General features: G+C 49.1%; 6 protein-coding genes across 16 annotated transcripts; 3 read left to right on the top strand and 3 right to left on the bottom strand.

The window, feature by feature from the left end:
* The first annotated feature begins 58 nt into the window (after window positions 1-58).
* On the top strand, window positions 59-10,960 carry LOC105718608 (pepsin A). The gene is made up of 9 exons (XM_021676728.2): window positions 59-111; window positions 452-614; window positions 2,866-2,983; window positions 4,244-4,362; window positions 5,026-5,225; window positions 7,453-7,569; window positions 9,261-9,405; window positions 9,508-9,606; window positions 10,735-10,960. The coding sequence occupies exons 1-9, from the start codon at window positions 59-61 to the stop codon at window positions 10,882-10,884; spliced, it is 1,164 nt and encodes a 387-aa protein (XP_021532403.2). The 3' UTR covers window positions 10,885-10,960.
* A 7,786-nt stretch (window positions 10,961-18,746) lies between these two features.
* VWCE (von Willebrand factor C and EGF domains) lies at window positions 18,747-54,490 on the bottom strand. Of its 2 annotated transcripts, XM_012454361.3 has the most exons (20): window positions 54,105-54,490; window positions 50,440-50,534; window positions 50,222-50,311; window positions 49,758-49,886; window positions 45,279-45,395; window positions 41,779-41,895; window positions 40,786-40,914; window positions 39,817-40,259; window positions 39,641-39,734; window positions 37,115-37,197; window positions 34,511-34,598; window positions 32,480-32,565; window positions 31,163-31,280; window positions 29,293-29,378; window positions 26,745-26,841; window positions 25,009-25,091; window positions 22,684-22,774; window positions 22,518-22,600; window positions 22,052-22,142; window positions 18,747-20,017 (listed from the first exon to the last, which is right to left on the bottom strand). In XM_012454361.3, the coding sequence occupies exons 1-20, from the start codon at window positions 54,215-54,217 to the stop codon at window positions 19,380-19,382; spliced, it is 2,871 nt and encodes a 956-aa protein (XP_012309784.2). In that variant the 5' UTR covers window positions 54,218-54,490; the 3' UTR covers window positions 18,747-19,379. The 2 variants fall into 2 exon arrangements, with proteins under 2 accessions (XP_012309784.2, XP_012309787.2); XM_012454364.3 differs by lacking the exons at window positions 41,779-41,895; window positions 45,279-45,395; window positions 49,758-49,886; ... (1 more) ...; window positions 50,440-50,534; window positions 54,105-54,490 and adding an exon at window positions 41,470-41,675.
* Window positions 54,491-58,987: 4,497 nt separating this feature from the next.
* Window positions 58,988-92,255, bottom strand: DDB1 (damage specific DNA binding protein 1). Its single transcript, XM_012454366.3, has 27 exons — window positions 92,043-92,255; window positions 90,708-90,856; window positions 89,152-89,268; window positions 88,556-88,777; window positions 85,969-86,083; window positions 84,827-84,924; window positions 83,478-83,636; window positions 82,552-82,635; window positions 81,856-81,972; window positions 81,153-81,255; window positions 76,527-76,602; window positions 76,320-76,428; window positions 74,374-74,552; window positions 74,114-74,277; window positions 73,929-74,036; window positions 73,567-73,774; window positions 71,964-72,059; window positions 71,759-71,870; window positions 70,448-70,571; window positions 69,943-70,107; window positions 69,132-69,226; window positions 63,034-63,204; window positions 62,542-62,651; window positions 62,078-62,247; window positions 61,752-61,854; window positions 60,319-60,442; window positions 58,988-59,764 (listed from the first exon to the last, which is right to left on the bottom strand). The coding sequence occupies exons 1-27, from the start codon at window positions 92,101-92,103 to the stop codon at window positions 59,681-59,683; spliced, it is 3,423 nt and encodes a 1,140-aa protein (XP_012309789.1). The 5' UTR covers window positions 92,104-92,255; the 3' UTR covers window positions 58,988-59,680.
* A 120-nt stretch (window positions 92,256-92,375) lies between these two features.
* TKFC (triokinase and FMN cyclase) lies at window positions 92,376-107,014 on the top strand. Of its 2 annotated transcripts, XM_012454369.3 has the most exons (18): window positions 92,376-92,464; window positions 93,770-93,881; window positions 97,066-97,255; window positions 98,190-98,300; window positions 98,378-98,559; window positions 99,870-99,948; window positions 100,258-100,347; window positions 100,906-100,940; window positions 101,019-101,103; window positions 101,188-101,277; window positions 101,774-101,890; window positions 102,288-102,407; window positions 102,511-102,648; window positions 103,609-103,715; window positions 103,811-103,914; window positions 104,061-104,094; window positions 104,207-104,296; window positions 104,683-107,014. In XM_012454369.3, the coding sequence occupies exons 2-18, from the start codon at window positions 93,879-93,881 to the stop codon at window positions 104,842-104,844; spliced, it is 1,737 nt and encodes a 578-aa protein (XP_012309792.2). In that variant the 5' UTR covers window positions 92,376-92,464; window positions 93,770-93,878; the 3' UTR covers window positions 104,845-107,014. The 2 variants fall into 2 exon arrangements, with proteins under 2 accessions (XP_012309792.2, XP_012309791.2); XM_012454368.3 differs by lacking the exon at window positions 92,376-92,464 and having other exon boundaries at window positions 93,671-93,881.
* On the bottom strand, window positions 104,910-119,907 carry LOC105718613 (lysosomal membrane ascorbate-dependent ferrireductase CYB561A3). 4 transcript variants are annotated; one of them, XM_064364831.1, is made up of 5 exons: window positions 114,168-117,186; window positions 111,365-111,573; window positions 110,430-110,584; window positions 109,072-109,228; window positions 104,910-107,886 (listed from the first exon to the last, which is right to left on the bottom strand). In XM_064364831.1, the coding sequence occupies exons 1-5, from the start codon at window positions 114,349-114,351 to the stop codon at window positions 107,800-107,802; spliced, it is 792 nt and encodes a 263-aa protein (XP_064220901.1). In that variant the 5' UTR covers window positions 114,352-117,186; the 3' UTR covers window positions 104,910-107,799. The 4 variants fall into 4 exon arrangements, with proteins under 4 accessions (XP_064220901.1, XP_012309795.1, XP_012309796.1 ...); XM_012454372.3 differs by lacking the exon at window positions 104,910-107,886 and adding an exon at window positions 119,774-119,907 and having other exon boundaries at window positions 107,910-109,228; window positions 114,168-114,366; XM_012454373.3 differs by lacking the exon at window positions 104,910-107,886 and adding an exon at window positions 119,628-119,758 and having other exon boundaries at window positions 107,910-109,228; window positions 114,168-114,366.
* A 113-nt stretch (window positions 119,908-120,020) lies between these two features.
* Window positions 120,021-128,618, top strand: TMEM138 (transmembrane protein 138). Of its 6 annotated transcripts, none has more exons than XM_012454378.3 (5): window positions 120,021-120,425; window positions 122,532-122,799; window positions 125,861-126,032; window positions 127,375-127,450; window positions 127,723-128,618. In XM_012454378.3, exons 2-5 carry the CDS (start codon window positions 122,672-122,674, stop codon window positions 127,830-127,832), a joined length of 486 nt encoding a protein of 161 aa, XP_012309801.2. In that variant the 5' UTR covers window positions 120,021-120,425; window positions 122,532-122,671; the 3' UTR covers window positions 127,833-128,618. The 6 variants fall into 6 exon arrangements, with proteins under 6 accessions (XP_012309801.2, XP_012309799.2, XP_012309800.2 ...); XM_012454376.3 differs by having other exon boundaries at window positions 120,022-120,425; window positions 127,720-128,618; XM_012454377.3 differs by having other exon boundaries at window positions 120,413-120,705; window positions 127,720-128,618.
* Window positions 128,619-139,396: the final 10,778 nt, after the last annotated feature.

The following is a 139,396-nucleotide window of genomic DNA, read 5'->3' as shown; positions in this document are numbered from 1 at the left end:
TGCTCTGTACCTTCCTCCCGTCTTGCCTTCTCCGACAAGTTGGGACCCGGCTAGAACCATGAAGTGGCTGCTGCTGCTCAGTCTGGTGGCGCTCTCCGAGTGCATCTACAAGTGAGTCCAGGTGGCGTGGTGTGAAGACAACCACCTCCCACGTTGCCTTTCTTTCCTCCCCTGTCTCCTTCTTCCCTTTTTTTCCTCTCTTCAGCTGTCTCCATCACCATTTTCTGCCTCTCTCTCTGCCCCTTTGGGAGGCCATCCTGCAGACGTGGCTAAGACTAGCGGTTCCCAGCTCCACCCCTAGTCAGCTTAACTTCTCTGCATTATTGGGCAGAAATGGGAGTTTCTCTCTTCCTTCCTTCTTCCTCTCTTAGACCAGCTTCCCTTCTGGGGCTGCCACAGCACCCGCTGAGCAGAATCGTTGCCTAATTCTTCTTCCTCCTCCAAACCACAGGGTCCCCCTCATCAAAAAGAAGTCCTTGAGGAAGAACCTGGTTGAGCATGGCCTACTAAAGGACTTCCTGAAGAAGAACACCTTCAACCCAGCCAGCAAGTACTTCCCCCAGGGGGAGGCCGCCACCTTGATAGATGACCAGCCCCTGGTGAACTACCTGGATGTGAGTGTGTGGGCGAGCGGCAGGGCCAGCTCTGAGGACTTGGCTGGCAGGAAAGGGGGTGTCGCAGGGGTCTCAGAGGACTGGCCAGGGCTCTGAGGCTCTAGGCAGTGACCCAGGGGCTGCTCCTTAGATGTCAGTGACCCAGAGCAGGCAGGAAAACTCATGGTCAGAGCTGTGACTCTTTTGTTCATTCATCTATTCATTCATTCACTCACTCGTTCATGCAATGTTCACTTCTTCTGAGCGCCTTTTACATGTCAGGGCCTGTGCTGGGCTCAGGGGGAAACAGCAGTGAGCAAAGTCACAGCCTAGGAGACAAAGACAGTCATCAAGGAGCCTCGCAAAACCATGAAAAGAACAGGGAGCAGGAGCACTCCAGAGTGAAGGTGTCACACCGTGAGAGTGTGCCACTTGGGCAGCCTCCTTGGAGCCATGCAGGAAGAGGGCAAGAGAGAACTCCACATACCCTTTTCACTTGTGCCAAACCCTGTAGCCGGCGGGAGCACAGTGCGTTTGAAGGAGAGCCGAAAGGGAGGGAGGAAGGGAGCTGCAGCCTGTGACCCGAGGAGCCGAGGGCAGGAACCGAGGGGTGAAGCCGAGGGGTGGACAGAGAGAGGCTGTATGCTAACTGCCACGTAAACAAGGAGTTGACAAGATCAGATCTGAGTTTCAGAAAGATCACTCTGACTTTATCACTTGAGACTCCACAGCAAATGCCCCGCCCTCTCACAGGTATTGCATGTCCTCTCTGCCTGGCACAGGGTGGAGGGAGCAAAGCCGTGGTGCCTGTGGTTCAGAGCTTGGCCTCTGCCATCCAGCAGACCTGATGCAGATGCGGGTTCTAGTGCCTCTAAGCCATGCGACCTTGGGCAAGCCATTTAAATACTCTGAGCCTGTTTCTTGGTCTAGAAAACAGAACCACTAATATCTACCATCAGAGGCTGTTGCCGGGAATTCACACAATCGTGTTTTCTTGAGTGCTTGGCATGGGGTCCGGAAGGCCCTTGGTAAGAGGTTTAATTAGTCCATGTATTTAGTTAACAAATATTTCACAACTACTGGCACCTCTCTATGTGCCAGAGGCTATGCAAGTTGCCAAAATGATTGTGAATAAGCAAAGCTCCTAGAGCTTATATTCTAAAGCGATGAAAAATAAACAAGCATGTAAGATAATTCCAGGTAATGATGAGGACTGTGACTAATTAATTAATTGGCGTATGGGGGAAAAGAAGATAGGGAGGGGACAAATTTAGATAAAGTGGTCACAGAAGGCCTGTTGGCAGAGGGGACATTTGACTAGAGATCTGAATGAATGATCTTTAAAAAAAAAATGGATCAGTCAAGGAAAGATCTAGAATAAACATTTTCCTAGCACAAGGAATAGCCAGTGCAAAGGCCCTGAGGCAGGAGTGACTGGTCATCACCAAAGACCAGCAAGCAGACCAGTGTGGCTGGAACAGAGCTGGCAAGGGGGAAAATGCTCCCGCTAAGAAGAAAAATATTGGTTGGTTGGCCGAGGTAGGTAGATCACTTGAGGTCAGGAGTTCAGGACCAGCCTGGCAACATGGCGAAACCCTGTCTCTACCAAAAAAACAAAAATTTGCCAGGTGTGATGGTGCACACCTGTAATCCCAGTTACTTGGGAGGCTGAGGCAGGAGAATGGCTGGAACCCAGGAGGCGGAGGCTGCAGTAAGCTGAGATCACGCCATTGCACTCCAGCCTAGACAACAGAGCATGACTTGGCTCAAAAAAAAAAAAGAATAAAAATGTTGACAATGCCCTTCCTTGCAAACTGCCGTACACATCTAGATGTAGAAATAAGAAATCTGAATGGGTTTCCATCTTTAGGTGGCTTGCTTAGCTTCCGATAAACAACTTAAGACACAAGCGCTTAAGCTGTCACGCCCGGTGCTACAAGGTTCCACCCCCATCCTCTGAGAACATGCGCTCTAAGGATGGGAAGACTGTGACAGACAAGACAATGGCGGAAGAGGGAACAGCAGATTGTTAAGTGCTTGTGGTGCTTAGGAGAGAGGAGAGGGTAAATTGGGGGAGCAATCGGGGAAGACGTCAAGGAGGAAGGGACACGGGCTGGGCTTTGAAGGATGAAGGCAGTGACTGGGAAGAGAAAGACAAGAACTGTGAAGGGAAAGCTGGAGAGGTGGACTGAGGGGATGACCCAGGGACAGCCCCTAGGGAGGCCCTGACAGAGGCCCTGGTCCGTGAACTGCGCTGTCCTGGCCTCGGCAGTTGGAGTACTTCGGCACCATCGGCATCGGAACCCCCACCCAGGACTTCACCGTCATCTTTGACACCGGCTCCTCCAACCTGTGGGTGCCCTCCGTCTACTGCTCCAGTGCTGCCTGCAGTAAGTGCCCAGCCCGCCCTGCCCCGCCCTTGCTCCCCAGCACCAGCTGAACCTGGGGAACCCTGGACACCCACGGGCTTCAGGCAGCTCCCACCCCAAGCCTGCTGGAGCCACGCACAGGCATTTATTGAGCACCTACTACTTGCCGATCACTGGCCTCTGGTGCTCCAGGGTGTCAAGAGATGAGTGATATGATCCCTGCGGTCAAGGACTTCACAGTCTGAGGGCAGAGGGAAGCTCTCCTGAATACCGCCTGGGAAAGGCCGTGTAGGGGGCCCAAAGCAAGACAGGGCCAAAGGACCGCAGAATAGCCCACCAGGAAAGAGTCCAGTGTGAGAAATGGCTCCAAAGCCTGGCTAGGACAGGCTAGAGGTGAATGCTGAGTTCATAAAAAAAAAAAAAAAAAACTAGAACTGCGGTGGCTCAGGCCAGTTGTCCTGGTGATAAGGAGGCGAGGCTAGGCATTGGAGACCAGCCTGGGGAACAGAGAAACCCTTCATCCATTTAAAAAAAAAAGAATTGTGGCTAGGTACGGTGTAATCCCAACACTTTGGGAGGCTGAGGCGGGCAGGTTGCCTGAGGTTGGGAGTTTGAGATCAGCCTGACCGAAATGGAGAAACCCTGTCTCTACTAAAAATACAAAATTAGCCAGGCGTAGTGGCGAATGCCTGTAATCCCAGCTACCCGGGAGGCTGAGGCAGGAGAATCACTTGAGCCGGGGAGTTGGAGGTTGTGGTGAGCCAAGATCACACCATTGCACTCCAGCCTGGGCAACAAGAGTGAAACTCCATCCCAAAAAAAAAAAAAAAAATCGTTGGTTTGCTAATGAAACAGTTTGTCTTTAGAAGTCAAGAACAATGTGCGTTGAAGTTTCCTTCCTATTCTAGTGTTTTAACATGAGTTTTAATTAAGAGGACGTGCCTATGGCATCGTCCACACCATAACAGGAGCACTGGCCAGGGGATGGGGGGTGAAGGTGCTGGTCACTGGGCAGCCATGGGCCTACTACGCTCAATATTGGCCTGGGGGGTCCCCCGGAGGCCCTTGGGATTGGCTGGGACCTGCCATCAGTGATTAGTCCCAGCAGTTCAACAAGACAGGACAGAAGCTGGGGTCTCTTGGGCTCCAAGGGTGTAGGGGAAAGGTCACTGCTCCCCTCTGCAGCCCCTCCCAGGGCCAGGGCACCCATCTCGGAAAGACATCCCAGCCATGACCCTCACCCAGCTCTCGGAGACTGATAATCACCTCTTGCCCTTGCAGCCAACCACAACCGCTTCAACCCTGAGGATTCCTCCACCTACGAGGCCACCAGCCAGACACTCTCCATCACCTATGGCACCGGCAGCATGACAGGCATCCTCGGATACGACACTGTCCAGGTGGGCACCCGCAGGTTGCCGCTGCATCCCACCGTCAGACACCCCCAAATAAGCTTATTCCAGCAAGATGAGTCTCGGTGATCACAAAAGTAACCTGATGTAGCGGGGGCACGGTGGGGGAGAAGCAGCCGAGATGTAGCAGACATTGCTAGCTGGGGTGGCAGTGAGTAAAAGAGTGGGGTGCCTGGAGCCAGAAGCCACCCAAGCAGAATGTTATGGAGGGGTGGGAGATAGTAAAGGCTCAGTTCTCTAGCACCTCCTCCTCTTTCTCCTTCCCCTGACCTGCAGCCCCGCTAAGTCACGAAATCTCCGCAAGCCCTTTCTGCTACTTTTGGGGCATGGCAGGAGTCAAAGGCCCTGATTTGCCTGGGGTCTGCTTTGCATTTGCTCATCAGAAACACAAACACACAGTGACCGTCTGTTCTCCAGCAAAATCTCACACTGAGTCACAGACTGTGGCCATCTGGAGCTCAGCTGCCATGGTTACCTGCAGCGGAGGAACAAGCATTCCAGGAGACAGTCCCTCTCCCCTCCTTCCAGCCTGATATCCTGGAAGCCAAGTCCTGCACGAGATGAACCAGGGTGGCTCTGGGCCCGAGGGTGGCACTCAGAGCTCAGTGAACATGAGCTGATGGTGACCAGCATCTCGGTTCCCCCACTCAGGTTGGAGGCATCTCTGACACCAATCAGATCTTCGGCCTGAGCGAGACCGAGCCTGGCTCCTTCCTGTATTACGCTCCCTTCGACGGCATCCTGGGGCTGGCCTACCCCAGCATTTCCTCCTCCGGGGCCACACCCGTCTTCGACAACATTTGGAGCCAGGGCCTGGTTTCCCAGGACCTCTTTGCTGTCTACCTGAGCGCGTAAGTTGGATAGAGAGGGGCCTCCTCCCACCTTCCCCTCCAGAGGTCACAGTGTTCCGGCCCAGCCAGGAGCTGTCCAAGGCTGCTGGTATGGAGAGGGTCTTGGGAAGCAGGGGATTTGCAAAGTCAGTGTCTGATGCTGGAGAAATGTGTCTTTGGAAAGTAACAGTGCCAAGTCTCTCTCTGACGGACCATGTGCACTCTATCTTATTTTAGCAGCGTCTCTGTCCCCTTGATGTGCACAACTCAAATGTCATTAGCCATTTGCCCCCCAGTGCCAGTTCCGTCATCCTTGGCCCCCAAAGATGCCATTTAAAGTGAATACACTCAGTGTGGCTCACGCCTGTAATCCCAGCACTTTGAGAGGCTGAGGTGGGAGGATCACCTGAGGTCAAGTCCAGCCCGGCCAACATGGCAAAATCCTGTCTCTACTAAAAAATACAAAAATTAGCGAGGCATGGTGGCAGGCACTTGTAATCCCAGCTACTTGGGAGGCTGAGGCAAGGAGAATCGCTTGAGCCTGGGAGGCAGAGGTTGCAGTGAGCCGAGATTACACCACTGCACTCCAGCCTGGGCAACAGAGTGAGACTCCATCTCAAAATAAATAAATAAAATAAAGTGAATACACTTAAAACAGACCAAAATTCCATAGCACAAAAATGCAAAGATTTGATCAAGACATATCGTGAATTTTTAAATCATGAAAGCAAGTTTCTTTTATGATTTAACAAAATCTTTGTTCCAGTTGTGACTATTGGTTAATTCTAGGAATGAACAAAGAATAAATGAACAAACACACAAATGAACAAAGAACACATCCCATGTCAGTTCTGGCTGAGTAGAGTTTTATGCAAGAATATCTGAGGGCGTCATCAACTTTCATAAGACACTCAGCTTTCCTCTAACAATCACATACGTCCTCCTCTTTTGAAAGGGTTCACAAGGGTTTGCCATCATTCACATGTTTCCTCGGTGGGTAACTGTGCGTCTAGGTCCTCACTGTATTGCATTGCACTGTGAGATGTTTGCAGCAAAGGTGGGGTGGGTTCAGTGAGCGGGGTCATGTTTTATAAATGGCTAGTTCTCGGATGATTAATTTCTTGTTGCCATCTACATTTGCTTCCACATCTAACCTGAAACTGCAGAGATTTCAAAAATGAATACTGCGATAACAAGGACCCCTGCAATTTACAACAGGAAGGCTCTTTGTCATTTATTCCTCTTGGCCAGTTAATGTTCAAGGTGGCTTTTAAACATAATCTGCCTTAAATATTTTGGCAGGGCACAATGGTTCACGCCTGTAATGCCAGCACTTTGGGAGGCCAAGGCAGGCAGATCACAAGGTCAAGAGATCGAGACCATCTTGGCCAACATGGTGAAACCCCATCTCTACTAAAAATACAAAAATGAGCCTGGTGTGGTGCCATGTGCCTGTAATCCCAGCTACTCGGGAGGCCTGAGGCAAGAGAATCGCTTGAACCCAGGAGGCAGAGGTTGCAGTGAGCCAAGATCGCACCACTGCACTCCAGCCTGGTGACAAAGCGAGACTCTGTCTTAAAAAAAAAAAAAAAAAAAAAAATTTTCATGTGGGGCCATTGTATCTCTTCAGCTAGCTTGGAGTTTCTCAGTCTGGGCACTATTCACATTGCAGACCAGCGTAAGTCCTTGCCGCCAGGGGCTGTTCCATGCATTAAGGACATTTGGCAGCATCCCCAGCCTCTACCCATTTGATGCCAGTAGCATCCCCTACCCCCACCCAGTCATGACAATCCGAAATGTCTCCAGACGTTCCCCTGGGGACAAAACTGCTCCCAGCCAAGAACCAGTGATCTTCACCATCAAGTCCTTAAGAGCTGACACTGTCACACATATTCACTTCCCGGGGATCCCCATGGCAACTAGAGTGAGCACCATGGTGGAAACCACACACTTTGGAACCCAAGAGATCCGCGTTCTTCCAAACTTAGTTCCACCACTCCTCAGCTGCGTGATCTTGGGCAGGTGGTCTCACCTCTCTCTGGCTCAGGGTCCTCCTGGTAAGTGGAAATAACAGTGGCAGTGCCCACTGCATGGGCCCTGGCCTAAGAGGAAATGAAACCATGTTTGTCACACCCCAGCACAGCCCTGGCAAGTGTCCAGTCAAGGGTAACTCTGAGGATGCAACAGCACATGTTGAGACGAATGAATGAACAAAAGAATTCATATCTTCTCCCCTCACTTTCCATAGCAATGACGAGAGCGGCAGCGTGGTGATGTTTGGTGGCGTCGACTCCTCTTACTACACCGGCAGTTTGAACTGGGTGCCTGTTTCTGTTGAGGGTTACTGGCAGATCACTGTGGACAGGTGAGACCACCATGGATGGGCAGCATCCAGGCCTGGGCCCCAAATCCCATCTCCTTATGGATTCATAGCTAACCAGATTCCCAGAATCCCCCCAGAAACAGCTGGCACAGGGGAACCCACTCCAGGGGGAAGGTGGAAGTTAGCCAAGCCAGAGAGACCCCTAGAAAGACACTTCCCGGGAGGAGGAGGGCAGGGCTATCTGGGAAACCGAGCCTCTGCAAGGGTGAGACAGCCACTGTCCTCGTAGTCACAGAGGCAGGACAATCCACCAGCGTCCCTGGGGAGAGCAGGGGGACCCTCCTGTCTGCACAGCTCACAATTTAAGGAGCCTGTGAACCAGCACATGCTCCTCCCACTTGAGGAAAAATGCCACCTTCAATCTAGAAGGAGGGCAAAATGGCTAAGAAATTGTGTGGTCATTTCGTCCCATCCTGCCCTTCGGGGCCTCCCCAGTCCCCCTTCCAGCCTCATTTCCACACTGTTCTTGCCCCAGCTCGCTAGCCAATTGTGCGGGTTTTCCCAAGAGTGAACAATTTCCCGGGACAAAGACTTTCCGTACTAAAACTGGGACCATCCCAGGCAAACCAGGACACACTGGTCACCTCATGTTTGCCCAGCCATGCTAGAATTTCACCTGTTATGTATGAAATTTTTCTTTTTAGTACTGCAAAGAAAAATTGGTACTGGGACAAAGGATCTCTCAGCAAAGCAATTCTTTTTACTTCCTGCAGAAAGGGTACTCCTGCCAGCAATCTTGCCATGGGAGTACAAGAAAGGAAAGCAGACATATTTGTTTCTTATGCATTTGGGGTTAACTGCTGTGTCTGATCTCTATTGGCTGGAGCCAGACCTCTCAATCTAAGCTAAACCCCGATTGGCTAATAACTTGAAACTTTTCTAAACAGGTAAAAGCAATGCAGAGCAAAAAACAAGGAAGTCAAAATAAGGAAGAGGCATAGGGTGAGCTGGGACACGCCTGTGAGCACGTCCAGCACAGATATCTTGGTTAAAGTACAAGGACATAGAATGTACTACGTGCCCGTAAGCACATCTAATGGTTACATAGGATAGGGCCTCTAGCAAAAAGGCAAGAAGGCTTTTGAAGAAAGTGTTTAAAACAAACTATTATTTCTAACACTTATGAATTTTTCTTATACAAGAAAGGAAACTTTGAAGAGGAACTTTTCTACTTCCTACAACCGGTTCCTCCAACTCCTGCCCCAGCCCTCTCGTCTCCATCCCTCCCCAAATGCTGTCCCCTCTGCCCATGATGTCCACCTTCTCTCTTCACCTGCCTGGAAACCCTGGGTGTCTGCTCCCCTGGCTGCTCCCCTCCATCGCCTCTCACCCTGGACCCTGTTTCTGTTCCCTGCCGCCTGCCTGGCTCATCATCCTGCCCTTCTGCCAACATAACTCATCTTGCCAGCTAGGCCGGGCGCTCCCTGCAGCCTGGAACTGTGAGGCTGTCTTGTTTAGCTTTGCATTTCCCATGTCTGGCACAGAGGAGGCACTTGGGAAGTATTTGTTGGGTAAATCGATGCAGGATGAATGAGTTCACGAATGAGAGGAACAGAAATTTCCCGCATTGGCCAATGGCTGGGTTGGGAAGGAACGTCTGGGGTCACCTGGTTCCTCCTTGGGGAGACGTACCCCAGAGGGTTCAGGGGCCTTCACGTGCATCTTGCCCTCAGCATCACCATGAATGGAGAGGCCATCGCCTGCGCCGACGGCTGCCAGGCCATTGTCGACACCGGCACCTCTCTGCTGTCTGGCCCAACCAGCCCCATCGCCAACATCCAGAGCTACATCGGAGCCAGTGAGAACTCAGATGGCGAGGTGAGTCCAGCCCCAACTGCTCTGTTCTACACTAAAGTAGTGGGTGTGACAGGCAGAAGGGACGAAAACCCTTCTAACTTTCCACACCCTCCCTCTTTCCAGATGGTGGTCAGCTGCTCAGCCATCAGCAGCCTGCCTGACATCGTCTTCACCATCAATGGCAACCAGTACCCTGTGCCAGCCAGTGCCTACATCCTGCAGGTGAGGGGGCTCTGGAACACCCACTAGAAGGGCCCACACAGAATGTGGCCACAGAGTTCCCCTCTGCAGAGGGAAAATGCACTTCCACGAGCTGAAGTCAAGAGGCAGAGGCAGACTACCATCTGCCCTACACACCTCCAGAGAAAAAGAATGTATTAAAAACAAATGCAGGAATAAGAATTTGGATATAGCCCCCTAAGGGAACAAGTGAAGCAAAGGTTATTGGAGTGAAAAGATTTGGACCCCTGGGTCCAAGTCCTGGGTCTGAATTACTACCCCAGTGATTCTGAGCACGCTACAACTCATCTCAGCCTCGTTTTCTCATCTAAAAAGTAGAGAGGGCAGCTTTCCCCACCCTCAGAGCAAGGTTGGGTTAACCAAGTGAAACTGATCACATCAGAGATAGCAAGGGTTGGGCAAATGGAAAGCCTAATTTCCGTAGGCTGGGGCTTCTGACACTCCTACCGTCTCTACCAAGGAGCAAATCTTTAGCTATACGAACCACAAGAAAACTCCTTGCCGTCTATTATTATATGTCAGGTGGAAAACTAACTTTGCCAGTGAATTGATGTGATTCAACAAGAAGCACTGAGGCCTGGGCCCCCCGGTGATTCTGATCACAGTAGGAGAGGGTGAGGCCTGAGCCATGGAGTGGGAGCTGTGGGGGTGATTCTCCCCTGTGGGAGCTCCCCAGGTGATTCTAATATGCAGCCAAGGTTGCAGCCCAGTGACCTAGTGAGGCAAAAGGGATAAAGGCTCATCCCAATTGCCCCTGGATGGGATCAGAACAATAATGTTTCTCAAACCCTGCTGTGTCAGCAGGGTTTTCAGACTCCTTCCTAGCAGCTGAATTCTCCCCAAGCCCCTTAACTCTGAGGATGTCAGGGTCTGGGTGCCTGCCAGAAACACTAGATAATGTCCAGTAATCCGTGGAAAGCAATCGTGCTGTGAACAGCTTCTACAGGCGGACTCCAGGCCAAGGACAGCTGAGTCCCTGGACACTGAGCCAGGAAGCTCCTCCTTGCACGTACCTTGCAGCTGGACCAGGGTGCCCTGAGTGTTTATCACCCAGCGCCTGGCACTGCTGCATCGGTGTCCCAGCTCCACTTTTATTCTCCTTTTCTCCAGGAGGACCAGAGCTGCACCAGTGGCTTCGAGGGCATGAACATCCCCACCTCCTACGGAGAGCTTTGGATCCTGGGTGATGTCTTCATCCGCCAGTACTTTACCGTCTTCGACAGGGCAAATAATCAGGTCGGCCTGGCTCCCGTGGCTTAAGCCTAAGTCTTTCCAGCCACTTCCCAGGAAGATCTGGCCTCCGTCCTGTGCCCACTTTAGATGTATATAATTAATTCTCCTGACTGTCCTTCCCAGGGGAATGTGGAGGTCTTGGCCCTGTTCCCTGTCCTACCAATAATGTAGAATAAAAACATAACCTCCTGAAACAGGTTTTTGGTGCTGCTTCTCTTTGCTGGTCTTTTTCCTTCACATCACGGAGGTTAGCACACCAGGGCAGGGATCAAAATGACCACATCCACTTGGATGGCACCCAACACAGCGACCCCAGTAGCGGACCCTTCATGATAGAGCCAGGAAGACAGAGGGGGGTCAGGGGGTCATGCTGGAAGCATCATGAAAAGACCTGGGGGCCAAATATGCTGGGCTTATTGTCTTCTCATAGAAGGGACACTGGGAGCTGAGACTGTGCATTGTACTCCAGCCTGGGTGACAGAGAGACTTCATCTAAAAAAAAAAAAAGCCAGGCACGGTGGCTCTTTGTAATCTCAGCACTTTGGGAGGCCGAGACAGGTAGATCAAGAAGTCAGGAGATCGAGACCAGCCTGGCTAACATGGTGAAACCCCGTCTCTAAAAATACAAAAAATTAGCTGGGCGTGGTGGCACATGCCTGTAGTCCCAGCTACTCAGGAGGCTGAGGCAGGAGAATCGCTTGAACTCAGAAGGCAGAGGTTGCAGTGAGCCGAGATAGTGCCATTGCACTCCAGCTTGGACGACAGAGCAAGACTCCATCTCAAAAAAAAAATAGAGATCATGAGGAAAGGAAAGTGATCAGGAGAGTCAGGAGAGGTGGCCACTAATGGTGATGTCCCTAAGTAGACAGGACAAGGCAGTGTTGTCGCAAGACATGGACAGGACAAGGGGAAGAGGCTGACGTCCCACAGTCTTCCAGGATGCCCTTGTGATTCTCTGGCTGACCGAGACTAACAGTTCATCTCCCCAAGATCCCAGGCACAAGACACCGAACCCATCAGTAACTAAAGAGGATGGTGTTCCACTTCCCTGAACAGGGGTTGTGAGACAGAGAATTAAGCATGTTCATTAGCATATATGCCCCAGAAAGGCAAAGCGGAAATGGAGCAGTTTCTCAAGAGTGGGCTTGGTAGCAAAATATTCAATGGAAAACACAATTTCACAATAAGTATAGAACATGGTACGTTCTAGGCCCTTCCTCAGGGTTCACCAGCTACAGTTCCCAATCAAAGGCTCTGAGAAGTCCTGCTGCAAAGTGATCTGTTTCATTTTAACTCAGCAGAGCTTGATCTCAGACTCTCTCTTGTTAGTAAATCTATTACAGCCCTGGGCTCCTCGGCATGCATGCTGGGAAAATTCCCATAGCTCCTGCTTCTGGTGACAGCTGACCCAGGCCGTCTGCTGAAGACACAGGCCCAGAGGGTAAAGCTGGACTCTAGGAAGGGTGGGGGTAAGCTCCAACACCCAGTGCCCCAGGCCTCCCCAGGGTCAGTCTCATGCTCCGAAGCCCATTTTCCATAGCTGAATTATCTTTATGACACACACATTTCATCTCATCCCTCCCTTGTTTAAAGCTCTTAATGCCTTCTTGCCATTGCCCTTGGAATGAAACAGCAAATCTTTGGCATAGCTTCCAGGTCCTGTGTGCTCCTTTCCCTCCGAACCTTCCCTGCTTCACTCTGATCCCGTTACCCTGAGCTCCCCCAACACTGGCCTCCCACGGCCACAGGAGCCCAAGCGCTTTCCCACCTCCAGACTTTGCACGTGCTATTTATTCCCTTTGCCTGGGTTGCTTTTCCCTCTTTCTTGACTTGCTAACACCTGGCATCTGCAGACTTGGCTTAAATGTCACTTCCCAGCTGGGTGCAGTGGCTCACGCCTGTAATCCCAACACTTTGGGAGGCTGAGGTGGGCAGATTACCTGAGGTCAAGAGTTCAAGACCGGCCTGGCCAACATGGTGAAACCCTGAATCTACTAAAAAAAAAAAAAAAATACAAAAAATTAGCTGGGCGTGGTGGTGGGCACCTGTAATCTCAGCTACTTGGGAGGCTGAGGCAGGAGAATCACTTGAACCCGGGAGGCAGAGATTGCAGTGAGCCGAGATCGTGGCATTGCATTCCAGCCTGGGCAATGAGAGCAAAACTCCATCTCAAAATAAATAAATAAATAAAGTAACTTCCCGGTAAAAGTGATCAGCCCGCCCTGACCACTCTCTCATAGAGCCTGGGCCCCTTTTCCCTCATGGCACTTGGCACTACCTGTAACCATGCATTTAAGTGTTTAGGATTCACAAAGGCAGGGACGGTGATCATTTTGTTTACGGTTGAAGCCTGAGCAAGAGCAGGGCTTGGCACGTAGTAGGTGCTCAGTAAATATTTGCTAAATGAGTGATTAGAGATGACTTTTTAAAAGAAAACAACTGACATAGGCTGAGAGGATGAGAGCGCGGATCTGGTTTGATGAGGCCACGTGTGCAGCAACAGGCGCGTCAGCTCCCACCCCCACCAGCATTCTCTCCTCGTCATATTTTGTCTGGGATAAGCAGGTGGATTTCTCAAGTTTCTAGGAAGGAATTTCACCCTGTCCTGGCTCCTCTGCTGGATTTGTTTTTCTGATACTTCCCATGTACCTACTTTGAAGCTGGGCAGTGTGCTAGGCTCTGGGGAGACGGGCAGGTCTTCCTGGATCCTATCTGCTCTCCTCACCTGGCCCCATCCTTCCTTCCTTCCTTCCTCCCCCATCTCAACCCCAGCAGCAGCTGCAGCTCAGCCTCTCTCTCCCGGCACTACTTCCCTTCCCACCCTGGGATTCCTGAACCCAGCCAGAATCTAAAGAGGTTCCTCATCAGACAGATCATTTGACCAACATATTTGTTTGGATCTTCTCCACTTGGCTTCACAACAGAAGATAAATTCACAATCCTTTTCTGCAGTCTCAGGCCTCTGATTCATACACGTTTCTCTAAGGGCCTTGCGGGTGTACACACAGTTCCTTCCATTCTTTTCACCCACACTCGTCCAGGAGTGTTATTTTAATCTCACAGGTTTCCTGCTTCATTCATCTTCACCTGTCCCAAATGATCACTCTCATACTTTGCTGGTGGAAGTGTAAATGGGCACCACCCCTAAGGAGCGTGATGTGCGGCTGCATCTATCAAAATTACAAATGCATACACTGGCCGGGCACAGTGGCTCATGCCTGTAATCCCAGCACTTTGGGAGGCCGAGGCAGGAGGATCACCTGAAGTCAGAAGTTTGAGACCAGCCTGGCCAACAGAGTAAAACCCTGTCTCTACTAAAAATACAAATTAGCCTGGTATGGTGGCGCATGTCTGTAATCCCAGCTACTCGGGAGGCAGAGGCAGCAGAATCACTTGAACCTGGGAGGCGGAGGTTGCAGTGAGCCAAGATCATGCCATGGCACTCCAGCCTGGGCAACAAGAGTGAAATTCTGTCTGAAAAAAAAAAAATGCATATGCCTTTTGGCTCAGTAACTTCCCTTCTGGGAATTTACCTTAAAGATACACTTGTACATGTGCAAAACGACGTAAGGACATGATTCTTTGTAGCATCATGTGAAAAAGCAAGATTTGAAATGACCCAAAAGTCCATCCACAACGGTGCTAAAGTGGAAAGATTTTTCTTTTCTTTTTTTTTTTTAAATGGAGTCTTGTTCTGTCACCAGGCTGGAGTGCAATGGCGCAATCTCAGCTCACTGCAACCTCTACCTCCTAGGTTCAAGCGATTCTCCTGCCTCAGCCTCTTGAGTAGCTGGGATTACAGATGCCTGCCACCACACCGGCTAATTTTTTATTTTTAGTAGAGACAGGGTTTCACCATGTTGGTCAGGCTGGTCTCGAACTCCTCACTTCGTGATCCACCTGCCTCGGCCTCCCAAAGTTCTGGGATTACAGGCGTGAGCCACTGTGCCCGGCCTCAGAAAGATGTTAAAAAGAGGGTAAGTTAAAAAACAAAACTGTTGCAGGACAGGGCCTAGACTATGCCATCTATAGACTGTAAAGAAGGAAAATAAAAAGATTTCTTGCATATGAATAAAGGAATTCAGGAAAGACACTCAAGAACCAGCAACCATGAAGAGGAGAATAGGGGAGTGGGGTAGAATTCCTCACTGAGTACAGTTTTACGTGTGTGGCGGGGAGAGGTAGGGTCTCACTCCGTCACCCAGGAGGGAGTGCAGTGGCACAATCACAGCTCACTGCAGCCTTGAACTCCCGGGTTCAAGGGATCCTCCCATCTCAGCCTCCCAGGTAGCCAGGACTACAGGTGCACATCATCAGCCCAACTAAATGTTTTTTTTGAGATAAAGTCTCACTCTGTTGCACAGGCTGGAGTACAATCATGCAATCTCAGCTCACTGCAACCTCTGCCTCCCAGGTTCAGGCAATTCTCCTGCCTCAGCCTCCCAAAGTGCTAGGATTACAGGTGTGTGCCAGCTCACCCTGCTAATTTTTGTGTTTTTAGTAGAGAGGGGTTTCATCTTGTTGGCTAAGCTGGTCTTAAACTTCTGACCTCAGGTGATCTGCCCGCCTCGGCATTCCAAAGTGCTGGGATTACATGTGTGAGCCACCGTGCCCGGCCCCAACTAATTTTTTAATTTTTATGTTTTGCAGAGACAGGGTCTCACTATGTTACCCAGGCTGGCCTCAAACTGGCCTCAAGCAATCCTCCCCGCTTTGGCCTCCCAAAGTGTTGGGATTACAGGCATGAGCCACCGCGCCCAGCCCATATTTTTATTTTTGGCGACATGAAGATAGTACACATTCAAAGTAAGTAAAATACAGCAATGTTGAACCTCTGAAAGTGTGTCCTACTTAGAAACCTACTGTGACCTGCCTTCTGGCCATGCATCTAATAACCTTCAAAATCAGGTCTCTTGAAACAGGTCTGACCATTCTGCCCTTTGGGAAGCCCCCAGGTGCAAGGGAAACTCAGGCCATAGAATGGGCTTCCAACACACTCACTCCCATTCTGTTCTGTTTCTTAGAAGCCTAAAAGTGGAATCCTAGCTCAGGGAAAATGCAGGGTGTCTCCATCCAGGAACAAACACCCCCTTGCTTGTGGGAGCCCAGGCTCCAGAGAGTTCAGAGCAGCTCATCCCATTAAAGGCACTGCACACCCCGCTGGGGGCTTCAGGTGAACTCCAGCCTCCTGGTGCACAGTGGTTTATCATGAGCAGAACACGTTCTTACATGGGCCAGTGAGAGCCCTGGTCCAGCCCTCCACCGATGGTTCCTGCACCTCTGCCCCAAGAGACTTCTGATGCCTGGGGACAAGTAGAAAGGCAGGCTCAGCCCTTGGACAAGGCCAGCTGGGTGTGCTAGAGAGCCAAGAGCCCAGGACAAGTCTCGACACGTGAAAGTTGGGAGACACTGGGCGCGGTGGCTCATGCCTGTAATCTCAGCGCATTGGGAGGCTGAGGCAGGAGGATCACAAGGTCAAGAGTTCCAGACCAGCCTAACCAACAGAGTGAAACCCTGTCTCTACAAAAAATACAAAAATTAGCTGGGCGTGGTGGCACACGCCTGTAATCCCAGCTACTCAGGAGGCTGAGGCAGGAGAATTGCTTGAACCCGGGAGGCAGAGGTTGCAGTGAGCTGAGATCGTCCCACTACACTCCAGCCTGGTGACAGAGCAAGTCTCCATCTCAAATAAATAAATAAATAAACAAACAGAAAGTTGGGGAACAACTACCAGAGCATCTTCACACCCTGGGGGGACAATCCTGAGGCAAGGCATGGCCTCCACAGTCTCCCAGAGGGTCCCTAGAAGGACAAAGTGCCAGTTGCCCATAGCTGTAACTGGCTCATCAGGCCCTTGATTGCTCTTTCCTTGACTCCCACCCGAATACCATCTATGGGTCTGCTTTAGCGAGAACCCAGACTACAGCAGTATTCACAGGGCCCCGTCCTAAACTGTGGGCCATCAGCTGTCTCTCCAAACTCTGGCAGGAGAACCACATCAAGTGAGATGCGAAGCAAAGGAAAAACACCTGGACTGGGAGTCGGAAGAATGAGGCTCTCCTCACATCCTGCCATCATAGTCTGTGCAGCCTGAGAACACTCTCCTAACTTCTCCGAGCCTCTGCTTCTCAGCTGTAATACTGGGTGGGAAATAGTCCAGTTAAGCATGTTTTTATACTTGAAAAAACTTGGGCAAAATGTTTACAACTGTCCCCCTGCCCCCTCCCACCTTTTTTCTTTTCTTTTTTTTTGAGACAGGGTCTTGTTTGGTCACCCAGGCTGTAGTGCAGTGGTTCGATCTCAGCTCACTGCAACCTCTGCTTCCTGGGTTCAAGCCATTCTCCAGCCTCAGCCTCCCTAGTAGCTGGGACAGTAGGCATCTGCCACCATGCCTGGCTAATTTTTGTATTTTTTGTAGGGATGGGCTTTCGCCATGTTGCCTAGGCTGGTCTCAAACTGCTGAGCTCAAAGCAATCCACCTGCCTCAGATCTCCAAAGTGCTGTGATTACAGGGGTGCGCCACTGTGCCCAGCTCTTTTTTTTTTTTTTTTTTTGAGACAGAGTCTCACTCTATCAGCCAGGCTGGAGTGCAGGGTGCGATCCCGGCTCACTGCAGCCTCCACCTTCTGTGTTCAAGCAATTCTCCTGCCTCAACCTCCCGAGTAGCTGGAACTATAGGCACGTGCCACCATGCCCAGCTAATTTTTGTATTTTTAGTAGAGATGGGGGTTTCACCATATTAGTCAGGCTGGTCTTGAACTCCTGACCTCATGATCCTCCTGCCTTGGCCTCCCAATGTGCTGGGATTACAGGCGTGAACCACCACGCCCAGCCTCCTTTTTTTTAACATTCAAAATGAACTTCATTGACCTGAGGCCTATTTGCAGACACAGGTGGCGGAAATCAAACTTAAATTGCATGCTAACTTATTGAGTAAAGGAATAGTGATGAGGAAATTGCTACTGATTTCTAGCCAGTACCATTTGACATGGACTTGTTTGAAAAGTTGCAGCGTGGGGGGCAATGAGCGCTCTACACTTTCATCCCGAAATCAGATCCCACATAGCATCACGAAGCTGGGTGGGCTGTAGCAAGCTTAGGGGCCACGGGGCCACAAGCACAAACCACTGAGACTTACAGAGGCATTATCACACGTCATTGTCACAACTCCAAAAGGTAGGCCTCTTATTATCCCCATTTTTCAAATAGGGAGCAGAGGCGGGTGCGATGGCTCATGCCTGTAATCCCGGGACATTGGGAGGCCGAGGCAGGTGGATCACCTGATATCAGGAGTTTGAGACCAGCCTGGCCAACATGGTGAACCCCTGTCTCTACTAAAAATACAAAAAATTAGCCTGGCATGGTGGTGGGCACCTGTAATCCCAGCTACTCGGAAGGCTGAGGCAGGAGAACTGTTTGAACCCGTCAAGGCTGCGGTAAGCCGAGACCTCGTCATTGCACTCCAGCGTGGGCAACAAGAGCGAAACTCCATCTCAAAAAAGAAACGGCTGGCCTGCCATTTCATCTCAGAGGTTCCTTCCCAGCAGCAAGTCCTCTCCATCATCTTTTCCCTTTTCACTATAGAAGCCCCCAGTGTCCGCATGGTATTCCATGGTGTACATACTACACAGCCATAAAAAAGAATGAGACCATGTCCTTTGCAGGGATATGAATAGAGCTGGAGGCCATTATCCTTAGCAGAGTAACCGGGGAAGAGAAAACCAAATACCGCATTTATAAGTGGGAGCTAAATGATGAGAACACACGGGCACACAGAGGTGAACAGCACACACTGAGGTATATGGAAGGGTGGAGAGAGAGACTCAGGAAAAATAACTAATGGGTACTAAGCTTAATCCCTGGGTGATGAAATAATCTGTACAACAAACCCCTGTGACATGAGTTTATATAACAAACCTGCACCTGTACCCCCGAACTTAAAAGTAAAAAAAATAAAATAAAATCATGATCTTGAGGAAAAAAACAAAAAGAAGTCTCCCATGTAAAAGGCAACCAAGTGCTTACGGGAGACCCTTCCACAACCCAGTCCCAATTTGGTGCCAGCTTTTCTCCCCAGCAGCGGGGTAAAGGCGCCTGTGGGCTTGGGTCCCGTTTCCCACCTTCCCACAGGTAGGCGGTGAATGGGCAGCGCAGCCTGGGGAACAGACAACCTTTAATTAGGAAACCTCAGGGAGGCAAACACCTGGCGGCACAGCCCCAGTGAGTGGACTCCCAGCCGGATGCAACTCTTCCTCCAGAACTTGGCAGCCCCGACCCTTAAAAGATGAGCCAGCCACGCAGTCCAGGGAGGATGCTGACACTTCCTCCATTCTCACAGTACATTCCAAACACTCCTTGGGAACAAGGTCACATCCAGCCTTGGGGGTCTTCCATCCTCACCAGGGCCCCTGCAGGAGGGAGCCCAGGCATCCCCACCAGGTTCACCCTTGGAGCCACATTGCACCCTCCCTGGGCCATGGGCAGTGTCCGCTCTCCAGAGTCTCCCAGACACAGTGACCTGCCTACATGGTGGACTCTTCCCCCTGAGAGGCCCCCACCGGGGGGTGCAGGGGGCCGGGGCGGGTGGTGGCTGCAAGGGCTGCAGAGAGTCTAGAGGCGGTGGGAGAAAGTGTGCGAGGCCTGAGGAGGGTGATGCGGGTCTTCGAGGGGCCAGGATCCATCATGGAAAGTGCTGAAGCTTCCATTAGGAGGGTGGCAAGTGGAGGAGGCCGCCCAGAGGCTGTCCGGGCCCCAGAGACTGAAAAGGAGCGCTCTGGAGTCACTGCAGGTAGCTGAGTAGCCCCTGGGGAGGCTAGAGGTAGAGTAGGGGCTCCTGGAGGGGTCAAAGGCCCTGGTGAGAATCGAGGGGAGGCCCCAGGGTCCCCTGGGAACATGCCTGACAGCCCCAATGGGGGTGAGTGTGGAGCATAAGCTCCTGCCGGGCTTCTAGGTAAAGTCTGTGTTTTTGACAAGTTGGTTCTTAAAAGGAGCGGGAGGAGATGGAGCGCCGGCCTGGAGGGAGATGCTGTCAGCGGCCCGGGACAGGAGCTACAGCTGGCAGGGGCCTCAGCGTCTCCAGGCACGCTCCGAGCAGCTTTGCCGAATGCCACCTTCCTGTGAGGGGAGAGCCCCTGCTTTTCTTCCAGAGGAGACGGGGAATCTAGAGAGAGGAGAGTGAAACAAGATGTATGGCGGTTCTCTCATGTGGCTGAGGCACTCTGGGACAAAGTACTCTGGGGACACCCAAGCTCTGTCCTCAGAAGGGCCCCAGCACACCTGGTGAGGACCAGCCAGCTCCTGCCTCTAGGAAGAGAAGACTGAAGGAGCAATGAACGGAGGGAGGCAGTTAGCTGTGTGACCTCACGTAAGACATGCAACTCCCCTGGGCCTCTGTTTCCTCATCTGTAAAATGGGCACAGCAGTCAGGACTGAGTGTGAATGAAAGGGTGCACGGAGAGTCTCAGCCTAAACCTCAGTGCGAACTATATAGACTTTGGATGTCAATGACATGTCAATATCAGTGTAGGATCACTGACTGTAACAAACATGTCACGCTGGTGTGGGATGCTAACGGTGGGTGACACTGATGTGTGGAGTCTGAGGTATATAGGAACTCTCTGTACTTTCCACTCAGTTTTGCCATGAGCCCCAAACTGTTCTAAAAAATAGTTTCTTTGAAGAATTTTTTTTTTGATTCTCAGGCTAGGGCTTGGCACATCATAAAGACTCAGTAATAAGGGGAAAGCAAACATAGATGCCCCTCGACTTAGATGGGGTCACGTCCCATTAAACTTGTAAATCAAAAACACATTTTAGGCCGGGCACGGTGGCTCACACCTGTAATCCCAGCACTTTGAGAGGCCGAGGTGGGCAGATCATCTAAGGTCAGGAGTTCAAGACCAGCCTGGCCAACATGGTAAAATCCCGTCTCTACTAAAAACAAAAAAAAAAAACTAGCTGGGCGTGGTGGCACGTGCCTGTAGTCCCAACTACTTGGGAGGCTGAGGCATGAGAATCACTTGAACCCAGAGTGAGAGAGTGAGACTCCTCAAAAAAAAAAAATAGAAAATTCTGTCATTTGCAACATGGATGAAATTGGAGGACATTATGCTAAGCGAAATAAGCCAGACACACAAAGAAAACTACATGATCTCAGTTTGATGTGGAATCTAAAAAGGCTGAACCCAAAGAAGCAGAGAGTGGCATCATGGCTACAGAGGCCGGCGAGGGTGAGGGGAATGGGGAGATGACTGTCAAAGGGTACAAAATCTCAGTTAGACAGGAGGAATATGTGTTGTGTTGTATTTTGTTTTGTTTTGTTTAGAGACAGTGTCTCTCTGTGGCCCAGGCTGGAGTGCAGTGTCGCCAATTCTTGGGAATCAATCCAGCGTCCTATCTAAAAGCATCGACGCTAGGCTGAAGTCCCGGCTCTACCGCCAATCAGCTGTGTGATCTCGGGCACATCATTTGACCTCTCTGTGCCTCAGTTTCCTCGCCTGGCACAGGGGGATGACAGGATACTGCTGGGATGTAGACACACGAGGTGTCCCGACACACAGTAGGTGCTCAGTGCATATTAGCGATTTACTCTTCTGCAAAACGGACATAGTTCCCATGTTGTAATTCAAAATAAAGAAGAAAGCAGAGGAAGAGATGAAGAAAGGAGATAAAGATAAAAGCCTGGCGCGGTGGCTCTTGCCTGAAATCCCAGCACTTTGGGAGGCTGAGGCGGGCAGATCATGAGGTCAGGAGTTTGAGGCCAGCCTGGCCAACATGGTAAAACCCCGTCTCTACTAAAAATACAAAAATTAGCTGGGCATGGTGGCATGCGCCTGTAGTCCCAGCTACTCAGGAGGCTGAGGCAGGAGAATTGCTTGAACCAGGGAGGCAGAGGTTGCACTTAGCCGAGCTCACGCCACTGCACTCCGGCCTAAAACTCCATCTAAAAAAAAGAAAGAAAGGAGATAAAGACGAAAAAGGTAGTGCAAAGAAACAGACATCATGGCATGTGGCATCGTGAGCACGGGACGAGGGTCAGCAGGCCACGGCACAACCATGCAACCTTGAGCAAGCCATGTTCCCTCTCAGAGCCTGGCTTCCTCACATCCAGCCCTTTACAAGTTCCATGTATCTGGGAAGAAGAGCAAAATGGAAGAAGATGGTGGGAAACTCCAGGACCCAGAGGTCCACTTACCTGGGCAGGAAGAACAGCATTCCCCAGGGAGCAGAGCAGGGTCGGCACAGGCCCGCTGGCAGGGAATCTTCTCGCAGCTCACCTCTCCCAACTGGGGAAGCAGAAGGACCCCCATGAGGAAGCCCAGAGCATCTTGCCTGCCCTGGGCAGTGCCCTCAAGGGCCTCTGGCACCAGCAGCAGGACCCACGGAAAGATCCCAGAACAGAGGCTGCGGTGCCTGAACCCTCGCCTGGAGAACAGGTAAAGCCAACCGTGGCCGGACCCCCTTAGGAAAACCGCTTCTCCCTCTGGACTTCCACAGAGAGAAGAGATGGTCAAAACCAAAGGTATTCTGGCAGCCAATTAAAGGTGAAGAAGGGAAGGAGAATGGACTTATGCTGGCAAAGGGGCTCCATGTTCTGCAAAGGGATGAAAGGCAGGCCGCCCTCTGGCCGGTCTGCTCCTGGGTTCCCAGGCGCAGCTCACCTGGCACGTGCACCGGGTACAGGGCTCATCATCCAAGGTGAACACCTGGCCGTTCGCCACCTTCCTCCCCTCGTAGTTGCAGTCTGTGGAGGCAGAGGAGACAGGGGCTCATGAGAGCCCAGGCCTGGCCAGGAGCCTCGCACGTGGGGCAGCAGGTCCCACTCACCTCGGCACATGGGGCAGCACTCCCCGTCAGGGTGGAAAGGGTAGGTACAGGTGATAGGGCAGTCCACGGGGGAACAGGCCACTGAGCCCAGCTGCAGGACACAGAAAACGCACAAGGCCCTTGGTTCAGGGCAGCGGATGAGACACTCAGGAAGGCACTGCTCCTATAGCCACTGAGTGCCCATCGGAACGATCCACATTTGTGGGAGGAGTCCATGGTAGGGCAGTGGGGCCGGGTGGGGGGCATTTTCTCTGTTGGGGTCCATCTTCCCACTAGAATTCAAGCCCCGCAAAGGTAAGACCATGGCCTTGTCCACAGAGGGCATCTGTTAACGGGTGCCTGTCGCATGGACTGCCCGGGAAAGATGAGAGAGAGCCAGAGGCCAAAGTTCCCCAAAGCCCGAGGCTGAGAACCGGGGCCTACGTGCAGTGGGTCACTCAGGGTCAGTAGCACAGGGCTGTTGTTGACATGCACAGGGCTGTTTACCCTGAGTTTCTCAATCTCTCTGCAGACCGTGTCCCTTGTCACGTATGTACTCTGCTGAGGCTCACTGATCACCAAAGGAATGTCGCATCTGCACCCACACCAGCAAAGCAGCACCATCCCACATTCAGAACGTCAGCAGGATAAGCATTAAGTATGTCTTTGCCAGGAGCGGTGGCTTAAACCTGTAATTCCAGCATTTTGGGAGGCCGAGGCAGGTGGATCACCTGAGGTCAGAAATTTGAAACCAACCTGGCCAACATGGCAAAACTCCGACTCTACTAAAAGTACAAAAATTAGCTGGGCATAGTGGCGTGCACCTGTAATCCCAGCTACTCAGGGAGGCTGAGACAGAAGAATCACTGGAACCTGGGAGGGGGAGGTTGCAGTGACCCAAGACTGTGCCACTGCACTCCAGCCTGGAAGACAGAGCGAGACTCTGTCTCAAAAATAAAATAAAATTTTTTTTTTCAGCTGGGCATAGTGGCTCACACCTGTAATCCAGCACTTTGGGAAGCTGAGGCAGGAGGATCACTTGAGACCAGGAATTCAAGACCAGCCTAGGCAACAGCCCAAGATCCTGTCTAAATATTTTTTAATGTAAAAATTTTTAAATATATTTTTTAAAAAGAAAAAAAACACTTTTTGGCTGAGTGCAGTGGCTTATGCTTATAATCCCAACACGTTGGGAGGCTGATGTGGGAGGACTGCTTGAGCCCAGGAGGTCCAGACTAGGCTGAGCTATACAACATGACCCCATCTCTATGAAAAAGAATTTTAATTAGCCAGGTGTGCTGGTAATCCCAGCTAGGTGTGATCCCACCTACTTCGGAGGCTAACATAGGAGGATCGCTTGAGCCCAGGAGGTCAAGGTTGCAGTGAGCCATGATCACGCCACTGCACTTCAACCTGGTGACAGAGCAACACCTGTCTCAAAAAAAAAATTTGTTTTCATTTTCCCAAAACTAAATGATACTATGGGACATACTTTTTCAGACTGAGAGGGAGTACGACCCAGGAGAATAAACGTGCATCTTGGAATCACAAAACGAGGATTCCATTCTCAATACTGTGATTAACTAGTTATGGGATCTTGAGCAGACTGTCTCTCTGTGCCTTGGTTTTCTCATCTAGAAGAATAAGATGATAAATTCTTGAAATGGATTAGCTGAGTGCATGCCTATCAAGAGCCTGGCGTACAGCAAGAGCTTGACCACCCGGGCCTATTGAAAAGGTTCCAGTACTGAGTCCTGGGTTTGTGTGCTTCACCTCCACCCTCATCACGAATCCCTGAGACTCTCTAGCCAGTAACCTGGAAGCAGAGGACTTTTGCCAGCCAGGGTTAAAAATGTTTCTCTGGGCTGGGCATGGTAGCTCAAGCCTATAATCTCAGTACTATGAGAGGCCGAGGTGGGCAGATCACCTGAGGTCAGGAGCTCCAGACCAGCCTGGCCAACATGGTGAAACCTCGAGTCTACCAAAACTACAAAAATTAGCCAGGCATGGTGGTGCATGCCTGTAGTCCCAGCTACTCGGGAGGCTGACACAGGAGAATCGCTTGAACCTGGGAGGCAGAGGTTGCAGTGAGCCGAGGTTGCACCACTGCACTCCAACCTGGGAGCCTGGGTGACAGAGCGAGATACCATCTCAAAACACCACAAAAAATGTATCTGGCCCTGTCTAAAGGGTCACCCTGAGCAGGGCTGGAGGGAGTTGACTTCCACCATGAACCAGAAGCAATCCTTCTCTTGGAGGTCTCTGGATTTTGCCTCTAGGATTCAGGAGCCGATGTCAGTCGCTGGGGAGTTTCCAGAGGCGGGGGTCAGATATGGCGATCCATACCAGGCAGATGCAGCTCAGACATGGGTCCAGCACAGACGGGAAGGTCTCGTTGTTATAGAAGATTCTGCCTGTGTAGGTGCAGCCTGCCAGAGAGAGCACACACTGAGCACCAGCTGGGAGGGGCCGGGACCAGGCTCCTGGCCAGGGTCAAGGTCGGAGGCTTATCTGGATAGCAAAGGGGAGGCCATGTGTCTCCCTAGGCAGTCACCCTGGGAGTTAGGGAAGGGACGAAATGCCTGTGTGGATTGCCTGAATTGGGTATTGACTTTTTTCCCACTGGATTCAGCAGAAGAATCACAGTGTCTTGGCCTCAGTGTTTTCACCCCGGAGAGTGGGGAAATTCCTCCTATACCTCCTCACCGGGGGGATCAGGTGGAAGGACTGGGCATATGAGGTGTGTGTGAGGCCCACAGCATCTCCCCAACCTCCTCTCTGCCCTCCAAACTCAGTCAAACCACAAACCCCGCCTGTCCCCAACATTCCCCAACACCACTCCCCTCTCTCATTCCTGACAGACGCAGAAGCCTGATCTGAGTCATGCCACCTTGGATGATATGATCACATATTGGTGAGTGTGAAAGCAGATGACGAGACAGTAGGAGAAGCTTTTATAAAATATATATATAATGTATATCTAATAAATGTTGTGTGTGAGCACCGCAAAAAGAGGCTAGAAGGACATCAACACAAAGTTAACAGTGGTGATAGGTCCTTCTTCATATTTTTTATTTTTGCTTTCTGTATTTTTTTTCTAAGTTTTCTATAATGGAGGTGAGTGCGGTGGCTCACACCTATAATCCCAGCACTTTGGGAGGCCAAGGCGGGCGGATCACCTGAGGTCAGGAGTTTGAGACCAGCATGGCCAACATGGTGAAACCCCATCTCTACTAAAAATACAAAAATCAGCTAGACATGGTGGCGCACACCTGTGGTCCCAGCTACTCAGGAGGCTGAGGCAGGAGAATCACTTGAACCCAGGAGGCGGAGGTTTCAGTGAGCTGAGATCCCACCACTGCATACCAGCCTGGGCGACAGAGCAAGATGCTGTCTCAACAAAAATAAACAAATAAAATAAAATAAATTTTCTGGCTGGACACGGTGACTCATGCCTGTAATCCCAGAACTTTGGGAGGCCGAGGCGAGCAGATCATGAGGTCAAGAGATCGAGACCATCCTGGACAATAAGGTGAAATCCCGTCTCTACTAAAAAATACAAAAATTAGCTGGGCGTGGTGGCGTGCGCCTGTAATCCTAGCTACTTGGGAGGCTGAGGCAGGAGAATTGCTTGAACCCAGGAGGCGGGGGTTGCAGTGAGCCGAGATCATGCCACTGCACTCCAGCCTGGCGACAGAGCAAGAACCGGTCTCAAAAAAAATTTTTTTTTCTGTAATAAAACATTACTTTTGAAATCATGGAAAAGGCAAAAATGACTCTTCTTTCCTCTTGCTGTTCTGCCGTTGTCTCACAGTTACCGCCCCCATACCGCCCACCTGCACTGTAAGCCTTGCGCATCTTCATAGCTGCCTCGAGCACTCAGAGGGGCCCTGACTTGGACAAACTGTTCCACCTCAGTTTCCTTATCTGTGCAATGGGGTTGTCCCTTGGACTTGTTAGGACGACGTGAGATGAAGCTCGTATGGGGCTTAGTGCAGAGGAGCCCGGTGCAGGGTGAACCTGGAGGTGGTACCCGCTGAGAGTCCCTGTCCTGGGGGCTGGGGGGTGGAGGCAGGGATTACCTGCTGAGCAGTCCGGGCAGCACTGTCCGGGGATCCGGATCGGGTGAGGGCAGGAATCCACACAGTCTGTCCTCTTGCAGCTCACCGAGCCATCTGCCTGGAGGAAGGAGGAACTTCACCAAGACCCCACTGGTGACACCAGCCCCTGCCTCCCAGCCCTGCAAAAGAAATGGCAACGCTGCAATCCGGCCAAGGCTTGCCCTGAAAGCACCGTGATGCCGCTGGGAGGGGGCGTGTCCCTCCTAAGAGGACCGGCTACTTGGGAAAGGCCATGTGGGCCTTCCAAGAAGGCTCTGCATCTTTAAGAAGGAAGGTCAGAGCTGGGATTCTGGTCTCCTCGCTTCCTCTCCCTCTCCTGCAGCAGCCAAAGGCTGCACCGTCACCCTCATCCAAATCCTTTCTCAGCTTTTCCCTGGAACCCTGGCTCACAAGGAACCAACCTGCAGATTACCATAAAACCCTATTTTTAGAAAAACACCATGCCACCAGAAATGTCTGTTTCAGAGAGCCAAAGTGCCATATAAGGTTTCTTTTTTTTTTTTTTTTTGAGACAGAGTCTCACTCTATTGCCCAGGCTGAAGTGCAATGGCACAATCTTACAATCTTGGCTCACTGCCACCTCCATCTCCCAGGTTCAAGTGATTCTCCTGCCTCAGCATCCCAAGTAGCTGGGATTACAGGCATGCGCCATATGCCCGGCTAATCTTTGTATTTTTAGTAGAGACGGGGTTTCACCATGTTGGTCAGGCTGGTCTTGAACTCCTGACCTCAGATGATCCACCCGCTTTAGCATCCCAAAGTACTGGGATTACTGGCGTGAGCCATTGCGCCTGGCCTCTTTTTCTTTAAAAAAAAAAAAAAAAAAACTGACAGTTTGAACCTTTTGTATCACTCTCTTAATATCAGGAGTGCCTGAAATCAATCATAAAAGAGAGGACAGCACAGAACAGACTGTCCTCTAACTCTAATTCCAATGAGGCGTGTTCAGCATACAGCTTTCTTTTTCTTTTTTTTTAAGATGGGGGTTTCACCATGTTGGTCAGGTTGGTCTTGAACTCCCGACCTCAGGTGATCCGCCCACCTTGGCCTCCAAAGTGCTTGGATTACAGGCGTGAGCCACCACTCCCAGCCAGCACACAGCTTTTTAACAAATGGCTCATCAAAAGCACTAGAAGGCTGGGCTCCTCCCCCATGAAAGCGCACACAAATCACCTGGAGGTTAAAATGCAGTTTGTGAGAGCAGAGGTGTGGGCAGGCCCACGCCCAACCAGGGCTCCCAACGCAGGTGCAAGGGACCTCATTTTGAGAAATAAAGCTCTAAAAGACTCGAAGCTCTTAAAATAGAAAGTCAGCATTTATTACATTGGTGCAAAAGTAATTGCGGTTTTTGCCATTATTTATTTATTATTTATAATGGCAAAAAACATAATTACTAATACTTAAATAATGAGCTAAAACCATTGTTTTTCTGGGTGGATAGCTGTGTTTGCATTGTTGTCAATCTGACTCTCAAACTCATGCACCTCCTTACCCATTTCTAAAATAGTGAGGTCATATGATTCACAGTCATGAAGAAAATGTTGCAATTTCACAGAAACAGCGTGAACAACTGGGTCTTAGGCTGCCCCACTCCCTCAGTTATCCATGCCCGGGAAAAACCTTCTATGAAGATTCCTAATTCTTCCTCCTCACGCCAGCAGCTCTCTGCACATGCACAGTTTGTTACACACATTTTTTTTTTTTTTAAACAGGGTCTTTCTCTGTGGCCCAGGCTGGAGTACAGGGATGTGATCACAGCTTACTGCAGCCTCCTGGGCTCAAGCAATCCTCCCACCTCAGCCTCCCAAGTAGCTGGGACCATAGCAGCATGCCACTACACGTAGCCAATTTTTGTATTTTTTTTTTTTTTTTTGTAGAGAGAGGGTCTCACTATGTTGCCCAGGATGGTCTCAAATTCCTGGGCTCAAGAAATCCTCTCACCTCAGCCGCCCAAAGTGTTGTGATTATAGGCATGAGCCATCATCGCACTTGGCCATACACACTTCTTTTTCTTTTTTTTTTTTTTTTGAGACAGAGTCTGGCTCTGTCACCTAGGCTGGAGTGCAGTGGCACGATCTCAGCTCAGTGCAACCTCTGCCTCCTGAATTCAAGCGATTCTCCTGCCTCAGCCTCCTGAGTAGCTGGAATTACAGGCATCCACCACCATGCCTGGCTAATTTTTGTATTTTTAGTAGAGATGGGGTTTCACCACATTAGTCAAGCTGGTCTCGAACTCCTGACCACATGATCTGCCCGCCTCGGCCTCCCAAAGTGTTGGGATTATAGGTGTGAACCAACGCACCCGGCCCTATACACACTTCTTAAGGCCAATTGCCAAGCTCCATCATCCTCACACCTCTAGTGAGGACAGGATAAACTGGGTCCAACCCTTTCTGTGAAAGTGGAACTTGACAGCACCGGAGGGAGCCTGAGGTCAGGACGCTTGTCTCCTCTGGGTGAGGCAGGGCAGCCAGGTAAAGCAGCTGAAGGCGAGCAGGTTGTCATTCACCTGGCAGATGCATAACTCACAGGGGTCACCAGGTGACCAGATCTGTCCAATCGGAAACTCAACCCCGTTGTCATCGAGAGAGCAGCCTGGACGAGGACAGTGGCAGAGAAGAGACAGTGGGCACAAGACCCAGACTACAACAGCAGCAAGAACAGACGCCTCACGTGCATGGTCACGCATAGACATGGATATAACTCACACGAACAGACACGCAAACTTACACACACTCATGCAAATGCACAAATACACACACACAGATACAACTCACACACAGAGACACACAAACATAACTCATACAAATGCACACCTACATACACATGCTCAGATACCATTCATGCACACACAGAAACACACACTCATACAAATGCACATTTACATACACACACAGATACAATTCACACACACATACATGCATACTAATGCACTTACACATACACATGATCACACACCATGCAGACACAAACACACTCATACAAATGCATATTTACATACACACACAGGCACAATTCACACAGAGACACACACTCATACAAATGCACACTTACCCACACAGATACCATTCATGAAAACACAGACACACACACACACTCATACAAATGCTCATTTACATACAAAAACACAGATACAACACAGGACACACATTCACTCATACAAATGCACTTACATATGCATGCTCACACAGACACACACACAGATATTACTCACACAGAGACAGAGACACACATAAACTTATGCACATACAGACACACTCATAGAATCATACACTTACACACACACATATACAGACACAACAGACACAAACATGCATGCTCACACAGGCACACACAAAAACAGACACATACATACAAACATACACACCACAGAGACACACTCAGACATATTACACAAAACAGACACATGCTCATTCACAAACACAAAGACTCATGTACACAGACTCCCACACACAGATACCACTAACACACTGACACACATAGATAACTACTCACAAACATAGAAACACCCAAACACACACTACACAAAACACAGACACACACCCATACACAGGCAGACACATGTATATACACAGACTTACACGCTTTCATACAAATGCACACACACACGCTCTCACACACAGACACACAGACTTACACTCATGCAGACACACTCATACATATACTTACATGCACACACAAACACACACATATGCAGACACAACAGACCTAATCATGCATGTTCACACAGGCACACACAAAAACAGAGACACACAGACACACATAGACACACACCCCCAAAGAGAGACACATTAACATACCACACAAAAACACAGACACACACTTGTACACAGGCAAAGACATAGGTACACACACAAACTTATTCATACAAATGCACACATACACATACACACTCACACAGACACACACATACTCTTCACACACACAGAGACCCACAAACTTACACTCAGACACACTCATACACTCACATGCACACACACATATGCAGACAAAACAGACATAAACATACATGCCTACATAGGCACACACAAAAATGCAGACACATAGACACACACACACTACCCACAGAGACACATAGACATACTACACAAAACACACACACTCATATACACAAACACAAAGACACACATACACAGACTCCCACACGCAGGTACCACTAACACACCGACACACACAGATATACATGCACAAACTCAGAGACACCCACTTACACAGGCACACACTCACACTACACAAAACTGACACACACTCATACACAGGTACAGAAAGACACATGTACACACACACAGACAACACACACACCAGCAGTCTCAGCAGGTGAGGCAAGCTCTCTCTCCAGCATCCACGCCCTGTGTGGGGGCAGCCCGGGGCCAGCTCACCTGTCGCGGGCGTGGGCTCCTGGCAGGTGAAGCAGCACTGGCCAGGGCCAAGCCGCCACTCTTCTCGGGGGCAGGCCAGCTCAGGGCAGGGCATGAAGGAGCACTCCACTTCCCCATTCTGGAAGAGAGCCAAGGCACAGAATGATGAGGGCAGCGCCCTGGCCCGGGCCATGGAGGGCTAGAGAAAGCTGGCAGGCTGCCATCACCCTCCCCTCCACTCAAGTGAAACTGACAGATCTCCAGAGAACACAACAGGGAGGTAGGGGGAACCGGAAGTCCTTCAGTAGGGGCTGGGTGTGAGCCCAGCAGGGCATCCTGGGAATGGGCACGGCCTCCACCATCTCTCACCCTCCCACTTCTATCCAGGTTCCCTACTGCCTTCACTCTGGCTCCTCCAATCAACCCTTGCTCCACAGCCAGAGAACTTTGTCCAGCACAATCTGATTGCATCCCTCCAGGCATAAAACCATTCGACAGCTTCACTGAATGCAAAGCCCTCAAGCACAACTGGCGGAGCCCTCAGGACTGAGTCTGGGCAGAGGCTATCAGTGCCCACCCAGGTTGCATCCCCAAAGTACTGCCCATGGCTGACGGCAGCTGCATCCTCCAGAGATGCCTGGATGGTCACCGCCCCCAATCCCTGGGGAGCAGAGTCTATAACTGACTGTCACTGGGGCTCTTGCACTGTCCACCGTCCAGAGCAACCCAAGGATCAGGGTGAGGCCACGCCTTCACCCTGCTTCCTCTCCGGCCCCATCCTGCTTCCCTCACTGGCTCCTCCTGAGAGCACTCCTTGGGAAGGTCGCCTGCTCGGGCCCTGCTTCTAGGCAACAGAAGCCAAGATGCAACCCCTACCTGGAGCCTGCCTGAGTCTCTCCGTGCTCCAGCCAGAATGGCCATCTCCAGTTCTCCACCCTCTGCTGGGCACAGCAACCTCAGCTCCGCACCTGATGAGTCCCCGCCACCCTCCAGGTCTCTACTTAACATCCCACCTTCCAAAAAGGCATCAGGAGCCCTGGGTACCTGGCCATCACCCACCTAGGCTGTGGGCTGCCGGACCAAGGGAACTGGGACTTCCTTGTGCTTAGCTGTGTCCCCAGCACACAGTAGGTGCTCTGTAAATAGTGGTGCTGAAAGATGAACTTCAAAGAGACTGTGGGAAGACCTGGGGGATCCCTGTAGTGTCTTGGCTGCCTCAGTTTCCCTGTTGCTGTGTGGCAGCTCATCTTCTCCTAGTCAAGTCAACCTGAGTAAAGTGTTGTGTCTCCCTCCACTCCCCATCAATTCCACAGGCTTCAGGACGCTCGGCCACCATACCTGGCAGACACAGGTGGTACACTCGTCACCACCCCCACTGAACACGGCCCCATCCTCGTACCACCGGCCATGGAAATAGCATCTCACTGCAGAGGAGAAAGGGAGAAGCAGCTCAAGGCTGTTGAGCAGGGGCAACTAAAGAAAAGGGGGAACAAATGGCTGGGGAGCCCCGGGGCACCTAATACCCACCCACGACACTCCACATCTTGCTCCGTGCCCAGGAACCCAAAGCACTTCTCCCCCTCCAAACCCCAGACACAAAACAAGTCAGTCAGGCCGACAAAGGGTTGGGTTGGGGTTCACGCCTACAATCCCAACAGTCTGGGAGGACGAGGTGGGACAACCTCTTACACCCAGGAGTTCAAGACCGGTCTAGTCAACATAGCGAGACCCCCATCTCTACAAAAACTTTAAAAAATGAGCTGAGTGCAGCAGTGTGTGCCTGTAGTCCTAGCTAATTAGGAGGCTCAGGCAGGAGGATGGCTTGAAACCAGGGCTTGAGGGTATAGTGATTGCACCACTGTACTCCAGCCTGGGCGACAGAGCAAGGGCGCATCTCAACAACAGCAACAAAATCTGACAGAGAATGAATTACATGTAAGACGAGGTCCTTAACCAAAAAGGCAGGGGAAGCCCTAAATAGCAAAAGAGTAAAAGAATAAAAGAAAATAAAAAGAGACTATCCCGGACACCTAAGACAAAGGTGCCACCTTAGACAAATGATGCCACCAGGCCCACCTGCCATTAGTCAGACTGCCCTGGGCTCAAATCCTAGCTACGAAACTCACCAGGGAAGGACTTTGGGCAAGACACTTAAAGCTCTCTAAGCCTCGGTTTCCTCATCTGTGCAAAGGGGCTGACAAGGGTTCCTACCTCAAAGAGACTACGTTGACTATGCAAAAATAATTCAATTAAAAATAATATAACATCTAAACATTAAGAAAAAAAAATACTTAAAAAGAACACCAGCCTTGAAGTCAGGTAGACTTGAATTCAAGTTCTGCTCCATTACTTAATGGTTGTGTGTCGCTAGGCAGTGACTTGAACTTTCCAAGCCTTAGTTTTCCCATCTATAAAATGGGGCAACGAAAAGTACTGCCTTAGAGTGGGGACATAAGGATTCCATGAGATGGAGTTCTGGCAAGTACCCCACACAGCAAGGGGCACAGGGTCAGCAGGGAACATCCATGACAGTGATGAAGCCATCCCAGGAAAGAAAACCTTGTTTATAACAAAGGACCTTAGTGGTTAAGGCAAGGCCCTTCCCTGCCCTGGGACAGAGCAATGACAAGCATGGATGAAACCCTGTCCTGCCTGAGCTGAAGATGCCTCCTAAGTCAGGGGAAAGCTGGGTTGTGAGAACAGTCTAGCATCAAACTGCTGTGCACATAAGAAGTGCTCAATAAAAACAGGCAATTTGAAATGCTTCACTTGATCTGAGTTTGTAAAGCAGAAACCGATCTCCTCCCTCACTCCTCCGCTCACCCCGCCCAATTGCATACTCAAAAGACATCCTCCTCTGCACTCACAAAGAAGCAAAATGTAAAATCGGGCTTGGGGGCTCATGCCTGTCATCCCAGCACTTTGGGAGGCCACTACAGGTGGATCACCTGAGGTCTGGAGTTCCAGACCAGCCTGGCCAACATCGTGAAACCCCGTCTCTACTAAAAACACAAAAATTAGCTGGGGGTGGCAGCAGGCGCATGTAATCCCAGCTACTCGCTACTCCGGAGGCTGAAGCAGGAGAATCACTCGAACCCGGGAGGTGGAGGTTGCAGTGATCTGAGATCATGTCATTGCACTCCAGCCCCTGGATGAGAGAGTGAGACTCCCTCTCAAAAAAAAAAAAAAGAAGAAGCAAAGGGCAAAACTGGGCTCGGCGGCTCACGCCCGTCATCCCAGCAATTTGAAAGAGTACAGCAGGAGGAGCACCTGAGGCCAGGAGTTCAAGACTCTCCTGGGCAACATATCGAGGTCTACAAAAATTAAAAAAAAAAAAAAAAAGCAAAATGCTCCAAGAGCGTCACTTACCTGGAACACAAGTACAGCAATCTGACTGTGGGGAGGTCTGACAGGGGCCAGGGGGACACTCGGGAGAGATGCAGGACACATTTCCAGCCTGAGGAGGCAAGAGATGGCACTGGGGGCGCAGGGGTGGAACAGGGCTCATTCCCCAACTCACAGCAGGCCCTGCGAACAGGAAAGCTGCCTAACAGAGGCCACTGGAAAGCTTTAAATGCGGCGGTGTCACAGGGACACGTTTCTGGTGTTTACGATGCTGCTATGGTTTGGCTGTGTCCCCACACAAATCTCATCGTGAATTGTAGCTCCCATAATTCTCATGAATTGAATCGAATCATGGGGGCAGTTTTCCCCATACTGTTCTCATGGTAGGGAATAAGTCTCATGAGGCCTGATGGTTTTATAAGCAGTTTCCCCTTTCACTTGGCTCTCATTCTCTTTTGCCTGCTGCCATGTAAGACGTACCTTTCACCTTCCGCCATGATTGTAAGGCCTCCCCAGCCACGTGGAACTGTGAGTTCATTAAACTGCTTTTGCTTTGTAAATTACCCAATCTCAGGTATGTCTTTATTCTCACACAGTGTGAAAATGGACTAATATGTATGGTGTGGCTAGAACACCTCAGGTGCCTAACACACTGCTCCAGGAAAAAGGCCAGGGCAGCCCAGCGGGCAGAGCGTGCTCCCTTCCTTATGCAAACGTGCCTGGGAGCTCTGGAAGGTGCTGGGGAGCAGAGAACAGAGCTGACTCCTGCAGGGAAGGAGACCCCCACGCACTTTCCCATGCATCTGAGTCTTGAATCAAGTGGCTCATGTTGGCTAGCCAAAGAATTCAATTTCAAAATAAACGTTTTAAATTTGACATTGAGACCAAAGAGCCCCCAGTTCTGGAGTCGGCCAGACCTGAGTTCCAGCATCTGCTCCTCCCCTATCAAGACTTTCGGCCAAGTACATCACATCTCTGAGCCCCAGTCTCCCCATCTAAGAAATCGGCTGGAGCTGGCGAATCTCTCAGGGGTTGCCAAGGATTATGTGCAATGAGATTATACATGAAAGTGCATGGGGCTGTGTGTGGTGGTGCACACCTGTAATCCCAGCACCTTGGGAGGCCGAGGCAAGAGAATTGCTTGAGCCCAGGAGTTTGAGACCAGCCTGAGCAACATAGGGAGACCTTGTCTCTACAAAAAATAATTAGCTGGGGTGGTGGCACATGCCTGTCATCCCAACTACTTGGGTGGCTGAGGTGGGAAGACTGCTACTCGGTCAGGGGTGGGGGAGGAAAGGGGACGGGAGGGAGAAAAGAGGGGAAAAAAAGGAAGGAAGGAGGAAGGGCTGGAGGGAGGAAAAGAGGGAGAAAGGGAGGGAGGAAGGGAGGGAGGGAGGGAAGCAGGAAGGAAGGAAGGGAGGGAGGGAGGGAGGGGAGAGAGAAGGAAAGGAAAAGGAAAAAGGAGAGAAAGAAAGGAGGGAGGGAGGGAATCTTGCTGCTGTGCTTTCATATAGCACATAGGAAGAGTTCAATAAAGGGTGCTGGTGGCTGTCTGCATGCCCTGATTTCACACTGCAGCTTCCACCTTTGATGCCAGAGCAAGAGACATTTAAAGATGGTCATGACCAGGTGCAGTGGCTCATCCCTGTAATCCCAGCATTTTTGGAGGCCAGGGTGGAAGGATAGCTTGAGCCCAGGAATTTGAGACAAGCCTTCGCAACACAGTGAGACCCTATCTCTAAAAAAAAAAAAAAAAAATTAGCTGGGTGTAATGGCATGTGCCTGTGGTCTCAGCTACTTGGGAGACTGAGGTGGGAGGATTGCTTGAGCCTGAGAATTCGAGGCTACAGTGAGCTATAATTGCACCACTGTACTCCAGCCTGGGTGACAGAGCAACACCCTGTCTCTAAAATAAAAAATGAAGATGGTCAGAGGATAGCAGTGAGGGCTGGTGGACAGAGCCCTGACTTTGGGCTCAGACAGACCTCAAATCCCAGCTCTGCCACCTCCCAGGCTCTGTCTTTTCATCTGCAAAACAGGGGCAGTAAAGCTGACCCCAAGGAGCTGCTGGGAGCCTCGGCACAAGCACAAGGAAAGAGATGAGAAGCACCAACCCCTGGGCCTGGCGCTCAGCAGGAGTTCCCAATCAAACACATGGGACAGCATCCGGCAGGGTGGGCACACAGTAGGTGCTTCATAACTATTCTTGGAAGAGTGAATTTGCCCAAAGTCAAACACTTTTAACAAGCTGAGTCTGGTAATGAGCCTTCTTCCTCTCAAATGTGGAGACCTTTATTGTGCTGGCAAATATTTTGCCTGGAGAGAAAACAGCCTCCCTGATGGGAAGTTGCTGAGGAGTTTCATCCCATCCCCTTCCTATACAGACGGATTCTGTGTGCCGGCTGACTGCCTTCTGCGGAGCAGAAGCCTCCCTGACTCCACCAACCTTGTGTTGTATAATTCCCACCCCCTTTTAAATTCTACAGCTTCTGACCAAATTCCACAACCTGAGAACGTTCCCTTCCACTCAACAAGCTTACCTTTAACATCTGATCTTTTCTGCCGCCTCTAAAACCCCCAAAAGTTAAGAAAACACCCACGAAGCTTTGAGGATCTTGTGATGCTTACCAGACAGACACAGACGGTGCAGTTCTCATTGGGAGGTGAAAACACGTCCCCTTCAGCTCGGATGACACCTCTATGAAAACAGCCTTTGAAAGACAAATAGGAGGCAGAGGCATCAGACTTCTTCAAATGAGAGGAAGCTTGAGGTCTCACTGCTTCTCCAGGCTTAATGTACCTGGAACGTTCTCTCACTGCCCCAGGTGCGCCAGATTCGGGGTACTCTGACTGTGTGGTCCTGCAAGAATCAGCCGTGGTGACCCCAGGAGGATCCACTCATGTCTCACAAACCCACAACTGCCTGGAGGGCACAGCATTTTACTCCTAGAGGGCAGGAAAGGGCTCAAAACCTGGCCTGCCAGCTCAGTTTACCAGAGTGGCCCTGGACATGTCACTTCACCTCTCTGGTACGCAGCCATCTTCACTGCAAAATGGAAACACCACCATGTACCTGCAGGGAATTTGGAAGGATCCAAAACCTCAGCAATAAAGTGCCCAATTCTTTGCACTCAGGACTCAGCATGTAGCAGGGACATAGCCCACGATAGTCATTAAGAAAATCAGGCCAGGCATGGCAGCTCACGCCTGTAATCCCAGCACTTTGGGAAGCTGAGGAGGGTGGATTACTTGAGGTCAGAAGTTCGAGACCAGACTGGCCAACATGGCAAAACCCCATTGCTAATAAAAAAAAAAAAAATACAAAAAGTAGCTAGGTGTGGTGGCAGGCGCCTATAAGCCCAGCTACAAGGGAAGATTGCTTGAACCCGGAAGGCAGAGGTTGCAGTGAGCTGAAATCACACCACTGCACTCCAGCCTGGGTGACAGAGCAAGACTCCACAAAAAACAGCAAAAACACCAAAAACAAACAAAAAAAGCAGTGCATTTCCATTTTAGCCCTTAGGAAGACTTTTCAACTGCTGGTCAATATCCAACAACCTCAGTGTCATTATCACCAAGAGCACCAGACAAAGAATCCCCTCCCAGACGGACAGAATGAGAATCTGCTTTGTTTTTTTTTTTTTTTTTTTGAGCCAGGGTCTCACTCTGTCACCCAGGCAGGAGTGCAGTGGCACAATTATGGCTCACTGCAGCCTCGACCTCCTGGACTCAGGTGATCCTCCCACCTCAGTCTCTGAGGAAGGTGGGATTACAGGTACATGCCACCATACCTGGCTAATTTTTTTGTAGACACAGGGACTCCCTATATCGGCCAAGCTAGTCTCAAACACCTGGGTTCAAGTGATCCACCCACCTCGTTTTCCCAAAGTGCTGGGATTACAGGCTGAAGCCAGTGTGCCCAGCCAAGAATCTGCATTTTAATAAGAGTCCCCTTGATTCAAGTGCAGAGCAAGTTTCGAGAAGCTCCGGCAGGAACTGTGAAGAATTTGGGTCTCTATTCTTCCAGTAATAGGAAGCAAATGAAAAACTGTCAGCAAATAGGAAGGAGTCAAAAACGGGACAGAATTTAGAAAGAATGGGGCTGGGCACAATGGCTCACACCTGTAATCCCAGCACTTTGGGAAGATGAGGCAGGTAGATCACGAGGTCAAGAGATCGAGACTATCCTGGCCAACATGATGAAATCTTGTCTCTACTAAAAGTACAAAAATTAGCTGGGCATGGTGGCACGTACCTGTAGTCCCAGCTACTCGGGAGGCTGAGGCAGGAGAATTGCTTGAATCCAGGAGATGGAGGTTGCAGTGAGCCGAGATCGCGCTACTGCACTCTAGCCTGATGAGAGTGAGACTCCATCTCAAAAAAAAAAAAAAAAAAAAAAATAGAAACGACGACTCCTCCGCCTGTAAGAGGGGAACTGGGGCAGGAGAAGGGGACTGCACAGTGGATTTAAAGAGGCTCATTGAATGACTGAATAAATGAATGAATGAATGAAGCTGAAAATGGATGCTCAGAAAATGAAAAGTTGCCCTTGATGGATATTACAGCATAGATGAGTGGTTCTCAAAGTGTGGTCCCTAGACCAGCCACATCAGTATCACCTGGGAACCTACTAGAAATGCACATGTTCTGGCCCTATACTAGACCTGCTGACTCAGAAGCTCTGGGGGCAGTGCCAAGGGAACTGTGGCTTAGTAAGGCCTCAAGGAGATTCTTTTTTTTTTTTTTTTTTTTTTTTTGAGACGGAGTTTCACTCTTGTTGCCCAGGTTAGACTGCAATGGTGCAATCTACGGCTCACTGCAACCTCCGCCTCCAGGGTTCAAGGGATTCTCTTGCCTCAGCCTCCTGAGTAGCGGAGATTAGAGGCATGTGCCACCATGCCCAGCTAATTTTGTATTTTTAGTAGAGGTTGGGTTTCTCCACATTGGTCAGGCTGGTCTCGAACTCCGGACCTCAGGTGATCCACCCGCCTTGGCCTTCCAAAGTGCTGGGATTACCGGCTTGAGCTACCACACCCAGCCAGCCCTCCAGGAGATTCTAATGTAAGCTAATGTTAAAGAACAGCCCTTTGGCTGCAGGATGGCACAGAGAAAAGAAGGGGCAGGACTATGTTCTTCGCTGGCACCAGCTCTCACCTGTGCACAATGGGCAGCACCCCTCATCTTTGGAGGGAATTGGGTGGGAACAAGCAGCTTCACACTTCACCTTTTCACAGGTCACCTCCCCATCCTAGAAGCACAAGCAGGAGTTACAGCCATTACAAGGCCCCAGACTCCAGACCAAGGGAGTTCCAGGGACCCCTAGTACCCACCTCGCACCAGCACTGGGAACACCCAGGCTCTGTCCAGTGACTCCCTGATTCATGCATGGCTTCCAGGTGCCAGCAGGGAGATGGCCCTGCTGCCAGCCGGGGGGCCTCAGGGCCCCTGGGTGAGGAAGAGGTCCCCATCACCTCCCCCTGAAAGAGTGAGGGGGGCCTGAGGTTCCCCCGCAAGGCAGCAGTAGGCACTGGGGTGGCCATCAGAGTGGACAGCAGCCACAAAGGGGCAGAAGGGGAGAATGTGGGTAGTGGTGGGGTGCGAGATGGCAGGCGGGTGGTCCTGACTCCGGCTGAGGGCCCTGGAGCCCCCGAAGAAGGGGTATGTCCTGGGGACAGGGCAGGCCGGGCGGCCTCTGGAAGCAACAGGAGCATCTTGCGGGGCTGTTGCTGGGGCTGCAGGATGACAGATGAGGCCAGCACGGCTTTCGGGAAAGCTGAAACAGAAGCACGGAGGTCTCTTGGGGTGGGCAGCAGATCTGGGGTTTAGGAAGACCTGGGCTCAGCTCCACCACAAGTCCCTGTTCACCCTCGTGGTCTGCGCAATATTCTACTATATTTACGGGCACATTGTCGCTGTGCAGCAGGGTGAACCACGGAAATAGCGGTCCCTGCAGTCCAGGTTACTCAGACTCCTGTTGGGTTTTTTCCTTTTATCATTTGGGGGAAAAAAAAGGCTGGGAAAAAAGTGAAAGAGGAAAAAACGATAATGAAGTGGAAAAGGAAAGTGAGGAAGAAAGTGGAGTGTTGGAAGTAACAAACAAGATGAACTGAAAACGAGCAAACAGAAAGAAGGGGGCTGGGTGGCAGATGGGCGGGGCCGGGGCAGGGCGGGGCCGCGTGCCGATAGGGCGTGGCTGGGTGCCGGGAGGGCGTGAAAGGGGCGGGGCCATGCTCTAATGGGGCGGGGCATGCATTGAGAGGGCGTGGCCAGCTGCCGAGAAGGAGGGGCCTGGCGCTCACCTTCACAAGACACGCGGTCAGCCCGGAGCCTGAAGCCAGGTCGGCATGTGCATAGGAAGCTGCCCACGGTGTTGTGGCAGGAATGGTGACAGACTCGCCTCTCCAATGGCCTCCGACATTCGTTTACATCTGCGGGAGAGCCTCGCTGCGACAGCTGCTTTGTTTGGGCTACCGAGCCCTTCTTCCGCCCATCCCTTAGCTCAAAAGACTTGGGGAGTTTCCCTACCATAGTTCTTATGGGGTCCGTTTCTGCCCCAAGGTACAGGATGTGACTCAGACACCGGGGCTGAAATCTAGTGCTAGTCTCGTTGATAGGTTCACACACTCAGCAGGCATTGAACGTGAGTATCAGTGACTCAGCCCCAGCACTATGCAGCAGTAATCAATTGCTGCCTGGTGGGAGTAAGCCTTGCTGAGAATCTGATCGCCAAACCTTCCACCCTCCCGTTTTTCTTTCCAAAAAGCCTCAGAACTCACTGAGATGCTCAAGGTAGGCTTCAGGACAAATACCTAACTCTGCTAGAACAAGATCTTTCTTCAGGCCCATGGGACCCCACCTTCAACCCATGAGCCAAGCTCAAGCCAAACATACCAATCCCTTTCTGGAAATTTCTGCTAATGGGCTGAGAAAACAGAAGTCTCCTTCTAAACCAGAGGAACCAAGACATAACATGCTTTATTTACCAAGGGGAGCAAAGGCAGCCAAGAAAATGGGTGAGCAGAGAGGAATCCTTGGGGTGTATCTGGGAGAGGAACGGAAGAGAAACATAACAGAATAAAAGTGGCACATGGCCAGGAAAAGTCCAAGACAGGGTCTTCATGCAGAGCCATGCCAACCCCAGGGACAGGCAGGCTCTGAGCAAAGGCTCAAGCCCTTTCAAGCTCCAGAGGACCAGAAGGTCTAATTGTTAACCTTCCCGGGTCCGTGGCTCCCTGTCGATCTTCCTGATTGGCAGCCGAAGTGTGCAGACCACAGAGTCCTTCCCGCCTTACCTACACAGGAGTGCTGGTTGCCATGGAGGTGGAAGCCTGTTAGACAGGAACACTTGTAGCTGCCAATGCTGTTTTTACATCTCTGCTGACAGGGAGTCCCTAGGCATTCGTCAGTGTCTGGCAGGAAAAGGGACAAGACTGGGATTCATTTCCCCAACAGAGGTTTGGAAATATGTGGTCCCCTCTTCCTCCCTCATCTCCATCTCCTATCCCGCACAGGGCTGGGGAAACACCTTAGCTGCCTCTCTTCTGCACTGCCCACATGCAGTCCTAAATACTCGCTGGGCCAGCCCACTTCTCTAATCCTCACTGCTACCCCTTAGCCCGGTCACATACATCTCTAGTCTGGAGAATAGCCATAGCCTCCGGCGTGTCTCCCTATCTCTACCTGGGTTCCTTCAAGCCATCTCTGCACAGCCTCCAGGATGTTCTGACCAAAGGGCACTTCTAATCAGGGTGCTCCCTGCTCAAAACCTCTCCACTGCTCCCACAGCCACAGATCTCATCTTAGGGTAAGACACCAAAGCCGCCCCGTAGCTCACGACGCCTTCCAACATAGCCCTGGTTGCTTTGCCCACCCCCTTCCTTGCCCCTGATCTTCACTTGGCTTAAATTCTTTTTTGTTGTTGTTTTTTGAGACAGAATTTCTCTCTTTTTGCCCAGGCTGGAATACAATGGTGCGATCTCAGCTCACTGCAACCTCCATCTCCTGGGTTCAAGCAATTCTCCTGCCTCAGCCTCCTAAGTAGCTGGGATTGCAGACATGCGCTACCACACCTGGCTAATTTTGTATTTTTAGTAGAGATGGGGTTTTGCCATGTTGGTCAGGTTGGTCTCAAACTCCTTACCTCAGGTGATCCACTCACCTTGGCCTCCCAAAGTGCTGGGATTATAGGCGTGAGCCACTGCACCTGGCCACAGGCTTAAATTCTTGCCATCTACCAAATGCACCACACTCTCCTGGTGTTCCCCTTTTCCCATGTTCTCTGTCTGCCTGGAATGCCTTTCCCTCTTGTCTGGCTGGAAAACTCCTACTCATACTTCAAAACTCAGCTTCAGTCGAACCTCCTCTGTAGAAGTTCCCCAGTGCTATTTGAAATTGTGAAAAACTGGAAATAATCTCCATGTTCATCAATAAGAGAAGAGTTAGTAAACTGTGAAATATTTGCACTGCAGAGTCAGCAGTTAAAAGGAACAAGGCAGGTTTGTTTACCCTGATGTGGAAAGATCTTCAAGACCAGCACTGGGCCAGGGTGGGGGAAGCAAGCAAAGGAATGGCTGGGTTCAAATCCCAACTCTGGCTGGGCGCAGTGGCTCATTCCTGGAATCCCAGCCCTTTAGGGGGCAAAAGGGGAAGGATAGCTTAAGGCCAGGAATTTGAGACCAGCCTGGGCAATACAGCAAGAATCCATCTCTACGAAAAAAAAAAAACACCTTAGTTCTAATGTGATCTTAAGCAAGTAACAATTTCCTTAAGCTTCAGCGTTCCTATCAATAAAATCGCGATAAATAATACCAACTTCATCAGGTAATTTTGAAGGCTAAAGGAGAAAATTCATGTAAAGTGCTTAACCCAGGATTCAGGAACGGAGAGTTCAGCAACTATCATATCTCTGTAAGCGCCTGTGTACGTACGTACACATGGGGACGCGCAGTCAGGGCACACAGCAGACCAATACCTGAGTGCCGTGGACTAAACTCTGTCCCCTCAAAAAGGGCATTGAAGCCTTAACCACCAACGTAATGGCGTGTGGCGGTGGGGCCTCTGGAAGATAATTAGGGTTACATGAGGTCATGAGGGCGGGCCCTCTCGATGGGATTAGTACCCTTGTAAGAAGAGACATGAGAGGCCTCGTCAGTGGCTCACGCCTGTAATTCCAGCACTTTGGGAGGCCAAGGCGGGCAGAGCATTTGAGGTCAGGAGTTCGAGACCAGCCTGGTTAACATGGTGAAACCCCATCTCTACTAAAAATACAAAAATTAGCTGGGTGTGGTGGCACACACCTATAACCCTAGCTACTTGGGAGGGTGGGAGAATTGCTTGAACCCAGGAGGCGGAGGTTGCAGCGAACCGAAATCGCATCACTAAACTCCAGCCTGGGCAACACAGGGAGACTCCATGCAAAGAAAAAAATATGTATATCAGAGAGCTCTGTCTCCACCAACTGAGGAAACAGCAAGATGACTGCCTTCTGCAAGCCAGGAAGAGCTCTCGCCAGAAACTGAATTAGCCAGTGCCTTAATCTTGGACTTTGCAGCCTCCGGAGCTATGAGAATCAATGTCCGTGGTACAAGCCTGCAGAATTTTGCAATGGCAGCTCAAGCAGACTAAGATGCCTGGGCTATTCTCCAGGGAGAGCAGAGGGCAGCACTGGGAGAGAGGCTAGGGCGAGCACCTTGACTTTTAACATTTTTCTTATAATTTATGAAAATTTCAAGCACAAAGAAAATTATAATGTAGGATTCAGGGGAAGCTCACAATTATCTGCCTTGTGAGATTGTTTCCTTCCTGTAAATAAAAGGCATTTTAAGAAAAAAAAAATAAAATGTATTTTAATAAAAAATGCCTTTTATTTACAGGTTAAAAGAATGAGTAATAATTGTAAAAGATCTCTCATTCTGCAAACTGAATAGGTAGGATTCCTTCTCTTCCCTGAGCTTCCCCAACACATCCCTTATCCTAGCCTTGTTCTTCTGCTCCCCACCAGACTTGGGGGATACTGCTCCCCAGGGTAGCTCGGAGCCTGGGCCAGCACTGGCAGGTAAAACTGATGAATGAAGTGAGTGAATGAACCCATCCCGGTATGCCCCTGCCATGGCCCCCCTGGACTCACAGTCTGAGTCTCGCCCAGCCCTCCTTCATCTCAGTGACCTGCTTCCCCAGGTTGGTCAGCCTGCTCTGCCCTGGCTCTCCCCATGGCCTCTCCTCCATCGCCATCCCTTTTATCCCACAGCAGCAGCAGTAGGTTGTTTTCTGAGACGGAATCTCACTCTGTCGCCCAGGCTGGAGTGCAGTGACGCGATCTCGGCTCACTGTAACCTCCGCCTCCTGGGTTCAAGCAATTCTCCTGCCTCAGCCTCCTGAGCAGCTGGGACTACAGGCACCCACCATCACACCCGACGAATTTTTGTGTTTTTAGTAGAGATGAGGTTTCACCATGTTGGTCAGGCTGGTCTCGAACGCCTGACCTTAGGTGATCCTCCCACCTTGGCCTCCCAAAGTGCAGGGATTAGAGATGTGAGCCACCCCGCTGGGTCAGCAGCGGTCAGTCCCAAATGTTACATATGACTCCACCTCTTACAAACAACTTGTCCTTGGGCAAACCTCAGCTTCCACATCAGTCAAACAGGAACCATAACAGCATCTCCTTCAGAAGACGTGGTGAAGGTTCATTGCAGTGGCGCACAGAGCACTGTGTGCTGGCCATGGCAGGGCTGAGGGTTCAATGTGGCATCCCCATTACCCCTCCCAGAGCAGCCGTCCCTTCTCTGCAGCTCACCTTGGCAGCTGTGGCGGTCGGCAGATAGCTGCATGCCAGGCCCACACTCACACACATACCCGCCTTCCGTGTTCACACAGTGGCCCTCACAAGAGGAGTTTACACATTCATCAATGTCTGGAAAGAGAGAAAGCACGTGTTCTCACAGTGGACCTCGAAGAGGAGCTTACACATTCATCATTGTCTGGGAAAGAAAACATCCTTGCAGGTTGGGCGAGGTGGCTCACGCCTATAATCCCAGGACTTTGGGAGGCCGAGGCAGGCGGATCACCTGAGGTTGGGAGTTCAAGTCCAGCCTGACCAACATGGTGAAACCCCATCTCTACTAAAAATACAAAATTAGCCGGGCCTGGTGATGCATGCCTGTAATCCCAGCTACTCAGGAGGCTGAGGCAGGAGAATCGCTTGAACCTGGGAGGCAGAGTTTATGGTAAGCCCAGATCATGCCATTGGTCTCCACCCTGGGCAACAAGAATGAAACTCCATCTCAAAAAAAAAAAAGAAAAGAAAGAAAGAAAGAGAGAGAGAAAGAAAGAAAGAAAAAGAAAGGAAGAAAGGAAGGAAGGAAGGAAGGAAGGAAGGAAGAAAGGAAGAAAGGAAGAAAGAAAGAAAACACCCTTGCACCGCCCGCTCTGAGCATGGCTGTGACTCAGGAACAAATCAACCCGACAAGGACCCTGAGCCCCCACCAAGCCTGCCCTCAGCAGTGTGGAATACCCACCTGCATGCACTCCAGGAAGAGCAGACACCAGGAAGGTCACTGACTGTGAGGAAACCCCAAGAAGGAAGAGTCCAAGGGACTGGGGCCCTCTTTAACATATAAAGACCAGATGATGAGAGAAGACAGCTGAGACAGAGCTGTTTCCAATGGCCCTGATGGCAGGGTAACCCCAAAGGGCCCTCAAAAGGGCAGAGGGCAGTGGACAGAGAGATCAGGCACGGTGGCTCACGCCTATAATCCCAATACTTTAGGAGGCCGAAGCAGGCAGATCACCTGAGGTCAGGAGTTTGAGACCAGCCTGGACAACATGGTAAAACCCTGTCTCTACTAAAAATACAAAAATTAGCTGAGTGTGGTGGCACATGCCTGTAATTCCAGCTACTCGGGAGGCTGAGGCAGGAGAATGGCTTGAATCTTGGAGACAGAGGTTGCAATGAGCTGAGATCGCACCCCTGCACTCCAGCCTGGGTGATAGAGCAAGACTCAGTCTCAAAAAAATAAAATAATCAACAGAGTCATTCTTTTAAAGGTTCATTAAGCACCAGCTGCATGCAGCAGACCCAGGGCGGGGCTGTTGAGGACACAAATGTGACTAAGACACAGCGCTAACTCCAGATGTTCATGGACTGATAACACAGGAGCCAAGACCCACACCCAGGGGATACCAGTGCCTGCTGGGGTGATATATGCCCCACCAGGGACAGAATGGCCCCAGCAGGCATGCCCTGGAATAGGCAGTGGCTAAGAGGACCAGGAGTATCAGCGGAGAGCCTTCCCAGGTGGAGAAAGGGTCTGAGGTGCTTCCAGGCAGTGGCTGGGCTCCTTGGGGACTATACTAAGGCCCAGACTGGCTGACGCTTCGGTTCCTTCCGAGGCAGCAGGAGGCAGGGCTGAAGATGTGGATTAAGATGAGACTAAGGCTGGGTGAGGTGGTTCACGAGGTCAGGAGATCGAGACCATTCTGGCCAACATGGTGAAACCCCGTGTCTACTAAAAAGACAAAAATTAGCTGGGTGTGGTGGCACATGCCAATAATCCCAGCTACTCAGGAGGCTGAGGCAGGAAATCGCTTGAACCAGGGAGGCGGAGGTTGCAGTGAGCCAAGATCATGCCACTGCACTCCAGCCGGGCAACAGTGCCAGACTCCATCTCAAAAAAAAAAAAGGATGAAACTAAGTTGCAGTGACTGGATCCAAGCAGGATCCAAGTAGTGCTTTAGGAAAGCGAGCCTAGTGAGATCTGAGGGGTGATGGGAGCTGGGAGACATCTCTCCAAATCCTGCTGCCTGGCCTCCCTTCCCCGCCAAAGATCATGGCAGCTTCTGAGGACCTTTGGGCACAGCTCGGTCTACTCCAGTCTGCACTCACTGTGTAGTGAGTCTCCCCACTGTGGCCTCCAAGCTCATGGGACACCTCTACTCTCCTTATCCCCTACTTAGCCTTCTACCCAGCATCTACCCACTCTTCCCAACAGCTGGACAGTCAAGACTACACTCAATGCCGCTAGGAAGCCCACCCTGACTAACTCCATTCCACTGGGATGTCTCGTGGCTACGGTCAGTGCCACCCTGTCCTGTAGGTGCTTTGACACTGTTCTCTGGCTTCTCCTTGGTTCCGTTTGCCTCTGCAATGAGAAGTATGTGCAGAAAGTATCCCAAGGTGAACGGCATTCAGGAGCAGATCAATGGCTTCCATTGCTTCTCCTTTCTGGAGGAGATGCTACAAGCCACGAGCTCCCAGACACCTTCAGTGAGACCCTCCGACTCAACAGCGTCCTTCTGGGAAATAATCAAAGACGCTGACAGGAAGCCTCTTTTCTTTATGGCAGCATTATTTATAGTGGTGAAACACTGCAGACCTCTTAAATAAGGGACAACAGACAAATAGTTATTTCAATTACAGCAGCCACATATGTAAATGCTAAAAAAAAAATTTTGTTTTTGTTTGAGACAGAGTCTTGCCCTGTCACCCAGGCTGGAGTGCAGTGGCATGATCTCGGCTCACTGCAACCTCCACCTCCTGGGTTCATGCAATTCTACCTCAGCCTCCTGAGTAGCTGGGATTATAGGCATGCACCGTCACACAAGCTAGTTTTTGTATTTTTAGTAGAGACAGAGTTTCACCATGTTGGCCAAGCTGGTCTCAAACTCATGAGCTCAAGTAATCCACCCGCCTCAGCCTCCCAAAGTGCTGGGATTACAGGCATGAGCCACCAAGCCTGGTAGAAATAAAATAAAATAAAATGTTGCAAGGAATTGTTAGTGATGTTTGCAATATAAAATTAGATGGGAAAAATAATAACTACAGATAAGACATAATCCCAATTTTATAAAGCATACATATATGCATGCCTGACATACGCACACACTCACAAACACATACACACCCAGGGAAAAGGGGAGGAAAACAATCTCATTTTGGTAACAAATATCTCTGGGTGGGGACTTCCAGAGAATGTTTATTTTCATCTTTCTCCTCTTACTTTCCAAATGTTCTACAGTGAACTATCTCTTGCTTTTCTATTCAGGGGGATAAATATTATTTTTACAAAATTTAAACTCCAGAAAGGCTTTTGTCACTCTGGAAAGATTGGCAAGAAACTGGTCACAGTGGCTGCTTCTGGGGAAGGTAACAGATTTTGTCTGTAGAAACCTTTTAAAAATCACAAACAGGCCAGGCGTGGTGGCTCACACCTGTAATCCCAAGATTTTGAGAGGCTGAGGCAGGTGGATCACAAGGTCAGGAGTTCAAGACCAGCCTGGCCAAGATGCTGAACACCCTCTCTACTAAAAATACAAAAATTAGCCAGGTGCGGTGGTGGGCACCTGTAGTCCCAGCTACTCGGGAGGCTGAGGTAGGAGAATCGCTTGCACCCAGGCGGCAGAGGTTGCAGTCAGCCAAGATCGTGCCACTGCACTCCAGCCTGGGCGACAAAGCAAGACTCTGCCTCAAAAAAAAAAAAAAAAAAAAAAAATCACAAACAATACGTTAACAAAATAATTACTGAGTTTAGCTTCCCTCATCTTTCAAATGTCATTTTCCCAAGGAGCCTCCCCTGGCCAACCCTCCCGATTCCGGGTGCCCTGCCCCTCTGTGGGCCCTGGCACCTTGCCCGTCCCAGTTAAGGTCCCTATGACAATTGGGCTGTTCTTGTCCTGTTATTTGTCACCCTTCCTCATATTCAGAACTCCCTAACAGGGGCTGGGTGAGGTGGCTCACGCCTATAATCCCAGCACTTTGGGAGGCCGAGGTGGGTGGATTACCTGAGGTCAGGAGTTCGAGACTACCCTGGCCACCACAGCAAAAGCCTATCTCTACTACAAATAAAAAAATTAGTCAGGTATGGTGGCATGCGCCTATAATCCCAGAGGCTGAGGCAGGAAAATCGCTGGAACCCAGGAGTTGGAGGTTGCAGTGAGCCGAGATCCTGCCACTTCACTCCAGCCTGGGCAAAAGAGCGAAACTCCATCTAAAAAAAACAAACAAAAAAACCTCCCTAACAGGGGCCGACTGTGGCTCCCGTAACCCCAGTCCCAACTCGGTTCCTGCCCATAAGAGGTGCTCAATACATATTTGTGAAATAACAGAAGTGACACATTTCTTTTGTTTTCGTGTCTCTCTGCCCACTCTCAAACATCAGAGCCTATCTTGGCTCAGCTCGGTTCTTGCAATACACTGAAGACCATCCTGGCAGGAGCGGGAGGAGACACAATTCCCGCTCTCCCCCTCCCCCTCCCCCACCACTCCCAGGCGTCTCACCTGTACACCTGACGCCAACAGCTGTCTCTGTCATCAAGAAGCCCACGGGGCACACTCGGGCCACCTCCTGACAGCCGCCATGGTTGCAGGTAAGGTCACAGCCATACTCCCCACATGGTCCGTGGCTTTCTAGAACAGGCATCGCAGCAGTGAGCATGTGCCCCGTGCAGTCCCAGCCACCCCAACCTCACCAGCGCACTCCTGAAATCTGTTGGGAGGGTAGCTCTGAAGGCAAACAGGCCTGGGTTTAAATCCAGCTCTGCCATTTACCAGCTATGTGGCCCTGGGCAAGGCAATTACTTCTGTGCCTCAGTTTCCTCATCTATAAAATAGGCACACAATGTCTACCTAAAAGAGTTGTCTGAAGATGAGATGACAGGACACATCTCAGATGCGTATTGCCCAGCACATAACCTCAATGCTAATTCATCTGTTCCCAGAAGCCACCGCCCATTCCCAGTTACCTGGGCAGGTCACCCCTTGCTCTCCATCCTGGCAGGAGCAGACATTGGGAGCGATGCAGATGCCACTCCCACAGCCAAAGGAGCAGAGGGCTGAGAGGAGAAATGCAGGTGAGAGACGAGGGACTGGGGCCCCCAGTCTGCCCCTTGGACCAGGGACAGAGGGCTGGCAACACACACTGCTGGAGGAGAAGGCTTGGGGCACAGGGACAAGCACTTACGCACGGTGCAGTGCCCACTACCCATAGAGGGCGCCCAGCCAGGGCAGCAGCCACTCCCGAACCCAGAGAGGCAGACGTGGGGGCCCAGCCGGTGTCTGCAAGAGAAGAGAGAGCACTTTCCTCATTCTATACTGGGGGAGACATTGCTCAACAGGAAAGTCTCCCAGCCAGACTGTAAGTCAATCAACACCAGTTCTAGAGAACTGTCTGGAGGGACAATGGGAAGTTTCCAAAGAAAAATGACCCAGACAGTCTCTCCTGGAGGCAAGGCAGAGACAAAAGTGTGAGATTACAGATTCTGGCCTCCTACAGACTGTCTGCCACATGAGCACACAGCAGAGTGGCCAGAAGAGGGGCCTCAGAGCTGAAGAAAGGCTGAGCAATGGATGAGGAGCACCAGGGGTAGCTGCCTCAGGACCTTTGCACTTGCAGTTCCTGCTATAATAAAGGTTCTTATGGTCAGGTGTAGTGGCTCATGCCTATAATCCCAGCACTTTGAGAAGCCAGGGCAGGCTAATCACTTTCAGCCCAGGAGTTCGAGACCAGCCTGGGGAACATGGTAAAACCTCATCTCTACTAAAAACACAAAGAGGCCAGGCGTGGTGGCTCACACCTGTAATTCCAACACTTTGGGAGGTCGAGGCGGGCGAATCACAAGGTCAGGAGTTCAAGACCAGCCTGGCCAACATGGTGAAACTCCATCTCTACTGCCAGATGTGGTGGTGTGTGCCCATAATCCCAGCTACTCAGGAGGCTGAGGCAGGAGAATCGCCTGGACCTGGGAGGTGGAGGTTGCAGTGAGCCAAGATCCTGCCACTGCACTCCAGTCTGGGTGACATAGCGAGACGCTGTCTAAAAAAAAAAAAAAAAAAGCGAACAAACAAAAAAGGCCTAGCGCTGTGGCTCACGCCTGTAATCCTTGCACTTTGGGAGGCCGAGGTGGATGGATCACCTGAGGTCAGGAGTTCAAGACCAGCCTGGCCATCATGGTGAAACCCCATCTTTGAAAAAATAAAATAAAATAAAATAAAATAAAAATAAAAAACAAACAAAAAAACACAAAGACTAGCTGGGCATGGCGACTCGCATGCCTGTAGGCTCAGCTACTCAGAAAGCTGAGGTGGGAGGATGGCTTGAGCCCAGGAAACAGAGGTTGCAGTGAGCCATGTTGGTGCCACTGCATTCCAGCCTAGATGACACAGCCAAACCGTCTCAAAGGAAAAAAAAAAAAAAGGAAAAGGAAAAAGAAAGATTCTTCCTCAGACACACACTGGGCTCCCTTTCTCCCTTCACCCAGGTCTCTGCCCACGGCACCTTCTCAGAGAGGCCTTCCTTGTCCACCCTAACCTTGCTTTATTCTTCTCTACAACTTTTACTTCCTGGGACATTAGATGAGTTTTTAATTTATTAATTCATTGTCTCCTCTACAACTCCCTGATGACAAAGGTTTCTCATCTATTCACCCCAGCACATGGAGTGGTGCCTGGCATATAGTAGGTGCTCAATAAATGGCTGCTGAGGGAGAAGTTGAGAAGGGCACTGGCATAGGTGATATATCTGGGGTGGGTGTGGGTTCATCAGTGAGCTGCCCAAAACTGGAGGTAGTGGGGGGTCTGTTCAACCAAGAATGAGGTCCAGAAAGGGCGGGAAGCCAGATGCATCCAACTGGTGCTGGGTGCTGAGTGAGGCGTGACCGTACAGCTATAAACAAGCTGCTGCCCCCACCTTCAAGGAACGTAGGGCAGACCAGGAGCCAGGTGACAACAGCATAGAGTGACAAGTGCCACAAAGAGAAGGGCTATGGAGACCTGAGGAGTGTCAGGGGGTTTCCTGGAGGGGCAGCATCTAGGCTGAGGTGAGACAGAAAACTTTGGGAGGCCAAGGCAGGCGGATCACTTGAAGTCAAGAGTTTAAGATCAGCCTGTCCAACATGGCAAAACCCCGTCTCCACTAAAAAAAAAAAAAAAACGGCCAGGTGTGGTGGCACATGCCTATAGTCCCAGCTTCTCAAGAGGCTGAGGCATGAGAATCGCTTGAACCCAGAAGGCAGAGGCTGCAGTGAACCAAAATCGTGCCACTGCACTCCAGCCTGGGTGACAGAGTAAGATGCTATCTCAAAAAAAAAAAAAAAAAAAAAAAAAAAAAGGTCAGTCAGCAAAAGAAGAGGAAGGAAGAGGGTGCTCCAGCAGGGGGAACAGCACAACCGCAGGCCCGGAGGGGGACAGAGAGGACTGCTGGAACCGGCTCCAGTCACGGACTGGGCAGGGGGTGATGAAATCCAGGCTGGTTTGAGCTTCGAACCCCACTGCAACAGAAAAGGGACAACGAACCCCTTCCCAACGGTGGTCCACCTGTGTTCAGAGCTGAGGGAAGATAACTCTGCCAGGCAGGCACTTTGTAGAGCACCCACTCTGCGCTGGGCACCGCACCAGGCACTGGGGACATGGGACAAGGCAAACTTATCGTGTTTTTGGGGAGAAGAATCTGTGCCAAATATGACAAGTATTCCGGAAAGGGAAGCTCAGGGCGCCATGGCAGCACAGAAACGTCTGAGGAAAGCCGTCCCTGGGGACTTTTTCCCTCTCTGAGGTCATCACAGAAGAGAGGGGACCTCCTGCTGGCGGGAGCTGGCAGCGAAGTCTCACCCACCCCCTTGCTGGAGTGATTATGGCAGCAGTCCAGAAAGGAGGGAACCTGGCGAATGAGCGGAGCCTTGGGACTCTCAGAAAAGGACAGGCAGTGCCACCAAGGCGACAGATAAAAGAGTGCCCAGGGAGGCTGGTGGAGTCAAACTCTCAAGTGGGCAAGGGCCGAGCACCCGCCAGAGCGCCCCAAGGAGCCTCCCAGGTCTGGTCGTGACCGAGAGACAGGTGGCGGGACCCTGTGGAACGCCGCGGAGCCGGGGCCTTATCCGAGCAGGAACTGGCGGTGGCCGTGGAACACACGTGCGAGCTGCAAGCCTGGCCCAGCCGCCCCCACTGCGCGCCCCCGGAGGACGTGGTCGAGGGCCAGGCCGCCTGCTGACACGGTGTTCCCTTGCTCCGAGCATCGTGCACACAAGCGCACGGCCCAGCAGCGGCCGGGGGAGAAAGCACGTGCGGAGGGCGCATCCAGCGCGAAAGACAGCACAGGGGCAGGCACCCCACCCCCACCTGCGCGCACGCACGGACAGAAAAAGAAAGGTGACCCAGAGACCCCAACCGTTCCAAAGTCCACGACGTTCGTAGGGCCAGGGCCCAGGGAAAACCCCCACCCCTAGGGCGACCGGCTAGGCGGTGGAGGCCTGGCGCTGCCCAGGCAGAGTCACGGGCACGCTGGGGGGCAAGCCAGCCAGTCCGGAGACCAGAAGGCACGTCCGGGGCTCCCCTCTCCAGGAGTCCGCGCTCCAGGGCACATTAGGAGTCACTCAGCGCTTGGACCTCCGTTCCCCCGGGTCCCAGCCGGGACAGCCCCAGCCAGGTGCGTACAATGGGCACCCGCCGAGAGGCACAAGTTGCTGTCTCTTTGGCCCTTCCCAGAGCTGCCCCCGCGCGGATAGCACCCCAGAGGAAGCCCGGATCCGCAGCTGCCTGCGGCTCCTGGGCGCCCCTCAGCGCCTCTCGGCTGCACACCGGCAGCGCTCCCGAGGGGCTAGGGCGGCGGGGGAAAAAGCGCGGGGCGCTTACCTCTCGGCCGCGAAGTGCCCGGGCGGCTTCCTCCCAGTGTAGCCTCGGGCCGGGGGCCCCGGCAGCAGGAGCGCGACGCAGGCGGCCCGAAGGAGCAGTCCGGCCCACATCATCGGCGGCGGCGGGTCCCCCGGGCTGGGCTCGGCTCCGGCGCCGCGTGCCGGGGAGGGGGCTGCAGGCCCTCGCCCCTCCTCCTGGCACCGCAGGGAGCTAAACAACGATCCCGAACTGGCACGCGGAGCTAAGCAGGGGGGCTGAGGACGCCGAGAGGAGGGGCCGGGGGCCGCGAGGGGACGCGGCAGACGGCTGCGGGGAGGGTCTCCGGCACCTCGAGGCGAAACACACAAAGGCAATGCCGCTCGCCCGCTGTGCCTCTCCGAGAGGCACGGAGTCCCGGGCGGGGGCAAAGATCAGGGACCCCTAGAGGCGGGGTTTCGCGCTTGGCTCACACCCCCTGCCCGGGTTTGGGAGTCGGCTTCCTGCTAAGCGCTGACTGAGGGCGTCTGACCGAGGCCCCAGGAGGAAACAGATTTCGAGAACAAGGCTAGCGCCAAAGGCTGCGCGCCCCGGGCATGGCCCCTCTCGGTGGGACCCGCCTTGTTGTCACGAGGTGGGAATCGTGGAAATCCGAACCCAGGACGCCGGGTCGCTGCGCCGCTGGGCGGTTCCAGGCCTGCCCCCGGCCTGCCAGCAGGTCTGCACCTAACGTTCGAGTGAGTTGATCTGTGTGTCCAACCGCTCCCTGGCCGGGGGCACTAGCTGCTCTTGAAGCCCCGGGCTCCTTTGGGCACCCACGGGGCAGATGGCCGGCCTCCCGGCTGCTGGTGGCGAAGCGAGGAAGCAGCTGGCGCCATTGGCAGTGGAGAGGCAGAAACAGATCTGGAAGGCTCCTCTTTGCCCCTTCTGCAGCTGCCCCAGGCTGCAGTCAGACTAGGGGGCTGCGGAGGGATTTAGGCAAGGAAGGGACGCGGAAAGGAGCTCGTGGAAAGGAGCGCTTGGAAATCAGAATGATCCCGCTAGAAGAAAACTGAAAGGGTAACTGATTTTACCTTCTGCTCTGTGCAGTAATCTTTCCCTTAGCCACCCACAATTAGTCAAGATTTTGCATAAATACTTCCAGGGGTAAGAAACTACCTGTTAAGAAGTGGTCCGATCCAGTTTTGAACTACATTTGTTTGAAAGTCCCTTCACTTCCCAGCTGAACAATCCCAGTTCCTTTGGTTCTGCCACTACCTTTGACCTCTTGCTTCCTCAGCCTGTTACTGAGCTGCTTAAATTGGTGGCCACAAATGGACGTGGCATACCAGCGGTGGCCTGGACTCACGCCTCCTTCCTGCAAACACTGTACTTTTCACTAATGCACTCTAATATTACTTTTTTGTCAACCTAATGATGTTGTTAATGATGACACACTGAGTACGCAGTAAACAAAAACCGCAGGCATTTTTTGTTGTGCTTTTATGTTATTTAAACACAAGCAGCCAAGCAGGTCTCCCTACCTGAAGCTGTGTGGCTACATTTTGGCAGACATTCACCTTGAGGCCGTATTTCACCTTGTTAGTTTGGCCCATTTTTTAATCTACTCTGTAGGGTCCAGCCCTGCAGGGTCCCGTGAGTCCCTCTCTGCAGGTGTGGAGATGAGAAACTGTGGAAATAAAAGACACAAGACACAGAGATGGAGAAAAGAGAGTTTGGGCCCAGGGGTCCACTGCTACCAAATCACGGAGACCAGCAGTGGCCCCGAGGGCCTGGACGCTCTGACTTTTATTGAGTACAAAGCAGGGGGCAGGGTAGGTAGGATGAGGTAATGGTGGCCAGTGATAGGGTGAAGTAAATCACGTGTCTTGGAGACAGGGGCCCAAGACTTTGAAGAAGCCGAGGCAAGGAGAAAACCTAAGGCGTCAGCACTTTTCTCATACTTGTCAAGAAAGAACAAGGTCACTAAGATTTATGTTACCATTACTAATTCTTATCTTCTAAGAAAAAGAGGAACCAGGTGCAGAAGCAGAACTTGAAAGTAGACATGGAACGTGACCGCTGAAGCACAGCGCCGCATAGAGACAATTAAGTCCCCGGATGTCTGTGGGCCTCCCTGACAGCCGTCAGGCTTATCACAGGAGCCGTCAGGCTTACTCCGCTTGGGAGAGTGGAGTTTTCTCCTCACTCCCCCGAGGAAGGAGACGTCTCAGCCATCTGGGACATTTCCTTCCCTAGCTGGCTAAACAGCAGGCGCTTTCACAGCGCTGACACTGTCACACAGCCAAGGCGTCCTCCAGCAGCCCTTATGCGGGCGTGACAGACGACTTAAGAGCATCTTGCCTTAGGGTCACCTCTTCCCCAATGCCACTTCAGTCCCATACATCTTAATCTGAGACTCATTAGTAAGATTAAAGATCATATGATTAAATAGATGTATATATTTATAATTACATATGAATAGCTATGTGATTATGATTTTATATATATAGGAATAACTATGTAACTATATCTCTAATGCTGAGGCTTCAGACCCTTGCCCCGGCTCTTGTGGAGTTTACCTCCCACACTAGTCAACATATTCTCAACAAGTAGGTTGCCAAAATATTCTGTAATGTAAGATGAACGTGACTTCCGTCATATCCATTCTGAGTCCCAAGGACCCTCAGAATCCTAAGACATATTTCTCTCTTGCCCCAAACATCCGAAGGTTGCACTTTCCCTGTCCACCACCACTAAACCACCTATGTCAAATAAGTGCTCTTTCTTCCTGGCCCTAGGGCAGCTACCCAAAATTTTCAACAGGTGTGTACGGCTGTACACAAGTGTCCACATGGCTGTCACATTTCATGCCATCTTCTCACATACTCCAGCATACCTCAGCTACCTCTGTTCTTAGCTACCTTATGGAGGCCCACCTGCTCCACCTTACCCTATAAACTCACTCTCCAGCCGAGTTTGCTTCATATTGGCCAATGAGCCGCTGGAAGAGCCGAGATCAAATTTGTGCTTGAAGAAATCCCGTATCTACCCAACAGAATTCAGGAAACTTAGTACATAAATTGCAATTCCCATTAGTGAATCTCCAAACAACGTCTACACTGCCCTTGGCCATTTCTTTGATTTCCCCATAAAGTGTCTGTGACCTTAAGGCATTCACCTTTCGCCTATCAACATTTGCTCTTTTAGTTTGGTTTGGTTTTTGCTTTTCTTGTCTTCTTGTTTGACCCAGAGGCTTCTCAGTTTGGACACGGAGTCTCTAACTTCATGTTGTTCAAGGACTACTTCGGGAATATCCCTTGATCGCAGTTTCTGTGTTTCTTCCCCACTTCTGTGGCTTGTGGTTTCTCAGTAACAAAAGGGACCCTTCACCGAGGGTGGAGGATCCAAGTTGTTGTTGGCTGCAGAATGACGGCCTCCAGCTTGTGATCCCCCTAAATGGTCATGTGATGAGTCAGTGTGTCTATTATTCTCCCAAAGATCCCTTCCTGCAGAGACCTGGAGTGATGCTAGCTCATCAGCACCTAAAAGGAATGAAGCTGTTCCAGCTGGCTACAGCCACGCTCCAAAGACAACCTTTCACCCCCAGAGAGGTGATTAATGGTTTTTAAGAGGGGATGTGGGAATATAGCCACAGAATATCAGTTTCCAAAGTTGGAATTCAACCCCAAGTGAATATACACAAGAGTGTACAAAACAAAAAACAGCAAAAGATAGCAAGTACTCCACAAGCTTCCAAATTCAAGACTGAAGTCACTGATAACCTCCGTCTCAACAGCAGGTCTCAGCCACTACAGTCAGACCACTAAAGGGCACCAGAATGAGAATCCTAACATATTCTTTCTGATCATGACATCTTATAGCTGGTGCTCCCATCTAGGATTAAACTTTTTAAATAATCACAATCTGGAGACTGTTGCTTGCCTGCCTCATTAAAGCTGGCCTCTAGCGGGTGGGGCAGGTCTTTTCAAATTCGAACCATGACTTTTAGAATTCAAATCAGTGTTGGGTTTCCAGTTCAAACTGTGGTTTTTGAGATGCTGATTATTTTTTAAGACTCTTATCCTCCACCCCCAGACCTCTCAGAAGAGTAAAGTGGGAAAAAAGGGTAATAAAACATTCTTCAGGGAAGGAAACCTCCAGAAGGCCCTCAAACCAGGGATGCTTCTTTGCTCTTTTTAAGCTAGAATCTCTCAAAACCACAATTTGAACTTGTAACCACAATTTTCCTGACACTCTATGAAAGGCTGGTCTTAAAGGAGCCATCAATATGCCTAGGATCAACCCTACTCCACCCTGGGGACAGAGCAGCCTTTCTTCCCACTGGATCACTAGGAGAAATGTGGGCCCAGACACTGGCCCACCAAGCTGAAAGACAGGCTTTGTTTGCCAGACAGAAGAGTGAACTCCGTGTGTGCCCTTCTCTTGCTGTATTCTCAAACCAAAACCACCAAACGGTCACTTGATTAGATCAGAGGAAATGAGGGCATGTGGCAACAAGCAGCTGGGAGATACATGAGCTACTAGGTGGCCTGGGGGCTAGGTGACTGGATACTGCACACAGAGCTGGCTATAAAACCAGGAAAGGCAGCCCAGGCAACCCCGAGGCCCAGCAGGTTACCGGCAGAAGCAACTAAGAATTAAATGGCATCAAGGACAACCAAAAAGACCAGTGAATTTCTAAACTCTGCCCATCATCCTTGGGATCCCATCAAAAACAATCACATGATCAAGAAGAGGTATAGGTATCTTCACTTTCATTACTTGAGTTGTTCTAACAGCAAGGGCAAGTGAATGCAACACCTACTATAAAGGGAAGAATACTGCCTAAGTTCGCAGTAAATTAGGAATAGTATACCTGGGGTGCTGGATAGCTGGGCAGGGGAAATTAAAAACAAAAACAAATGTACTTTTCTTCTTAGATTCTACTTTATTTGGTAAAACTCAGAAACTAACAATTCACATCCTCCCACCTCCTTCTTTCCGAAGAAGGCAGTCTGCAGAGACAAAAGGGCTGTGGCATGGGGATCATCCACCATCTCCAGGTTTTATACACGGGCTGCCATGACCTGGCAGCCAGGCCTCTAGGGCTGATGCTCTCAGAGGAAACAGAAGAAAAGTAGAAGGAAGGTCTCACACTTTATAAACAATGAAACCCTCCCAATCCTCTTCCCCACTACCCACAACACCCTATAACGCCAATCTAAATAATAGAGATGCGTGTGAGATAAAACACACACACACACGCACACACACACGCACACATACACACACACACACAGCTTCCTTTCAGCCAAAGAACTGCAAAATCCCTCCCTGGAAGGAGGACAACTGGCAACACCAATGAAGGCTTGGTGGTCCAAGGTGATGGCTGGAATTATATGAGACTGGTAAAAATCCAGGGAGAAAACGTTTCACCTTCAGCTCATTCCAGGTCTCTATGAAGCCTGCCCCACTTCCACGTAGGGGAACTGTGGCTTTGGGGGCAGCTGACTTAGGGAAAGGCCTCCCATGGCCAAGAAGACGATGGTGGAGAAGAGGGGCAGGGCAGCAGGGCAAAGCCTTTGGGGAGGGTCAGAAAAGGGGCCCCCTGCCCTTGGCTAATGGATCCGAGTTAGCTCCTCCACAACCTTGATGAGGTCGTCTGCAGTGGCCTCTCGCTTCATACCACTCCCATCGTCATACTGCAATGAAAAGACAGGCGTGGCTGTGAGGACCAAGAGGGTGCTCTCCAGAAGCTGGGGAAGGGGATGCCCCCAGTGAAGGAGGCACAAGGCTCCACCACTGTCACAGGAAAGGAAGGACTCACCAGAAACCCACACCTCCCCCTGGATGGCACAGGTCAGCAAGGACACCACCTGGTCTATTTTTCTCTCTTTAAGGATGCTCCCCAGAGACACCATTTCCAGTGAGCAATATCCCTGACTCCAGAATTGTGGCCTTTTCTCCTCCCTGTAGGATATCCTGACTCTGCTTCCCACCTTTTGGTCTCGCCAGAGATCCCAAATGTGTCTTCATTGCTCAAGAACGGGATTAACATGGGTAGATCTCCTAGCACAGAGTCTGGTACCTAGTGGGTACTCAAGAGCCACAACCACAACATCTCCTTCCCCTCAGACTCCACCTTCCATCTGGTAAGGATTACAGAGGTCCCCTGGCATCTTGGAACTGAGAAAGAGGGGTACCCAGGGACAGTCTCCTGGCACACCCGACCTGCAAGAGACTTGACTGGCCCCACCTGTAGGTTTGCCACCACCTCCTGCATCTTGGGGCGGCTGATATCCAGGAAACTCTCAATCAAGTCACCATCGATGAAGCCTGTGGCTGGTTCTGTCTTCCGCTCAGTGTGAAAGGATCTCCAGGTGGACATATGAGTTAAGGAACACGTGCTCATCAGGAAACAGCCTCCTCAGTCACCCCCACTTCTGAATAAGATCACAATCTAGAGCAATCATCAGGATTAGAAAGGAAACACTACTTTCCTTTGCCTTGTTTTTTGGACATTTTTGGAATTGAAAGAAATGTGAAAATATTACCTAATCTAATTGGTTCTCAATTGGGGTGATTTTCAAAATAGTTTTTCAAAGTACAGATCAGATTCTATGAATGTGAAGCCTGTACATGTATGGAAGATTTTTTAAAGCACTCTAGGCGAAGCTGATGCACAAGAACCACTCATCTAAGTCTAGCCTCAAAGCTCCACAGAGGGGCCAGTGTGGTGGTGGCTCACGTCTGTGATCCCAGCACTTTGGGAGGTTGAGGCAAGAGGATCGTTTGAGTCCTGAAGTTCAAGACCAAACCTGGGCAACATAGTGAAATCCTGTTTCTAAAAAAACATTTAATTAGCCAGGTGAGGTGGCATGTGCCTAAGTCCCAGCTACTCAGAAGGCTAAGGTGGGAGAATCACTTGAGTCCACAATGTCAAGGTTGCAGTGAGCCATGATCCTACTACTGCATTTTAGTCTGGGCAACAGAGCAAGATCCTATCTCAAAAAAAAAAAAAAAGAAGGTGAAGAAAAGCAGCAGCTCTGAAAATAAATAAACTGAGACTCGGTGAGACAGGGCTGTCAAGTCTTGCTAGTTAGCCAAAAAATAGAAATCAGCCCATCAGCCCTCCTTGGCTACCAGAGTCACAGGCAGGAGCTCCTCCCACCTCCAACAGGGGCGGGGAGGGCCCTTTATATCTCCTGTACTAAACAAATTTCCAATAGCACTTGGATTCTAAGGGTCCCAGGATGGCTGATTCTTGAGCTTCGGCATTTTCCACTTCTTCACCTTTCACCTTCTTCTGGTACTCTCTCTAGTCTCAGACACTGCTGCCCTCAACAAGATCCCTGAAAGGATGTGGGCCTGTTTTGTAATCTAAACTTACATTTGGTGTTCTACAGTGAGAAGGCCAGAGGTGGACACATTTCAGGAATACAAATGTACATTTCCAAGATGAACCAGCAAAAGCTGGGTGATAAGTACTTTCTTTGGGAGTCATTAGACTGTTCTATTGTGTATGTTTGAAATTTTCCACATGAAAAAGTCAAAAACAAAACAAAACAAAAAACCTATTCTGTATAGGAACCTAACCAAGACATGTAACAGCTTCTGGGTAATGTGACTGTGTGTGCCACATATGCCAGGATGTGCTTTCCAGCAAGAAGATGGCTCTGAAAAGGATATAAGGAGTGCTCAATCTTGCCCACACTTTTGATGACTTTGTTGAGTCGATTCTGCATGTCCAACAGGAGGTTGTACCAGCTCTCTGACAGTGAGGTCACCAGCCCTGACGAAGTGAAGGAGGCAGTGAGCTGCAGAGAGCTCAACCCCACAGCACACATCCTCTACATAAAGGGCAGCCCAGGTGAGCAGCACGGGGAAGGCTAATGTGCTGCAGCCTCCTCTACTAAACGCCTAGGTCTTGTCCAGTTGCATTCTCCAGTCCCTCAGAATGGTGGTTTCAGGAAGGAGGCCTATGCAGGGGTGTGCCCTGCAGGGGTTGACCTTACCTATCATGCCGTTGACCGTGCCGAAGAGCACCGAGCCTTGTGTGGGGGTGGAAGTCTCACCCAGATTCTGCATTACCAGAGAGCCGTGGCAAAAGACATTGACAAACTCGCCCAGGTGGAAAAGACCAACCTCCTGGAGGTGCTGCCGCTCCTCATCAGTGGTGGCAGCGCTGAAAAGCGGTGAGAAAGTCACTTCCTAAACCTCCTGTTTCCACCACAGGCCCTGAGACAGGACCACATGCAGTGGACACAGTGCTGAACTTCCCTGGGGAGCTGACATACTGCACAGTAGGGGAGCCAGTCTAAAGAGGTGGATTTCTGTGACCTTTTATTCTCTCATGAGCAAAGTTCTGTCTCTGTAAAGAGGACCATCTGAATCTGACATAGAACCCAATGCTTGCATCCACCAGAGACCCAGGAGCTCCCATCTCTCCCCACCACTCCCAGAGCTGGCCACTACTCACCTGTCCTTTTGACACACAAACAAGTTAAAAGCATTTTCAGCCCCCAGAAAATTGTCATCATCCAAGATTTCCACAGCACTCATCCAGTTGGGATTAAAGTCTCGAGCAATCTTAAAACAGACAAGGTGAAACAAGAAAACACAATCAGTAGTTTGTGTGGAATTCAGTTCTGGGACTTGTGTTTCCTTTATTCAGGAGCAAGGCCCCACCCTGCAGAAGATGTAGCCCCATGTTTAACAAGTGTCACCCCAGAGGGATTCTCCCTTGACCTCTCTGCCAAGGCAGCCCTTTTGATTGCCAATTGCCCCAGAGATGGAGCCTATTCAGAGTTCAAGTTGGGAGTCTCTAAAAATACTTCATCAACGTAGAATGTCTGTTCCAGGGAAAACATTTCTGCCCCTAATACTGGGCTGGATTATCTTTCCCCATCAGACACTTGCAGGAGCTGTGGCTCAAGCAAGAAGTCTGCTAGCATTCCCCCACCACCATCACCTCTTCAAAGTTTCCTTCCATGGGCTTATAGGCGAGCAGCAGCACTGAGCGCATGAGGTCGCCCACCAGGATGAAGTCACCCTTGGTCTTCAGGTAGAGCGCCATGATGTTGTTGTAGTGGTTGCACTCAGTGCGCAGCTCCTTCTCTGTTGTCCACTCATAGAGCCGCACCTGGGAAAGGCATATTGTCTCTCTCAGCCAAAGGGGCCAGAGCTCTCTCAAAATGACTGCCCCCCAACTCCTCGATCCTCCATCTGCAGCACCACTTCTCAAAGTGCAATGCGGGAAGAGAAACGGTTTTATGACGTACTGGGTGAACATTTATTATTTTGCTATTATTTATGAAATATGAAAACACAATGAACACACCAAACTAGGAATATAAAACTTCCCAAGTTTTCCTATACATAAAAAAATGAGAGTCCACGTAAAGGAAACAGTATTGTGGGTATAATACTATAGATCTTCTTGTGACTTCCGCAGTTTGGTAACTGACCTGCGGAAATATCTGTGGAAAGAGATCAGTCTCCAATTTCCTGATCAAAAAGAAGTAAGATCACCTCCCAACAAACCACCTTTTCTGAACCCTTCTCAAAACTCATACCGGGCCAGACATGGTGGCTCACACCTGTAATCCCAGCATTTTGGGATGCTGACGGGGGTGGATCATTGAGGTCAGGAGTTCAAGTGGTGAAACCTTGTCTCTACTAAAAATACAAAAATTAGCCAGGCAGTGACGGTGTGCACCTATAATCCCAGGTACTTGGGAGGCTAAGGTTGCAGTAAGCTGAGATCGCACGACTGCACTCCAGCCTAGGCAACAGAGTGAGACCCTGTCTCCAAAAAACAAAAACAAAACAAAACAAAACAAAACCTCATACCTTTTTCTGATATGAACCCAATGAGTAGAGAAAACGAACAGAAGTCCAACAGAGGCTGGGTGTGGTAGCTCACGCCTGTTATCCCAACACTTTGGTAGGTCAAGGCAGGTGGATCACTGGAGGCCAGGAGTTCCAGACCAGCCTGACCGACATGGCAAAACCCAATCTCTACTAAAAATACAAAAATTAGCCAGGCTTCGTGGCCCACACTTGTAATCCCAGCTACTCAGGAGGCTGAGGCACAAGAATTTCAAGAACCCAGGAGGCAAAAGTTACAGTGAGCCAAGATCATGCCACTGCATCCCAGCCTGGGTGACACAGTGAGGCTCTGTCTCAAAAAAAGAAAAAAAAAAAAGCCCAACAGAAACACTGTCATAACTAAAGGAACCTAAAGAACCTGATTCTGTGGCCACCCTCTAACAACCTCCAAGAGGGAAAAAGAAACTCTGCTTTCTTCTGTCTGCACCGTAGTGCTTTCAATTACAACCACATCTCCAAAAGAATGAAGATGCTTCTGGGCGAGGTGGCGTGAGGCTCACGCCTGTAATCCCAACACTTTGGGAGGTCAAGGTGGGTGGATCACCCGAGGTCAGGAGTTCGAAACCAGCCTTGACCAACATGGCGAAACCCCATCTCTATAAAAACACAAAAATTAGCTGGGTGTCATGGCTTCCTCCTGTAATCCCAGCTACTAGAAAGACTGAGGCAGGAGAATCACTTGAACCCGGGAGGTGGAGGTTGAAGTAAGCTGAGATCACTGCATTCCAGCCTGGGCAACAACAGCAAAACTCCAACTCAAAAGAAAAAAAAAAAAATCGAATGAAGATGCTTTATTATCAGTAGACAAATGGAGAGATACCTGGCACGGCCCAGAGCTAAAGAAGACAAACAGCCTGTCTGAGCTGACAAGCCTTCCCTGGCAGGTCCTTCAGGATCCAGATAATCCCCATGGCCTCTGCATATCTAAAAACTCCTGGGCAGAACATATTAATTAAGCCACGATTCCTCAAAATGTGTCCAAAGAACCCTAGCTACACAGGAATATATTCCAAAAGCCATTTGTAGTCGTGATAATGGTTGGCCGGGTACAGTGACTCACGCCTGTAATCTCAGCACTTTGGGAGGCCAAGGCGGGTGGATCATCTGAGGTCAGGAGTTCAAGACCAGCCTGACCAACATGATGAAACCCCATTTCTACTAAAAATACAAAGATTAGCTGGGCATATGGCGCATGCCTGTAATCCCAGCTACTCAGAAGGTTGAGGCAGGAGAATCGCTTGAACCAGGGAGTCAGAGGTTGCAGTGAGCTGAGATTGCGCCACTGCACTCCAGCCTGGCCACAGAGCGAGACTCTGTCTCAAAAAGAAAAAAAACAGGCCAGGCATGGTGGCTCTTGCCTGTAATCCCAGCACTTTGGGAAGCCGAGGTGGGCGAATCATGAGGTCAGGAGTTCGAGACAAGCCTGGTCAACATGGTGAAACCCTATCTCTACTAAAAATATAAAAAATTAGCTGGGCATGATGGCGGATGCCTGTAATCTCAGCTACTCAGGAGGCTGAGGCAGGAAAATCACTTGAACCCGGGAGGCGGAGGATGCAGTGCACTGAGATCACACTACTGCACTCCAGCTCAAAAAGAAAAGAAAAAAATAAATAAATAATTACAATGGTTACCACACCTCTGTCACAGGGTAAAAGGTACCTCCAGTGTGCCCCATCTTCAGGTAAGCCCACCTTGCTGGGCCTCCACATCAGAGGGAGTGAAGGGAGGGCCTCAGAGCTCCACATGTTCCACTCTCTCTCCATGCTCTTAACCTTCCCGTCACCTTGGAGAGAGTCAAGACCAAGGCCAGACACCACCAAAAGCTCAAGACTCCAATTCTCTTCCCAAAAGGTTACAGACTTCCACTGTCCAATACGGTAGTCACTAGCCACACCTGGCTGTGAAACACTTGAAATGTGCCTAGTCAAAGTTGAGATGTGTTCTGAGTGTAAAATACACACCAGATTTTGAATTATCAGTATGAAAAAATGTAAAACATCTTAATAATGGTTTTTATACTGATTACATGTGGAAATGCTAATATTTTAGATATTGGGTTAAATAAAATACCTTATTCATCTCACCTGTTCCTTTTTGCATGTGTGGCTACTAGAAATTTAGAATGACATACATCATTCATATTTCTATTGGCCAGCAACAGAATAGATATGCCCTTACCTGACCTCAAATGCCACCCTCCAGCCTCCAGATCCCTGTGCCTACTCACTGCACCCTCTGGAACACAGTCATTAATCATGGGCAGCCTCTTCCCTGGGCAAACCCTTCACCTCCTCATTCTAACTGATATTCGTGGCTCTTTCATAAGGGTCATGTGGCCCTCTTGTCTGTTTTCTCTTCCACTGTCTCTCCTAGCACTGGAACAGGAGATAGCAGTCTCCCACACTCCTCCTCTGCTCTTTCAGACTTGTCACTCCCGCCCCCAAAACACCACAGTTTTGAAGCTCACACCACCAGGACACTCAACCACCATCATCCATTAAAGCAGTCACCTGAATTCCCATCCCACCCATCACTCTCTCCCACATAACCTCTTCTAAGTCTTGGTGACTATAATACTCACAGAGAAGGTCCTTCTAGTACCCTCACCTCTTAGCTTTTCTGACCCCTTCTTTCCCACTTACTTTGTCCATTCTTATGATCACCTGTTAAAGGCTGGCATTACAAGTAACTGCACTCTTACTGAATCTCATGTCCTCTGCTCTGCCTCTTCTCAGGTGCCCAGAGTCCACCACCATAATCACATAATCACTGTCTTGCAGATTCTCAATGCCCTGACCCTTCTCCCCTTTCTCATGCTCACCCAACAAAACTTGACTTGGATTAAATTTTCATCTTCCACTACCAGTAAGGGAAACCAACCAACAGGATGACTGTTCTTTTAAATTCAAGACTACTAACTGAAAGGGGGTTCTTAAATCACTCAGGAATCATGCGTTTTCCTATTCCACTCACTCTTCTGGTCCTAAAACAATGAATTCATCCTTTTTCCACTCTACTCAAATTGCCAATGTCTCCTTCCCATCTTCTCTCTCAGATATTTCACAGAAAACAGGGATACAGCCAAAATGGCATTTCCATGAACTTCCATGTCTGCTCCTTTCTCTGCCACTGGGAGATCCCACCTCCTTCTACTGGCCAAGAACAATGGTTCTCCAAGCAACTCTCCTTCTAACATCAGTCCCATGAGCATAGAAAACATGCAGCAGTATTTCCCAGCTTGAAAAATTAAAAAGAGAAAATTCTTATCTTGAAATTTCACTGTCCCCATCATTCTCTCCTTTACTACAAAACTCCCTGAGGGGTTTTCTGTACCAGCTTCCTTTCCTCCTACTCTCAGTTGAGTCAACTGCAGTCAGGTTTCTAGCCCTATCATTCAACCAAGAGCTCTGATCAAGTTTACCACCGACTTCCATGTTACTGAAACCAATGACCAAGTGTTTATGTTACCTGACCTACTGGCAACACTTGCAGTTTACCAATTCCCTCCTGCTTCAAATACTTTTTCTCCATGAATTCCAAATCACTATTCTCTCAGTTCTCCTCCTACTTCACAAATCACCCTTTTTGTTTGGCTGGATCTTCACCCTATCTTTGAAATGGTGGACTGCTCCAGGGCTGTCTTCAAATCCCTTCTCTATGGGCTCTCAGCAGATGGGTGGTCCTAGGTGAGGTCACCCAAATATTTAGCTTTAACTGCCATGCTAGTATCTCCAGCCAATCTCTTCCCTGGATTCCATAACTCTCTCATTGTTACCTAGTGAACATCTCCATTTAGATAACCACTGAAACTGAGTATATCCAGAACAAACCTCTGGTTTCCACTCCAAACCTGCTGCACCCATTATCTTTCCCATCAGTAAATGTCAAAGCCAAAACCCCTGACCTTTTATTCCTGTCTCTCACATCTCATCTTCAATCTATCACCAAAGGCCTTCAATCCTACCCTCATAATGTAAGCAAAATATGACTACTCTTCTTCCTCTCCTCTATCACTGCCTGGTCCCAGCAACCACCCACTGTACCTGGATTACTAAGGGCCTCCCCTAACTGACCCAAACCGTTGCTCAAACCTTCCAGAGGTTTCCATCACGCTCTACATAAAACCCTGACATGGCCTACCAGGCTCTGAACGTTCTGGCCCCTGGCTGCCCATTGGACTTGACTCCCACCAGACCATCAGCTCAGTCCCCGCAGACATCAGGCCCACCCACTGTACCTGGATTACTAAGAGCCTCCCCTAACTGACCCAAACCGTTGCTCAACCTTCCAGAGGTTTCCATCACGCTCTACATAAAACCCTGACATGGCCTACCAGGCTCTGAACGTTCTGGCCCCTGGCTGCCCATTGGACTCGACTCCCACCAGACCATCAGCTCAGTCCCCGCAGACATCAGGCCCACCCACTCTCACCTCTGACCTCCCACCCACTGCACTTGTCTTCCCCAAGCACAGGGAGGGTTCTTACCTCCCTTCATTTTGGAATCTGCCCAAATGCCACTGTGTATCCACAAGACCCTCCTGACCATGTGATATGAAATAGCAAACCCTACTGCCATGTTTTTCCTGGCATTCCTCCAGCCCTGTGCCCCTTTTCTTTCTCACCACTTCACATACTATGTACTTTATTTGCTCATAAACTCCAAAAGGGCAGCTCACTGTCCATTTTGTTTACTGCTATCTCCCAACTACTCCCAAAAAATCAAGTTGTACATTTTCGATATACAAAATTTTTGTCAATTATACCTCAATAAAGACGGGGAAAAAAAAACTTTTTAGCAAGGGAGGAGGTAGGGTCATGGCAGAAGCAGTGGAATATTTCAAAGGACTATCTTTCAGGGATGTACTTAGGATACTGATTTGGCTTTCTTTCTCTTGGCATGGAACACCCTACATGCAGGGCCCAGAGCTCTCATTTGTTTCTCAAATCCCACAGCACTCAGGATCTGAAACACATGGGGTTCCATGTAACCTCGTCCAATGCCTGGTTCGACCTCAGTTTCCCAAATTCCCAACTTAGAGCTCTATCCTCCACACCCACTACTTTTTTACCCTTAAAATCTGACGAACACACAGTCCCAGACATGAGAGAGGTTGAAACATTCTGCAAACAATGATGGGCAGCCTAAAGTAAGTACCAAGTGGTCCAGGCCTCACCGTGCTATTGATGCTGGCTAACAGCTTCCCGTTAAATTCCACCATAGAGTACACGGCCCCTTTCACTTCCTTTTCAGCCACAGTCTGTAGTTTTCCTGGGGGCAGAAAGATATGCTTGAGTCTCTTTTCTGTGAGCCCATACTTTACCTCGTCAAAAGAATCCTCTGGTTGCCCCTCTGGTACTAATTCCTGCCCCCAAAACTACTCATCTAAAAAAAAAAAATCAGACTTAGTATCTAAGTGGGGTTAACCACCACCTAAAGTATGAACCCAAAGATAATGTACAGAGAAATCCAGTTGGTATTTAGGATCTACCCCTCATCCTTAAACTCCAGATCTGTCTCTCAAGATGGAAACAAATCCCATTTCAGCCGTCTGATCTGAGATTTCCAGGCTCATAGTCTTTAGAGCCATCTTGGGTGGGAGTAATGAGAAAAGATATTAAAAAGTAAACACAGTGCTGAAGCTGGAAAGAGCACCTAAATGCCTAAGCAACCAAGTGGAAAACAAATCTAGGATTCTTAATTTTCATGCCTGTTGTCACTAGATCCCCCTACCCATCGTTCACTTCTCCCACCCCTCCTTTTTTTTTTGGCCTTTCAAAGAATAGCAAAAAAAGAAACATAAGCTGAATTTTACTTGTGTACTGTTCACATGCTCCAAAATTCAATCAGATAAAGAAGAGAACAGCTCTTTACAGCAATAAACCCAAGTTCTTCTGCTTAACTGAGGCTCTGTAAAACCTCACAATGGCCTGCTGACTTTCTCAGCATTTCACATCCCTCAGAAACTGAAGACCGTGCCCACTTACCATCCGAATACTGAAAGACCACAATGCGACCCTGCTTGGGCTCTGCCTCTTCAGGATACACCATTGCTGTGCCCACAATGAAGTAAGTGTTGGGGTCTTTGCCCAGTTTGCAGGAGACCAGGCTAAGGGCATATTCATTCTGCAGAAACTGGTGAGCGTGAAGCACTAAATAGAGTAGAGAGAGGACTATGTGATGATAAGTTGCCCACATCTGCACGCACACCTAACCCCATATTTCTGTGAGGCCTGAGGCTTAGGCAGTGACAAAGCATGTGCCACCTGCTGTCCCTGTCTCATCAGATTATCCATCCCCCATCAGCCTAAGCTGAGGAGAGGATGTCCAGCCCTCCAAACTCACTGCCATCTCACAGAGTTCCCATCCCTCCTTTCTGCTCCTCCTAGGATGGTCTGCCACAATCTGTCAGACTTTGGACTGTGCAAGAGCCCAGAACAGCCTGGATTAGAGTGGACATAGATAAAAATGATTGAAAGAGCTCATGTGCACCTTCAAAGGTGTGTTGGTCAATGATAAGTAGGTTGTGCACCTCCACCTCTTCTCCAAAGGAGGTCTCATGAGGAGCTGTACTGCTGGAGAACAGCTTGCTGGAGCTGACACTGCTGGACAGAGCCTGCGAACAGAGAGAATGCCCATCATCCTTCTCATAAGCAGAAGCGCTGAGACATCATTGTGAAAGGACCCGTCCAATGGGGAACAAAGAGGTTGCAGCTAGCCAAGAACTCTGATGGCTGGCAGCTCAAGAAGCCTGAGGAAGAGTGCTCCAGAGGAGGCATGCAGTTGAAACATCAATCCAAAACACAGTAAAATTCTAAGGGTAATTAAAGACTAAACAGTGATACTGCAAGTCAGTCAAGCACAGCTAAAAAGGAACTCAGGTGATCTTAATAAAGGGACAGACTCCACTACCCTCAATGGAAAGGGGAGGGGGGCATTTCAAATAAAAACAAAAGCCATGAAGACTTTAACTCTGGACTACAGGGGGAGGTCCTATGGCAGATGTCTGGGAACAAGAAAGGCAGAGAATACATGGAATAAAATGACCAGCTGATATCTCCACTGAGCCTAGAATGCATAGCTCCAGACTGTCCTGTTATCCGCCTCATTCTGCAGATGAGAAGCTGAAGTTTAAGCTTTCCCAAGGTCACACAGCTAGCAACAAACCTAGAAGCCAGGCCAGGCACAGTGGTTCATGCTTGTAATCCCAGCATTTTGGGAGGCCGAGGCGGGCAGATCACGAAGTCAGGAATTCAAGACCAGTCTGGCCAACACAGTGAAACCCTGTCTCTACTCAAAATACAAAAATTAGCTTGGCATGGTTGTGGACACCTGTAATCCCAGCTACTTGGGAGGCTGAGGCAGAAGAATTGCTTGAACCCGGAAGGTGGAGGTTTCAGTGAGCTGAGATCACGACACGCACTCCAGCCTGGGCGACAGAGCAAGACTCAAAAAAAAACCTGGATACCAGTTCTGTCGGACTCTAAACCCCATGCTCCTCCCTATTCTACTACTCTGCCCCCAATCACACATACCCTACAAAGAACCCAAATTGATGGTGACAGAAAAGGAATTATTCATGCTGCAAGGCCACCAAGTAGCAACTATTTTTCATAAATAAACTTTTTAGAAGCTAGCTATGCCCACCTGTTGCCTACAGCTGCTTTTAGGCTACAATGGCAAAGTTGAACAGTTAGTTGTAACTGAGACCACATTGCCTACAAAGCTGAAAGCCTTTACTACCTGGCCTTTACAGAAAGCTTGCCTACTCTAATGTCATATTTCTTTGTCCACTGCTCTTACCTGGGTGCTAGCGCTGGGCCTCAAAGCTGTTGTGCCCCCACTCGTGTCTTGGACTTCAATGCGGCTGGAGAGGACCCCGAAACACTGGGATACTTCCTGGTAGCAGATCTTCCTGCAGAACAAGTATGGAACAACAGTGTCACTTACAAAGTCAGAAGCTGCCTACACCAACTCCCACACCCCACTCTCCCACCCTGGGGCTCACCTCGGAGACTCATAGAGGGGAACTGTGCGAATGTGCAGCTTCTGGATCTCATCGATGGTGCCGATGGTGAGGGTGCTATTGTTGGCCAGTGCCAGGCTGGAAAGAAGGGTCTGGGTTTAGACTGAGGAGACTCAAGGAAAGCAAACATTCTATGAGGCAACTCCACACAGGAAGAAAAACAAGGCAGAATTACACCAGTTTTGACTCCATGCTAAACATCACCTGGAGAGACAATTCTGATTCCTGGTCCCATCCACAAGATACTCTTTTTTTTTTTTTTTTTTTTTTTTAAGAGAGAGAGAGAGAATAGGAAGGAGGAAAAAGGAAGAGAAAGAGAGAGAGAGAATGGGGAGGAGGAAGAAGGAAAAGAAAGACACAAGATACTCTTATTTAATTAGTCTGGGTGAGCCTAGGCTGATATTTTTAACAGCTTTCCATTTAATGATAATGTGCAGCCAGTTAAAAATAAAAATAAAGCATTGCTTTAATAGTGACTTTCAAACTACTGCCTGCCTAAGAGTCAGCTGAAGGTCTTGTTAACACAGTCTGCTGGGCCCCCACCCAGACTTTCTGATTCTATCTGTGAGTCAGGGTGGGACCTGAGAATCTGCATTTCTTTCTTTTTGTTGAGACAGAGTCTCAGCTCTGTTACCCAGGCTGGAGTGCAGTGATGCAATTTCAGCTCACTGCAACCTCCACCTCCCAGTTTCTTTCTTTTTTTTTTGAGACAGTCTTGCTTCTGTCACCTAGACTGGAGTGCAACAGCACAATCTTGGATCACTGCAATCTCTGCCTCCCAGGTTCAAGCGATTCTCCTACCTAAGCCTCCCGAGTAGCTGGGATTACACGTGCACACCACCACACCCGGCTAACTTTTGTATTTTTAGTAGACATGGGGTTTTGCCATATTGGCCAGACTGGTCTCAAACTCTTGACCTCAGGTGATTTACCCGCCTCAACTGGGCAAGGCTGGGATTACAAGCATGAGCCACCACACCCAGCAACCTCCTTTGAATCTACTGCCTCAGCCTCCCAAGTAGCTAGGATTACAGGCACGTGCAACAACTCCCAGCTACTTTTTGTATTTTTAGTAGAGACAAGGTTTCACCATGTTGGTCAGACTGATCTTGAACTCCTGACCTCAAAGGATCCTCCTGCCTCAGCCTCCCAAAGTGTTGGGATTACGGGTGTGAGTCATCGTGCCTGGCCAGAGAATCTGCATTTCTAACAAATTCCCAAGTAGTGCTGTAGCTGCTGGTTGGGGCCACCCTTTGAGAACTCCTGCTCTAGAGACACAAAACGATCTCTAAATTAGGGGTTATGAAACAATCATTTGAATCACCTCAGTTCTGAAAATACAGATTCCAGAGCTCAACCTCAGACCTACTGAATCAGACTCTGAGAAGGATTCCAAAAATCCTGTAGTTTAAAAAACTTCCCATGTTTCTATTGGGTAGCCAGATTTGAGAACCTCTGTACTAGCTATACTTCCCACTCATTTACTGACTTTGTGACAATGGAAAAAGGCTTTGAGGTAAGGGTTTGAGGAAAACATGATACCCTCAATCAGTAGCTCTCATTAAATAAGGAAAAAGAGACTCACCTGTCAGGATAGCCATCCGAATTGAGAGGACACATGTAGTTCACTTCCTTGAGGTTGACATTTGAGAAGACCAATTTGTGGTTGCTGCTATAGATGACAGTGGGGCGGTCAGAGCAAGCAAAGACGTTGGTGGTAGAAAGAGAACGGAAAGTCCTCAATACAGTGGGCTGGGTGCCTAGAGTCACCTTCTTACGGTCGCTCAACAGACCTAGAGAGAACGACGACATCAGGAGAAAGGAAGAAAGAAAACAGGACAAACAGCTGGCCTGTGAAAGTTCAAAAGCAGAACCCCAGAACTAAGAGTTCTGTGTAATTCTAATACTCTGTTTCTGAAAGAGTCCCTCACTCTTTTCTATGCTCACCTGTCTCAATGTTGAGCCCAAAGTAGAAAAGTGCTCCATCTCCCAAGGCACAAAGGAGGTAGTGGCTACTCTCAAAGGTGGTCATCAGGATGGAGCGAGGAATTATCTCTGTGGGAAATGGGGACGTTATGTTCTTGTTCCACATTTTGACTCTGATCCCAACCAGGTCGCTAAATGACACATACCTCCACCCAGCATCTCCTTGTGCAGTAGTTCGAAAGAAGGCAGCTTCAAAATACGAGCCGAGATGTCTGTCCAGAGGCCAATGGCACAAAGAGGGGACAATCCATTGCTGTCCCCTAATGGGGTGATGTCCAAGCAGGCCACTTCATGTTCCATCTCTGTGTGGCTAAACAAAGAATATGGCAGAAGAAGGAATCCAAAGATCAAAGAAGTCCTAGAGAAAAGAGGAGAAAAGCAAGCAGACAAAAAAACACCCACACACCTGATCTGCCGGAGCTCCTGAGGATGGATCTGCAGGTAGTAGAGGGCCCTGCCCACAGCCACCACCACCTGGCTGCTGTTGCAGGAGGCCACACTGATATTCTTGGCCTGAGGCTCCTTCCATTCACTGACCAGAGCTTTGGGTTCTTGAGAGACCAACCTCACTGATGCTGAAGTGATCTATATAAAGAGCAGACAGCAGATGTCTCTAAGCATCTGCCAGGATCCACACAGGAGTGGAAAGGTGGTAAATGCAGCCCTAGTAGAGCCCTACAAATAAGCTACATGAGGCTTCTACGTTTTATTCCCTAGTCCTGCTAATGATTACAAGAGATGTCATTTTTGGGAGAATGCCTGAAGAAGGCTGGCTTAAGTAGCTTACAGCTTACAAACCTACAGCCAAGGGAAAAAAGGCCTATTTCATTCTAATTGAGGCTTACTTGGGTAACACAAACTGCATCCTATGGGAAAGTATAAATAGAGTAAGATCCTGTGACCATCAGCACTTTTTTTTTTTTTGAGACAGAGTGTCACTCTGTCACCCAGGCTGGAGTGCAGTGGCTAAATCTCAGTTCACCACAACCTCCACCTCCCAGGTTCAAGCCATTCTCCTGCCTCAGCCTCCAAGTAGCTGGGATTACAGGCGTGTGCCACCACGCCTGGCTAGTTTTTGTATTTTGAGTAGAGACGGGGTTTCACCATGTTGGCCAGGCTGGTCTTGAACTCCTCACCTCATGATCCACCCGCCTCAGCCTCCCAAAGGACTGGGATTACAGGCTTGAACCACTGCACCTGGCTGTGACCACCAGTCTTAACAGTTTTTCTCAACCCCCAAATCAAACCTCTAAAATATCTAAGTTCTTTACTGTGTATGAGCCATTTAAATTATTTAACGTTCCTTAGTAAAGGTTACAAAATTGTATAGAAATATATTTTATAAATTTATCACTGAACTAAAACAGGAAGTAGGTTGGTGACACTGTTACCTATTGATTAATCTTACCTAGCATGATTGAGTTTATATTTAAGGATGAAAGCTCTTTAATAATAGATAGGTGAGCTGGTGCCAGTCTTCAGGCCAAAAGTTAGATAACACTGACAAAGCAATGACTCAGTATCTGGGCACGTCCCATACTTGGTCTGCAAACCGACAGAACTTTCCCTCCGGTTTTACCAATCTACCACTGCCAGGTGGCTAAAAGGAAGACCAGGTGGATAAAAAGATGGAGACAATTCATTAATCCTTAGGCACTCCAGTGCCCTACCCACCACTGGCAAGACAGACCCTGGCCATACAATGAAGAACAGCTCAGAAGGTAAGGAGGGAGTGAAAAACGCTGAAGGATATCAGGGTCACTCCAAACTTCAAAAAATTGATGGGTGTCAGAAATGAGGCTCTCGTGGATAACAAATGCCAGAAGGCTATCTGGCCCCATATCACGGATAGACTGAAAATAATGACCAGAATAGGGTAAGCTTCTGTTATAATTAATATGTGGAAAGGGCTGCCAAGAGCCATATTGGATGGTAGCATCATGACTAACGTTTTCTTTTTTTTGTGCTTTTTGGTATTTTCCAATTTTATAATAAGCATGTATCACTATTTTAACAAAGGGAAAAAAATCTGAGGTCTAGAAAGATATAAGTAGTGCTAAAACAGGATCCGAAACTATATTTTTATATTTCTATATAAAATGATCCAAGTCTATAAGAAAATGTAAATAAATACACATACATTTGCAGAAGAAAAATAAAGCTACAAGGAGCAACTCTAAAGTTAAGAGCTGTGATCTCTTAGTGGGTTATCTGTAATTTTTTTCCCCTTAGAATTTTTACATTATTTTTGGAGCCATAAAAATTGGTTGTTTTAAAATCCAGTGGTGCTCTGTACTGCACTCTAGGTCAATTCAAGTACATGGTAACGCCTGCCCCTTTCTCAGTTATCACCTGGATAAGCTGCTGATGAGCCACGTTGCCACAGAAGAATGTCTGCTGATCATCCACGAAACCCATCAGTTCGGTTTCTTCTACCTCTTCTCCATTTAACATGAGAACTCTGCAGCAGAATGGAGGGCCTGGGTCAGCCTGGGACCAGCTTCCCCACCTCACAATCTTCTCACCAGCACCTACAGCTGGCACTAGACTCATCCTTACCTTGTCTGGCCCACAAAAGAGAGCACCAAAGTGTCATCAGTCTCACGATTAGGGTCAGACCGCAGTGGCCATAATCCTGGAACGAGGACCAAGGATTCAGATACACAGGACAAACCAACACTTAGCATACACATCTGCGGACAGGGCAGGCCAGGCGCAGTGGTTTATGCCTGTAATCTCAACACTTGAGAAGGCCAAGGCAGGAGCAATTCGCTTGGGACCAGGAGTTCAAGACCAGCCTGGGCAAAATGGTGAGACCTTGTCTCTGCTAAAAATACAAAAGAACTTGCTAGGTGTGGTGGCACAAGACTGCAGTCCCAGCTACATGGGAGGCTGAAGAGGGAGGAAGAGGCTTCAGCTATGATCATGTCATTGCACTCCAGCCTGGGGGGCACAGCAAGATCCTGTCTCAAAAAAAAAGAAAGTATATATATGGACAGGGCAGCCTGACACCACTGGAAAGGCTGGAACTTGCAGTCCTGAGCTGAAGCCCCCTCTCTGTTCTTGCTCCTTCTTGGCTTTAAGATTCTTAAAAAGTTAGATAATTTTAAAACTATTTTGAGTCTCATATTTTAAATTTTGGATTGGATTATATACATTTCCATTACACAAACTATCCTATCTATCTATCTATCTATCTATCTATCTGTCTATCAATCACAGAGTCTTGCTCTGTTGCAACTACCTATCTGTCTATCTATTACGGAGTCTTGCTCTGTTGCATCTATCTATCTATCTATTTATCTATCTATTTATCTATTATGGAGGCTTGCTCTGTTGCCCAGGCTGGAGTGCAGTGGCGCAATCTCGGCTCACCGCAACTTCTGCCTCCCAAGTTCAAGCAACTCTCCTGCCTCTCAGCCTCTCAAGTAGTTGGGATAGGGAGGTGCCACCACAACCCAATAATTTTATTTTTAGTAGATACGGGGTTTACCATGTTAGCCAGAATGGGCTCGAATTCCTCATGATCTGCCTGCCTTGGCCTCCCAAAGCACTGAGATTACAGGCATGAACCACTGTGCCCGGCCTAAATTTATTTTTTAAAGGCACACAGAAAAGTCTCATTCCCATATTTCCTTCCAATCCATCCCCCAAACAAGTAATCAATAAAGCCATCTTGTTTAGCCTTCTAGTAAAGAGATGGGGTGTGGGGGGATCTTGCTATGTTGCTTCAGGCTGGCCTCAATCTCCTGGGCTCAAGTGATCCTCCTACCTCACCTTCCTAAATAGTGAGGACTTCAGGCCCACCACACAACATCAAGCTGTATTTTTTTTTAATTTAAGGACATAGGTATTACAAGCAAATACAAACATAAAACAGTCTATCATGAACTATTTGGCACCTTGTTCTCTTGTTTCACAATATATGCTCAAAGCTCTTATCAGAACACAGTACTGAATTGTGTAAATTATTTATCTACACAATTACCATTAAATTATGTAGATTAACAAATCCCTACTCATGACATTTATTCAGTATTTTGCTATAACATACAATGCCACAAGGAATAAACTTGTATTTTTATGTCATATGACCTTTATACATATGAAGGTCAAGTAGAGGCTCAGAACTGGGACTGCTAGGTAAATCACTACATGCAGTTTTTGATATTGCCCAATTCCCTTCTGTAGAGGATGCACAAGCACGTTTATTTTCTCACAGCCCAACCAACATAACGTGTGGTCGAACTTCTGGATTTTGGTCAACTAGTAAAGGAGAGTATTGCTGCTTGGTGCCAATGTACATTTCTCAGGCCTGTTGCCTGTCCATTTATGTCCTTTGCTAGTTTGGGGACAGAAAACTTAGTGATCTTTCTGGGAATTTCTTATAAATTAGGAAGACTGGGCCTCTTGTCTGTAAGATGAAGTACAGAATATTTTTATCTGGTTTGTCATTTCTTCTGGCTTAGCTAGTAGTGTTTTGTTTCGTCTTTGCAATGAAGTGTTTTATTTTCATATAGTTGAATTTATCAATCTTTCTTTTTGGCTTCTGTACTTAGTCATAGTTATGGCTTCATTTTTTATATTAAGTTTTTCATCCATGTAGATTCTAGCCAAGTATATACATTTGGCAGTATGAATCCAAACCTGTCTTTTCCCAAATGACTACCAGTTATCCCCAAAATACCATTTATTAAGCCCCACCTTCAGGCCAAGCATAGTGGCTCATGCCTGTCATTACAGCACTTTGGAAGCTCAAGGAGGGAGGATCACTTGAGCCCAGGAGTTCAAAACCAGCCTGGGCAACATAGGGAGACACTGTCTCTACCCCATCAAAAAAAAAAAATTAGCCAGGCGTGGTGGTGCATGGCTGGAGTCCCAGCTACTGGGAGGCTGAGACAGGAGCGATCACTTGAGCCCAGAAGGTTGAGGCTATAGTAAGCCATGATCAGGCCACGGTACTCCAGACTGGGTGATAGAGTAAGACCCTATCTCAAAAAATGAATAAATAAAAATAAAAATTTTAAAAGTCCCAACTTTACTCACTAAACTGAGAAACCACCACTAGCATATACTGAATTTTCACATGTAATTATGTCATTTCTGGACTTCTGAATCCACCCATCAGACTCGGCCTATTTGTCACTAATACTACACTTCTAATTATAGAAGCGTAACAGTATGTTTTAGTATCTGGTAGGGCTAACCTGTCTCCCTGCTCTTTTTGAAGTTTTCTTGGTTATGCCTGCTTCTTTCTTTTTCCATTTGGACTTGTCTAAGTCAAGGAAAAAATGTATAGATACTGAGGTACATTAAATGTAAGTCAAAGAGAGAAAAGCTTTATAATCTTGATTTGCAGACCTTGGTGTGTCTTTTTCATTTGATCAACTTGTTCTTTTCATCCTTCAGGAGTATCTTAAGTTTTCCTTGTATAGGTTTTGCACAATTTTGTTAAATGTACTCCTTGGTACTTTATCTTTTTCTTGTTATTGTAAATCGCCCCCTTTCCTCTACTATACTTTCTAACTGACTGTGTTTACATGAAAGCTATTTATTTCAGTACATCATTTTATATGCTGCTACCTTAGTGAATTTTTATTGTCTATAGTAGTTTTTTAGTTGATTATCTTGAGTTTTGTAGTTTTATGATCTCTTCCTTTGCAATTTCATATACTTCGATATCTTTTTTTTTTTTTTTTTTTGAGATGGGAGTCTCATTATGTGGCCCAGACTGGAGTGCAATGGTGTAATCTTGGCTCACTGCAACCTCCACCTCCCAGGTTCAAGTGCTTCTCCTGCCTTAGCCTACCGAGTAGGTGGGATTACAGGTGCCCGCCACCACATCTGGCTAATTTTTTGTATTTTTAGTAGAGACAGAGTTTCACCATGTTGGCCAGGCTGGTCTCGAACTCCTGAAATCAAGTGATCCGTCCACCTCAGCCTCCCCAGGTGCTGGGATTACAAGAGTTGGCCAATGTGCCCAGTCATACTTCTATTTCTTTATTCACCTTTTCCCATACTTTTATTTTTTATATATTTTTAATTGGGATGGGATCCTGCTATGTTGCCCAGGCTGATCTCAAACTCCTGGATTCAAGCGATACTCTTGCCTCAGTCTCCCAAGTGGTTGGGACTACAGACAGGCACCACTGCACGAGCCTTCAGAATTACTCTTTTAAAAAGATATGCCTCCTATATACAACTTTGAGGTGGTTTGGCTTTATGATTTAATCTGATTATGTTGTCCTCAACAGGACATTTACATTTACTGACATGACAGCTATGTTCCATATCAATTGTCATATTGTTTTTAGGTTACTTTTACACATTGTAAATGTCTTTCATTGTGTAGCCTTTCTTTTTTTTTTTTTTGTGAGACAAGGTCTCACTCTGTCGCCTAGGCTGGAGTGCAGTGGCACAATCATGGCTCACTACAGCCTCAAACTCCTGGGCACAAGTGATCCTCCACTTCAGCTAGAACCAAGTAGCTCGAACCATAGGCATGCACCATCACACCTGGCTAATTTTTAATTTTTTTTTATGGAGATGAAGTCTATGTTGCCAAGGGTGGTCTCAAACTCCTGGGCTCAAGTGATCCTTCCATCTTGGCCTCCCAAAGTGCTGTAATGAGAGGCATGAGCCACACCACCTCGCCTAGCCTCTGGTCTTTTTTTTTTTTTTATTAAAATTCTCCTGGAATTTAGCAAGTGTAATATGCTCAGTCTCCCCTTTATGAATTCTATCAGTTCCCTCATATAAACAACATTTAATTTATAATCTTTTCATCCGCCACTCCTCTATTCCACTACCAATTTTGATCAGTAGTAGTTTCTTTTTTTTTTTTTTTTTTAAGTTTACTGTTATACTTTCAGATATGTTTAAGCTTCTGATCTGTTACTAAGACTTTCACTCCAGGCCGGGCGCGGTGGCTCACACCTGTAATCCCAGCACTTTGGGAGGCCGAGGCGGATGGATCACCTGAAGTCAGGAGTTCAAGACCAGCCTGGCCAACATGGTGAAACCCCGTCTCTAACAAAAAGAAAAAAAAAAAAGAAAAAGAAAAAAGACTTTCAACTCTTCACTTGATCTGCTTTCTTCCAGCTCCCACCAAAATGCCTTCACAACATGTGACAAGGCCAAAGTCACTCAAATAAGATCTGCATCTTATGTCCACCACAAGGCTACCTTTGATGCCTGGTAAGTCAATGCTGGCATGCTCGTGAATTCCAATTCCATTCCGGATGATCCTCAAGGAACCTTCCTTGAAAGCCCCAGAGCAAGTGACCAGCTGCAAGTAGAGAAAACATTTCTAAAGAACACCCTCAAGAGATTGGGCCAGTCATAATAATGCCCAGAAAGTAAACACGGTATACCTAAACCCAAAAACCTTTATTGTGGGGCTAGGTTTGAGGACGCAGACTTGGCAGAGGCTGATTTCCAAAGTCTTTCAAATTTACAGAGCAGATAGGACCATCCTAGTCCAGAAAGCAAAAAGCTTCTACCACTGATCCTAGCAAGCTTGCTTAGATCCTTGAGACCCAGTTTACTAGAATGAGCACAGGATCTGGAGTTAGATACATCTGCTATTTATTAGTTAGGTAGACTCTGGAAAAAATTACTTAATCTTTCTCAGCCCTAACTTTCCTCACTTCTAAGATGGCCAAAAATCCCTGTCTAGGGTACTGGTGTGATTAAAGATAATGTATATAAAGTGCTGGGCAGACCAAGATAGGCATTCAATAAACAGTAGTTATCCTTGTATCACTGGGATTCACGAGGGGGCTCTTACAAGTATTTTCAGTGCACCCTACCCATTCTAGATAAGCATAGCTAGGAGGACACAGTTTGAGTGGGCATACCAACCATCCGCTTTCACAATGCTCCTTACCTGCCCCTGCCCCTGCCTCTCCAGGTCCACCACACACATATCCACAATGGGTCCTAGGTTGGTGAAGGTTTCCATGGCCACTACGTAGGAGCCTTGTTCATTACTGTCAACGTTGAGCTAAGAAGAAAGAACAATGTTAGTTTTGGAACACCCTAACAGACTATCCAAAAGAGATGGTTATTGTCCAAAAGAAACACTTGATACTGCTAGATCTGCCATTCTTGTGTTCCAAGGGATGATTCCAGAAGGGGACTGCTAAGGAATATGGTTGTCCTACAGGTGACCCATTAATCAACCAAGGATTGCTGACCTAGAGTCCCATGGATGGATTTCAAGAAGTAGTGAATGTTTGAAAATAAATGTAAAATATTTGCATGTATTTTTCTGCAGAGAAGGTCTGAAGTTTTCATATTCTAGAAGAGGTCGATTACATTAAACTATGACCTATTTGAAGGTGGGAGCTGGGTCTTACTCATCCATGTATCCACAGCACCTAGCACCTTGCCTGGCAAATTTGCTGAATGAACCACAATGACAAAGAGCTAATCAGGGGTAGGATGTTAAATTAACCAAGTGGAAAGCTGGATAATAGGGATGTGCATAAAATAGAGATTCTGAGGCACCAAACACAGGAGAAATTTGATGAAGAAACAGTGAGGACAGCAAAAAAGAAACCAGAAACAAGTGTCTTCTCACCTTCACAAGCTGGGAGTCACCCAGGCGAGACCCGACAAACACAACACCATTATCAAGGTATGTCAAGCACTCAGCAATAGAGGTCTGAAAAAGGTCAGCAACATGAAAGAAATGAGAATGGACTCCACGTGGGATCCAGACACTACCCACATCTCAGACATCTGCTGAGAAAACTCCCAACTGCAGCTGTAATTCAGGACAGTTCTGTTTCAAATCCCAGGTCACAATAAGCAAATGTTTCTAAATCTCTGAAGTTTGTGATTCTTCATCTGTTGCATCCCTACACTCAGAAAAATCTGTAATTTGTCTTGCATATTCCTGCTCCAAAAGACACTGCCTAAGTATTAATATTAAACTTTTTGGGAACCTTCTCCCAGAACTGAAATAATCTTTTTTTCTTCTTTTTTTGAGACACAAGTTCTCACTGTCACCCAGGCTGAAGTGCAGTGGTACAATCATGGCTCACTGACTTCAACCTTGACCTCCCCAGGCTAAGGTGATCCTCCCACCTCATGCTCCCAAGTACCTGGGACTACAGGAACACACCACCATACCCAGCTAATTTTTCTACTTTTTGTAGAGACGGGGTTTCGCCATAGGGCTCAAGCAATCTGCCCACCTTGGCCTCCCAAAGTGCTGGGATTACAGGTTTGAGTCACCGCAACCAGCCAGATTAATCTTTATATATCTTTTTCTGTTTCCCTTTCTTTTCCTCTTCTCACAGGCTGCTGAGGTAGATTCTCACAGGATCCTGTGAGATTCTCCAGCATTTAACTCACTCAACAGTCACCTTCCACAGCAGGAACAAGAGTTTGTTGTTAGGTGTTAAGTAACATAATTCCCAGAGTTGAGGTGTGGGACCACACATTTGGGATCTTTAGAAACCTAAGAGAATGTTGCAGAGGAACAGGGAGAACAAGTTCTACCTCTCCCAGGAGTTCTACACGGAGATCCTTGAGAGTGACAGTGCCATCCATCTGTTCCTCCTTCTCCAAAAGCAGCATGAAAAGTCTGCCTTCCATGTCTCCCAGCAGGTATCTTGAGCCATTAGGGTCAACTCGATTGTGGCACACAATGGTGCTTTGCTGCCGATGGGGAGGAAACAGTCATTAGAGAGTCAGCATCTTCCACACCAGAAAGCAAACCCTACTAGACCACTCCCTTTACCAAACCCAGCCATTTTACTGGCAGACAAATCGCTCAGATAACATTACATGAAAATGAGGATAGAATCTACTCCCCGTTAATAGAAAATGGGGAGCTTTTTTATTTTGAAGATAATGTTCTGAGGAGCTCCATCAATATATCTTATTATGTTTCCGGATACGCTGTCATTCTGCAGGAAGATACAAATACACAGAATAGGAAGCTGCTGCCAAAATTCACTGAACTATGAATGCTACTACAAATGTTGCTATTTATTCTATCACTAATTACCCCCTACCACTGTGGCAATGCTACCACAGATTTTGTTCATTTTTTTTTTTTTTTTAAGAGACAGGGTCTTGCTATGTCACCCAGGCTAAAGTATGGTGGCTATTCACAGGTGTAATCACAGTGCACTGCAGCCTTAAACTCCTGGACTGGAGTCATCCTCCCAAGTAGCTATGCTACAGGGACTCACCCACCATTGTAGCCAGTTAGATTTTGTTCTTTATTCTCAAAAAAAAAAAAAAAAAGTATAATGAAGCTTTTAAAAAGGCTTAATTTTTGCAATTTGATATTCTAAGGCCTTGAAATATTTATTACTTTTTTAGTCTATATGATTTATCAATATATTACTTTATATGACTTGAGTCCTGAAAACATTACATTCAATGGACTTTGCCAAAATTGTCTCTTCTTTAAGTTGCCCCATGAGGTAGTTCATGCCTGTAATCTTAAGTACATGCGAAGCTGAGACAAGAGGATCGCTTGAGCCCAAGAGTTCAAGGCTGCAGTGAGCTATGATCACGCCACCACACTCTGGCTCTCCAGCGTAAGCAGCAGAGTAAGACCCTATCTCTTTGAAAAAAGAAAGCTGTCCCAGCCAATGAAAAAGGCCAGCCTATTTTGATTACATCATTTATCTAAGTTAGCAAGCAAGCTCTCTGTAAGCAAATCCAGGCTAATCTCTCTCTGTATTCCAATGGCCAATACAATATCTTATATACATAGTAATTTGTTTAACAGGCATCTGTGAATCTCGTTTTGACAAATGAGAGAAAGGGAGGAGCAAGGTGAGGACAAGGAAAGAAAAGATGAAAGGAAAAAAAGGGAGAGGACTGCTGCTCACCTTGATGATAGGAGGAGCAATAGCCAGGTATTTGTCACCATTGTGATAGGTGATTGACTCCTGTCCAATGATGATTGCCCCTCCAAAGGGCTCTGGGACTGCAGGAAAGACAGCAAAATTAGAATGCTCAGCACTCTGGGTCTGCCAAATCAGGGGCTGGCAAGAGTATACGTCCAGTTAGCCCCAAGGCAAACTTTAAGATCATCATTATTTTTAAAAGGACATCAAAGCCCAGGGAACATGACAGCCTTTATGAGATTCTTAGAAATTGTAGACTGGCAATATTTTTATTGCCACTCTTCTGGTTTTGACCATTCCTATGGGTGGGGAGTCTTCTCTGTGTTCTTCCCCATGCATTCTCCCATTTTTTCTTCTCAACTTCCAATCCTTTCTAAGTAAAGGATTTTACTTTTCTTTCCTGGTCTCCACTCTTGTTCCTTAGCTTAACTTCCCCTCCATTATCAGGGCACCATTTAGAAGAGCCAATTTTCTCTTAAGAGTTTTTAAGACTTCTCTCCTGAGTGAGACAAACATAATGCTGGGGCAGAGTTAGGACAAGGAGTGAAGAAGCCTGGATTCTAGCCCCGACTTTGTCAATTATACAGGCATAGGCAGGTCCCTCTGGCCCTGTTTCCTCATCTATGAAGAAATCAGATAAGCTCTATTGCTCCCTTTCAGTTTTTTGTTGTTTTTTTTTTAAGGGAATGAGGTCTCATTATGCTGCCCAGGGTGAACTCGAACTTCTAAGCTCAAGTGAATCTCCCACCTCAGCCTCTTGAGTAGCTTGAACTATAGGTTTTGGCTTTCTTTCAGTTTGAAATGTTATACCCAGCAATAAAATAGTAAGACGTATTTCCAAATGCCACTTTGCAAATCAATCTCCATGTTTTATAGTCAATCCCTCCACCCAACCAAAAGGAAAGTTATACTTTTGGGGGAAGGAGTGAAAAACAGAAAATCTCAAAGACAGAAAAAAACAAAGCAGATTTTAGAGAGAGAAGACATAAAGAAGTGGTAAACACTGCACACCTTCAATAATACTGAGCACCAAACTAAAGGGCAGAGAAGGTGAGGAAGGGAACAAGAACAGGGAACTAGCCTAGCCCCAGGTGGAGGCACATTTCCTAAAACCCCCAACCAACCTGCGATCACCATGGAAGCTTCAGCTTCTACATTTTCCTGTTTCCAAGGGCCCTTATTGAACTCCTTCTCTCGGAGAGACACCTCATAGGTTTTCACATGCCGCCCCTGAGGGTCCTAGCAGGGAAAGGTGAAATGGTTAGCCTTTGGGAAGAGTGAGCCTTGGGCTAAGAGAGGTGCTGAAAGGGACAAGCCACTACCACCCAGCATCTGACAGTCCTGTCATGTCAGCCCTCCCACCCTTATCCATCAGTATACTGACAATCACCAGCTGAGCCTGGGATTAATTTCCAGGTAGACTGCGGCATCTGAGATCTACCACTCCTAACAATTCAACCAACCAAGAAAGGTTTAAAAATTAGAAAAATGAACTTGTCACACTGCACTAAGCACTCTAAGAGATACTGTGTGCCGGGCACGGTGGCTCAAGCCTATAATCCCAGCACTTTGGGAGGCCGAGGTGGGCAGATCACCTGAGGTGAGGAATTCAAGACCAGTCTGGCCAACATGGCACCTCTACTAAAAATACAAAAATTAGCAGGGTGTGATGGTGCATGGCTATAGTCCAGCTACTCAGGAGGCTGAGGTGGGAGAATCACTTGAATCCAGGAGGCAGAGGTTGCAGTGAGCAGAGATGGCACCACTGCACTCCAGCCTGGGCCACAGAGCAAGACTCCATCTCAGAAAAAAAAAAAAAAAGAAAGAGATACTGTGCGTGTGCCTGTGTGCATTCCTTAGCCTCAAGAAACTTACAAAATAGCTACACGAAAACACGCATTGATAAGCTACACCTATGAGATTTTTTTTAATTGATACAATTCATAAAAGCATTCTGATGGAATAACAGTAGGGAGAACATAACTGATTACTCCTCTAAATTTGTCAGAACTTTCAGTCCTGCCATTGTCAACACCATCTTCTCCTCTTCTGAATCATGACTCATGTCAGTGCTGGGACTGTCAAAATCACCTTTAAGATGCTTGGCCCGGCATGGTAGCTCACGCCTATACCAGCACTTTGGGAGGCTGAGGCAGGCAGATCACGAGGTCAGGAGATCGATACCATCCTGGCCAACATGGTGAAACTCCGTCTCTGCTAAAAATACAAAAATTAGCTGGGTGTGGTGGCACACACTTGTAATCCCAGCTACTTGGGAGGCTGAAGCAAGAGAATCGCTTGAACCAGGGAGGCGGAGATTGCAGTGAGCTGAGATTGCACCACTGCACTCTAGCCTGGTAACAGAGCAAGACTCTGTCTCAAAAAAAAAAAAAAAAAATGCTGAAGAGCAGGGATGGGGAGAAAGCTACACTTAGCCAGTGGAAGACGGCTTCCACAAAGAAGTTATGGAAGGAATTCAGCAATGTGTTTCAGGACAGGGATCACATCTTGGTCACTGTTACAGCTCCTGAAGCATGAATACCTTTCACATAGCACTGTTACAGCTCCTGAAGCATGAATACTTTTCACATAGCACACACTGAATTTTTGGCATAAAACAGGAAACAATAATTTTTAGCTGATGAAAACATTTTCTCATCAGTGAGTAGGGTTATGACACAACTTCACAAAAAGTTCAAGTGTGGATTTAGACTTCTGAGACACACATGCAGAAATGAAGATCTGATTACGACTGGCAGCCCTGAGGCTGAGAACAATCAGCCTTGAATAATCAACAACATCAAAGTTTTAATGACCTAATATTTACAAAACTAAAGAACAGAGAGAAATTCTAAGTTTTTATTTTAACTGATATTTAATAAGATCAAACAAAATCTCTGGGTTTCAACCTTATTCAACTGAGCCTAATTCAATAGCCTCAGAACTTCAGTAACACTAAGAAACATACAAAATTACTTCAACACTTCCAATACATAACAAGGCTATCAAACTGTTTATGTGCCCATACACTTTATGTATTTTCCTTCCATCATTTATTCAGCCACATGCAAATGAAATTACCTCATGCTGCATGCTCTGTTAAAGGGCTGAGATTTTACTAAGACACTGGCATGTTAGTCTGGTGTTCTACCACCCCACCCCCACTTAACAGATCTGGACCAGAGAACAGCTGCCCAGGATCAGCTCTGCTAAAGTTTTAGGCACAGACTAAAATAGAAGTCAAGAGCCAGCAAGTCACCAGTAAGTGACTGCTAGACAAAACATAAACCTCTTCTTAAAAAACAAGTTTAAGTCATCACCAAGACAATTTCTCTTTGCTTAATATAAAGGCAAGATATCTAGATAATTTCTCTACAGCTAAGTTTTAATAATCCTCTAGCACTCCAGTAAGAGACTCAAAGTATAAACTGGGTCATCCTATGAAATCTCCAAGGCCCACAACCAGAGTGTAATCTCAGGATTAAAACCTGCTACAAGCCCCAGGGAGCTTGCTGCCTCCACAATAAGTACTAGTGCACTGAAGAAGCAACAAGTCTGACCCGTATCAATTGTGTCGTTCAAAACATTTCAGGACAAACACATTAAACACCTCTCTCTACCCTACTGCCAAACCCAGACATTCCAATGAGCAAAAACAACTCCTACCACATCAACCTCACAGCTTCTCCCCCTCTCCTCCTGACCCAGTACCTGGTAGACAAAGCAAATAGTAGGTGCTTGGCAACCATATAGGAACTTGACATCAATGACATGCAGCTCCTCCAGGCGGATGTTGAAGGCCTTGAGTTCTTTGTTATCGCGATCTAGTGGAATAACCTTGAAAAGGCCATCATAGAGACGCAGGCCAATCATCCGGCACTCAGGGTCAATGATGCCAATAATGCCAGTCTCTGAGGGGCGGCCAATGCGGTCCTGAGAAACAAAATAGGGATTAGGGAAGAACCTCAACAACCACAGAGCAACAGAGGACACTGGGCACCACTTCCGCAGAAAAATTCTAGGAGAGGTAGTAAAACTAATGAATCTATTTGATAGGCCAAACAGTTGGAGCTCAAATGTCAGTGCATACCTTTTTTGTGAAATACTGAATCTCAATGAATTACTACCCTGTCCCTTGGGCCTTGAGTGAACTACAGGAGTCCTTTCTCCAAAAAGCTCAAACCCATAGTGTCTTTCCCTTGTTTTTCTAATCAAATAAAGGGCTGCTCCCAGCACTTGAATTTTTTTCAATGAATCATGACAGTCCTACATGGAAAATTCTCATGGGCCTAAAGCAGCCACCTCACCTGAACATTGCCATGGGCTCGCGTAATGATGTCAATGCTTTCGCCACTCTGTTTATACTCCAGGATGCAGGCATTGTACTTTGCTGTCAAGATAAACAGCAGGTCCTTGCTCTCCCCCTGGAAACCAATATTATGCTATCAAAAGAGGTTCTTTTTAAAACAGGAACAACCTGTCCAGTCTTTAAGCAAACCAAATTCTTTAAGAATTTTCCAAATTCTTCTCTCCCAAAAGAGAAAATACATGGTGAGCTTGTAACCCACACTAGGTACACATATACCCTAAGGACATGTACAAAAAGCCAGAACTGAAGCTGGTAAACACCTAGTCCTCACTTTCATGATTCTCTATCTCTCTGTTCTACATACAAAGTCTTCATCTATTTCAATCTCAAGCGAATCTCAATCATCGCATTCAAATTCTGAAAGATGAATGTAATGCCTCCTCCACTCCTCTCCAAGTATTTGAAGACAAAAAAAATAGTGGGAATAACAATGGAAGCTAAAATGGATCTACAAAGTCTTACTTATTTAACACAGACCTCCAAAAAATTACTGTTTTGTTCAAAGGGTTATAATTAAAATTCTGAACCCATTGCTTTCTTGCCAGATTCAGTTAAGACATGATAATGCAATGTGGTGGTCATTTGGATGAAAACATTTGCACTAAAATGATAAAAATACTGATGGTAATTTTTTTTTTTTTTTTTTTTTTTTTGAGACAGGGTCTCACTCTGTCGCCCTGGAGTGCAGTGGTGCCATCTTGGCTCACTGAAACCTCCGCCTCCCGGGTTCAAGTGATTCTCCTGCTTCAGCCTCCCGAGTAGCTGGGATTACAGGTATGTGCCACCACACCCAGCTAATTTTTGTATTTTTAGTAGATGGGGCTTCACCATGTTGGCCAGGCTGGTCTCAAACTCCTGACCTCGGGCAATCTACCCCTCTAGGCCTCCCAAAGTCCTGGGGTTACAGGCATGAGCCACCACACCCAGCCTGGTAATTGTTAACGTAACATTAAATGCTTGCTATACGCCCTGTGTTACTGAATCATATCATCTTCACAATAACCCAGGAGACTGGATCTGAAAGGTGCCTTAAGTGACAGCTAAAGTCAGAATTAACAAGGAATGAAGCCAGGACTGTCCCACTCTGTAGCCTATCCTCCAAATCAAACTGCTTTAATTTCTCCCTCCTAAAGAAGTCAACTTTATAAATGTTTCCCTAATGAATCTCTCCTACTACTAGGAAACTTGGTCAAGAATACACATTGAAATTTGCCATCCAATGAGAGAAGAGCGTTTCTCTCCTAAGGCATATTCCATCCATCCCAAGAATTCACAAAACAACATAACATAGCCGAGGCATGGTGGCGCATGCCTACAATCCCCCAGCTACTCCACTCCATAGGCTGAAGCGGAGGGATTGCTTCAGCTCAGGAGTTCAAGACATCCTCAATACTGCAAGACCCCAGTCTCAAAGAAAATAAATAAACAAAAATAATCTAAATAACCTACAACCAACAGTTCTCCCTCCACTGTTTGTCCCAACTCAGCACTTACCTTGGGCCTGAAAAGCTCCATGACCGCAATCTTCCCGTACATGCCCACCTCTTTGACGGGCCGCAGCCCCTCGGCGGTGACCACATAAATCTCTAATCGCGTGTTTTTGGCAATCAACAGGTTTAAGTCTTCAGCTGAAGTAAAATGTCCTGAAAGAACAGATCCTCTAACTTTTGAAGCCAGGGAAAGGGACTCCCATCCCTTCAAAATCATTTATGTCGAAATACCTCCAGAATTCTCATTTACTTCACATACTTCTCCAACTCCCTCCAGCTATTCCCCTTCTTGCCAAATCCAGCACCTCAAAGAGTCTCATTTCATGCATTCAACAAAGCTACTTCCCTAATCAGACTAAGAAAACTGCACTGGATCTAAGAGCGTGTGTCCTCCAACTGACAATGACTTGAGTAATCTCTTCTCATGGCTCTTGTCCCTCGAATTTTACTTTTCCTATTACAGTTACAGTGGCAGGCTCCAATTGGGAATGCTTCCAGTCTTCATATAAAGTCTCAGAAACTTTTTTCAGACAGACCAAATGAGAAAAGTCCCAGAGTTTTATATGAAAACATTGTTTTGTCCACATCCCCTGCCCTCTTGGCAGTCTACCAACGCCCCCATCCACACTCAGCTACCTCCATCTCTGAACAATAGAGTTTTGTTTTGGAATCACGATTAGGGTGTACATAAACATGCAAGCTTGGGGTCTGCATATTCAGCTGAGAATGTGGGTTCCAGATGATTCTTCCCGGGTTCTGGACATTAGTGTCTTTATTAAAAGCACATTGTCAAAAAGCAAACCTTGCACTGGGCCGGGCAAGGCAAACCCTCTTCTCCAGCAGGGCCCTCATGTAAACAGCCCCAGGCAAAGGGGTTAGCTCGGAAAGAGCTCCTCTCCCTCTGTGGGAGAATGCGGGCATTCTTCACATCCCTCCACCTCCTGGGCCCCCCCAGACTTCTCCACAGGAAAATCCTGACCCCAAAGTCGTCATTACCACCTTCCCTTCTCCCGGCCACATAACGCCAATTTCCGGGCCCAAACAACACCGCATAACCAACTCACACTCCTCTCTCTGTCTCACTGGGCCCGCTCTGTCCTCGAGGCCGAGTGACCTCCCCAGGACGAAAGAGGACCTCGAGAGAGGCTTCTAACCCCCCAAAAGCGCGTATTGGGACGACTCCTTCGAGGCAGCGGTGCGGGGGAGGTTTCTCGGACGCCAGCGCCTCCCATTCGCCGGGACTGCTCCTGCCCGGCCGCCCCGGGGCCGCGGGCCTCCCTAGGCCGCGGCTCCCCTCATCTCCCTCCCTCGCCGGGGTCTCCGGCCCCGGCAGCCTCACCGGTCACGCAGCCGTTCACGGCGGTGGGTTTCTGGGCAGTTACCACGTAGTTGTACGACATGTCGAGGCTTGGGGCGGCCCGTCAGGACTCGAGAGAGACACTAGAGAGAGGGACACAAGCGAAGAGACTGGCGGCCCCCACCAGCGCGCAGCGAACTCCACTGCCGCTGCCTCCGCCCCAGATACACGTTGCAGGCCAGAGCGGCCAGGGCGAGGGGCATCACGGGACAGCTTCACCTGGCTCCTTGGAGGACTCCCGAAGCCCGAGGCCGCCAACCAAAGGAGGCCCCGCCCCCGGAGGCACCGCCTCGCCTCTTTCCGCCAGCGCCCGCGGGACCCGGATGAGAGAGCGCTGTTGGGGGTCCCCGGGAAATCGCGGTCCCTTCGGAGGTGGCGGATGCGGGCGTGAGCCGGCAGGGGAGGTGCGCCAGTGTCCTAGGAGCTCGCCCGCGGACTCCCTTCCCCGTTCCGCGCTTTTCGCCCTTCCCCGCATCCTGTCCTTCCGTTGCTCCAGGAGCCCTCGGGGCTGTTCCTCCTTTTGGAAAGGGAAGGACTGCGGAGGCCTAGAGAGGGAAGGGAAATGACCGCGATTTGTGCACATCCCAGCCTAGAACCTTGCCTACCTCCCCTTTCACTCTCCCAGTTCCTCCAGATCCAGCCGGTGCTCTCCCCTGACGTTAAAACGACCACTCGGCGTGGGGCACCAGGACGCTCACCGCCTCCCCTTTTGCGCGTTGATTCTTCCGCTCGCCCCATGTTATTGGTTCCCCTATTGCTCTACAAATTCGAACCTCAAACACAAAACCAGCATCTCTTTAGGGAACCCTAAGGAGCCAGGAGGGCAGTCAGCCCTGCAGCCTCCAGGGTAGCATCAAACAGGCTCCCCGGGAACTAGAGGAGAACCACGTGGCTTAGCACACTTGCAGAATGCCAGAGAGGAGCCAACCCCCATTTTACAGATGAGGAAGCTGAGACTTAAGGAGGAATTGATTTACCTAAACCCCCCCCCCCCCCCGCCCAACCCCAAGTAGGCTGAGGCAGAGCTAGGTGCAGAGCTATGTTGATTCTTCCTACTGTGCACTCACACGTAGGCACAGAGGCCAACACGCCACTGAACCGGGCTGAACTGAGGAAAGCCAGAATGTCATTGTGGTTTATAGCTTGCATTTCCCACAGCAGAGACTGTGCCTGACTTTGGAGGCAGTAGTGAAAACACACTCTTTGTAGAAAAAGGAAAACATAGGTTTAGGTCCTGGCTCTTACCTGTATGACCTTGGATATGTCCCTAGAGCTCTCCTAGTGTGTTTCCCAGAAGTAAAATGGGATCACAAACTGGCTAGCTCCCCCCATCCCCCACCCTTTTGGTGCCAGGCCCAATGAGAGCAAGCGCGTGAAGAGCTTTGTTAACTTTCTCACTGCATGTGATGCCCATGTAAAAGATAGTTATTCTGAGGGTCACTGTTCTTCGGTGATGAAGTGGGTAGAGGTGCTGTTCCTGGGCATAAAGGCAGCCCTGTGCCTGACTTGGATTGATCTGTCTTCCGACAGCCAAGTGCAGGCGTGAACCTTGGTCGGCCCCACACTCTTCTCCATCCATAGCCCACGTACTAGAGTTTGGACTTGGACCGAAGTCTGGGGCAGCTCCCTAATTACTAGGGCATTGAAGTGTGATTGTGCCAGTCGGCTGCAAGTGCCTTCAGCAGCTTGTACATTACCCGCTCCTGCAGGTGCTGCTGCTGCCTCCACTGTGCTCAGACACAGGTAACACAGGATTGTCCATCCTCCGGCAACTTGGTGCAAAGGTGTGAACTCGGCTTGTTTCAGAGCCTCCCCACCATGGTGAGTCATACAGGGCTGGGGCAGGGGAAGGGCAGCATGGTCTCAAAATGGGATCCCAGCCCTGGGCACTTGGGCATGCTAGAGCTCCTTACACCCTGACCGAGAGATGCTACTGCCTCCTGAGGCTCAGGGATTAAGAGAGAGGGTCATCCTCTCTCCCAGGGCCTGATTCCTGCTTTTCTTCATTCCCAGAGGCCACTAGTCCCAGCCAGGCCTGGGGCTGCAGCCTCTGAGTCTCTTTAGAGCCGTTCTGCCCCCTATCTGGGTCTTGCATTCAGAGTAGAACAAGAACAGTTACCTGCTCTGTAATAGACACTGTACCAGTCACAGAAGGAACCGTGAAGAATGACCACGTGACTGTTCCTAACCCTGGGGCTTATGTCAGCCGGTTTGGAGCTGGGATCTACAGTGTGGGAGCCTGGCCGTGTCCCTGGGCTTTGCTCCAGGCCCACTGATTTGGAGCAAAACAAGCCTTGAACATATCTGGATTCAAATTTCAGCCTGCCACTGACCAGCTGCATGACCTTTTAGAGAAGATTTTACCTCTTGAGCCTATTTTCTTTATCTGCATTGTAAAGCAGACTAAAGCTTATCTCTAGTGGTTGTGAGGTGTTGGTCAAGCAGAGTCCTGGAGGCCTCACGTGATTTCCTTTCCTTTTCCATCCTCTCAGGCCACTGAAACCAGGGATGGCACTGGTCCCCAAACCCTCTCCTGGCTCTGGTGCAGGGATTATTGAAAATCCCAGGCAAGACATTATCAAAGTGGGGAGCAGGCCACTTTCTTGGAGGCTGGTGGTACTGGAGGCTGGGCTTGGAGTGAGGCCAACTCACAACTTCATTGTATGTTCCAGTCCCTGGTAGGCACTGAGGGCCACAAGTCCATGCCCTTTCTAGGGCAACCTCTGTCACCCTCCACCTCCCTTCAGCCCCTTGAGAAAGCAGCATGATATGGCCAAAAGGGAACCATGGACACCTGCTGGCTGTGTGACCTTGGGCAAAATCGTTTAACTGTGCCTCAGTTTTCTCACTGGGCTCCTATTTCCTCCATCAGGTTGTTGGGAAGATTCAATGAGACATACTCAAAAACTCTTTTTTTTTTTTGAGACGGAGTTTCACTCTTGTTACACAGGCTGGAGTGCAATGGCGCGATCTCGGCTCACCTCAACCTCCGCTTCCTGGGTTCAGGCAATTCTTCCTGCCTCAGCCTCCTGAGTAGCTGGGATTACAGGCACGCGCCACCGTGCCCAGCTAATTTTTTGTATTTTTAGTAGAGACGGGGTTTCACCATGTTGACCAAGATGGTCTCGATCTCTTGACCTTGTGATCCACCCACCTCGGCCTCCCAAAGTGCTGGGATTACAGGCGTAAGCCACCACGCCCGGCCTTCAAAAACTCTTAGAACTGGGCCTGGCTGTAGTCACTGCTCGGCAAATGGAAGCAGTCTTATTCTTCTTCTTGCTCCCTGTAGACCTAGGCTACTCTGAAGCAGGTGGCTTAGCCCTGGCCAGTCACAGGACAGGTTGGCAGGGAGGCATCAGAGCTAAATTTTGTACAAAGGACCTGGTGCTAGTGGGCTCAGGAAGAAGCTACAGCCGGAAGTTCACCTTGCCAGGACCTGACTCAGCTGCAGGCTCCCGCCAGGCCACCAGGTGGCGGTGGGAGCCCAGCCCTCTGGGTCCACTTTGGGCCCCAGCCTCCCTCCGTCTTCAGGACAAAGGCAGGGGCTGCAGCCCTTGTTCAGCAGGCTCCAGCTTTTCACAACCTGTTTAAAAAACAGAGTAGCTTCCTTTGATTGAGTTTCCACTATATCACAGGCATAGACTCTGTTCTAGTAAATCCCTATTTTACAGAGGAAGAATTACAGCTCATGACAGTGATCTATCTTTCCTGAGTTCCTGCAGCTAATGAGAGACAGAAGTGGGATTTGAACCTAAGTCCCCATGACAGCAGAGCTCAAGCTGCACTTCATTCTGGCCCCCACACTACTCACTTCTGTCTACACCCTGTATCCACTCAGCCAAGCCTGGCGGTGCCACTCAGCAGCCCTCCTCCAACCTGCCCACAGCCCCTCCTGAGGCTGCCTGTGGCCAGCCCTCTCCTTCCCACTCCTCCCTGCTGGTCACCCACACTTCCTGGCACCACCACACTATTCACTCCAGGCCTTGGCTTGTGCTCCCCCTCTGGCTGGAAGAGCCTCCCTTTTCCCTCCCCTCCATGCCTCCTGCTCCCTTTTACCTATCCAGGTCCTGCTTATCCTTCACAGAGACCTTCAGGACCCTCAGGAGGCTGCAGCCCCTCCTCTGTGCTCCTGTGGTGCACATGCAGTCCTCACGTAGCAGTACCTGCCCATGGCTGACCTCTGCTGTGTTTCATTGAGAGCAGGAACAGTGTTGTTACCTCTTTTTTTATTTCTGAGATGGAGTCTCACTCTGTCGCCCAGGCTGGAGTGCAGTGGCACCATGACAGCCCACTGCAGCCATGACCTCCCAGGTTCAAGCGATCCTCCCACCTCAGCTTTCTGAGTAGTGGGACTATAGGCATACACCACCATGCCTAGCTATTTTTCATATTTTTTGTAGAGATGGAGTTTCATCATGTTGCCCAGGCCAGTCTCAAAGTCTTGGGCTCAAGTGATCTGCCTGCCTCAGCCTCCCAAAGTGCTGGGATTACAGTCATGAGCCACTGCTCTTGGGTTGTTATCTTTACACACAGTGCCTAGTGCTGGGCCTGGCACACCAGGAGGCTGGGGAAATGTTTGCCCTGCATTGGAGCAGCAGGGGAGCATCGGTGACTGTGGAACCTGCTCAACTCCTTCCCCTGGCATAGGAGCCGCAGCCTGGGGCTTTTCTTCCTTTGACAGAAGGAGGTGTCGGGCCCCAACTTTATTAAAATATTTTATGCTGAGGACAATACCTCCCCCATTTTCTTTGTATTGAAGCCATTTTTCAGGATAAATAGAAGGTATGGTACAAGACACTTCATAAATTGGTACTGAATAGAAAGTCACAAGTTATTGAAAACTCACAGAAATACTTACCTGATAAGATGTCGCCCAACTCAAGGAAGTGCTGTGCTCCTAGAGTTCTTAGGGGGATGCGGGCCTGCACCACAGCAGAGTGGCTGGGCAGGATGGGGGCATCTGTGCTGACCACACTCTGATCTCCTTCTCACCCCTCCCCTGCAGACCTCCAAAAAGCTGGTGAACTCGGTGTCAGGCTGTGCTGATGACGCCCTTGCTGGCCTGGTGGCCTGCAACCCCAACCTGCAGCTCCTGCAGGGCCATCGTGTGGCCCTCCGTTCTGACCTGGACAGCCTCAAGGGCCGGGTGGCACTGCTGTCGGGTGGGGGCTCTGGCCATGAGCCTGCCCATGCTGGTGAGCACCCTAGGGTGGGGCAGGGGGTACTCGTGGAGTGGACAGGGCCTCCTGGATGATCCTCAGTGCTGCCATGAGGTGCAGGGTGGAGCCCAGCCCAGAGTCAGGAACTGGGGCTGCTTCCCACTCTCCCTCTCCTCTGGCTGGGATCAGGGGCCCGTCATGGCCTCTCTGAATCTGTTTCTACATCTAAAAAACTACGAAGCTTGGGCCAAACAATCTCTCAAGTCCTTCTAGCCCTGACAGTTGGTGATTCCATGAGTCTTCCAGACCCTCCAGGCCCAGCAGACCAACCCCTTCTCCCATGAAGGCTTCCTGACTCCCAACCTAGAGCAGCATTCCTCTTCTGAATTCTCACCTGACATGTCCCAAGCACGGACTGTCCTGGCTTGTTTCCTGTTAGGAGCCAGGGATGCGAACTCTCCTTGAGGGCTCCTGGAGGGCAGGGACTAGGGTGCATGTCATTTGTCCCTTTCCTGTCTTCCTTCAGCAAATCCATTCATTCATTCGGCAAACGCTCATGAGCCCGCTGCATACCTGGCACTGTACTGGGCACAGTGAACCAGACAGACAAGATCTCTGCCCTCGAGGAGCTTATATTCTACTTAGGAGAGATAGACAATAGTCAGGTATACACAAAAGTAAATGAGGTCATTTCAGAGGGTGCTACATGACTTAGTAAAGACAGTAAAACAGGTCAAAGGAATAGTGAGTCCCGGGGAGGGAGTGGGTGACTGCTTCAGACTGGGAGGTCACAGAAGGCCTCTCTAAGGTGCTTCCTAAGAAGGAGTCAGCCATGTGAAGACCTGGGGGATCTTTGAGCACCAAGCACACAGTAGGGCTCACCAAACCATGACCCCAGGAGCGTAGGAAGCCCCAATGACTACAGGCACAAGTCCACCTGGCATGCTCACTCCACCCCTTCCACTTCCAGGTTTCATAGGGAAGGGGATGCTGACCGGGGTCATCGCTGGAGCTGTTTTCACCTCCCCGGCAGTGGGCAGCATCCTGGCAGCCATCAGGGCAGTGGCCCAGGCTGGCACAGGTAAACCTGGTGTGTGGGAGGGGCTGCGGCCGGGAGGGCACAGTAAGCGCACTGAGCCCTGCCGGCTGCTTCCTCAGTGGGGACCCTCCTCATCGTGAAGAACTACACTGGAGATCGGCTGAACTTTGGCCTGGCCCGGGAGCAGGCCCGGGCTGAAGGCATCCCAGTGGAGATGGTGGTGATTGGGGACGACAGCGCCTTCACTGTCCTGAAGAAGGCAGGCCGGAGGGGGCTATGTGGCACAGTGCTTATACACAAGGTGAGCTTCCACCCAGGACGCAGAGGCTGGCCAGCCCCTCCCAGCCTTTCCTTGCCTAGCAGCACCCGGTAACTGGACCTTTCCAGCCCTTCCCCAAGAAATTACTTCTCCAGTGTTCCCTGATCTGAGAAGGTCCCCCGTCCCCTCAGCTACCTAAGCCCAGATACAGGCATTCTCCCAGACCCGTCCCCTTCTCTTTCCCATACCTAATCAGTTGCCCAGTCCTGGCACTTCTGCTCCCAAATGTACATAACACACATCCTCCTCAGACCCCACCACTCTTGTTCGCCTTGATTCAGGGGTCATCTATTCATGCCTGATGGCTGCAGCCACCTCCTCACTGGGGTCCCCCACCTGCTTCCTGCCTTCTGGCCTTCCTCATCCATTCTCCACCTACTACCAGAGGTGTCTTCTAAAACGTATATCTGACTAGGGTGTTCATCCACTGAAAGCCTTGTTGAGTGCCTAGAGTCAACACAAGCCCTCACCCAGCTCCATGACTCCCCACCTTCATCTCCCATCATCCCTACCTTCCTCTTATGGTCCATTCACGCCAGCTCCCATACCTGAGAGGCTGTGGCTCATCTCTGGCTTTGCTTATGCAGTGTCTGTGGCCCAGAAAATTCTTTCTTGTCCTGGCTCCTTTTGGCCTGGCTAACTCCTACCATTCTGCAGAAGCCCAGCTCTGTCTGATGTCTCCCCACCTGGGAGGTTCTCCCTGATGTCCATCTCTCCACTACCCTGAGTTGGCTGGCAGCCCCTCCTAGTGTGGATTCCATCATTGCAGTTACCACCTCACATACATTTTCAATTTGTGTGTGTCTGCTTCCCTAGCCTCTCCCCAGACTGTGAGTTCTTAAAGGTGTGGACTGTGACTTAGTCGCCTTTTTTCCTTTTCAGCATATACTAGGTGCTTGGTAAAAATTGGGTGGATAGGTGAATGGATAGATGCGTAAAGTGACCCACAGTAGCAAGGCTATTGGAGCGAGAACTCTGGAATCCTAGAGTTGGGAAACTGGCCACCTACCGGGTGTGTGACATTGGACAAGTTACCTCCCCTCTCTGGGCACATTTCCCCATTTGTAAAGTCTTTTCTGACTCCAACAGACAGGAATTCTTGAAGATTCCTGGCAGGTAGACTGTGAATGAGGGAAGTTTGCTCTTCTGCCCTACATGTGATGGGCCAGGTTGAGTGTGGAAATCCTGAGGTTCCCTGTTCCCAACAAGAAATTCATGCCCTGCCTGTCTTCTACCCCACGTGGTACAGTGATGACCTCCACTCTGGGGCTTTTACCTCTGTGTGTCTGCAGGTGGCAGGTGCTCTGGCTGAGGCAGGTGTGGGGCTGGACGAGATCACGAAGCAGGTGAACATGGTCGCCAAGGCCATGGGTGAGTGCCGGCCTGGGAGTTGGGGAGGAGGGTGGGGGAGGTTGGAACAGCCCTGGGACGAGGAGCAGATTCCTATTGGTTGCCTAGTGGGGCTCCCCAGGTTATTACCCAGAGGCTGAGGGAAGGTATCCCTGGGGGAGTGCTTGGGGACTGGTGGCCTTGGGTACCATAGCTGAGGTGGAGAGTCTGGCAAGCTTTCTCAGAGAAGAGGGTGCCTGTGGGCAGGGCTTTTGAGATGCTGCTGCTGTCCTTCCTGACACCCAGTGCTGAGAGCAGAATAGTCATCCCTTCATGCCTCGTTTCTCATAGGTACCCTGGGGGTGAGCTTATCCTCCTGCAGCGTCCCTGGTTCCAAACCCACCTTCGAGCTCTCAGGCGACGAGGTGGAGCTGGGCCTGGGTAAGCTTGTGGCCACCCATCCCAGCCCTGCCTGCCCCTTGGCCCTGGACTTTGCCCACCTTGTATACCCTAAGAGCTGTCAACCTGATCCTCTCCCCAGGTGGTCTTAGTATTTTTACCTGGGCATTTGAGGCCCAGCCTGCCTGATTTCTACCTGCTTTGCCGTCCATACTCAGGACTCTGGCCACATGGGGCTCTATGCACTGTCCACCTCCTTGCCTTTGCTCACCATTCCCAGGTCCTCCTGCCCCTGCCAGAATGCACCTTCTTTCAAGGGCTGTTCAAAGATCACCTGACCGCAAAGCTTTCTGCTTCCTCCCCTGTGCTTCCACCTTGACTACCTCTAGTTAAAGCTATCTCCACCACCGAGCCATGAGCTCCCATAGAACAGAGACCATGTTTTTCATTATTCTGTCCATTTCCACCCTCCACCTCCACCCACTTATACAGTGCCTACAGTGCCTTGCCTAGTGCCCAGCACTGTGTGAGTCCTTGATAAAAATGATGAGCAAATCCCCAGGCCTCGAGTGGGCCAGCACTGACCACATCTATCCGCAGGGATCCACGGGGAAGCTGGTGTGCGCCGGATAAAGGTAGGTGGTCTCCCTGGCACAGGCCGCCCTAAGGCCAAGATCCCCCAGATGCAGCTCATTCTTGGCTCCCTCTGACAGATGGCAACCGCCGACGAGATTGTGAAACTCATGCTCGACCACATGACAAACACCACCAACGCATCTCATGTGCCTGTGCAGCCTGGTAGGTGGCCTGTCACCCCGTCTCCCAACCCTTCCTCCACTTCGGGACAGAGGGTCTCACCTGGGGTGTCATGTCTATCCACAGGCTCCTCGGTTGTGATGATGGTCAACAACCTGGGTGGCCTGTCATTCCTGGAACTGGGCATCATAGCCGACGCTGCTGTCCGCTCCCTAGGTGAGCCTCGCACTGGGAAGGGGACCCTGCAGCCCTTTGAAAAGGGCTGAGGGAGGGTCTTGTGATGGCAGAGAACACGGACTGTGCCGTCAGATGAGCCTGAGTTAAATCGTCTCTCTGCCACCTAATCGCTGGATACCTTGAGCCTTTGTTCATTTTCTTGTCTGTAAACGGGGTAATGATAATGGTACCCGCCTTATAGGGTTGTTGTGAGGATTAAGTGAGATTAAACATATGTAAGACACTCAATACTGTGCCCAGCACCTAGCATGAACTGAGTAAATGAGACCTGTAATTACTCATCTGCCCTGATGTAGGGGACACCTCCAGGGAATAATGTGGTCATTTGTGGGGTTAAGGGATGCCAGGAGGAAATCAGGCCATCTCCCTACCGACCTCAGGGCCCCAGCTTCCAACATCCTTGCTTTTCAGTTGTTATGTTTCTTTCCCTGATGCCCATTTTCCCCTCTTGGACTGCCACGCTCTGGTATTGCAGAGGGCCGTGGGGTGAAGATTGCCCGTGCCCTAGTGGGCACCTTCATGTCAGCACTGGAGATGCCTGGCGTTTCTCTCACCCTCCTGCTGGTGGATGAGCCTCTCCTGAAACTGATAGGTGAGACCTGGAACCTGGGGTCACCCAAGCCAGGGCTACTTGTGGCCAGAAGCAGCCAGGGAGACTTGGAGACCCCATCAGAGCTGACTGTGGCAATCAGAGCTCTGGAGCCTGTGAAGAAGGCCCTTTCTAAGCTTCTCCAGCCTTTTCTAGCTCTCACTGGACAAGGAGGGGAGTTGGTGTTAGGATCCTCCTCAGATAGGCCTGACCCTTTCCCCAGGGACCCTTCCTTCATACCCCTGTAAACAGTAGGCACTCAGTCCATGCTTGAGGTGGACTCCCTTCCTCCAGGGCTGCTGAGAGAGCCAGGCCACCAGGGCCAGGATGAGGGAGTCCAAGTCCTCCTGAATCCCTGGCTGGCCAACCGTGTCTAAAAGAGTTATCTTGCTGCCGTTAGATGCTGAAACCACAGCAGCAGCCTGGCCTAACGTGGCCGCAGTCTCCGTTACTGGGCGGAAGCGGAGCCGGGTAGCCCCTGCGGAGCCCCAGGAGGCCCTTGATTCCATTGCTGCAGGAGGTACCAAGCCCTGCTTCTGGGGAAGGGGCAGGCTTCCCAAAGGATTCAGGGGTATGTGGTGGGACGGGACGGGCCCCTGGCACCCACCGTCTTCCCTTTCTAGGCTCAGCCTCGAAGCGGATGGCACTTGTGCTGGAACGGGTGTGCAGTACCCTCCTGGGCCTGGAGGAGCACCTGAATGCCCTGGACCGGGCTGCTGGCGACGGTGACTGTGGCACCACCCACAGCCGTGCAGCCAGAGGTTGGTGCCAGGGACTTTGTCAAGTGAGGTCATTCACAAAACCCTAGCTCCCCTTTCACCTGTTTTCCTGAAGACAGGGACCTTCTTTTTTTTTTTTGAGACAGAGTCTCACTGTGTCTCCCAGGCTGGAGTGCAGTGGTGCAATCTCGGCTCACTGCAACCTCCGCCCTCCAGGTTCAAGCACTTCTCCTGCTTCAGCCTCCCTAGTAGCTGGGATTACACCACTATGGCTGGCTAATTTTTGTGTTTTTAGTGGAGGCAGGGTTTCGCCACATTGGCCAGGTTGGTCTCAAACTCCTGACCTCAAGCCATCTGCCTGCCTCAGCCTCCCAAAGTGTTGGGATTATAGGCATGAGCCACCAAGCCTGTCCGACAGGGACCTTGTTAACAACACAAATGTAGGAGGTTGTTATCTTAGAATTAAATGAAATCCTTCACAGTGAATAACTTGTAACTCAAGGCAAACTTATTCTGTTGTCCTTATTTTTCTTAGTTTACCCAGCCCAGTGAAAAGTTCTTAACTTCCAGCATCATTCAAGGAAAAGGTATTTGGTGCCTGCCGTGGGCTAGGCATTGCTCTCAACTCTGGATACAGTAGTGAACAGAGCAGACAGAAATCACTGCCCTCATGGCTTATGTTATAAGGAAGCCAAACAGTAAACAAGATAGACCAGCAAAACACAGAGGATGTTAGCACAAAGGGCTAAGGAGAAAAAACAGGGCCGGGAAGCGGAGTACAGGGTGTCAGGTGGAGGGGCTGGGGGCAGGCCTCGCCTCCTCAGGCCCCTTTCAGTTACACAGCCCAGCGACTCTCCAGACTGCACTGGATGTGGTAAGGGCTCTTGGGAAGCCTTCATTCTGCCTTCCTCTCAGCCTCTTCCAGCCTTCACTGGTACTGGCTGGAAGTCAGGGAGATGGAGGGAGGGTCTCTGAATTCCTCCTATCTCTTTGTGCCTACAGCGATCCGGGAGTGGCTGAAGGAGGGCCCACCCCCTGCCAGCCCTGCCCAGCTGCTCTCCAAGTTGTCGGTCCTGCTTCTGGAGAAGATGGGAGGCTCATCTGGGGCGGTGGGTGCCCAGGGGCTGAAGGGCTGACAGGGAGGTGGCTGGGCCAGCTGGGGTCCTGGCCAGCACCACATGCTCAGCATTCTCATCTTCCCCAGCTCTATGGCCTGTTTCTGACAGCAGCTGCCCAGCCCCTCAAGGCCAAGACCAGCCTCCCAGCCTGGTCTGCTGCCATGGACGCCGGCCTGGAAGCCATGCGGAAGTGAGCTGGAGCCCTGTGCCTCAGACCAGGGTTGGGCTGGGGGAGGTGGTTGGTGACATCTGCTCCCCACCAGGCCCTAGCCCCACCCTTAGAGTGATTCCCTGGGTTCCCTACAGTGAGCCTCTTTCATTTTCTTTCCCTGCCAGATATGGAAAGGCTGCCCCAGGGGACAGGACTATGGTGTGTACTTGGGCTCTGGCCCCAGACCTTTCTCCTTTTGAGCCTGTAAGCCCTAAAGAGCACCCTCAGTGGCAGGGCCTGCACTCAGCCCCCTTTCCCTCACCTTGTCCAGCTGGATTCTCTGTGGGCAGCAAGGCAGGAGCTCCAAGCCTGGAAGAGCCCAGGAGCCGATCTGTTCCAAGTCCTGACCAAAGCAGTCAAGGTAAGTGAAGCTGGGCCCCACCCAGGGAGACAGGCTTGGAACCACCAGACTCCTGTCTCCATGTGACCCTGAGCAAGTTCACCTTCCTGGACCGCAGTTTCCTTCTCTGTGCAATGGAGATGAGCACCTATCTCAGAAGGTGGTTATGTGTCTAAGGAAATACTTAGAGCCCTGCACAGTGCCTGGGCCTCAGTGAATGGCGGCCCCTTTCCCTGCTGGAAGTAGATGAGAGGTGACTTTCCACCTGGTGACAGAGCAGAGGGTGCTGGCAGAGCCAGAGCAAGAGTGTCCAGGGCCAGGCTGCATGGCAGAGACACTCTGCCCATGACAGGGAGGAGGAGTCCTTGGGGCCTGCCTTTCAACCTGCTCCCACATCCATCCCCCAGAGTGCTGAAGCTGCAGCCGAGGCCACCAAGAATATGGAAGCTGGAGCCGGAAGAGCGAGTTATATCAGCTCAGCACGGCTGGAGCAGCCAGACCCTGGGGCGGTGGCAGCTGCTGCCATCCTCCGGGCCATCCTGGAGGTCTTACAGAGCCAGGGTGTGTAACTGTCTCCCTCTGCCTCAGCTCCTCTCACTGCTTTGTTGAGGTGGCCTTTGTCACTTCCTTCTGCCTTCCAATCGTCACCTTCCCCCAGCCTGGACCCCTTGGCCCGCCCTCTAAGTTGAGCAGGAAATCCTTCACCAAGATTCCAGAGCTACAGACAACACCCAGAGTGAGCCAGAGTCGGTCCCCATGCCTCTCCAGTATGCCCTCTCCCTTTGCAGGAGGGTAGAGTCCCTGGGTCACACCGCCCTCCCCTGCCAGCTCTGGACTTCAGAGATAAGGCATTTTCCTTGTGCAGCCTTTACCTGGCAATCCTAATTTGGTTTTAAGACTCTCTGTGAAATGCCTTCCGCACCTTAACCCCAGTGAGTGTGGAAAAGAAAGTTAATAAACTATAACACATGGAAGCAAGAAAGCCACTGCCTCCTCTGAGGGACCTTCCCCAAAGCATGTGAACCAGGGGCCCATAGCCCTGGCCACAGGCATCATGACCCATCTCCTACCAGGTAGATCTCTATTACCTGAGCCCCTAACACAGGGTCTCCTCAGCTGGGCTGCTTCCAATGGGGCCCCCACCCATCCCCCTTCCAGTGCACACACCTGATGGGTGTAAGAATGCTAGAAAGGCTTTCCTCGGCATTGAATTAACAATTCAGTGGGTCCTCAGGAGTCAAATGGGCATTTGGGACACCAGAAGGAAAAGAAATCATCATGGTCTAAGGTTCAGTTATGGATCAGAAAATGCAGACAGGCTGGGCGTGGTGGCTCACACCTGCAATCCCAGCAATTTGGAAGGCCAAGGCAGCAGATCCCTTACACTCAGGAGCTCAAGACCAGCCTGTGCAACATGGTAAAACCCTGTCTCTACTAAAAAAAATACAAAATTAGCCAGGCATGGTGGTGTGTGCCAGTAGTCCTAACTTGTTGGGAGGATGGCTTGGGCCCAGATCGAGGCTGCAGTGAGCTGTGATTGTGCCACTACATTCTAGCCTGAGCAACAGAGCAAGACCTTGTCTTAAAAAAAAAGGAAACTGCAGTCAAGCCTGCCCCCAGGTCTCTTTCTAGAGCAATCGCTGATGGCACCAGGGTGAGCAGGGGTACTCTGTGCACGTGGAGACAAACAGCATATGCCTGGCATGCATGTAGGGCAGGGAGTGGTTAAAGGCACTGGCTGTCGACTCATACACATGACCTGAAATCTGCTTCTTTAACCTGGCTACATGAGCTAAGGCCTATTTTTTAGCCCCTTGGGATCTGTAAAATCAGAACGGTACCCACCTCACAGGGACATGAAAGCATTTAAATGAGCTGATGAAGATGAAGCCCAGCACGGTCCAAGTGCTCACTCACTGGAGTTATGGTTATCACAGGAAAGAGCCTCCTGCCCCTGCAAACCCCTGTCACCTATTTAGCCCAAATTTGGCTGTAGGCTCCCCCAGTGGCTGGGCTTCTCTACCCAGGGTCCTGTCTGTCAGCCGTACCATACATCCCTGACCACAAGGTATCCGAAGTGCACAGGGGTATGTGCCCATCAGCTGGGAAGGAGGCTGACCTCAGATGGTGGCCTGTAGATCCCAGCTCTGCCATTTCCTGGCTGGGTGACCTCAAGCCAGTAGTCACTTACCCTTTTTAAGTTTTGTTTTCCCAGATTATGAAACAGGAAAAATTTCCTTCCTCGTGAGATAAGCATATGCCATTAGCTATCAAGGACATCGGCACATAAATGAACTGCATGTGAATCCACACATGCGACTCCATTAAGACAGAGGATCACATGGATCTCTAGTGCCTTCCGGTTGGCCCCTCCTTAGGTCTGTGAGGGTCAGACATGTCCTGGGGCTTTTACAAATTGGCCAGAACTCATTTAACCACAGCATCATTTCATCAGAGGGCTGTATTAGAGACTGAACGTTTGTGCCCACCCCCCCAGATTCCTGCATTGAAACGCTCACCCCACTATGATAGTGTTAGGACGTGGGGCCTCTGGGAGGTGACTGGGTTATAAGGGTGGGGCCCCAGAGCTCTCACACCCTTTCCACCATGTGAGGTTATGGTGAGAAGACTGTCTCTGAGGAAGCTGGCACTTGCCTCACACCAAATTTGCCAGCGCCTTGATCTTAGATGACTATAGCCTCCAGCACCGTGAGAAATAAACGCTTGTTGTTTGAGCCACCCAGCCTATTTTATTTTTGTTACAGCAGCCTGAACAGACAAAGACAGCTTTGATTCTTAACATATTTAATGAAACTCGAGCTTCAAAAACCAGTGAAATGCCTACCCCTATGGAGACGGGGAGCTGGTCATGGGACCCAGGTGCATGGAGGACATCCCAGTGGCTTTGAAGGCTCCAGCCAATCAAGACATTCAGTATTAGCCCATCTGCCAACATCTGGCGGTGTGAAGCTGGGGTGGACAGTTGGCCTGATGTCTCCAGGAGTAGGATGCTAATGCTGCTAGAGAGAAGGTGGGCTCCAGACCCCAGGCTTCTCACTTGCCTACTAAGGACAGCAGTCTAGAGCCTGGGACCTGGCAGGGCTTCTTTGGAGAAGGCAAAAAGCCACAGCAGCAACACTTAGAAGAGAAGCAAGACCCTTCCCTCTCCCTACCCCGTTTCCTCCTCTGAAGAAGAGCAACAGCTCCAGCTCCAGCATGGCACAGAACTCTGGTTGAGCCAGGCAAGCAGCCATGGTGGGGGCAGGTGAAGTAATGTGGGTCTCAGCAAGGAATCCCTCTGAAGGCAAGCAGTGGCTCCCAGGGCTCTGTTGCACACAGGACCCCACAACTTTGGCATCAGGTGCATGATGAGCTGCAGAGTGATCAGAGGGGCTGGGGCCCTGCCCAGCAGGAGGCAGGAAGGCCCTGATCCAGCAAGGGGAAGTAAAGGAAGTCCACAGCCACCTCTGTTACTCATTACTATTGAGACATCTGGGGACAGGCTCTGTTCTTGGGAGAGCAGGTTACCAGGATTCACAGGGCTGCCTGCTGGTGACAAGCATGTAAGTCACAGGGAAAGGCCGGGATCCAGGCCTCAGCTGTAGTGGCAGCTGGAAGAGGCAGAGCCGCACGGTCACAATACACGCAGACTCAGAGTAGCAATACAAAACAGAACAGCTCAGAGCAGTCAGCTCCTCAGCGGAAGCTGCGTGGGCCGCCACTCCCTGCTTCTCCTGCAATCACTCCATGATGTCTCCACCCCACCTCACATCCAGATGGGGCTGGATGGCAGAGCAGATGAAGCCTGCTCCATGGCGGGGCGGCCTAACTGAAATGCATGACTTTGTTGGGGAAGCGGACGGATACCTCACCTCCCTCATGGTTCATGTTGTGGACTGCATGTGAGTCCTAGCTCTTCACCACACCCTCAGGAGTCTTAAGCGGAAATCAGTCTGATTTCTTCAGGCAGGAGCAGCAGGAGTGGCCAGGGCAAGGAGGACCTTGTGTGAACGGAGGACCTGAGAAGCTGATGCCAAGGAGTGCAGAAGCCAAAGCCACCAAGAAAAGCAGACAGGCAGCAAGTGGCTGGAGAAGGCAGGCTCAGCACCCAGGAGAGAAGTCTGGGCCCAGACTTCGAAGAAAGTCATCTGCTGAAGCCAGCTGGGAGCCTGGGAAGGGCAGAGCTTCTGAGGAGCACAGGCTGCAACACCAGGAGCTCCTGGGAACCCCTTCCTGCTGCTTCACTCCCCATCATGCAGCAGGGGCTGGAAAGACAGGCAGATGCCCGGGAGTTAATGACAGGATGCAGGAGTCACACCAGGCCCAAGCTGTTCAGACAGACCTCCAACCTGCAGGGTGGTCCCCACACAAGCCACCAAATCTCTCAGGGAAGCCCCAAAGTTCCTGAGCCTGGTACATACCCCATCTCCCTACATCCCTTCAAGCACCCACCCCACTAGACTAGCCCCAAGGCTGGGAAAGGAGAAATCACACACCCTCGGCATAGTCAAGCCCTTCCTTGGGGAAGAAGATAAGGCCACACTTCACCTCACAGAACCACAGCAATTTGAGAGGGAAATTCTGTCTCTCAATGGACAGACCCTAGGGAGCCCCAGAGAGTTTTGCTGGGATAGGCTGTTTTGGGACCAGTGCTCCCCATCAGCCACCCTAACTCCACCCTCAAGCTACTTGGTTTCCCACTGTGCCACTGGGTTAGTCTTCTTGAGCCTTTCCCGGGAGATCCTTCTCTAGACCTGACCCTGTCCCACCCTAGAATGTGGGACCGGAACCCATACCTGACTGTCGGTCAGGATCCCTGGCTCTGGGCGCTTCCAAGATGAAGCCAGAAGGATGTAGAGCACCAGCAGCCCGAAGGCCACCACCAGCATCCCAGTGCTGTTGGCAAAGACGGCCTCGCTGGGCAGGCTGGAGTATGGCTTGGTGCTGTTTTTCCTGAAGATGACAAAACAATGTGAGCTCTCGAGAGATTTTTCCACCTATTTCTGTCTAGTGGGAGACTCGATGTCACTAAGAGAGGGTGAGAAAACCTTCCCAGGGCCACGTGTGATCTGCAATTGTAACACCCTTTCTAAGTCCCTGCAAATATTTGTAAAATGGGCCGGGTGCAGTGGCTCACTCTTGTAATCCCAGCACTTTGGGAGGCCAAGGCATGAGGACTGCTTCATCCCAGGAGTTCGAGACCAGCCTGTGCAACATAGTGAGATCCTGTCTCTACAAAAATAAAACTTAGATGGGTAAGATGGTATATGTCTGTAGTCCTAGCTTACTTGGGAGGCTAAAACGGAAAGATCGCTTGAGTTCAGGAGTTTGATGCTGCAGTGAGCTATGGTCACACCATTGCTCTCCATCCTAGGCAGCAGAGTGAGATGCAGTCTCTTGTGGCGGGGGGTGGGGGTGAGGAGATAGAGAGGGTCTTGCTATGTTGCCCTGGCTCAACTCAAACTCCTGGGCTCATATAATACTTCCACCTCAGCCTCCCAAGTAGCTGAGACTACAGATGCCTGCCACTGCACCCAGCTGTAATAATCCTTTTTACTCATGAGGAAACTGAAGCTCAAAGGAATGAAATCAACTTGCCCAAAGTTGCATAACTAGTAAATGGCAAAGCCAAAATTGAAATCGAGGTCTGACCTCAAGTCCTAGTTGCTTTTCACTACACCCCATTGCCTCAGAATGGACAGCGGTGGCCAGGCATGCAGGCTCTAGAGTCAGACGGCCTAACCTGAGTCCCAGCTCTGCCGCTTACTGGCTGTGTGCCCTTGGGTAAGTTACATAACTCCTCTGTTCCCTCATTTTTTCCCCCCTGAACAGTCCTATTGCAGAATCTGTTCCCTCAATTGAAAATGGCAATGACAACAGTACCAATGAGGTAGGGTAGTTGAGAGGATTAAATGTAAGGTGCTTAGGACAGTTCACACAGTAGGTGCTAAATCAAACTGATGCTCAAATACATAGCTGCTGACTTACCAATTTCAACCTAAAGAAAGATCAATTCTGTTAACTTCAAGATCAGGAATGGGCCCAACCCCAAAAGCTCTCCTCCCTTGGGTGAGTCCTATGATGATAGGGTGTGTCTTTTGAAGGCCCTATTCCCTCCTCTTCACCTTAGAGTTGGGGACCCCACTGCACTCACAAACTGAAGAAAAGCTTCTCATTGATGCCAGAAATGACGGATGCAATGGACAGAGAGAGGATGGCGGCTCCAAAAAAGACGTGGATAGGTTTTAGGAGGCTGCGCAGCCACATGGATGCCCAGGGCAGGAGGAAGACAGCAAAGCCCAGGAACCACTGTGGACAAAAGGGAGGACACACCTGACGGTGCTGTGTGTGACCACAGCACATCCAGTCACCCCACCCCACCAGCGCCTCCTCCCCATCTCCTTGGCTCTTCTTTCACAACTCACACCCTCCCACCCGGCATTGCCCCACCACCAGGCATTGCCCCACCGCCAGGCATTGCCCACCGCCAGGTATTGCCCACTGCCAGGTATTGCCCACTGCCAGGCATTGCCCACTGCCAGGCATTGCCCACCGCCATGCTAGCTTCCTCATTGTGGCCTATTACCCACGAAACAAGAACAGTAAATGACATGCTCAGCTACCATCCCACTCCCAGCAAACCCAACTGCCTTGTTTGTCTCTGCTCCCTTCCAGTCCTTGCTCATAAAACTTCACATTTGCACAGGCCTGAGATCAGAATACGGAAACCACTTCTAGAATTCTTTTGGTTCACAGAGAGGTGGGAGTGGGGAAGGTGGGAGTGGGGAAAGTGGGAGTGGGGAAAGTGGGAGTGAGATGGCTGATTGAGTCAGCATGGTATGTGCCATGACAAAGTTAGCAGAGGGGGCTCTGGGAGGAGAGATGGGCAGTGGGAAGGATAAAAGGACAAGGTAAGTTCAGGCCACTGACTTCCCAGAGCCCTTGAATAAACTGTCGATTCAGCAGCATACAACCTGCAAGGCTCTCTCCAGGCAATAAGCAGAAGGAATATTTGGTGCTCATGCAAGTGAAGCCCCACCCAGAGCTCATGGCTCTGGGAACCCTGAGGAGGAGGGAGAGAGAACCCACCTGGCAGGCAAAGAGGAAGACGGTGGTGATGCCCAGCCAGCTGTGCAGGGTGTAGAGGTTGGCAATCCTTCCATGGTTGTGAAACGTAAAGACAGCAACCAGCCCCACAACAGTGAGGACGAAGGCCATCAGGTGCAGTGATGCATGGAGGAGTTTCCAGGGCAGCTTGGGCCCCACCCACGACTGGGGCAGACGGTACACCAGCGATGCTGCAGGAGAGAGTGGTCCCAGGCCTCAGCCTCTCCCCTCGTGCCCGTCCAGACATCAGGGAGTAACCCTGATAGGATCCTACACAGCTTCCCAGAAAGGGAACAGGAAATGCTAGAGCACTGGTATCAACTCCTTGGCGTCTTCTCTCCTCCAACGATTTGTGGGATAATAGTCAGCCATGTAGGGAGGAGGGGCTGGGCATGGTGGCTTATGCCTGTAATTCCAGCACATTTTGGGAAGCCAAAGTGGGAGGACTGCTTGAGGCCAGGAGTTTGAGGTTACAGTGAGTTATGATCATGCCACTACAATCCAGCCTGGGCCACAGAGAGAAATGAATAAATAAATAAATAAATAAATAGATTCGAATTAATAAGGAAGGAGGGCTGGGCATGGTGGCTCATGCCAGCACTTTAGGAGGTGTTCAAGACCAGCCTGGGCAACATAGCAAGATCCTGTCTCTACAAAAAATAAAAATAAAAATAAAAATCACCCAGGCGTGGTGGCACATGCCTGTACTCTCAGCAATTCAGGAGGCTGAGGTGGGAGGATCACTTGAGCCCAAGAGTTCAAGGCTGCAGCAAGCTATGGTCATGGCACTGCACTCTAGCCTGAGAAAGAGGGAAACCCTGTCTCTTTAAAAAAAAAAAAAAAAAAAAAAAAAAAAAAAAAGTGGCCAGGCACAGTGGCTCACACCTGTAATCCCAGCACTTTGGGAGGCCAAGGTGGGAGGATCATCTGAGGTCAGGAATTTGAGACCAGCCTGGCTAACATGGTGAAACCCCATTTCTACTAAAAATACAAAAAATTAGCCGGGTATGATGGTGCACGCCTGTAATCCCAGCTACTTGGGAGGCTGAGGCAGAAGTGCTTGAACCTGGGTGGTGGAGGTTGCAGTGAGCTGAGATCATGCCATTGCACTCCAGCTTGGATCACAAGAGCAAAACTGTCGCAAAAAAAACAAAACAAAACAAACAAACAAACAAACAAAAAAACGTGGAGCGGGGAAGCAGGTTTCTTGGACCTGTCATTATTCTATTTTTACAAAAATAAATTCAGCTTGTTTGCAGTTTCTAGGCTAAAAAGCATTGTGACAGTCATTATTTCATCAAACTGAATTGTCACAACTGAGGCTGGCTGTCAAGAACACAGGCACTAAGGTCAGGCAACACAGGTCCAAATCTAGGCGCTGTCTCTTAGCTGTTTGGCCTCTCCTTTCTAACTCTCAATTTCCTCATCTGTAAAATGGATATAACAGTATAGCCCACCTTACAAACTTGTAAGAACAAAATGGGATGATATATGTGAACTGCACATGGTAAGCTGCTATCATCAATGGCATCAGTATTGCCATTTTACAAGTAGGGGAAATGAAGCTCACCTGGATCCCAAGGCACAGATTGGAAAGCATGGGGCAAAGATTACAAAGTTGGATCCCACCCTGGGTGCAGTGGCTCACGCCTATAATCCCAGCACTTTGGGAGGCGGCAGAGTCGGGTGAATCACCTGAGGTCAGGCGTTCCAGACCAGCCTGACCAACATAGTGAAACCTCGTCTCTACTAAAAAATACAGGCTGGGCGCAGTGGCTCATGCCTGTAATCCCAGCACTTTGGGAGGCCGAGGCGGGTGGATCACAAGGTCAAGAGATCGAGACCATCCTGGTCAACATGGTAAAACCCCGTCTCTACTAAAAATACAAAAAATTAGCTGGGCACGGTGGCGCGTGCCTGTAATCCCAGCTACTCAGGAGGCTGAGGCAGGAGAATTGCCTGAACCCAGGAGGCTGAGGTTGAGGTGAGCCGAGATCACGCCATTGCACTCCAGCCTGGGTAACAAGAGCGAAGAGCGAAATTCTGTCTCAAAAAAAAAAAAACAAAAAAACAAAAATTAGCTAGGCATGGTGGCGAGCAACTGTAATCTCAGCTACTCAGGAGGCTGAGGCAGGAGAATGGCCTGAACCCAGGAGGTGGAGGTTTGCAGTGAGCTGAGATCGATGGCCTGAACCCAGGAGGTGGAGGTTTGCAGTGAGCTGAGATCGCATCATTGTACTCCAGCCTGGGCAATAAGAATGAAATTCTATCTCAAAAAAAGAAAAAAAAAAAGATGGATCCCAGAAGAGCAAGCAATTCCATGAAAGGGTTCAATCTCCCGTTTTCTAGAGATAGAGTTATAAAACTCCAGCTCAAAGGCCAAATCCAGCTCACTACCTATGTTTGCAAATAAAGCTTTATTGGAACATATAAGCCACACTCAGGTGTTTATGTGTTGTCTAAGGGTGTTCTCACAATACAGTGGCAGAGCTGAGTAGCTGCTACACAGATTACATGTCCAGCAAAACTCCAATATTTATCATCTGACCCTCTACAGAAAGTTTGTCAACTCCTGCCCTAGAGTATCTGTGAAGCCACCCTTCTGAGATGCCCCTAGTCTTAACCACTTCCTCCCCCAAATGACAGCTGGGTCCAGTGACAGCTCAACCTACCCTACCGCCATAGCCGCAAACCTAATATTGACAAAGGCCAGCCTTGGAGAGGGAAAGTGCAGGTTGGCCCAGCCTGAGCCCTATCCCACCTCCCTTGCTGACCTCTTACTCACCACCGCCGTAGAATACCACCATGCCAGCTACCATAAGCACCGGGTGCCAGTTGAACATGTAGATGCTGCCATTCCAGGCAAAGCCATCATGCCAGTACTGCATCCAGTAGACAGTGAAGAGGATGCACATGGAGCCCAGGGACCCCAGCACCAGGCAGGACAGGTAGAACCATCCTGACGCCATTCTGATGATGCACTCCTAGAAGGAGGAGAAGTCACAAGTCTCCACTGGCTCAGGTGCACCCAGTACTCTGGCTAAAGGAGGTGACACTGATTCTGCTCTTGGCCTGTGTGATGGAATCTTTTTGCTTCAGTTCCCCTGCATCAGCCTAGGCACCGCCCCCTTGAGGCCTCAATGCCTGAGTGGGCCTGATCTTCGTTTACAATGACTGAGGCCACACCCCAGCACCTGGCAGTGCCCAGACAGAGGAGCAAGCGCAAGGCTGTGGCTGACCCTGGAGAAGCCCAGATGCCAAGGCCCAGAGTCCTGGAATTAGTCTCCCCTCATAGGATCAGAGGGTAAAGAATTACCATCCCATACCCCCCAGGAAAAAAGGGACAGGAATCAAAGGCCAGGCTAAATCACCGAAATGCCCAGGCTCTGGGTTCTAACATGAGGATGCAAAAATTACAATCTGAAAAGAGGAAATCCCCCACGTTACACTAGACAGGAAGGAGTCCCGTGGGCTCCCACTTCCACAGAAAAGTTCTTCCCCAGAGAGTGAGCTCTATGGGGCTAGTCCTCATTGGAGAGATAACCAGGCCTTCACTCCACTGCCCACACTCCACGCCTCGAACCAGGTGATGCCCCTCAGCTGTCTCCAGGCCTGAGACTTCTGCTTTCTCTTCCTCTGGGGAAAGTCCAGAGAAGAAAAGAGGAAGCAACAACTCATGGTCTAGAAAGCAAGAGGTTTATTTTGAGATTGCCGCAAGTCCTTGATAAATCCAGAAACCAACCCTGGTTTCGGGAATGACAAATACTTAAAGCCCTGAGCAGTTGCTCTTAAATGCTAGGCAAGTAGGCAAAGCTGCAGGACTGGCCCTGCTTTCAACTAATATGTAAGCAGCTTGGGCCCAGGGTTCAAAGGAGTCACCCTGTCCCATGGACTCACACCAAGAAGGCAACAATGTGGCTTCCTGCTTTGAGGCCCCTCATGCTGAACCAGCTAACAGAGAAGAAATAGCCAATAGCCCCCATGGAGGTAAAACACTTGACTGCTCACCTTTAGCCCTAATGATAGACTCAGAGAACTGGCCTGGGCTCCAGTTCCTGCAAAATGGGCACCTTGAGCAAATCACTTAACATTTGCAGGACTCACCTGCAAGAAAGGCATGGCAATAAGAATAATCGAACAATAAGAATATCGAACTCCGCCAGGTGTGGCGACTCACGCCTGTAATCCCAGCACTTTGGGAGGCCAAGGAGGGCAGATCACCTGAGGTCAGGAGTTCGAGACCAGCCTGACCATTATGATGAAACCCCGTCTCTACTAAAAATACGAAAAAAAAAAAAAAAATTAGCCAGGTGTGGTGGCAGGCACCTGTAATCTCAGCTAGTCAGGAGGCTGAGACAGGTGAACTGCTTGAACTTGGGAGGTGGAGGTTGCATTGAGCTGAGATCATGCCACTGCAATCCAGCCTGGACAACAAGAGCAAGACTCTTGTCTCAAAAAAAAAAAAAATTGAAGACACAAGATCCCATTTACTCCTCTTAACCCTGGGAGGCATATTTTCCATGAGAAAACTAAGCTCATAGAGATTAAGTAATCAGCATTAGGACCCAGTGAGTGGGTAGGGAGTTTCAAACCTTTCTATGTTTAGCCTCAAGGCCCATGCTTCTTCCTTAACCACAGGTTGTTAGATCAAGTGAGTAAATGTATGTAGCACATTGTAGAAGTCAAGTATTAGAATACTTGGCTGGGCACAGTGGCTCACGCCTGTAATCCAGCACTTTGGGAGGCCGAGACAGGTGGATCACCTGAGGTCAGGAGATGGAGACCAGCCTGATCAACATAGTGAAACCCCATCTCTACTGAAAATACAAAATTAGCCAGGTGTGGTGGAACATGCCTGTAATCCCAGCTACTCAGGAGGCTGAGACAGAAGAATCACTTGAACAGGGGAAGCAGAGGTTGCAATGAGCTGAGATTGTGCCATTGCACTCCAGCCTGGACAATGAGAATGAAACTCCGTCTTAAAAAAAAGAATTTTTAGTCATTACCATCACAGCACTTGATTCTAACTGCTAATAAAAACCTGTGGCTCATGTTTCTCTTGCCTGCCCAGGCCTCTCAGTGGCCCTCCATGCCATGCCATGCCATGCCATGCCATGCCAGCTCTCCCCATGCTAGGAGTCCACCTAATCAGGAAAAGACGCCAGACTTTCACAAAGTGACCCAAGTTGGCAGTAATCTCTGAGAAAGGAAGGTCTGGCGAGGTCAGGATTGCTCACACCTGCAATACCAGCATGTTGGGAGGCCATGGCAGGTGGATCACCTGATCACCTGAGGTCGAGAGTTCAAGACCAGCCTGGCCAACATGGTGAAACCCCCATCTCTACTAAAAATACAAAAATGGCTGGGCATGGTGGCTCACGAGTATAATCCCAGCACTTTGGGAGGCTGAGGTGGGCAGATCACAAGGTCAGGAGTCTAAGACCAGCCTGACCAACATGGTGAAACCCTGTCCTACTAAAAATACAAAAATTAGCTGGGCATAGTAGCACATGCCTGTAGTCCCAGCTACTCAGGAGGCTGAGGCAGGAGAATCACTTGAACCCAGGAGGCGGAGGTTACAGTGACCCAAGATCGAGCCATTGCACTCTAGCCTGGGCGACAGAGTGAGACTCTGTCTCAAAAAAAACAAAAACAAAAACAAAAATTAGGTGGGTGTGGTGGCACGTGCCTGTAATCCCAACTACTAGGGAGGCTGAGGCAGGAGAATTGCTTATTGAACCCAGGAGGCAGAGGTTGCAGTGAGCCAAGATCATGCCATTGCACTCTAGCCTGGGCGAGAGAGCAAGACTCTGTCTCAAAAAAAAAAAAAAAAAAAAAAGCTCACGCCTGTAATCCCAGCACTTTAGGAGGCTGAGGCAGGTGGATCACGAGGTCAAGAGATCGAGACCATCCTGATCAACATTGTGAAACCCCGTCTCTACTAAAAATACAAAAAATTAGCTGGGCTTGGTGGCGCGTGCTTGTAATCCCAGCTACTCAGGAGGCTGAGGCAGGAGAACTGCCTGAACCCAGGAGGTGGAGGTTGCAGTGAGCCGAGATCGCGCCATTGCACTCCAGCCTGGGTAACAAGAACGAAACTCTGTCTCAAAAAAAAAAAAAGAAAGAAAGAAAAAGAAAAAGAAAAAGAGAAAGGAAGGTCCCAGGGCTGGGGGGAAAAGTTTCCTTGAAGCTGGCAGGAGAAAATCATGCCACCAGCTTCCTAGAAGCTTTGTGACTCAACTGTGTAACTCAGAGATTTGCTACCCAGCCTCAGAACTGCCCCCTCAATTCCTCCAAGGGCAGAGGACGTTTCAGGTCACCAGATGTTCACCTAAAACACTCTCCATCCCTCACTGAAATATAAGAAATCTTGATCATCAGGCTCACTCATTTGACAGTATCTACTTCCACAACTGTTTTTTTTTCCTTTGCAAAAGGAAAAAGTAAATGCCGTCCAAAAGGATCTGTGGCCACATTGTAGAAGAGGTCCTGGTTTACTGCTCTGTGATAGACTTAGAATAGACCCTGAGCACACTTTCCTGACAGGGAGCTGGAAAGTTATATTGCTCTGCTCACAATATACAGATAAGCCCTCCTACTTCCTGAAATAGAGCAAAGCAGGAGAAAAGGAAGAATGCAGTGAAGGGCCAGCACAGTGATCCATGCCTGTAAACCCAGCACTTTTTGGGGAAGCTAAAGCAGGAGGATTACTTAAACCCAGGAGTTCCAGGCAGGGTATAGTGGCTCACATCTGTAATCCCAACACTTTGGGAGACCTTGGCAGGTGGATTACCTCAAGTCAGGAGTTCGAGACCAGCCTGACCAACATGGTGAAACCCTGTCTCTACTAAAAATACAAAAATTAGTCAGGCATGGTGGCATGCACCTGTAGTCCCAGCTACTCAGGAGACTGAGGCACGAGAATTGCTTGAACCCAGGAGGCAGAGGTTGTAGTGAGCCAAGATCACGCCACTGCACTGCAGCCTGGGCGACAGAGATAGACTCTAAAAATAAATAAATACATAAATACCTAGGAGTTCCAGGCCAGCCTGGGCAACAGTGAGCCCGCATCTCTACAAAAAAAAAAAAAAATAGCTGGGTTGGTGGTGTGCACCTGTAGTCTCAGCTACTCAGGAGGCTGAGGTGGGAGCATGGCTTGAGCCTAGGAGGAGAAGGCAGAAGTGAGCCGAGATCGAACCACCACACTCTAGCCTGTGTGACAGAGCTAGACTCTGTCTCAAAAACAAACAAACAATAAGCAGTGAAAACTGCAATGCAAATGCTTGAAAATATCCTCTCATTTGTTCTAAGAGGTCAGTTTGGGCTGTGATCCCAGGGTGCCCTCACTTTGCAGAGCCCCAGGAGGCTCTGTTCTAAGGCAGGAGTCAGCAAACTCTTCTGTAAAGGTCCAGGTAGTCAGTATTCTAGGTTTTGTAGAGCACATGGTCTCTGTCACAACTATGTCATCAATTCTGCCTGTGAAAGAGCAGCCACATACATATCTTAACAACTGAGCACGGCTGTGTTCCAGTAATATTTATTTATGGACACTGAAGCCTGAGTTTCAGATAATGTTCACATCGCAAAATATTATTAATTCCTTGACAAAAAGGATTCTCCCGGCTGAGCTAAAACAGGTCAGGTACAGGGGTAAGAAATGCTAGTTCCCATCCCCTTAGTCTTAGAAAAAGGCTCTACAGCGTTACTTTCATAATTTAGAACTACAAATAAACGAAAGGGCAGAAAATCGTTGTTGCTCTCCCTCCCCGATGGACTGGGGGACTTTAAGAATCTTCAGGACCAGATTTAGAATACAAGTCCTAAACTCTCATCTTACAAATCAAAAACACTGTGACACTGGGGCCCAAAACAAGAAAATGACTTGGCCAAGGTAAGTGGCAGAGCTGGTACGGGAATTCGGGTCCACTCCCTCTCAGCTCTGAGGATTCCTTATCCTCAAAGGTAGCTTCTGTTAAAGTCGGAACTCAGGAGTGAGGGGTTCAATATTCCAGCCAAGGAGGTAGGTAAACAAGGTCGCCCTTAGCACCGGAAAAATTACAGACCCAGACTTCAGCCTGTGCTCAGGTCCGGCTCAGGTGTCCAAAGAACCGTTCCAGGCACTCGAGGGGTGATCCCTGACCCCTCTGTTGGCTGCTCGTCCCAGCTAACAATGGGTGAAAATTGGGGCGAGGAGCTCCGTCTTTCTGCGCCCTCTGAAGAGCTTTCGTGCCTTTATAACCACTACCTTGGAAGAAAGAGCGCGGATAAAGGTGCCCACTTCCTAAAAGAGAAACTTGAGGCCGAGCAAGGGGGTCGCGACAGTGGCGAGATAGCAGCGGAGCCAGCATTCGAACCCAGGTCCCTGAACTCACAGCCCGGACTCTTTCTCACCCCTAACCACAGAGGGACGAAGTGGAGCCGGGATCGCTGGAACCCGCCTCTCGCCACCAGGCGCCGGAGCTACAGCTCCCGAGGCTCCTAGGAGATGCAGAAGACACCCGCCCCGAACAACCGGCTGGCAAGGCCACTCTAAAGCGGAGGGGCGGGCGTAGCCTCGCCTTCTTATAGGCTCGCAGCATTTCCGGTGGCGCGCGAGGCCTCCTGGGAAGTGAAGTCCGGAAGCTGGGGTGGCCCGCTCCCAACACGCCAAGGTGCTGGCACCTAACTCCCGTTCCTCCTGGGCGTTTCTTCTCCAAATTCAAAGTCAGGGTCCAGGACTGCTGCGATGTATCAGCCACGACCCTCATACCCCATCCTGAGGAGGCGCAAATGTTTAGGTGAACGCGAAGCCTCCCACCACGAGCCTGCCCTCAGCAAGGCCGCGCGCAGCGTGGACGGGAGCCCTAAGTCAGCTAGTGGTACGCTGTGAGGGCCCGGAGCAGGCCGGGCCCAGGACAGCAAAAGCTCCAACATGGCGGCCGGACTGGCCATAGAGCGGAGAGAGAAAGACGGGGCCCGCGTCCGCCATCTACTTCCGGAATTTAAAGCCGGCTTCCGGAAGCCTGGAGGGTGTCCCCATGACAACCGACGTTGGGGTTTGGAGGTGAGAGTGGTTGACGAAGAGTAGGTTAAGTAACCAGAAGTCAGAATTTTTGGTGCTGTTGTTTTGGGCTTGGGTTTTATTCTTTGTTGTTGTTTGCCAAGGAAGCCCCGTTTTTAAGTGGATTGGGAGGCGTGAGGAATACTGCTCTGGGTACATAGCGGTAGAAAAATTAAAGAGCTTCACGAGCTTGCGAATCCCCACTGCCCTAAACTGGAGAGGATCGTCGTACGTAGATAGAGCCTTGGGTGTTTCTGCATAACGGATCCTCAAAACAGCCCTAGTGAGTAGTGGTTAAGAGCACGGGTTTGGCGTCACAGTTATGAAGCCCGGTTCTGCTGACTTCAGAACTGGAGGAATGCCTTGAATTTTGACTCCTGTGTCCTTTCCTGTAGAAGGGTAATAATTCTCACCTTGCAGTTGTAGGGAGGATTAAAGAAAATGATCTTGGTTGACAAGATTATCGTGGTGTGGGTACCTATGATTTAATGCGGCCGGGCACAGGGCTCACACCTGTAATCCCAGCATTTTGGGAGGCCGAGGTGGGCGGATCATGAGGTCAGGAGATCCAGACCATCCTGGCTAACACGGTGAAACCCCATCTCTACTAAAAATACAAAAAATTAGCCGGCCCTGGTGGCACGTGCCTATAGTCCCAGCTACTCGGGAGGCTGAGGCAGGAGAATCGCATGAACCCGAGAGGCGGAAGTTGCAGTGAGCCGAGATCGCGCCACTGTACCCCAGCCTGGCCGACAGAGCGAGACTCCGTCTCAAAAATACATATATATATATATTATTTAATGAATGTGGAAACCAGTTACATATATCTAGTAGGTGGGACTTCACCAGCTGAAGTGGAGGAAGTGCCTTAACCTTCCAGAGCCTCTGTGTAAAATGGGGATTATATGCATTATAATGGCTTCTTAAGATGGTTGTAGGATTAAGTAAGGTTAGAAATATGAAAAGAGCTTATAAATTGCGAAACATTTTACAGATGCTAATTTAATCACTAACAGTCGAAAGCATTTGAAATTTCTTTATAGATTTGGCACAGCAGCAGGGTCATAGGACACCCCCAGAGCAACCTGTGGGTCTTGGAATAGATGAAAAGAAAGACAGCTGCCACTGTGTTGCTACCTTAAACAAAAAGCTTTCCAGGAGAGCTCTGTTTCCTCGCTGCTTTTTCTGCCTACAGCACTTCACACTTTTGTGCCAGCATTTTTCCTGCCTAAGTATCAGTATATCAGTTAAGAAAGAGACAGTTTAGTCCGGTAGTTAAGAGCACAGACTCTGGACCCAGGCTGCCTGGATCTGAATACCAGCTCTGCCACTTACTAACGATGTGACCTTGGACAAATTATTTTACCTTTCTTGGCCTCGATTTTCTTATCTGTAAAATGGGGCAGGTAATAATGTATTATATTATCTACCTCATGAGGTTTAAATAATGTTCGTGCTTGTAGAACACTCCCTGGCACATTGTAACCAATGTATAAGGATTTACTACCATTTTTATTACCACTGCCTTCTTCTCAGTAATACTACTAGATTCCTTTGGTTAGAGACAGCGCTGCATTTAGAAGGTTCCAGGCATGAAGAAAGATTGCTGAAGGTCCTAGAAGAAATGACTTCTTGCGGTTTTTTTGGTTGCTGGTTTTGTTCACTAAAGTATCCTATGCAACTGGAATGGTGCCTGGCACACAGTAGGTCCTTAGTGTTTGTGGTATTAGTACATTTCTTTTTTTTCTTTTCTTTTTTTTTTTTTGTTTTGTTTTGTTTTTGAGACTAAGTCTCACTCTGTTGCCCAAGCTGGAGTGCAGTGGCACCATCTTGGCTCACTGCAACCTCCACCTCCTGGGTTCAAGTGATTCTCCTGCCTCGGCTTCCCGAGTAGCTGGGACTACAGGCATGAGCCACCATGCCCAGCTAATTTTTGTATTTTTAGTAGAGACGGGGTTTCCCTATGTTGGCCAGGCTGGTCTCAAACTCCTGACCTCAGCTAATCCACCTGCCTCAGCCTCCCAAAGTGCTGGGATTGCAGGTGTGAGCCACTGTGCCCAGCCCAGTCTTAATACATTTCTAACCTTGCTTATCTTTTTGCCCCAACAGGTCCTTGCCTTAAAGCAAGGGAAACAGCTCTGATTCAAAGGAACTAGAAGCCTCTCCCTCAGTCATGGGGAAATAACCAGGAGCTGTTTTCTGGGGAACTGTGGGATGTGCCCTTGAGGGCCCAAGAAAACAAAAGGAAGATGCTCCAGACCAGTAACTACAGCCTGGTGCTCTCTCTGCAGTTCCTGCTGCTATCCTATGACCTCTTTGTCAATTCCTTCTCAGAACTGCTCCGAAAGGCTCCTGTGGTCCAGCTCGTACTCTTCATGTGAGTGCAGTAAGGCATTCTGGAAAGCTGAACCCAAGCAATTCAAAGGCCCTGACAGTCGTGATTTAGTGTCTTAAAGTTATTAATAGCCTGGGTGTGGTGACTCACGCTCTTAATCCCAGAACTTTGGGAGGCCAAGGCAGGAGGATCTTTTGAGGCCAGGAGTTTGAGGACCTGCTTGGGCAACAAAGCAAGACCCTGTCTCTACCTAATAAAATTTTTTTAAATTAGCTAAGCATGGTGCCACACACCTATAATGTCAGTGATTGAGGATGCTGAGGTGGAAGGATTGCTTAAGCTCAGGAGTTCAAGGCTACAGTGAGCCATGATCATGCCATGGTACTCCAACTGGGTGGCAGAGAAAGACCCTATCTCAAAAAAAAAAAAAAACGAAAAAACAGAAACCAGTTATTACTAGAACTATATCAGGGAAGATAAAACTTAACATTGTCCTGGGTTCCCCCATGGTACATAGATAGGGTCACAGGTCCTGTTTACATATACTTTTTTTTTTTTTGAGACAGGGTATGCTCTGTTGCCTAGACTGGAGTGCAGTGGCGTGATCATGAGTTACTGTGACCTCAGCTTCCTGACCTCAGGTGATTCTCCCACTTCAGCCTCTCTAGTAGCTGGGGCCATAAGCTTGCACCACCATGCCTAGCTAATTTTTTGTAGTGATTTCGCCATGTTGCCCAGGCTGGTCTTGAACTCCTGGGCTCAAGTGATCTGCCCACCTCGGCCTCCCAGAGTGCTGGGATTACAGGTGTGAGCCATTACACCCAGACTTTATATACTTTCTAACAAGGGTTGGGGATAAGGGGAGCAGTTTCCATAGGAAATTAGAGTCAGACTGCTGACCCTGTCATTTTCTCCATTTGTGAGTAGAAATATTGTCTGCCATGAAAGAGGATTACAAAATGGCAGGACAAGCCGGGCGGGGTGGCTCACGCCTGTAATCCTAGCACTTTGGGAGGCTGAGGTGGGTGGATCACCCGAGGTCAGGAGTTCAAGACCAGCCTGGCCAACATGGTGAAACCCCATCTTTAAAAAAGAAATTTAAAAAATGATATTAAAAGAAAAAAAAATGGCAGGACAACCATATTAATACTATATATGTAAATTCCATAGGATGGAAACTGTTAGCATTAATTCTCCATAATTTATAGACTCCATGAGGCAATCTCTAAGCTGAAAACCATAGTCTTGGACATGATCTTCCTTCATTCTACAGATATTCATTGGCCTACCACACAGTGTTCCAGATGCAGTGGTAAACCTGACAAGTTCCTGCTATTGTGGGGTTTCCATCCTAGTGGAGAAAGACAATGAATACACAGAGAGAAATAAGATCATTTCAGATAGTGATGTCATACAGTTGATATGGAGTCGTTGGGGTAAGGAGAGGAGGGTTACTTTTGGTAGTGGGGTTAAAGGAATGTCTTTCAGAACAGGACATTTGAACTGCAACTTGAATGGCACAAAGGTACTAGCCATGCAAAGATCAGGGAAGTACAGTCTTAATCTTGCTAGATGACATTGTCTGACAGGACCAGGTCATGTGACAGACAGGGCTGGAATTTTTTAGACAGAGAAGAAACCACCTTTTCTTTCTTTTTTTTTTTTTTTTTTGAGATGGAGTTTCGCTCTTGTTACCCAGGCTGGAGTGCAATGGCGCGATCTCGGCTCACCGCAACCTCCACCTCCTGGGTTCAGGCAATTCTCCTGCCTCAGCCTCCTGAGTAGCTGGGATTACAGGCACGCGCCACTATGCCCAGCTAATTTTTTGTATTTTTAGTAGAGACGGGGTTTCACCATGTTGACCAGGATGGTCTCGATCTCTTGACCTCGTGATCCACCCGCCTCGGCCTCCCAAAGTGCTGGGATTACAGGCTTGAGCCACCGCGCCCGGCTTTTCTTTTTTTTTTTTGAGACAGAGTCTTGCTCTGTTGCCCAGGGCTGGAGTGCAATGGCGCAATCTCAGCTCACTGCAACCTCTGCCCGCTGGGTTCAAGTGATTCTCCTGTCTCAGCCTCCCAAGTAGCTGGGATTATGAGCACCCGCCACCATGCCCGGCTAATTTTTGTATTTTTAGTAGAGACGGGGTTTCACCATATTGGCCAGGCTGATCTTGAACTCCTGACCTTGTGATCTGTCTGCCTCAGCCTCCCAAAGTGCTGGGATTACAGCCGTGAGCCAGTGCGCCCAGCAGAAACCAGCTTTTCAAAAGTGCCCAGTAGGTTTATTATTAATATGTTAAGAGCGTCAGATAGCCTGGGCAACATGGTAAGACCTCGTTTCTACTAAAAACAAATTTTTTTTTTTTTTTGAGACAGAGTCTAGCTCTGTTGCCAGACTGGAGTGTAGTGGCACAATCTCAGCTCACTGCAACCTCCACCCCCTGGGTTCAAGCAATTCTCCTGCCTCAGCCTGCCTAGTAGCTGGGAATACAGGTATGCGCTACCATGCCTGGCTAATTTTTGTATTTTTAGTTAAGACTGGGTTTTGCCATATTGGCCAGGCAGGTCTCGAACTCCAGACCTCAAGTGATCCACCCACCTTGGCTTCCCAAAGTGCTGGGATTACAGGCATGAGCTAAAAATTGTTTTTAATTAGCTGAGTATAGCAGCACACACCTGTGGTCCTAGCTACTCAGGAGGGTGAGGCGGGAGGATTACTTGAGCCCAGGAAGTCGAGGCTGCAATGAACTATAATCATGCCACTGTACTCCAGCCTGGACAACAGAATGAGACCTTGTCTCAAAAAAAAGAAAAAAAGAGCTAGAGAATCTTCTACAGGAATAGGTATGGAAGAAATTTTTAAAAACAAAAAGAGTATCAGAGCAGGAAAGCCTTGTCTGTGCACTGCAACCCAGCTGATGGAGTCAGTGGGTAATTTCAGGTAATTTTAGCTTCATGTCATTTGCTATCTGTGCAAGGGTTTAAGAAATCAGATGCCTATCTCACAGGAAAGGACAGGCCTTGTGGTGTCACTCAGGACGTACAGCCTGCTCTTGGGTCCTTACGCAGGCCTCCATTGGTTGTACTTTTTCTTATGTCTGCAGCATCCAGGATATTGCAATCCTCTTCAACATCATCATCATCTTCCTCATGTTCTTCAACACCTTCGTCTTCCAGGCTGGCCTGGTCAACCTTCTGTTCCGTAAGTTCAAAGGGACCATCATCCTGACAGCTGTGTACTTTGCCCTCAGCATCTCCCTTCATGTCTGGATCATGGTAAGAGTGGAAGTCTGAATTCTTTTTTTAATTTGTATTTTAAATAGAGATGGGGTCTTACTACGTTACTCAGGCTGATCTTGAACTCCTGAGCTCAAGCGATTCTCCTGTTTCTGCCTCCCAGAGTGCTGGATTTACAGGCGTGAGCCACTGTGCCAGGCCTGAACTCTGAATTCTTGAATCCCTAAAGGGGTAGGGATATCTTTTCTCTGGGAACCCAGCTTCATTCTTTGACATCTGACACAATCCTTCATAGGAAACAGGTGAAATGAAAGTGGTCTGGGCTGGAGCTCTCGGAATGTGAGAGTTTCATAACGTAATCTTGACCAACCTTATGTGTTGAAAAACAGCCTTGTCTAAGAGTCACGGGACTCTTCCAGAATGTTCAGTTTACCTTTGTCCCAGACAGGCCTACCAAGGCTAAAATATGTAGTTAAATGTGTTTCATCATGAGCTATGTGGGCAGGTGGATGTTGACACAGGTTATTCTTAGGCATCAGTGGCCCGTGGCTAATTCTGCAGGCAGTGGATGTTTCTGGGAAGTAGCCAAGCAGGATTGCTGCTCACCCTTGAGTGCTCCCTGCTCTCTGCCGAGTTCCCATCACTTTAACTAGGAGAACCAACCTCCAAGATGCCTCCCTTGGTTCTAACATAGGCCTCAGATCAGATCCAGTGTCCATGGTTTCAGATTTCTTCTGCTTCACAGATTTTTCCAGCTCTTTGGGTATCTCATATGTTTCTCATGTACTCATTTCAGCTGAACCCATTAAAACCTCAGGGTTCTCTAGTCACCTCATTATGAAAGCCAGCTTCACACCCAAACTCCCTGTTAGGTTGCGCTTGTGATTCTACAGAGAGAAGTAGAGCTCCCCGGAAACAAGCAGAGCAACACCAGAGTCTCTGGGTGCTTCCTCGAGAGGATTCTGTGCTCGGAGCCAAAATAGGTCCTGGCTTTATACTATAAAGCCATTAATCTCATTAAACCCTGAGTCCACCAAAGGCTTTATCTGACAGGAACTGAGCCAGCGATTTTCCAGGCAAGACAGTGACCAGCTGAACTCCTGAGATAATGAGTATGTCGTTTCTCCTTGGTAAAGGTTATGGAATGAAAGAGGATAAATAACTTAGTTCATACTTCCTCCCTCAAAGTTGGAAGGATATTCCCTTTGCAGCAAAAAAGGGAGCTTGAGGCTCTTTCGAGAAACACTTGTTGGGGTTGTAGAAAGGAGGGAGAGGTTAGCACGATTTTAAACTAACCGGCATCTCTGCAGCTAACCAAGTTGGAGATATTGGGGCCTCATGTGGCCATTAACCTTTCTGTGTCTCCTCATATCTCCTTCAGAACTTACGCTGGAAAAACTCCAACAGCTTCATATGGACAGATGGACTTCAAACGCTGTTTGTATTCCAGAGACTAGGTAAGGACCAGAGCAGGGTCAGGCCTCTCTTGGGTCCCACGTGTGTCTCTTTCACTGAGGGCCTTGATTCTGGCTTCCCAGCCCTGTCCCAGTTGACCTGCAATGGTTGCGACAGCCACACCAGGAACAGGAGGGATTTCTGCTTCTGCCCTTGCTGGGAGACCATGGGAAGTCAGGAGGCAGGGCTGCTCAGCCTCATTAGGTTCTGTCTTACCCGGAAGTGATACTCAGCAGCACCCCTGAGGCTTCTCTTCTGCTTCCTCCCACAGCAGCAGTGTTGTACTGCTACGTCTATAAACGGACAGCCGTGAGACTAGGCGACCCTCGCTTCTACCAGGACTCTTTGTGGCTGCGCAAGGAGTTCATGCAAGTTCGAAGGTGACCTCTTGTCACGCTGATGGATGCTTTTCCTTCCTGATAGAAGCCACATTTGCTTCTCTGCAGGGAGAGTTTGCCCTATGCATGGGTCAACAGCTGGACTTCCCAAGGAGAGTTCAGACCAGTTGTGTTCACCATTCAAAAAGGAAGATCCTCCCTCTTGCAAATTAGAGTGTTCCCCATCGGTCTCCAGTACAACATCCCTTCCTTGCCTCCTCCCTCTGTCCTACCCGCTTTCCTTCCCTTCCTCTCGGTACCATTCATTCTCCCTGACCCTTCTTGCCGAGGGTTCTGTGGCTCTTACCCTCATGAAGCTCTTCGTTTAGCCTGGGACAGAAGGACCTCCCAGCCCCCACTTTTCTTGTACTACACACAAGTGACCAAAGGATGCAAAGAGTGATAGTTTTGTGCTCCTGACCGATCCCACCGCAGACATTTAGATTTTTATACCCAAGGTACTTTTTAAAAACATTTTATAAAGAGAATAAATTGAATTCTTGTTCCGTAAATGGTGGAGCCTCTCTGTCTCATGGTTAAGAGGCGTGCCAAGGTCTAACTTAGCATCTACTTGACCCAGAGGGAAGATTGAGCCATGGATGAAATACAGATCTTCATTGAGTTCCATTATGAATACAAAGTATTTCAGCAGAAATTCAAGATGGAATCTGATGCCACATCCCTCACTCTTGGAGTTTCATATTTCTGTGCTCTGTTCAGACTCTCCTTATCAGAAGCCTTAACTGCCCTCAGAAGAATAAAAATATTCCTTAGCCAGTTTTGGCAAAAGAAATTCTTAAAATTCCTATGTTTATAATATAAATCAGTTTTCTATCTCTTTTTCTTTTCTTTTTTTTTTTTGACAGATTTTCACTCTTGTTGCCCAGCTTGGAGTGCAATGGCACGATCTTGGCTCACCGCAACCTCCGCCTCCCAGGTTCAAGTGATCTCCCACCTCAGCCTCCCGAGTAGCTGGATTACAGGCATGTGCCACCATGCCTGGCTAATTTTGTATTTTCAGTAGAGACGGGCTTTCTCCATGTTGGTCAGGCTGGTCTTGAACTCCCAACCTCAGGTGATCCGCCTGCCTTGGCCTCCCAAAGTGCTGGGATTACAGGCATGAGCCACCATGCCCAGCTTCTATTTCTGTTTCTGTTGTGTAACTGACCACCACCAAAGTTTAGGGGCACATAGCAATAAATAGCTGTCTGGCTCTGTATCTTGGGGTTCAGCCGACCTGGGCTGAGTGGGTGACTTCAGAGGGCTCACTCGTGTGTGTGGTCAGCTGCAGGTCTGCTAGGTAGCTGTGATGGCCTTGGGATCCATTGGTGGTTGGTGAGCCTGCAGGGACATCAGCTGGAGTGACAGATTACTCAGCTCTGGTTCGCAGGATTTGCCTCCTGCAAACTATCCTGGACCTGCTCACACAACCGTGGCAGAGAAGGAAAGAACAGGCCCCAGTATGCAACTATGCTTCAAACCTGTGCTTGTATTGTGTCTCTTAGACTTCTGAGCCCAGAAGCAAAGTGGGAACCACAAGTTCCTTCTTTTTTTGTTTTTTTTGAGATGCAGTCTTGCTGTGTCACCCAGACCGGAGTACAGTGGCATGATCTCGGCTCACTGTAACCTCCGCCTCCTGGTTCAAGCGATTCTCCTGCCTCAGCCTCTGAAGTAGCTGGGACTACAGGCACCTGCCACCACACCTGGCTAACTTTTTTTGTATTTTTAGTAGAGGGGTTTCACCTTGTTAGCCAGGCTGGTGTCGAACTCCTGACATCAAGTGATCTGCCTGCCTCAGCCTCCCAAAGTGCTGGGATTATAGGCGTGAGCCACCGCACCTGGCCCACCAACCACAATTCTTAGACTCTGCTATAGAAACTGACATGAGGCTAAAAGAGTTTGCCCAGACAAGCCTTCACTGGAGCTTAGGCCTGGGCATAAGGGATACAACACAAGTGGAAGAGAGTTCCCTCACTGACTGACTCCGAAGAAAGCCTGAAGGGATTTTTTTCTTAGGCAAAGCGCTGGAGTTGACCTTGAGTTGGGCAGGTAGGCTGGGCTGGGCAAAGCGCATGAGGGGTAGGGTGTGGAGGTCAGCATCTGGTTGTGAGGGTCATCTTGAATAATGGACTACCAGGTGGTCTGGCCAATGGCAGCAAGTCTGTATTCTTTCCTGAGGAGGGACACTCCACACACAATGTTGGTTTGATATTTTGAATCTCCTAAGGCCAGCTCCTGGAATTCTATTTTATTTATTTATTTTTTTGAAACAGAATCTTGCTCTTTGTTGCCCAGGCTGGAGTGCAATGGCACAATCTCGGCTCACTGCAACCTCCACTTTTCAGATTCAAGCGATTCTCCTGTCTCAGCCTCACGAATAGCTGGGACTACAGGTGTGCACCACCACACCCAGCTAATTTTTGTATTCTTAGTAGAGACTGGGTTTCACTGTGTTGGCCAGGATGGTCTTTGTCTCCTGACCTTGTGATCCGCCCACCTTGGCTTCCCAAAGTGCTGGGATTACAGGCGTGAGCCGCTATGCCCGGCACCCAGAATTCTTTGAGTAAAAATTCTGGTTAAACATTGTGAGAGCACAAGAAGAATACAGAATGGCCATTTCCTTTGTATGACCAAAGCCTTGCCCTAAGTGGGTACATCAGCAAGGTAGAGGTGTGGGTTTTGTGGTCAGTGGGGATGCTGTAGTGAAAGGATGCTGTAGTGGGGGTAAGCTAAAGCCAAGCCCTGTCTCTATCTCAAAAGTACTACCAAGTTTCAAGGCCACAGGCATGGATACAGGGAGAATAAGAATGGGGGCCATTAATTCACCCAGTCTCACACCAGAAAGCTGCTCTGTGAAACTTGTTCTTCAGAGATGCTTTGGCAGGGTCTGCAAGCTTTTTTTTTTTTTTTTTTTTTTTGAGAAGGGTCAGATAGTAAATATTTGAGGTTTTGAGGGTACAAACACTCAACCATGACACTGAAGCATGAAAGCAACCATAGGCAGTAGGACACATAGGGAAAGGAAAAGCGTGGGTGATTGCAACTGTGCTCCCTTGTGTGTGTGGTCAGCTGCAGGTCAGCTAGCCAGCTGTGATGGCCTTGGGATCCATTGGTGGTTGGCTAGCCTGTAATGACCTCTGCTGGAGGTCATCTCAGGATCCCAAACATCTCAGGACCCCCAAACTTATGCCAAAGGGAAAGTTAAGCCTGGAGACTGAGTCACAAAACATTGCCCCCTTTCCCAAATGGCTATAAGCAATTTTTTTTTTTTTTTTGAGACAGAGTCTCACTCTGTCTCCCAGGTTGGAGTCAGTGGGGCAATCTGGGTTGAACCTCCACCTCCTGGGTTCAAGTGATTCTCGCCACTACACCTGGCTAATTTTTTTGTATTTTTAGTAGAGATGAGATTTCACCATATTGGCCAGGTTGGGATTTTTTTTTGTGTTTTTTGGTTTTTTTTTAGACGGAGTCTTGCTCTGTCTCCAGGCTGGAGTGCAGTGGCATGATCTCGGCTCACTGCAACCTCTGCCTCCCGGATTCAAACGATTCTCCTGTCTCAGCCTCCTGAGTAGCTGGGATTACAGGCACGTGCCACCACGTCCAGCTAATTTTTGTATTTTTAGTAGAGATGGGGTTTCACCACGTTGGCTAGGATGGTCTCGATCTCCTGACCTCATGATCTGCCCGCCTTGGCCTTCCAAAGTGCTGGGATTACAGGCATGAGCCACCAGGCCCAGCCTCAAATGAATTTCTGTTACTTCACAGCCTTATGTCAAAGCATTATTCATTAGCCAGACCCCAGATCCCCAGGAAAAGGAAAAAGGCCTCAGGCATCCTTAGATGACTGCCCTCACAAATTGTTCTGTACAGGCTTTGAACCTTTCAAGATGTATATCCTCCTATAAAACAAGGACATGCCAATTGTTACTTTAGATCTGCAATCTAAGTCTAGCTCCTAAAATAAATGTTAGATTTCACACTGATGATGCTTGTGTTGATGAAAAAAGAAGCTGAACTCTAAAATATTTGAAGAGATTTATTATTCTGAGTCAATGTGAGGATCATGACCCATGACGTAGCCTCAGGAGGTCCTGAGAACATGTGCCCAAGGTGGTTGGTTTACAGCTTGATTTTATACATTTTAGGGGGACAGAAGTTACAATCGGGGACATAAATCAATACACACAAGGTGTACATTGATTCTGCCCAGAAAGTCAGGACAGCTCACAAGGGGCACCTTGCTAGTCATAGGTGGATTTAAAGATTTCTGATTGGCAACTGGTTGAAAGGGTTAAATTCTGCCTTAAGAGTTGAAGTCCACAGAAATGTTTGCAGTTAAGATAATGAGGGGGTGTAGAAGGCAAGTTTCTTTGTTTTATTTTTTGAGATAGAGACTTTGTCTCCCAGGCTGGAATGCAGTGGCACAATCTCCACTCACTGCAACCTCTGCCTCCGAGGTTCAAGCAATTCTCCTGCCTCAGCCTCCCAAGTAGCTGGGACTACGCTACAGGTACATACCACCACACCTGGCTAATTTTTGTATTTTTGGTAGAGATGGGATTTCACCATGTTGGCCAGGCTGGTCTCGAATTCCTGACCTCAGGTGATCCACCCACCTCAACCTCCCAAAGTGCTGAGATTACAAGCATGAGCCACCTTGCCCAGCCAGAAAACATTCTTTCAAAACAAAACAAAATAAAACCAAAACAAAACAAAACAAAATCTGTCCTTTAACAAAAGGTGAACAGGCCAGGCAAGATTGTGCCACTGCACTCCAGCCTGGTCAACAGAGTGAGACTCTGTCTCTAAAAAAAAAAAAAGGTGAACAATTTTTGTCTGATTCCAAGTTTATTTAGAAGTCTTGCATAAAACAAGGTAAAAGGAACCAGGAAATAAAAGAAATGTAAAGGAAGTTTTAAAAACAAGGAAGTTTTTTATTTTGTTTTGTTTTTTGGTAAGAAAGCTTAAATAATTTCATATGAGAAAGAATCTTGTATGGTAAATTTAGTCCTAGAGTAATATGACTGGTTGTTTAAGAAGGAAGCATGTTCAGGATAAACCATAAAGTCCAAGCATTTCATGAACAGTCTGTGTAAGTTACAACAAGAGGATTTATTTAAAGCCAAAAACTTGGCCGGGCGTGGTGGCTCACGCCTGTAATTCCAGCACTTTGGGAGGCCAAGGCAGGTGGATCATGAGGTCAGGAGTTCAAGACCAGCCTGGCCAAGATGGTCAAACCCCATCTCTACTAAAAATACAAAAACCAGCTGGGCGTGGTGGCGGGTGCCTGTAATCTCAGCTACTCAGGAGGCTGAGGCAGGAGAATCACCTGAACCCAGGAGACGGAAGTTGCAGTGAGCCGAGATCATGCCACTGCACTCCAGCCTGGGTCACAGAGCAAGACTCCATCTCAAAAAATAAAATAAAAATAAAGCCAAAACTTTTGCCAGGCACAGTGGCTCACACTTATAATCCCAGCACTTTGGGAGGCCAAGGTGGGCGGATCACCTGAGGTCAGGAGTTCGAGACCAGCCTGGCCAACATGGTGAAACCCCATCTCTACTAAAAACACAAAAATTAAGACGGGCAGGTGGCAGGTGCCTGTAATCCCAGCTACTAGGGAAGCTGAGGCAGGAGAATCACGAACCCGGGAGGCAGAGGTTGCAGTGAACCAAGATTTTGCCACTGCACTTCAGCCTGGGTGACAGAGCAAGAATGTTTAAAAATATATATATACATATATTTTATATGATCAAATTGTCACATTAAGTTTTGGTTTGCCTAGGAAAAAAACAGATTAAAAAATTTTTACTTAAGGTTACTACATCCATGTATCTGTCAATAGGCACTTTTAAAATACTTGCAACGTTGAGTTACAGGGCTTTGGCTCCTGGGTCTAAGAAGGACACCAAGTCCTGCTAAATATTAAACACTGACAGCAATTGAAGCCCCACCTTCAGGCCTTATAGAAGATGCTGATCAAAGTAAACTGCATTCTTGAAGCACAGGGCTGGAAATTAAAGCTATTCAACTCCTCAAGGCCCAGGGACTATCAAGGAAGAGGTAGGCATATGAGATTGTAAAGGGTGATCTTGAGAGATAAAATAAGCTCAGTTTCTCTATAAATTAATCATTAATGTCAAAGGCACATGGATGCAAGACCAGCATTTGGGCCCCTGTGTCAGATTAACAAGGTTTTCTTGAAGCATTAACTGATTCCTTAATAAAAGTTATAAAGGCTTATGGAAACTGTATTTAATTGGCTTCATGCTATTTTTATTGGGGCTTATTGTTTGGAAAATTAAGTCTCCTCTATTAAAGAATGAAGGTTTTCACTTTTTTTTTTAATCCTTGAGTTATCATTGGTTAAATGAATGACTTATTTCACAATGACCTGTGATAACCTTTGATATTTGACAAACTTTCCAAAATCAAGTCATAAATGATGTCTTTTTCAGAGCTAATTAATCCTTTAAGATATTACTAATAGGTTCCCTAAAATCCAAAAATGACATATCTGGCTTACTTAGCATAAAAATTATACAGGAAGCATTGTCAAATATAAAATGGTGTCTTTGGTTTTCTTTGGGCTGTATTTGTATAAATATGTTACTGGTATTTGTTCCAAAATTATGGGAGACTCCTAAATTCTTTTTTTTTTTTTTTTTGAGACAGTTTTGCTCTGTTGCCCAGGCTGGAGTGCAGTGGGGCAATCTTGGCTCACTGGAACCTCTGACTACGGGGTCCAAGTGATTCCCCTGCCTCAGCCTCCCAAGTAGCTGGGATTACAGGCATCCACCACCATACCTGGCTAATTTTTGTATTTTTTTTTCAGTAAAGACAGGGTTTCACCATGTTGGCTAGGCTGGTCTTGAACTCCTGACCTTGGGTGATCCGCTTGTCTCAGCCTCCCAAAATGCTGGGATTACAGGTATGAGCCACCACACCCAGCCTTGGAAATTCCTATAATTCTGATATGATTTAATGTACATTATCAATAATAATTTTAAATATTATGTTAAATTATTGTGTGCCACAGAGGTAACAAATTTCCTTGTCAATTTTGTCTTTGACTATGGCTGCCCTAAAACTTTTCGTCATCCATGGACAATTATTTTGTTTTGGTCCTGTTTAGAAGGCGGTTTTATGATCAGCTATAAAACTCTAGGCTGGGTACGGTGGCTCATGCCTGTAATCCCAGCACTTTGGGAGGCCAAGGTGGATGGATCTTGAGGTCAGGAGATTGAGACCATCCTTGGCAATAAGGTGAAACCCCATCTCTACTGAAAACACGAAAATTAGCTGGGTGTGGCAGCACATGCCTGTAATCCCAGCTACTCAAGAGGCTGAGGCAGGAGAATCACTTGAATCTGTCAGGCAGAGGTTGCAGTGAGCCAAGATCTCGCCACTGAACTCCAGCCTGGCAACAGAGCTAGATTCCATCTCAAAAAAAGAAAAAAAAAACAACAAAAAACTCTAACAGGTGCTCTTGAATACAGGTTTCTGATCACTTTGGAGATTGTGACATCCAAATAGAGGAAAAACTTTCAGAACTCATGGAGAACTGAAATGTTCATGAAAATCAAGCAGAACAGGAATTAATTGCATAGACTAATAGGAGTCTGAAGTAATCTTTTTAACTTTATACCTAAAACGTTGCTGATCGTTTGTTTTGTTTTTCAGAGTCAGGAAAATGTTTAAGCTATTTACAGCTTTTAACAATTGAGTAAAGTATATGAACTAAACATGGAGCATATTTATTTTTCTTTTTCTGGTTTCTCCAGAACTTGAAAACTATTTGTGAGTCTTCTTTTTTTTTTTTCTTTTTGAGATGGAGTTTCACTCTTGTTGCCCAGGCTGGGGTGCAATGGTGCGATCTCAGCTCACTGCAACCTCTGTTTCCTGTTTCAAGTGATTCTCCTGCCTCAGCCTCCCAAGTAGCTGGGATTACAGATGCCCACCACCATGCCCAGCTAATTTTTTGTGTTTTTAGTAGAGACAGTTTCACCATGTTGGCCAGGCTGGTCTCGAATTCCTGACCTCTGGCAATCCACCTGCCTTGGCGTCCCAAAGTGCTAGGATTACAGGCATGAGCCACCTTGCCCAGCTGTGAGTATTCTTAACTTATGACAATACAGTTATTTGCATATGTACAATAATAATCTGTTTTTATTTGTGATAGAACTCAATTGGAGAAACTGGTTATTTTACCAAGGCTTTTCTTTAAGGAATCAAACTTGACGTTATGAAGCCAATAAAAGCCCTATGGGAAAAGCTGCCCCATACTTTGTCCACACAGCCCCTGTACAAGGTTCCTGACCTGAGGCAAGTAAAGAATGTCACTTTCTGACGGGCCCAAGAACCCCAAGTTTATCTTGCAGAACCTCAAGAGGAGAGGAGCACGCAACTCATAGGTGTTTGATGGCACAATTCATGGCTGCACTCGGCTTTTAAAAAGTTTTATCTGAGATTCTTTCTATGGAACTAAGTTCCATCAAAGTCACTTTAAAAGCCTATGTAAAAAATAATTAGGCCGGGTGCAGTGGCTCACACCTGTAATCCCAGCACTTTGAGAGGCAAGGCAGGTAGATCACCTGAGGTCAGGAGTTCAAGACCAGCCTGGCCAACATGGTGAAACCCTGTCTCTACTAAAAATACAAAAATTAGCTGGGCATTGTGGTAGGCGCCTGTAATCCCAACTACTAGGAGACTGAGGCAAGAGAATCACTTGAGCCCAGGAGGCGGAGGTTGCGATGAGCTGAGATCATGTCACTGCACTACGCCTGGACAACAGAGCAAGACTCTGTCCCAAAAAAAAAAAAAAAAATTACTCGGCCAGCCACGGTGACTCATGCCTGTAATCCCAGCACTTTGAGAGGCCGAGGTGGGTGGATCAACTGAGGTCAAGAGTTCAAAACCAGCCTAGACAACATGGTGAAACCTCATCTCTACTAAAAATACAAAATGTAGCCAGGCATGGTGGTACATGCCTGCAATCCCAGCTACTCAGTAGGCTGAGGTGGGAGAATTGCTTGAACCTGGGAGGCAGAGGCTGCAGTGAGCTGAGATTGTGCCACTGCACTCCAGCCTGGGCGACAGAGCGAGACTCCATCTCAAAAAAAAAGAATGTAATAAATTGTCTCTACCTATGACCTGAAGCCCCCTCCTCTGCTTAGAGTTGTCCCACCTTTCTGGACCAAACCAATGTACATCTTACACATACTGACTGACATCTCATGTCTCCCTAAAATGTATAAGACCAACCTGTGTGCTGACCACCTTGAGCACATGTCAGGACCTCTTGAGGCTGTGTTACAGGTGCATGTCCTCGACCTTGGCAAAATAAACGTTCTAAATTAACTGAGACCTGTCTCAAATTTTCTGGGTTCACACTAATTTGGTGATCCAAGATTTGTTTTCTTTTCACACTGGTCAATTGTGCCTGAGTTCCAAAGGGAGGAGAGTATAATGAGCATGTCCAAACACTCCTTCCAATCATGACCTGAACTAGTTTTTCAGGTTGAGTTTGGAATCCCCTTGGCCCATAGGAGGGTTCATTCAGTCTGTTGGGGTGAGGAAGGAGACCTAAGCATCTAAGACCACCTCCCCCTTGACTTCCACAGTTCATTTCAACAGAAGTAAAGGCAGGCAGACTGAGTGCCACCTTAATCACCCTCCTATAGATCACAGGCATGGTATGGAGGAATCTCTCTGGAAGGCATTGTTTTTACTTATGATCAAACCCCCACCCCATGCTTACTCCATGGACCAAGACCTTTACACATGTAGTTCCTAAAGCTGTAAACCCAAGACCCTTGCACGTGTAATGTCTAGAGTTGTAAGCCTTTATAAGGGCAGGGACTTTCTTTGTTAGATGAGCTCGGCTGTTAGGCAGCTTTGCCGCCTTGCTCCCAGCCAAATAAATCACCCCTTCCTTCCCAGTTCCATGTTTGAGAGGTCTGTTTCGTGGCCTTTTTCCTGCTTCAAGGGGACTTAGAATCTTACTTTTGGTCTATACCAGGGAGGGCATGGAAGCTGCCTGGCTCTTTCCTATACACTGCCCTATGCATCTCTTCCCTCTGGCTGTTCTAGACTTCTTTCCTTTTATAATAAACCAGCAATCTAGCAAATAAATGGTTTTCTGAAGTTCTATGAGTCATCCTAACAAAGTATACCCAAGGAGAGGGTTGTGGGAAGAATCTCTGATTCATAGCCAGTGGGTCAGAAGTACCAGAGACCCAGACTTGTGATTAGCATTTGAAGTGCAGTCAGTCTCATGGGACTGAGCCTTTCTTAACCTGGGGGCTCTGATGCTAAATCCATGAAGTCAGAATTGAATCAAATTGTAGGACTCCCAGCTGGTGTTGAATAATTTGTCATTGTGGGAAACCCTCCCACACATACCATCATATCTGGCTAATTTTAATTTTTTTGTGGAGATGGGGCCTCCCACTGTTACCCAGGCTGGTATCAAACTCCTAATCTAAAGCAATCCTCCTGCCTGGACTTCCTAAAGTGCTGGGATTACAAACATAAGCCACTGCACCTGGTGGAAAAAAGCGCTTTGAAAGGACTTAGAGACTTCTATTCTTCTGACAAATGCTCTAGTCAGGAACTAGAAAAGCCAGATAAAAATTTTGTTAAAATCATATGTATATGATTTTTGGTTTGAGGCTTTTTTTTTTTTTTTGAGATGCAGTTTTGCTCGTTTCCCAGGCTGGAGTGCAGTGGCGCAATATATACATACACATATGTAATATATATGTAAAATATTTTAATACAAATATATATATATATTGTATTTTTAGTAGAGATGGGGTTTTGCCATGTTGGCAAGGATGGTCTCAAACTCCTGGCCTCAGGTGATCCACCTGCCTCAGCCTCCCAAGGTGTTGGGATTACAGGTGTGAGCCAGCGTGCCCAACCTAAATTTGAAAAATATATCTTTTTAATAGTCTCAGAGAGGTGGTGAACCAAGAGGGAACAGCATTCCTAAAATTCTAGTTTAGGGAGAATCATAGAGAAGCTGGCTGGCAGTTGCGGCAGGATTCTCCCTGGGGCGTTTGCTAATTCTACCATTGAGCAACAGGCTAAGAATCCAAGCACTGCCCAGACAAGGTTGCAGAGAAGCCAGCTGAGCTGAGTCATAACACTGGAGGAAGAAAGTTGGGGAGTCAAAGAGCCTTTAAAACAACAGATTTTTTAATGGGAGTGGTGGCTCACGCCTATAATCCCAGCACTTTGGGAGGCCAAGGCAGGTGGATCATGAGGTCAAGAGATTGAGACCATCCTGGTCAACATGGTGAAACCCCGTCTCTACTAAAAATACGAAAATTAGCTGGGCATGGTGACGCATGCCTGTAGTCCCAGCTACTCGGGAGGCTGAGGCAGGAGAATTGCTTGAACCCAGGAGGCGGAGGTTGTGGTGAGCTGAGATGGTGCCATTGCACTCCAGACTAGGTAATAAGATCGAAACTCCGTCTCAAAAAAATAAAAAAATAAAATAAAACAACAGATTTTTCCCTTAAGATATTTACCAAATTCTGAAGCTGTGTAGAACTAGAGACTATA

Source organism: Aotus nancymaae, unplaced genomic scaffold, assembly GCF_030222135.1.
Source record: "Aotus nancymaae isolate 86718 unplaced genomic scaffold, 86718_ANA_hifiasm-v0.15.2.pri h1tg000059l, whole genome shotgun sequence".
NCBI classification, from domain to species: domain Eukaryota; kingdom Metazoa; phylum Chordata; class Mammalia; order Primates; family Aotidae; genus Aotus; species Aotus nancymaae.
Note: the sequence above shows the minus strand (reverse complement) of the source record. Positions and strands in the feature narration are given on the sequence as shown.

Coding starts and splice junctions, on each gene's coding strand:
- LOC105718608 (XM_021676728.2), top strand. CDS start 59: ATGAAGTGGCTGCTGCTGCTCAGTCTGGTGGCGCTCTCCGAGTGCATC. Junction 4,363..5,025: donor TCGGATACGACACTGTCCAG/GTGGGCACCCGC, acceptor TCCCCCACTCAG/GTTGGAGGCATCTCTGACAC. Junction 5,226..7,452: donor TTTGCTGTCTACCTGAGCGC/GTAAGTTGGATA, acceptor CACTTTCCATAG/CAATGACGAGAGCGGCAGCG.
- VWCE (XM_012454361.3), bottom strand. CDS start 54,217: ATGATGTGGGCCGGACTGCTCCTTCGGGCCGCCTGCGTCGCGCTCCTG. Junction 49,887..50,221: donor GCAAGGGGTGACCTGCCCAG/GTAACTGGGAAT, acceptor TGCCTGTTCTAG/AAAGCCACGGACCATGTGGG. Junction 34,599..37,114: donor GCACCGTCTGTGTCTGTCTG/GTAAGCATCACA, acceptor TTGCCTCCTCAG/GCTGGAAATGTGTCCTGCAT.
- DDB1 (XM_012454366.3), bottom strand. CDS start 92,103: ATGTCGTACAACTACGTGGTAACTGCCCAGAAACCCACCGCCGTGAAC. Junction 81,256..81,855: donor AGAGGCAGGGGCAGGGGCAG/GTAAGGAGCATT, acceptor CTCTACTTGCAG/CTGGTCACTTGCTCTGGGGC. Junction 62,652..63,033: donor TGGAAGGAAACTTTGAAGAG/GTGATGGTGGTG, acceptor GTCTGTTTTAAG/ATTGCTCGAGACTTTAATCC.
- TKFC (XM_012454369.3), top strand. Junction 100,348..100,905: donor CGAGGTGGAGCTGGGCCTGG/GTAAGCTTGTGG, acceptor ATCTATCCGCAG/GGATCCACGGGGAAGCTGGT. Junction 103,716..103,810: donor TGGGAGGCTCATCTGGGGCG/GTGGGTGCCCAG, acceptor CATCTTCCCCAG/CTCTATGGCCTGTTTCTGAC.
- LOC105718613 (XM_064364831.1), bottom strand. CDS start 114,351: ATGGCGTCAGGATGGTTCTACCTGTCCTGCCTGGTGCTGGGGTCCCTG. Junction 111,574..114,167: donor GGTGGTATTCTACGGCGGTG/GTGAGTAAGAGG, acceptor TCTCTCCTGCAG/CATCGCTGGTGTACCGTCTG. Junction 107,887..109,071: donor GGATCCTGACCGACAGTCAG/GTATGGGTTCCG, acceptor TGCCTCTTCCAG/CTGCCACTACAGCTGAGGCC.
- TMEM138 (XM_012454376.3), top strand. CDS start 122,672: ATGCTCCAGACCAGTAACTACAGCCTGGTGCTCTCTCTGCAGTTCCTG. Junction 122,800..125,860: donor GTCCAGCTCGTACTCTTCAT/GTGAGTGCAGTA, acceptor TTATGTCTGCAG/CATCCAGGATATTGCAATCC. Junction 126,033..127,374: donor CCCTTCATGTCTGGATCATG/GTAAGAGTGGAA, acceptor TATCTCCTTCAG/AACTTACGCTGGAAAAACTC.